General features: G+C 41.2%; 6 protein-coding genes across 10 annotated transcripts; 3 read left to right on the top strand and 3 right to left on the bottom strand.

Moving 5' to 3' along the window:
• The first annotated feature begins 48,861 nt into the window (after positions 1-48,861).
• Positions 48,862-51,251, top strand: nr2c2ap (nuclear receptor 2C2-associated protein). Of its 3 annotated transcripts, none has more exons than XM_084067930.1 (5): positions 48,862-48,921; positions 49,161-49,251; positions 49,848-49,953; positions 50,127-50,194; positions 50,621-51,251. In XM_084067930.1, the coding sequence occupies exons 1-5, from the start codon at positions 48,884-48,886 to the stop codon at positions 50,675-50,677; spliced, it is 360 nt and encodes a 119-aa protein (XP_083924056.1). In that variant the 5' UTR covers positions 48,862-48,883; the 3' UTR covers positions 50,678-51,251. The 3 variants fall into 3 exon arrangements, with proteins under 3 accessions (XP_083924056.1, XP_083924054.1, XP_083924055.1); XM_084067928.1 differs by having other exon boundaries at positions 50,625-51,251; XM_084067929.1 differs by having other exon boundaries at positions 49,884-49,953; positions 50,625-51,251.
• A 106-nt stretch (positions 51,252-51,357) lies between these two features.
• On the bottom strand, positions 51,358-54,447 carry rfxank (regulatory factor X-associated ankyrin-containing protein). Its single transcript, XM_084067924.1, has 8 exons — positions 54,075-54,447; positions 53,430-53,561; positions 52,692-52,757; positions 52,474-52,574; positions 52,011-52,136; positions 51,766-51,832; positions 51,596-51,676; positions 51,358-51,492 (listed from the first exon to the last, which is right to left on the bottom strand). The coding sequence occupies exons 1-8, from the start codon at positions 54,151-54,153 to the stop codon at positions 51,440-51,442; spliced, it is 705 nt and encodes a 234-aa protein (XP_083924050.1). The 5' UTR covers positions 54,154-54,447; the 3' UTR covers positions 51,358-51,439.
• Positions 54,448-54,477: 30 nt separating this feature from the next.
• Positions 54,478-59,511, top strand: borcs8 (BLOC-1 related complex subunit 8). 2 transcript variants are annotated; one of them, XM_084067925.1, is made up of 6 exons: positions 54,552-54,745; positions 55,532-55,644; positions 56,111-56,175; positions 56,265-56,372; positions 57,361-57,451; positions 59,161-59,511. In XM_084067925.1, exons 1-5 carry the CDS (start codon positions 54,553-54,555, stop codon positions 57,428-57,430), a joined length of 549 nt encoding a protein of 182 aa, XP_083924051.1. In that variant the 5' UTR covers position 54,552; the 3' UTR covers positions 57,431-57,451; positions 59,161-59,511. The 2 variants fall into 2 exon arrangements, with proteins under 2 accessions (XP_083924052.1, XP_083924051.1); XM_084067926.1 differs by lacking the exon at positions 57,361-57,451 and having other exon boundaries at positions 54,478-54,745.
• Positions 57,440-61,197, bottom strand: tmem221 (transmembrane protein 221; the record flags this gene model as incomplete). The annotated part of the gene is made up of 3 exons (XM_084067923.1): positions 57,440-58,936; positions 59,637-59,722; positions 60,887-61,197. The coding sequence occupies 3 exons, from the start codon at positions 61,195-61,197 to the stop codon at positions 58,365-58,367; spliced, it is 969 nt and encodes a 322-aa protein (XP_083924049.1). The 3' UTR covers positions 57,440-58,364.
• Positions 61,198-68,272: 7,075 nt separating this feature from the next.
• Positions 68,273-81,407, top strand: mef2b (myocyte enhancer factor 2b). Of its 2 annotated transcripts, none has more exons than XM_084067112.1 (9): positions 68,273-68,459; positions 73,522-73,602; positions 74,159-74,362; positions 75,178-75,306; positions 76,037-76,226; positions 77,168-77,316; positions 77,542-77,656; positions 78,039-78,150; positions 79,012-81,407. In XM_084067112.1, the coding sequence occupies exons 2-9, from the start codon at positions 73,549-73,551 to the stop codon at positions 79,340-79,342; spliced, it is 1,284 nt and encodes a 427-aa protein (XP_083923238.1). In that variant the 5' UTR covers positions 68,273-68,459; positions 73,522-73,548; the 3' UTR covers positions 79,343-81,407. The 2 variants fall into 2 exon arrangements, with proteins under 2 accessions (XP_083923238.1, XP_083923239.1); XM_084067113.1 differs by having other exon boundaries at positions 77,168-77,286.
• Positions 81,408-83,322: 1,915 nt separating this feature from the next.
• Positions 83,323-92,040, bottom strand: tmem161a (transmembrane protein 161A). Its single transcript, XM_084066957.1, has 11 exons — positions 91,931-92,040; positions 90,927-91,030; positions 90,739-90,822; positions 89,743-89,834; positions 88,996-89,152; positions 87,965-88,180; positions 87,655-87,798; positions 87,355-87,468; positions 87,094-87,268; positions 84,974-85,070; positions 83,323-84,867 (listed from the first exon to the last, which is right to left on the bottom strand). Exons 1-11 carry the CDS (start codon positions 91,931-91,933, stop codon positions 84,563-84,565), a joined length of 1,491 nt encoding a protein of 496 aa, XP_083923083.1. The 5' UTR covers positions 91,934-92,040; the 3' UTR covers positions 83,323-84,562.
• Positions 92,041-105,000: the final 12,960 nt, after the last annotated feature.

The raw sequence follows: 105,000 nt of genomic DNA on the forward strand, positions 1-105,000 counted from the left end.
ACGATCTCACTTCGGTCTTACCCCTTAAGCTGGCCTGGCTCCTTTTGTTTAGCACAACGCCCCCCACACACACACACACACACGCACACCACTGGAAGAGAAGATTTGCTGATATCTGTCAGGTTGCTAAACCTGCATTGCCCTCAACTGCACCAATCACTGAAAAGCTGAGTCTGGACACAATAGACTAAATCCACCTGGTAAAGGTCTGCAGGTCAGCTAATGGCTATACGGGAACAGTTCACTGACTCTCTGGCCATTTCTCTCAGTCTGTTTCTTTAACTCCCTTGACTCCAAAATGCCCTTTTTTCCCACAACACAGTGTGGGCTATACATTTAACACATTTTCTTGTTGCTTTGACACAAAATGCATACATTGAACACATGTATGTATCTTTTACACAAGGTCAACCAAGACCAAAACAATGGATGTTTACAACCAAATGTGCACATGCACTGTATGTCAGAACAGAAAACGTTATGTTTAATCTAAACGTAACGTATAGGCTAAAGTTGAAGTGAACAGTAGTTCACAATTCACATTGTAGACTGAAAATATTTTCATTGCTATTGAGAAGCTGATTGAAGTTATGCAAATACATCAATCACAGCTGAACACTGCCATGGGTGGATAAGCCATGCTAAAGGATTCTTCCCACGGTGACTTTCCAGAGAACATACTGTATGGTACTGTGTATGTAAGGTGTGATGTGGATGAGAACATGTGGCCAAATGCATAAGACCGGACAGATTAGAAGTGGACTTTGTATTTTTCCTTTTTCTTCAGAACCTTTTTTCGTTCATCTTTTGTATTTTCACCCAAAGGTGAATGGTGAATCTATTCTCTTGCACTCATTTCCCTTTGAAAATACTGTAAAGCCGTTTTCAATTCTGTTACTAATCGTCGTCATCTTTTTTTTTTCATAAACTGTACATTCTATGAAGCTACTCAGAAATGGATCATTCCCTTTTGTGATTGAATGTTTGCCAAAAAAAAGAAACAAAATGCATGCATTTACTACACCCAATAAAATAAAAATGAGAGGCTTCAAAAGAAACGGCTGTGCAAAAGACAATTTATCAAAACAATATAATGTCAAGTAGTGTATGTGTATGGTACTGTAAGTGAAGAACTGATATCTAAATTAATGCAGTTTTTGTAATTCCAACTGGAATTATTAATTAATTAATTAATTTATAATAGCTCTATGATGCACAGTGTTACAACCTGTGTATTCCCGGAAACCCCAAACACCAGAAACATAGTCAGACACCGGCGTACATACCCCTGATTCCTAGAGTTGTGTATAGGTATTGAATCCTAAATGACCACAGTGTTTAACTCTGTTCATGCCAGAGCCCAGTGCCCTGCCCGCTGACTGAGCAGCATCATTAAATGTCATGTGCTCATCCAATGTCAATCCAAGATACTTGTACTGGTCAGTATATGACAACCTTATTGACCCAAAATTAAACACAACTGAACTTCTCTGAGTACAAACACACTCTCATGGTGTTAAATTAACACTGATGATTTTACTGTGTTCCTGCCCATCACTGTTGCTTGTGTGTGTGTGTGTGTGTGTGTGTGTGTGTGTGTGTGTGTGTGTGTGTGTGTGTGTGTGTGTCTGTCTCTCATCAGTCTGTCAGTATTGGTCTGTACCTGAGCACCTCTCAGATGTACCACAGTTGATGCTTACCTGCCTTCCTGTCTGTCGCTGTGTCACTGCATGGATCTCTGTGTATTCCCCTCTGTTTTTGTGTGTCTATCTCATCTGTCTGTTTGTCTGTCTGTCTGCGCCCATCTCAGTTGTGTCAATTTGTCTATGACAGTGCCTGCTTAGCTGTCAGCCATCTTGTTTGTGTCCATCTATCTGCCTCCAAATGCCTATGGAGGAGGGAGCGTATCTGTCTCCATACGGTATCTGTTTCTCTGTATAATATTTATTCTGTGTATGACATTGTGTGAGCAGGAACTTGATATCAAAATAATAATAAAAACAAAAAGACAAAAAGTTTGTATTACCAAAAAAATAGCAACTCAGAAGAAATGACAGATGGGGGATTGCTTTGCTTTGTTTGTTTGGTTTCAAATATGACTTGAAGATAGAATATATGAATTAGATAGACCATTATTGATCATGCGGGGGGTATTCAGTTGTCATGGCAGTACCGCGGTTATGAAACATAGGGCATATACTATACAGGAAAAGAGATACATTAATTAATTAATTAATTATTTAATTAATAACAACAACCAGAAGAGTGTGCTCCTCGGACCCGGGCCCGCAAACTCAATAGCCAATCGGAATGGAATATGAAAAATCGGACTGATACATCTTGAGCCGTCTCGTGTTTTGACTGTACGATCTACGTTTCATACAGTACGTGCAAATCTTTGGCTTTTTTAATACTATTAACAGGTATAAATATAGTCAAAGTGTACTTAAACAATCTAACCCCAGTGGAGTGGTGTGGGGGTTCTTCTTAACAACAACAGACAAGGCAACCTAGAAGTGTGCATAGTTGAGCTACAGTATGTACAGCACCCTCTGGTGGCCAAGTTTGAATTTGCGGACAGCGTGACATACCAGACTGACAGATAGACGGATTGTATTACGATTTTAAAGCCATAATATCAAATTATCCACCAGGATTTATCACATAGGCTCTGATATCATCTAATTTCTTCAACAACAGCTGCTCAAATCAACACGAAGAGAAAGTCTCACCACTTCTGATTGAAAACTAATATCAGTAGATATGATGAAAAAGACACACTCTGCCACACATTCACACTCACACAAAAAAAAGAAACCACACAGGCAGGCACCAACTGTGTTCAAACAAAGCCATAGACAATGAAAATGGCGAGACATCATGGAGCATCCCGGGTGCAAGGGATTTGAATGTAACTAATTATACTTCTTCACTATTCTCTTCCATAATCCCTGGGATTGTTCTTGGCATCCCCAGTCAGGGGTAAATTCCCTGATTAGTGGAGATGACTCCAATAGGTATCATACTGGAGCTCACACTGAAGCTCAGCACTTCATAAAGCCCCCAGCTTCTCCCAGCACAGAGATCTGAGCAGGCAGGCAGGCAGGCAGGCAGGCAGGCAGGCAGGCAGGCAGGCAGGCAGGCAGGCAGGCAGGCGGGCAGGCAGGCGGGCAGAGAGCGAGAGACATCATTATCAGAAACAGGAAACGTCCTTCAGTGGGCTTGTGGTTTTCCTGTTGCCTCCACTCATGTATTTTGTTTCTTTTCTTGTCGTTACCATTTCCCATCCTGAATGCTCTTCCAAGTATACAAGGTATTTCTCTATGCCTATAGATTAAAAATCAAACCGTTGCATTACACAACTCCAAAAACGCACATTTCTCCTTTGGGAGAAGCTGCAGGTGAAGGAGAGAAAACATCAGCCATCTGCAGCAGGCATCTCAAAGTGCTTGCTGTTTACCAGCTCAGCATCAGAACCTGTCCAAGACAAAACAACGCTCACAAGTCCTTCAGGCATTCATCTTTCAGTCCTCCGATATGTACTACAGAGAGCACATGTGTCTGCATCCATGTTTGTGTTCATCTGCTTGTATCCATGTTTATGAATCTGTGCATATTGACAGAGAGCCACACAAAGAGAGCCAAAAAGTGAGAGAGAGAGAGAGAGAGTGTGTGTACGTATACATATACAGTAAATGCATGTGTGTGTGTGTGTGTGCGTGTGTGCGTGTGTGCGTGCGTGCGTGCGTGCGTGCGTGCGTGCGTGCGTGCGTGCGTGCGTGCGTGTGACTGTGTGTGTGTGTGGAAGAGGCTAAGTGCACAGGGCATCTTGAACATCTCTTCTTGTGCCCTGTCCTATTTGTCTGCACGGGAGAGAAAGAGACGAGCTGCAGGAGCTGTCCAGTGCTGAAACCACAATGGAAAAAAGGAGAACAAGTACGGTGCCTCAGGGAGTGTTTTCTCTGCCCGAGGATTAACTGATACAGATAAGAAACCACCAGCGTAATGGTAAAATAAACAGATAGCTATTATTTCTCTCTCCTCAGGGGGTGTTTGTGTAAGTAAATGACAGAGTCACAATGCAATTCAGACCTGCTGACACACCACCTGGGCCAGAACAAAGGAAGATGCTCAACAAACAAAGAAAACGCCAGCCAGAGAAAGGGAATATAATCCACCCCCTTTCCAATTATTTGAAAATGTGTATTTGTAACCCCACCATTCATACGCAAGACAAAAAAAACTGTTACCAGATGTCATCATTTATTTATGATATTTAATAGGCAAACTGCTTGTTTTGAATAATGCATTCAATGGGAAAACGGGGAGGGCGGACGCACTTCGATGAATATTCAACGGTTGTGTCTGAGGGGATTCTGGTTAACTATCTCGGCCTGCCTATTGGGCTTTGTCTGCTCTGCCACTGGCCGTTAAGGCACAGCTGTGCTGCTCATTAGCTTGGCTCTGTGGCACACAATGGCTAGCTTGCTACTGTAGTTTGGCAAATGCCAGAGTATTGTTTCTCGGCAAAGCCAAGCTTGCAGTGGCCCAACGAAGCCCTCGTTAGTTAGTGTCAGCCCTGGTGCGCCGTATCGGAGGACACAAAGCAACTTGAGGTCCTCCTGAACTGTCAATCAGGAGGACTAACGTTCTCATAGGGGAGAAGTAGCCATCATTAAGCTGATGAAATGACTCTGATTCTAGCAATAGAGGCTTTCAATGAATAACAGCCAAAAACGCAAGTCAGAGCCAGTCTCACACATGCACACAACAAGCACATGTGCGCGCACACACACACACACACACACACACACACACACACACACACACACACACACACACACACACACACACACACACACACACACACACACACACACACACACACACACACACACACACACACACACACACACACACACACTATATGCATGGATGAATTTTAGCACAATGTGCAATGAATGTAAATGTACACACACCCATAATCACTACATACAAACAGAATTAATTATGTGTGAAGTCTGCTGTGAGTGTTTATGCTGTTTAATTGGATCAGGGGTCTTTAAGTGTGTAAATGAGTAATAAAATAACCCCTTCCCCTTACTGACACAGTCATGAGAAGCGGCATCAATTTATAATGTGGACAGCAGGATTACAGTGTTGCAAAAACAAAAATATTTTTCAATAATAGAACAAGTCTGCTCCATTTGAGGAGTATTTCTACACGGCAAACCCATACTAGGTGGCCTGCTGAGTGTTAATACCATACTCCACTCCATTCCACAGAGTTTTCTGACTTTGACATAGGACCTCTAGCAGGATGAATGAACCAGACAGACACATTCCAGCGTACAGGTGCACAACAGGGACACCATACAGTACTCTCTCTGGCTCAATCTCCCAGCTTACAATGTGTCATGAGCTTGTAGATCTGCTATTTTCACTATAGATGCACAACAAAATATATACAGAAGGGCGATTAATGTTCATTATGTGAATGTCACTTTTACTACATTAGAAACAGTAAAAACTCACATTTTTCCCATTCATACACAGCAAAATCCTCAGTGTTAATTTTTTTTTTTGTAACTCAGAGTGTACACTCTCTGAGTAAAATTAACACTGAGGATTTCACTGTGTGGCCCTGGACACTACTCAAGTGCAAAATTGAATTCTGGCCCGTTCACCTCTTCCGCTACAAGTGTAAGCACTAAGCTGTGGGCAACGAGGCAGAAAGACACATTACTGAAATAAAGTGACAACTCAACCTCATGTTAAAGCAGATAATGCTGTGAAATTCCCTCAATCTGCTTGTCCCTCGTCTCCCACCCTCTCTTTCTTCCTTTCTCACTCACAGTCATTCTATGTCGCTCTCCCATGTATGTCTCTCTCTCTCTCTCTCTCTCTCTCTCTCTCTCTCTCTCTCTCTCTCTCTGTGTGTGGAAGTGTAATGACAACATTTCAGAGCTGTTTTTGGCATCGGCCTACGGTTGGAGAGCAGCCACCGAGGAGCGGTGAGCCTGTCTCTGAGGGATATTGTTCCTTCCATTGTAATGCCTCATCACAGAGAAAATGTGAGAATGGGGCCAGTGAACTGGCACTACACCGCAGAGAAGAGCAACTCTGTCGAGCACAATCGCAGGAAAGACGATACCCTTTGAACTGGAAAGAAAGAGATGATGGGGAGAGAGAGAGAGGGAAGAAAGACAGAGACACACTGAAAGATACACACACACACACACACACAGATGTCTGCGAGTGAAGGCAATGGCCGGCATCAAAAAGAAAGAAAGAAACATGTGAAGCCCTCTGTACTTCCTCGTACAATGAATAGCGAAAATAGCCGAACTACAAGCTCACACCGCTTCACACGTTGTGAGCTTGTAGATCAGCTATTTTCACAATTTTGAAAATCTTTGCCTATATAATGACATGCTTAAGATGGGGACGCCAGGTTGAAAGGGGTTAGAATTTGGAGTCAGTGATGTGTCGTTCAAGAACAACTACTAGATCGTCTCTTGTCAGGTGGAAACCTCATGTCCAAAACAGTTACTTTTCAGGATTCAAATTTTAAAAATGGCAAAAGTAGCAGATATACAAGCTCAAAACACGTCACTTCGCGCCTCTTTTCAAGCTTGTATATCTTGTATACTTTTGCGTGATGTTGTAGTATGATCAAGCATGGCGAAAGTTAGAAAATGGAGAAAGAGGTTTCTGCCCGACGGCAACGAGATCTACTGAGCAGTGAGCAGCAACCTCCACAGGTGACACGGTTCCCTCGTGGTTCACAGGCTGGAGAAGACATGTACTTGTGTGTTTACCCACACACACACATACACACGCACAAAGCAGACACCTATTCATGACTGCTCAACCAGTGAGGAGAAAACAGCTCATCTTCAGTCAGGGGATGAATAATGCAGTTGGCCGTTTTTCGATCTCCCTGAAGTCACTGAGCATCAGCTGCGAAACAGCAGCTCACCACAAAAGCTCTACAAAAACTTGTGAAGGGGTGCGTGTGTGTGTGCGTGCGCGTGCGCGCACGCGCGCGCGTGCGTGTGCGTGTGCGCGTGTGTGTGTGTGTGTGTGTGTGTGTGCGCGACATCTGCATAACTTCTAAGGAAGTCAGACAAAGTGATTGAAAAGAAGCAACAGAGCAAGCAAACACACACAGAGAGAGACGGAGGGACAGAGAAACAACTTTCCCCGTTGTTGCCATTTCACCAGCTGCTCACTTGAATGTCTGCAAAATTTCCCCGGGGGGTTCATGAACAACCCCCCACCTGCCATTCTATATCTGCCAACACTCTCCTAATGTTGTCTTCTACCCACCCCCAAAAGTCATCCCTCATTGTCAGACAGCACACTGAAGGTACCCTATTGTTGCACTATATATCGCGGAAGCAGCAAACATAGCCACTCACTCCTCCACTTTCGTCGGTTCGTATAGAACAGAGGTTTGTACTGCGACAGGCAGCACAAAGTTTACTCACAAAACAGAAATAACACAGACACAGAGGCTCCTTTGACAAGGAGAGAGACATGGTATCGTGTAAGGTTCCATCTCTCTGCACGCTACGATATACCGACAACAGTCGATTCCCATGCATCTAACACAGCTCCCTCTATACCTGAAGCCTCGCAGAGGGAAACGACTAGAGACCCTTGCAGATATAAATCCTCTGGCATGCCTGCCATGCTCTGTCTCTCTAATTAGCTCGTCAACATAAATAGCTTTTAATAGAGCCAGAGAAAGAGATAATGGCACTCTGTGGTACTGACTGTTACATTTGTAACTCATTAAACACGCAATGACAGATACAGCATCCTGCTGTTACTTTGGGCTGTAGCCTATATCGTCATGCAATTATATAGATGAGCAGCCAGATACAAAACATGGATAGTCTATTAAGTCTACCAGTATGGTTGGTCACATCTGTCAGTAGCTAGTGTGTAAGCTTAAAAGCCATATTTGTAAGTGATATGCTGCCTACATGGATCAAAATTGGTCAAATACATAATAAGAAAAACAATATTGTAAATCTAGACAAAAAACTTGAAATGCTCAATTTAACTGGAATTTGGAAAATGTACCATCTCAAAGCATTTGCCTACTTTATATTAATGAAAAATGCTGATAGGTCAGCTGTATTGCCAGACAAAATACATAAAGTGGAATTTCCAATACATTAAGTGTTATTCAGTCCAGTTGCATTTTCTGCATCGCCTTTCATTCTGATCACATTAATTCGTGGTCTTTGTCTTCGCCTTCTATCGATAATCTCCAATTCTCCAGGCATGCACCCACACTGTTCCACTAACGAACACCCTTCCTTTACAGGATATACCAGGAAACGAAAACGACTATACAAAACGACTTTAAAATATCTGCAAACTGCAATCAAATGAGACTTCGCGAGGTCAAATAAATAAATAATCAAATCAAAAAGTCAAGATAAAAATAAGTCATGTTCACCTGATCGGAAGAGACGAGGTGCCCGGGGGGGTCCACAGGAATGTGAAGGAGAAGAAGCTGCCGCCTCTTACAGGGACGACGGTCTGATTCGGTGCAGGTGTTCCGTGTCTCCGGAGCCACAGACTGAGAGTTGAACCATCGAAAGAAGAAAAAAGAAGAAACACCCCCAAAAAAAAAGAGTGTCTTTCAAAGCGTACGAATTGCGTTTTGGGGTTTACAACCCAAACACAATGTCGTGTGTCTTGTTGTCTGTGCTATACACACGTTAAGCAAGTGTCCGAGGCTTTTCGGTGACGAGCCGAGACAGTGTGGACGAAACAGTGACGAGCGCGGACGCGGTGCTCACTTCCTCACCAGCGGCTGAGCGCTGACTGAACAATAGAGCGCAGATGCGCACCGACTGACTGACTGGCCCAGTGCTCCCTATTCAAATCACAGGCTAGAGATGCCGAGCCGTGGGGAGAGCTACAGGGACTGTCGGGTGCAGTGGTGGAAAGTAACTAAGTACATTTACTCAAGTACTGTACTTGAGTACAATTTTGAGGTATCATTTTTTTCACTGTACTGGAGTATTTTACATTTTCAGTACTTTTACTTCTACTCCACTATCAGAGACAGATATTGTACTTTTACTCCACTGTAATTCTTTGAAAACTTGAGTTAGTTACTTTGTAGATTTTGATTCTTGTTACAAAACATATACCCACTTCAGCCTTTTACATTTACATTTTGGCCATTTGAAAATCGCAACGCATTGTGAGCTTGTAGATCTCCTATTTTCAAAAGATGTTTATACATTTTATACATTTAAAAATATTGTGAAATGGGACATTCTGCCTAATGAGTACTTTCTACTTTTGGTACTCTAAAGGGCAAGACCACTTTGGTAGAGGTTTGGGTTGTGTAGTTACCTTGCCATGATGTAACTCCCAAGGTTGACAAGAAATCAAAAAATAATTGCTCCATTGATTAGAAATTGATAATTCAAAATATGCTCCTCATTGACTTACATTGTACGGTAAAACAGCTCTCAAAGTCACTCTTTTAGCACTTTAATGAACCCAAACAAAGTTGATTCAGACAATATAGAGCATCACCAAACCCAGTACTGTTTTTTTTTTATAAAAATGTCAACGACTCTATCAAACAAGAGATTGAAAAGGGCAAATATTGCGGCATGGTCATGCTGGACCTCCAGAAGGCTTTTGACACCGTTAATCACCCGATTATGATCAATAAGCTCAAAGCAATAGGTTTTGATGACACGTCAGTGAACTGGATGAGATCCTACCTGGAAGGGAGGGAGCAAGTGGTGGAAGTAAACGGCACCCAGTCCCCCCCCCTCCCAGTGACTTGTGGTGTCCCCCAAGGAAGTATACTAGGACCCCTACTGTTCCTGATATATGTGAATGACATGTCTTCAGCCTGCGACTGCAACCTGTTCCTGTTCGCAGATGACTCGGCCCTGCTAGTCTCGGACAGGGACAGGCTGCAGGTTGAGAAAACTCTCAGCTCTGAACTCAACAAGATCTGCATCTGGCTCTCCGACAACAAGCTCTCATTACACCTGGGCAAAACGGAATGCATCCTCTTTGGGTCCACTCCTAACCTCAGAAAGGCAGAGAGCTTCACGATCAAAGCGGGTGATGATATCATCAAAAGAAAAAACGAAATTACCTACCTGGGCTCTATCTTGGAGGCTGACCTCTCTGGTGACAAAAATGCTGAAAAAACGATCAAAACGGTCCACAAAAAAACACGCTATTTGCGGAGTATTGATCGTAAAGTCAGTAAGAAGACTCTGAAGACTCTTGCAGTGGCCCTCATACAAGGTCATTACGATTATGCATGTACTTCATGGTATCACAACACCTCCAAGGCCTTAAAAACAAGGCTCCAAACATCCCAAAACAAACTTGTAAGGCTACTTCTTGGCCTCAACTTCAAAACCCATCTAACCCCTGATCATTTTGATAGGATTGGATGGCTTAGGGTTGCGGACAGAGTACAGCAACTTGCTATGGGCCTGGTCTTCAAGATATATCACAACATTGGGATCCCCCTGTATTTGTCAAAATACTTCCAAAATGTTAATGATGTCCACGATCACAATACCAGAGGCAGCTCCACAAACCTTGTCCAACCCTTTTTTGGCTCAACAAAGGGAAGTAACTCGTTCTCATGCTATTCATCAAAAATGTGGAACGCCCTACCAAAAGGAGTAAAGGAGTGTAAAACCCTACTCTCTTTCAAAACAGCCCTAAAGATACACCTTCAGGAGGCTGCAATTGGAAAATGGCCCCTGTCTAAGTCCTAACCTAACCTACCCCCCTACCCCCCCCCCCTCTCTCCTTCTCCTTTTGTACATATTTCTCACTCTTCATACCAGTAACCTGTAAACTGATTGTATGACATTCTATAGTAGTTGTGTATATCTGTCTGTCTCTTATATGTCATCATGATTTGTGTGCATGGGGAACTCATTTGAAACAAGCTCTGTGCTTTTATGAGTCTTCCAGTTTAGTAGACCTTGTATTGTGAATTTGTACTTCCATGTACTGTTGTTCTCATGTCTTACTAAATAAAGTACATCAATCAATCAAACTTCCTGTTGATTTTACTATTTGAAGATCTGGATCCGGATCCGCGAATCCAGTCCGGGTTTTCTACTTATTAAAATGGCAAAATCAACAGGAAGTTGACATTTTTATTTAAAAAAAAAACAGTACTGGGTTTGGTGATGTTCTATATTGTCTGAATCAACTTTGTTTGCTTTAGTTTTTGTGCTAAAAGAGTGACTTTGAGAGCTGTTTTACCGTACAATCTAAGTCAATGAGGAGCATATTTTGAATTATTAATTCCTAATCAATGGAGCAATTATTTTTGATTTCTTGCCCACCTTTGGAGTTACATCATGGCAAGGTAACTACACAACCCAAACCTCTACCAAAGTGGTCTTGCCCTTTAAGTACATTTTGATACCAATACTTTTGTACTTTTACTCAAGTAAATCTTTAATTCCTGACTTTTTACTTGTAACAGAGTATTTCTACATCGCAGTATTGATACTTTTACTTAAGTAAAAGAATTGGAACCTTTGGGGTTCTCGAGAGGAGGAGTGGGATGAGTGGAGGAAGGAGGGAGAGAGAGGTGGAGAGAGGTGCTGGAGAGAAAAATGAGATTTGGCACATCTGCCCTGTTACTGTATAATCCCGTTTGTCTTGTCTCCTCCGTGTGGAGAAATGAATAGCCTGAGGGATGGTGTTACCTTGACTTGCAGATTAGCTGACCTCAGCTTTAAAGGTTTGGTGGGTTTCAGCGGCTGTTTAAAATTACGTTATGCAGAAATTATTTTGGATTCCGGGGCTCAAGACCGCTGCAGCTAAATGAGCGATTTGTAAGGCCTAACATTTCACCTGCTCGAGGCCAAAACATTAAATTATTCCTACTTTAACTGCACTTTTGTTCTAAGACTTTACCACTAAACCATGTAAGCACTAAGCAGCAGTGGTGGAAAGTAACTATGTACTCAAGTAGCCTCCTGTACTTAAGTACAATTTTAAGGTACTTTTACTTTACTGGAGTATTTCCAATTGTCTGTACTTTCACTTCTACTCCACTACATCTCTGAGGCAAATATTGTACTTTTACTCCACTACAATTATTTGAAAACTTTAGTTACTAGTTACTTTGCAGATATAAATCATTACATTATAAAACCCTTTAGCCCTATTTTATACCTAGGCTATTTGAAAATAGCCGATCTACAAGCTCACAAGGCTTTGCATTGCAACACCTTGTGAGCTTGTAGATCTGCTATTTTCAAACATTTTAGTACGTTTACTTTTGGTACTTTAAGTACATTTTGATGCCAAAACTTTTGTACTTTTACTCAAGTACATTTTGAATTCTGGACTTTTACTTGTAACAGAGTATTTCTATATTGCAGTATATTGGTACTTTTACTTAAGTAAAGAATGTACCTTTTCCACCACTGGAAGTATAGATATTCATAGTCGATGAGCGAACCGCCGCGTTGCTGCACACAGAATAATGATCCCCCAAGAGACGCCAAGCTGACTGCAGGGGAGGGGAGAGATTAACGCTGTTCAGTAGAGAAGTACAGATGAGCCATGGCGGCTCGAGTTGCTTACAATTAAATGAACAAAACCCCAATGTTACAATGTTATGCAAGTGAGATTTTAACTAATGCAAATCTTAAGCGAATGAGGTGCATACTGTATAACAGAGAAAGATAATTGCTTTATGTTGTGGCTCTCAGCAACGGGAAGTATAGGGGGAACTGTCCGTGGTGCTGAACACATGCAGTGCCATGGTGGCTATAGACTTTAAAAGCCTGATTTATACACTTAGATGTATTGTGTACGGCGGTGTTGCTTGCCGAAAATTGCCGATCTACAAGCTCACAGTGCGACTGCGCTTGTAGATCGGCTGTTTTCGGCAAGCAACACCGTCCTACGAACGAGTATAAATTAAGCATACTGTCAAAATGTCTTCTCTAACAGCTAATACTGTAGTCGGCCTAGCGAACAAAAGCTTCAAGTCGAATGCTCCTCTTGAAGTTCAAATGCTCCTCTTGAAGTAGCTATTTGAAAATGCATTACATTCATTCAGTCATTCACTTTGCAGGGGAATATGAATTACTCTATGCTGAATATGAACACAACATGAAAGATAAAAAAGTGTTTTCCTACGTTTCAACTTTGCTTTTCTTTTCAGGCTACAGCAAAAGGTTAAGTAGGAAGGTAAGTATATTAAATGAAATCTTCAAGGAAGGCTACACTAAATTAACATCCCAGGAACTCAACATGAAGCAATTAAACAGATAAGCATTAAACAGGTAAGTGGCTTTTAAACAGAATAAGCAAACAGGTTAAGTATTAAACAATAAGTTAGTAAACATATCATGTGTGGACAGAGTAAGCAAACTGGTATTACTGTGTGCACTGCAGGTTATCTTAGAAACTATAAGTCAATAATCAGCATTCTAGCTTTGCCTAAATTGACAGAACTTACACTGAAACCTTTGAAAACAGGCAAATCAATTAAACACATAAGCTTACAGTACAATGCACATTCACACACATCGACCAGAGGCAGCCTTATATATGTTTCACCCGTTTCAATTGAAACGCAAGGTCACATCCTGTCCCAACTCATCACAGATGCAATGGGTGCGAGAATGCGTTGATAATTTGAAGAGGTAGACCTATGCTCACTAGCACCTAGATATATTTGCAGATATTTGGCAGCTCTCAGTGGTTGATGAGGTAATGGTGTGGCAAGTTTTTTGGGGGGGGGGACAATCGAAACCATCATCACATTCAAGGTAATTAATGTTTGCATTGGACTGGACCAGCTGAAACTGTCTTTGGTCTAAGAGGCTGGACCATGAAACCAAAGCCACATTGCCTCTCCAATGAGCCTCTCCAATGGCTTTGAAACCCTCAAGGAACTCCAGCAAAACAAGCCTATCAGATCACTTCACACACTTAAAATATAGGAAATAGGCAAGTGATAATGATGATTATGAAGACTCGCTATACTCCCCCACATGGCTGGATCTCTCTCTCTCTCTCTCTCTCTCTCTCTCTCTCTCTCTCTCTCTCTCTCTCTCTCTCTCTCTCTCTCTCTCTCTCTCTCTCTCTTTGTGTCTCTCTCTCTCTCTCTCTCTCTCTCTCTCTCTCTCTCTCTCTCTCTCTCTTTGTCTCTCTCTCTCTCTCTCTCTCTCTCTCTCTCTCTCTCTCTCTCTCTCTCTCTCTCTCTCTCTCTCTCTCTCTCTCTCTCTCTCTCTCTCTCTCTCTCTCTCTCTCTCTCTCTCTCTCTCTCTCTCTCTCTCTCTCTCTCTTTGTCTCTCTCTCTCTCTCTCTCTCTCTCTCTCTCTCTCTCTCTCTCTCTTTGTCTCTCTCTCTCTCTCTCTCTCTCTCTCTCTCTCTCTCTCTCTCTCTCTCTGTCTCCCTCCATCTCAACTCCCCAAAATGAGTAGGATGCAATTAAACGAAAAACTACATAGACAAATAAACAGCTTAGATCGATAGATAGGGCTCTATAGTCAAGGGTAAATGTGTTTATCTAGCAAAGCCCCTATACTGAGATTAAATACATATTTGATGTGGTGGCTAAAGCTATAAGCAATGCAGTGTAATGCAGTGTAAGGGAGCATCCCCTAGGTAGTGTTTATAATGTTTCTTAATTCCTTAATTAAGCAATCCACAGACTTGCAGTGGGAAATTAATCCCCAGGGAGTGGGCTTTAAGAACAACAACATACAGTACAGCCACTCTTGAAACTCAATGGAATAATTAGAGAGTGCTGGGGAATGTGTTTGTCCCCTTGAGGACGTGGGAGTCAAATTTATACCCAACCCGCCCACCTCCATTCAGCTCTGTCCTTCGACATATAATACAGAGACGCATCGGAAGATTATGCTTTGGTCTGCACAAAGATCTTCTGGTGAAGGGTATAGCAATCAGGTAGCCCGATGGTTCCTGACCGTTTTAGCTCAAGACCCAAACGAGAAATTAGACATTTGCCCGGGACCCAAACTAGTGAAAATAGCATATCTACAAGCTCACAACTTGTGGATCTGCTATTTTCACTTTTTTGTTTATGGACATTATTTTTTGGGTGGGGGGGAATAGCGATGTAGCCTATAGGTTGGCTACCATGACAACAACAGTGCACTTCAAGTCAACAGAGCTCTTCACTAATACTTCTCAAAACATGGGTGAGTAGACATACCAACCCACAATAATGGCATAACATCCTTCCTTATTGACCCATGGTCTTATCATGGTCAATAAGGATGGCAGGATAGATTAGTGAGGTAAATACATATATTGACAACCTATTATTTATGTAAATATCTGTGAGAGCCAGTTTATATAAGCAAAAAGGTCAGCAGATACACACATGCTCTGCCAGACCTCTGCTGTTCCAGCTTAAGTTCTCATCTAAAAAGGATCTGTCCATCTGTGAGTTGGAGAACAAACTAATTATTTGCTAACCTTGGTATCCTTGGAATTGTTGCTAATCTTGTTGCTAATGTTTTTTGAGATAGATAGAGATTCTCACCACTGGTCTTCAATTCAAATGCCTGTGAAAATACAATTACATAACCCTGTATTGACAGTGTGTGTGTGTGTGTGTGTGTGTGTGTGTGTGTGTGTGTGTGTGTGTGTGTGTGTGTGTGTGTGTGTGTGTGTGTGTGTGTGTGTGTGTGTGTGTGTGTGTGTGTGTGCGATGTGTGCGCATGCATATGTACAGTATGTGTGTGGTGAGTGAGTTATAGTGTTTTTCTCCTTGTCTGTGAGGAGGGGGGGAACCTCATCCTGATTTGATTGCAATCCATACATTTTTGCTTTAATCCATTTATCCATGGCCAGGCTGTACTGTAGCTGTCTCGGGAAAAGCAGACTGAAAATGTGAGAAAAGCAAAGACCCAAAAACGATTTAAGAAACCCTTTATTATTAGAATATAAACCCTATACCCTTTATGCCAAGTCACTGCAATATGTGTTACATTGTCAAGATGTCGTGAACTTTAATCCTTATACTATTGGTCGCTTGCAATGTTGTTAACTTCGGATTACTGTCACACTCACTGTAAGTCACCGAGGATAGCAGTGTCAGCTAAATACCAAAATAAAATGTAAATGCAATCCAAAATAAAACTGCCTCGGATCAAATTAAGCCCCAATACCTCATCTACGCCCACCAGGGAAAGCACATCTGACAGCAGCAAACACATTCATACAAATTCATCGCTAACATAATCCTCTTTATGTTCACTGACTCCTGACCCCACCCTCTTGCACTTCCTAACCCCCCAGGCTGCCAGCTTAGCCTGACCCTCACCAAGTAAAGAGAAATAGAGAGCGAGAAAGTCAAATTGATAAATGGAAATAGGGAGGCAGTGAAAGTCCCTACCACAGCATGAATCTACAGTGTCATTTGCAGTGCATACATTTGATCATTTGCCTTACAGATGGAAAGAGAGATGGACATAAGGCAAGCGGTGAAGAGATGGGCGGAAATGATAAAATAGACCATTAAAGACAATAAGACACCATAAAGCAGCAATCATTGTTCCATTCAGCACATGACATTTTTCTCTGATAGAAAAGGAGCTATCGGAGGCAGCTATGCAACTCAGCACGTGGTAGGATGCTTTGTGATGATGAATGTCGGCCAAATGTATGGCAGAAAGCAATTACATGGTGTTTGAGGGTGGGCCACTAAGAAAACAAAGAAGCAGAGAATGAAATGAGTGTAGCTTAAGTGATTCTATCACCATACTGGTGGAAGATTCACTGAGATCAATTGGATGTTTGTCTGAACTCATGCTCATTGTGCGGCGATGACAAAAACTGCAACTGAACACTGAAAAAACTGAACACCGTGCATGTTGCCATGGAAACAAACCCCCCATTGTAGGGCCTTAAGGTGACTAAACAGATGTCAATCAACACAGTGTTATTTATTGTTACATAAAGTGTGTCCATTTCTTGGTAGAAATATCTAAACAAAAAAATAAAGATGACAGGGAAGGGAGGAAGACAGGAGAAAGCATCAGAGGAAAAATAGCAGAAAGGAGAAGGTGAAGAGAATAAATAATGGTGTGTGTGTGTGTGTGTGTGTGTGTGTGTGTGTGTGTGTGTGTGTGTGTGTGTGTGTGTGTGTGTGTGTGTGTGTGTGTGTGTGTGTGTGTGTGTGTGTGTGTGTGTGTGTGTGTGTGTGTGTGTGTGTGTGTGTGTGTGTGTGTGTGTGTATAGGTATGTACGTGTGTTTGAGGTGGTGGTGGGTGATGGGTGGTCGGTCGGGGTATTCTTGGCACTGATCCAGACCCAGTAGCTCATTGACCCGGAAACGACTGACACGAGCACTTAGAGGTAATCAACAAACCACACTTGGTCAGGAGCCATCATTGAAAATGGCTGCCTGCATGAAGCACATTCATATATAACCAAAAGGCTGGAAATGAGAGAAGATAGGAGGTGGCAGCGGAGAGATGGGGAAGGGGACAGAGGGAGGGAGGGACAGAGGGAGAGAGAAAGACAAAGTGTGGGAGGACGTCAGCGGGTCTGTCTAGCCACTGACAGCCACTGTGGGAGCACCAGGGGGGCTGTGAAACACCAAGGAAAAGGGGAAGCGTCAGCAGAGCAGAAGCACCATAAATGAGGACGTAATGAAGCCACGCAGTTGGGGGCAGGTGATCCATAATGAATGAAGGTGAGGAGGTGGGGAAAGAGAGAGAAAGAGATAGAGAGAGAGGGGGGCGGGAGGAGAGGGTGAGTGTGGCCCCCGGTCAGGCTTCCTGGGATTTAATAAACATGAAGAGTCTGTGGCTGACGCTGACGCACAGTGGGTTGATGTTTGATGATGTTCGTAGCGTGCAGAAAGCAGTTAAGCTGGGTGCGATGCCCCATTACTGTTGCTGTGGATCAGGACTTGGGGCGGGGCAGAATGTTATCTGCCTGCCCATCCGAATTCATGGACATCTAAGTAAATCTCTCCATATGAAGCGATCGCTCAGCCTGGCAAAAAAAGTGAATTAGCAGGTGAAAAACCACACTTAGGAGGATTGACCAGTCAAAGAAAAAGACATCTGCAAGAGCCAAGTGATTGCATTCTTCAGTGGTAGGAAGGCAGAGCAAGGCTATGCTGTTAAGTGCTTATGAATTAGTGTGTCCATTTGTACAGCCACAAGGATACACGCTCGATATTGGCCTTGAACATATTTGTGAAACGAATATAAAGAGACAAACAAAGGAAAGGTTTTGCCATTTTGTTTCCCAAACACCTTCAGATGAATTGAAAGAAATGTCATGCTCTGGGGCTTTACGTCAAAAGGTAAACTAGAATCATGTGTGGTTATCCTCCATATGGGAGCAATAACACAAATGTATTTAAAGCTGTCCCTTCCATACATTCCTTCCATCAGCCTCTGTCCACCACTTACAAGCTCACAGATGAGGATCTGTGATCCAAGAAAATACACCCATGCGAAAAAGGAAAACAAAAACATTCAGCTGAAACTACTTAGGGACCAATGTTTGTGTGTGTTAATGGATAGAGCCTACAAGAGTAATAAGAAAAATAGCCTCAAATTTGAGCATGACTTGCAAATTTCTCTCCGCATAATTTGCCTAACTACATGCCCACGCTGACATACCCTCTGTCCTTTAGTAACAAAATTATGAGCCTTGGCACCAAAAGCTCAACGCCACTTTGAAAGCCATCCTAATGTGGTACAAGGAAGCGTGATAATGCATTCCCGGAGAAAAACAGAACGCCAGGAAGCTGTATCCTCGGGTTCAAATGAGCATGATGTCCTCTATGACCAACAAAATCCCCAGTGTTCATTTATCCATTTGTAACTCACAGTGTACAAATGTAACCAAATGGACCGTAACCGTAAGGGTTACATTTTGTACACTCTCAGAGTTAAATGAACAGTCCGAATTCTACAGTGCAGCTAGATAGACGAGTCCATAATTGACAGACCTGAGCTCGTTGCAGAGACATGTCCTTGGGCCAGATTGTAATACAAGCTATCGAGGGGAGACGCTTGGCTTCGTCAGCCCTATCAGCAGTGACACTGGACACCCAGTGGGGAGGGTGCTCTCACTATGAATGCTACACATAGACAAATAGACAGACATACTGAGAGAGCAGAAGCGGAAGAGAGAGAAAGAGTGGCCACAGGGTCAGAGAGAGAAAAGAGAGAAAGTACAGGTGGTACATGATCCATTCTGTGGGTTCGAACTGTTATATTTCTCTCGTTTCCAGGGAATTGAACCGTCCAGCCATATTTGATTCCTCTCCGTGTCTGTGCTATCGGCAGACAGAAGGCTAAATCATCAGTGCCTTTAAAAAGATGCATTTTGAAGAGGCTGTTAAACAAACAACCTCCCGAGGGCCACAGAGGGAGCTGAACCCTTTCATCCTCACCAGGTATACAGTACAATCTGAAATGCACAGGTATTGAGTTTTACAGTAAACTGTGAAGAGGGTGGTTCAATAAAAAGCGTATTGTGGAGCTGTCTGTCAAGGTTAGGGGAGCCGTGGCTGGATATTAGCCAGACATTTTAAAGTAATAAATCCAGGAGGACATGGAGACAGTAAATAAGAGTCCAGTTCTCCAACAGAATGTCAACTATTCTGTTCAGGGTTTGAAACGTTCTGCAAACAGTCATGAAGGTAGTGGTTATAGTTGCAAAATAATACAAGTCGACAACAGCTTTTAACCACTTTCAACCCTATATTGGGAATCTTATTATAGGCATGATGCGTCGTGCTGAGTAACATGCATATTGTGTGCTTGTAGATCGGCTATTTTCAACAAAGTATGAAATGGAGTTTGAGTGCTGAACAAAGCAACAGTTAATGTCATGGAAGATAACTTAACCACTTGAAATATAGTGTCCTTTGATTGATTGATTGATTGATTGATTGATTGATTGATTGATTGATTGATTGATTGATTGATTGATTTTGGTGATATAAGAAAGAGCACAAACAGCACTTTCAACTCCAAGCATGGAGAGATCCCTATTCTTTCAGCTACAGTGCATTACTGTATGTATCAATCATCCGCCATGTTGTTGTAGGTGGAACCAGTGTATAGAAACACTGTATAGTAGAATATAAACCATATCCAAGAAAGTGCTTATTTCTTGGATATTTCAGGGTTATCTTGATGTATATGCATACATACATGCATTTGCAGGCTTGGCTGGAGCTCCCTAATCTGGGCATGTCACAGTAGGCTAACATTCTGTGAAAATAGGCAAATACAGTCCATCTACAAGCGCACAATGCGTATTGTTATAAGCATGTAGATCGGCTATTATCGGCAAAGAGATTTGGTGTAGAGGGAAAAAAGGAGGGGACCAATTATAGGCCGCTGGGGGACCCCGGTAAACTGAAGCATATAGGGTTTAGGTTGTTAAGTAAATCAATAAATGTACTGTGAATAACCCGCTGAGTGCTGTATGCTGCAGGCCTGTATAAGCCATTTATTCTATAGACTCAATAAAATCTTTACAGTCAACTGGAATCCTCCTGGAAACAGCAAGGGTCACAGAGTTATAGTTAGTATCACCTCTGTTAAAACAAAGCAAACCCCTGCACAGCCAGTCAGCAGCACTCCCTTGGCCCTATTATAAATCAGGATAATGAGGCATAAATCAACATTAATCACCATATGGGTTTAGGGGCACACAGTGAGAAACATTATGCCACATAACGTATATGATTCATTATCCTCTTAGACTGAATAGCAGCAATCAGCAGCACCTCACATCTCTTCCTCTGCTCTCATCATTACCGGCCACATCTCTGCGCTGTGTGACGTTTACAAATGCCAAAGGGCCAGAGCAGTGGGTCAGATAAACTACGCCTGTCACTCATCCCTGTTGCACAGGACACATGAAAGAGCTGGCAGATGGAGAAAGTGATGACGAACACAGTCACAGCCTTAAGGGGTTTCTTTTCCAATAATGACCACCTTGCTATACATTATCCTGTTTATTATATGCCTACTTATGAGCAAAAATCTATCGTTATTTTATTAGCTTACAAGTTTACTTTTGCATATCAATTTAAACAGAGACAGTAGCAGTGGTCCGTCATTGATAAATACCAGAGTGCTGAGATTGACCTTTCAGAACTGAGTATTCAATGAAGTCATGTAATTAACAAAAAAAAGGAAACTAGAAAAGTGCACTCCTCAGAGCACAGATCCCCGCCAGGCCGGGTTGCCTACCCAAGGCTGTATTGCGACCTGTTACAGCGCCACCATGAGGTCAATTTGAAGAAATTAGCCTACCTTCCTTGGCCTACTGGGAATGTGTGTGCAAAGTTTCACGGCAATCGGACACTGCTTTCATGATTTGTGGCATTTCGTGCAAAACAGGCCACTCCCGCAAGCTTATCGGAATGATATATAAGAATTCTGACAGTTACGTCTTGATCACATGACCACAGAGATAATGTGTAGCAATTTGCGTGAGGTTTGGACAAAATCTCTAGGAGTACGTAGTAGTATAATAAATGTATGTCGCAGCCGACTCGCAGCAAAGGGCCTCTTGGTGGCTCAATAACAGGCCGATTTGAAACATCTGGGATGGAGGTTCTTCCTTCACCTACTGGGAATGTGTGTACAAAGTTTCACGCCGATCGGTCCAGCGGTGCTTGTGGCATTTTGTGCAAAATAGGCCCCTCCCGCAAACTTTTAAAGCAAAATGGTGGAAACTCTTGTCAGGAAGAAATCGGCGTGGCAAGTAGATATCTGGTGCTGAAGTCAATTCCCAGGACAATGACTCAGGAGTCAGAGACCAAAGTGTTGAATCTTTAGCGTGACAGACAGACAGACAGACTCACGGGAGTGAAAACGTAATCCCTCGTCTTCGGCCTTCCGGCCTTGCGGGGATTACAAACAGGAGAGAGAGAGAGAAAGTATGTTACCAGTGTGTACCAGCTCTACACTGTCACCCAGAAGGTATTCTTCCATGCTACCTCCATCCTGAGTATCTCACCCCTCACACTCCCCCACCCCTGTCCCACTTCCCCGTTCCTGTCTGCTTTTATCTCTCCGGCCCACTCTGTCTCACTCTCTCCAATTTGCCTCTCTCGCTTTTCTCTCCAAGAGAGGCTCTCTGCTCCCTGCAGAGACGGCCACAGTAAATCCAGGGGCCACTTTGAGTAGCAAGTAACCACTTCTGTCAGTGATGCTGGACAGCAAAACACGTGCATGTAGGCATGGAGGGCCAGCAGCTATCTGTCCAGCGAAGTGTCTCCCAACATGTCTCTCAATCTGCCACTCGGTATAATTAAGCCCCAGAACGCAGCATGACACCCCAAGCGCCAGCCCCAACCCTCCACCACCACAACCCACCAGTACCCCCCCCCCCCAACTTGGCTTCCTCTGAAAAGCCGACATGTGCAGATATTCTAGGGAACAATTTGTGCAATCAGGGGCAGAAGGGAGGGTTGGTTGCCTTTCAACCTGAGAAATTTGGGACAAATTTGGTATCCAGCTGTGGGTGGGAATAAAAGACCATTTTCCCTCTATTCAGCTATTCACATTGGAATCTATACTCATCATGTGCATATAACATTTAAACCATGCCCACCCCTTCTTTTAATCTTCTCTCACCAGAACGCTGTCCCTCTCCCAACTTCCCACAGAAATTCAGTTGCTAAATTTAACGTCTTGATTTGACATCTCCACTGAACACATTCCCACATCCACACCGACTTTATACGTTTAGGCTAGGCTATCTGAATCAGTTTGCACAAGGAAGTCATAAAAAAAAGCTTATCTTGATCCTACGTGTTACAATACATCATCAAATCTTCATCATTATGCTGATGTAGTAAAGGTACAATTTTCCAAGTTGTTTGTCTTTTGTTGTTTATTAATGCTCATCATAGGTGAGCACAACAAAACAGCTGTCATGCTGTTTTAACTCCTCCATTCATACAGGGAATACCATGGTATTTGTGGAACCACTCTCTATTTTGTGTATGCAGACACGCATTGTAACAACATCAAATGTGATGAATGTACCTGCATAAATGCGTTTGTGGAGGAACATCTGTTCAATTGAGGTTGTTTACAGACCATCCATGGTGGGTTGTCATCAAAGTGCTTCCTCTTCCTGGAGAACAAAAGCAAAGCCTCTTATCTCTGACCATTTTATTTATGGGCTAATGACTCAAATAGAATGTGTACACATGCACATATTCGTGCATGCATACACACACATAGCAAGTGGCAAATAAACAAAGAAGAAACAGCTTACTTAAACACGCAGCGTTATGTGAAATATGGCAAACTTTTAAAAACTGTCAAAAAGATTTTTCTTCCGAGCAAGGTTGGGCCTCAGGGAAAAATTGTGTATGTGGTGTTGGACCAGCGAATCATGAACTTCACAATCCAATATCCAGCGCCAGGTAGCACTCACAGGTTATTACTAAAGTGCTGAAGAAAGAGATTTGATACTAAGTGTAGAAGATCGCTATGAGTGCTACCGTACCTACTGTAGTAATATCTCTGGATATTGGATTGGGAAGTACGGAAAGTTCTCTGCACCATTGTGACAGACTCAAGCGTTGGACAGACGACAAGGTTATTAGTATAGTTTAGTTTATTTGAAAAGCTAATAACCTACAGATCTTACAAATTGGTTAAAAGCTATTTGAGGATAACACACAATGAAGTCCAGGACTTAATTTCATTACGCAACGGCCGTTAATCAATAACAGCCACCCATAGTACGAGCAAACAATGAACTATTTCAAGATTTGAAAGAAGGAAGTAAATTGAAGAACTTAACTGATGGCCACTCTTGAGGATAATTAGTCCAGACATCAGGACATTCTTTAAGTCCACAAAGTGTCAATATTTACTTATAGCATGCTTGTGCACTTGGCTGGAGCCTACAAAAGTAGTCGGAAGACATAAAAAAGGCATATAAATCAAGATATATCCAGGAAAGAAGCACTCCTTTGCCTTTTTACTATGGTTTCCTTGCACCGGGTCGCACCTACAACAACATGGCAGATGATTGATATGTACTGTAACACATGACGTCACTGTAGCTGAAATGTGTGTGTCTCAGTATGTATGTGGGAATAGCTGATTTATCCTGTGTGCATCGGCTCAATGCACAACAGGTCTGATTTGTCAGGTGTGACAACCCTGTGTCGATTTTTGTCCATCCTTTATACATACTGTACAGCAGGTCCAGATCATTTCCCATCAGTTACACAATACAATATTCAAATTCATGCGACTTCAATAAAAAACAAGACGGATAGAAATTGTTACAATAGGAGGATTCAGATTCTCCACACACGAGCAGCAATCCACAACCAATATACAGTATGGGTAGCAACACTTCCCAGTTTAATCTGTAGCACTGTCATTTGCTTTGGTTGTGCTCCAAGTAAAAGTGACACCCTGTAATATGTTGCCAAACTGTATTCTTGTATCACACACACTGTATGGCAGCATTAGCTGAAAGACTACTGGTGGCCATGAGGGGTTTTCTTTAAATCATGTACTAAACTGAGCAGCCATCATGTCCATATGGTCGCCTCCCACTCTTCCTCTTCTAATGATGCCATTGGAGAATAACTTGGTGGGGTGTACTTTGCACCATATGTGGGGAAACGGCTTGCTACCATGGTGCCATAGCTGCCAACTATGACACTTCAAAAGGGCAGTGCTTATGGGTCACTTGGGGATGGGGATGTTTATGCGTGGTGTAGTAAGAGCCTTGCTAATAGGGCCAGAGCTTTGTCTCTTCACCCGCTTTCAGGGTTTCTGACTGTCTGTTTCGATAACATAAAACCAAATATTAAGGGAAATGAACAACAAAAACAACAACAAAAAGCCCATACACTAAAATAATGGCATTTGTATTGATCTCACTGTCCCAAGGCCAGCATACATGCAGTCTGTTACCATCACCAAGAGAGACTGTGGATGAAGCACGGCTATAAATAAAAATGTCTTTCGGGTATACTGTATAGTTGAGGATATTGCTTCACCCCCACACCCCCACCACCAATACCATCCAGCCACCCACTCACCCACCCACACGCACTCATTTCCACATAACATCCTATATCTTCAAAACAATAGCCTGACTTCTCCTCTCCATATTATGAAAGCGGCAATGTGTGTTCCCTCCTCGACGTGTTAGTCACAAGGCTTTTGTTCACCTGTCTCTTCCCCTTGCACATGGCCTTTGAAGATTCCCAAGCATGAGTCTCACACACCACACACACACACATACACTGAGCACGACATGACAAACGACTGTGCGTGCGCTCTGCTCAGATGTACGTTATATGTGAGAATATGAGTGCCGCACACCATCCAGACTTACATTGCTGAGGAATGACACTGGGGCTTGCAGGGATGATTGAAGGGGGGGTTGTACAGCATGCATAATGTATATTATGAGCAGCTCATTTCACCTCTGACTAGTAAGCACATACAACACTGATAGCATTGTAGCCTTGTCAGGCGACACAACAAATGCTAAATACCACGCAATAAATACATTTTCCACACGATGGCTTTGACTGCTCTCCAAAAATCTTAGCAATGTTGCAACAGATATGAACACATTCCCAATGAGACACACATAAAAAAAGACCTGATGTATTAATTTAGGGTTCATGTTTTTGGACATAAAAACCTATCCTTCTATTAATTCACAAAACCTGTGTGTATAACTCGGGCACCGTCTGACAAATTGACCTCAAACTTGATGTGTGCCACTTGATGTGTGCCAATGACCCAGGGATGGAAACTCGGTTGGACAAGCTGTTGTCGAGAATGAATATCTGTAGGCGTAGGCCTATCTGTGAAGATGATAGTGTTGTCAGAGAGTGGAGGACATGGCAACACAGTGAGGGATAATAAACGAGTGTGTGGATCAGAGGTGATTAGAGATTTGGGGAGTAAGGATGAGAGAACCAACAAGGGGAAGGATACAGTAAGAATGAGAGGGTGAAACCCACAAACAGAAGGAAGATAAGAAATGGAAGCTGTACACCCACACACACACACACACACACACACACACACACACACACACACACACACACACACACACACACACACACACACACACACACACACACACACACACACACACACACACACACACACACTCCGCACTTCGTTTCTATACTACCAATCTCTGAAGTGCACACCCTTCCAAACTACATGTACAAAGTTCTCTGTAAGGATCCTATGGCTCCAATGTCTTCAGATTAAACGGATAAAGTATGGAAGTGTAAAATTTACATCGCAATAGAAATGGGTGTATTACGCAATATTTGGTTTTAGTTAATGAATTCATTATGTTCACACAAGCAGAATAAACTGTACATACTGTATGCAACACAGTTAAATTGCAAGAAAACATGTGCAACACAAAAACCTACTAAAGATGCCTTTAGTAGGTGTACCTTTATTTGCTGAGTAAGCTTGATGACTTTGGGGCCCAGAATAGCTTAAATGACCATCATGTGGTTAAAATTACCCAGGCATAAATGCATCACAATTAACTGGTTGAGTCTGCTCCCTCCGATCCCAGAGCAATGGTTGAATAAAGTCAAAGAGATTAGAGATATGGAAAGAATCACTTATCTGGTGAGGCTAAAAAGCGAGCAATTTACCAAAACGTGGACGCCTTTTGCACGCATTGAGTTATGATAAGATTTATAATTTTATAAAGAGATTTGTATTATGTGTAATTTGATAGCCTGAATGTGCGGTATGTGTGTGGATGTATATATATATTGTGTTACAGTGTAAGTGTGAGGATACATATTGTACATTCTTCTGTTCTTTCATGTTTGTATACTTCTCTCTGATTACTTCTGATTTTTTTTTTTTTTTTTCTGTATGTCTTTTGTTTTGCTTAATATTTTACAGAAAGACTGTATGGTGAAAATGATGCACTGTTATGCATACATGTGTTGTCTCTCCTGATAATAACAATAAAAAACAATAAGTTGCAAAAAAAAAATATTACCCAGGCATTTGATGCTACCTAAGGCTTCAAAATGGAAACACTGGACAAAGTATTGGACTTGTGGACAAAGTACTGAACATGTGGGCAAAAGGCCTAAAAAGAACATGCATGTTTTTGTGATAAGCTGTGACCAGATCTCTGTTTGAGATGTTACAATGTTATATAGGTTAATACATACAGTAATATATGTGTGCACGACCCTCCCAGCTCCATGTAATTGCTAATGCCATGTGTCAATTGTTTGTATCACTAGTCAATAAAGGTTGCGATTTGAAATGTAAATATTACATTTTGCTGTCCCACTGTAGAAGTACTCTAAATGTTATGTCATTACAATTACAGCTACACAAGTTAACAGTCAATTGTAGTAAGTAATGACATGTAGACTGACATGTACTGTACTCAGCTTTATCTGAAAGGTGGCAGACGTCTCAGGAAACAGACATCAGACACACACACACACGCACAATGTCCCACACAGGGTGTGTGTGTGTGACACTGCACATGAGATGGAGAGAAAGAGAAGAGACTGACTGTTCTCTCAATATATACACACGCATGACTTTAATATTAAATTCAAAAGAGATGTCCCGATGAAATCACCTAAAACATGTTATTTTCAAATCAATCAATCGTTTGGTAATCTCTCAAGAACAGATTCTGCTCTCCGCTTGAATCTGTCGGGGGGTTCGTCATATCGCGTACGCACTGGCCTACAAGTGGGCGTGCCTTCAGATCAGGAAGCAGGCCGCGCTTTACCCAATCAAATGTAGTGGCCGGGATTTACTGTACGTGTCTGCCGGTCCTTCCCCACTAGAAACAAACCGAAACTCATTTAACAATAGCGTCCTCAGAGCAGACAAAACCACGGAAAGATATTCACATTTTAACTTGCTCTTTCATCATAGAAACAAGTGGGCTTATAATCAAAACGACCCATGTTCTCTGGGAGAAGTGGTGTTAGTGTTCCGTGTAGTAATATTGTTAGTGGGAATGAAAACATAAGCGGACCATCCGGAAGTGAAAGGCTGAAGGCCGACCAAAACCCTGGTTTCCTTGCGCACGGGTGCTCCATTTTGCTCCCCCCAGAGCTAAGTGAAATAGTAAAAAACAGCAGAGGGCGCTGTTTTTCCTTTTTTATTTGGCGATGGGTTCCCAGATTGAACGTTTGGCAACAAACTGTCAAGACGCTGCTGTATTAGGCTATATATAGTCTTAGTGCATGGGAATTAGTGCATGAATGTAACTTGAGCAGCTAAACTGTGAAGTTCAGAGCATTTCTTCAGAGAGAGGCTATTATTTAGTTTGTTTGGTATCTGTTTAATTGTGACTGTACGAAGGGTAATCACTCCTTGTTTATATTCTGCTTATTACAGAAACCACACACAACCCTGCTGTTCAGTAGCACGCATGTGTCCTATACTACCCAACCAGTAACCATACAGTGGTTCACTGGGTCTTTCCCAACACCCATTGTCCAGAGGGACAATTGCTCTGTGATCATGACATAGTTGTCAACCGGTTTGAAAAATATTTGAGAATTGAGGAACTATGATGCTGATTGAGTTATGCAAGATTACACACACACACACACACACACACACACACACACACACACACACACACACACACACAAAGAGACACAATGATGCACAGGGGTGAAAACATGTCATGATCTCCTGGTGGGAAATAACTAGCTGACAAATTAAAAAAATGGACAATGTTCACCACAGGGGTTCCCGTCTCAGTTACATCATCATCAAACTTCAATTAAGAAATCCACACTAACAACTTAACTGAGTGTAAATATTTAACAGGGGTAGGACAGATTGTTTCTTTGAATAAAAGAGCTTCCACCGGAAGAGCAAAAAAGGAACAGAACAGTTTTTGAGTGATAACAAATGTTATGCAACGTTCCTGCACATTTTGTAGTTTGTGTTTCATGTGTGTTGCTCAAGGACAGTGGTGATGGCAGAGACGGTGCGTGCTGTAGGTGGAGGTGCTGTCTGTCCTCGCCTAAAACCTACGATTTATAAAACGGCTGATGGTAAAGTTATAGTTGAGGACGAGCTTCTGAACTTTATTGCCGTCAAAATTAAGACATTAGCCCATGACGAAATTGTTTTGTTGGCTTCAAAAGAGAAACGAGACCAGCAGAAGAAAAAGGGAATCATTGGTACCAGCACAGCAAGCAACATTACAGTGGTGAAGACCAAGTTGGTGAGTGTATTCGTCACTCGATTCTCTTTTGATCTGTGACATGTAAAATTGACTCGACCCGCAATAGATTTAGCTCATTTCAGGTCACTGCTGAATGCAACAAAGTTGCTGATACAGTATGTACGATCCACAACTTGATGTCTGATGGAATATATGTTTGTTGTTATTTTGAGGCTCGTACACCCAGAGTCAACATTGACAGCGCGGCCCGCGGATCAGTAAGGTGGGGGCTGATCTGCACAGCAGCGTTCTGTGACTGTCATTACACCTGTAACGTACATGTCGTGTCATACAATGCACAAGGATTGCGTGTTGGGTACAGTGAAGCACATAAATCACGCCGTTTTGTGGTAGATAAACTACTGGACACCTGTGATGTACTGTGTGTTCAAGAGACATGTTTACCTAAGCAGGACCTGGAGAGACTAAATTCCCAACATAAAGACTTCTATGGGGCAGAGGAATCTACTACTGACCTGAGCAATAAAAGAGTTTGTGGTAGAATACCTGGAGGAGTTGCCATTTTATGGAATAAAATGTCCATAATGAAGATGAATATCAAAACCACACAATAAACAAACACACATACAGACACAAATATGCACAGGGGTGAAAACATGATCTCCTGGCGGGAAATAACTAGCTGACAAATTAAAAAAATGGACAGTGTTCACCATAGGGGTTCCCGTCTCAGTTACTGTACATCATCATCAAACTTCAATTAAGAAATCCACACAACAACTTAATTGAGTGTAAATATTGAATTGACGCCACCACAGGGTAGGACAGATTGTTTCTTTGAATAAAAGAGCTTCCACCAGCAGAGCAAAAAAAAGTGTTTGAGTGAAAACAAATTTTGTAGAAAATGTTATGCAACGTTCCTGTACATTTTTGGACCACAATGGGAGAACGGAGAAAAGGAATGTAACAGAATTGATTGCCTCCATCCGTCATTTATTTACATCCTGGCACCGACTTGCTTGGCTGCACTAATTGCGACCAGTAAAGCTATTCGTGCTCGCTCTGCTCTTATCAACGCACCTCTTGCTGAGTTATTTATTTATTTGTACACAGCTCATTGTTGGGCTTCATTTGAAGTCATGGATGAATTCTCTTTCAAGACGTCAGATCACATGCCATGCGACACCATGTTGTTGATGTTGGCAGTGGAAGATGATTAAGGATGTAGAAGACTCATTTCCTCATCCTCTCTCCATTGGCAAATCTCTCTCTCTCTCTCTCTCTCTCTCTCTCTCTCTCTCTCTCTCTCTCTCTCTCTCTCTCTCTCTCTCTCTCTCTCTCTCTCTCTCTCTCTCTCTCTCTCTCTCTCTCTCTCTCTCTCTCTCTCTCTCTCTCTCTCTTCTCCAGTTCACGTATTCTCCCTGGCCCAATTCATATCCCTCCCCTAACTTGACAGTCCAAATTCATACTAATCAACAGTTTGACTAATAAAAAGGAAGTTAAGGTGGCTCTTTTAATGGCAACGACGAGTTGTGGAATCATGCTGGAAGCTCAGCTAGCTACTGCATGCTTTGGCAGGTTGAAATTATGCTTCTGAACACACACACACACACACACACACACACACACACACACACACACACACACACACACACACACACACACACACACACACACACACACACACACACACACACACACACACACACACACACACACACACACACACACACAATGCCTCATAGACACTTTCAGACCCAGTGGTAAATTAGAGGCTGGCATTACCATGCAGCTGCTCAGACCCACAATGCCTATTAGCCATTTGTTCCCGTCACAAGAAATGCATTTATGTATGAGGCAGTGAGGTGACCCAGTGTGACAAGCACGCTTATTCACGTGGATATACATGCGCATGACCAATGATCAGAAAGACTGCAAGAGTGCAAGGTTGTTCGCTCGCAAAGTTGCAGTATGGAGCAGACAACATCACACGGCATACAACCATGATAAAACTGCCATAACATAGCTGCTTTAACAGTCATTTCATGCCAAGAAGTACAAAAGTAGCTTTATAATCAATGTATTGCATGATGTGCCATGTAAGAGTGTGCGTGCATGTGTATGTACAGTATGTGTGTTGTGAGAATAGCATTAAAGAAGGACCATACCAGTGGTCTGTGATGTTTAGCCCATGGAATCTGACTCACATGGCATTGCTGACCATTTTCTAAAGTGTGGTTTGTTTGATTGTTGAGGAAGCCAGTGGATTTAATTCATTTTAGTACAGTATGAAAATCTAACTGTATAGAGACCTGCTTGAAATAGTTCATCCAATACACTAAACATCATTTTGTGGTTATTTTTTGGGTTTGGGGTTTTAGGTTTTGCACTTAATACATTTCACTTTGTAAGCCACCCTGGATAAGAGTATTTGCTAAATGCCTGAATTGTGAATTGTAAAGTGCAAATACATTTGAAAAGTCTAGGCAAATATATTCTGTGGAGAAAATATCGATTTAAAATTTTAATTCAAATGTCCATGACATATCAACCACGCAATGACGTTTAGCCAACATTGACTCGATTCAAATTGAATAGTAAGCCCATAACACACCTCTCTGCCATATAACTATAAGGCACAGGAACATGAAATAGTGGTATCAGTAACAGTTTATGATGGTCCAGCATGCCAAAAGTATCCCAGGCAGTTAGTTGGCTGAGAAGGGATTTCCCAGCATGCGATTTGGCCGGCCTGCCTTCGAGGATGAAGCCAAGGAACAACCGGAGAGGGAAAAAGGAGAGCATAGCTGCATAGGAACCTATGCCACCGAGAAGTATTAACTAATTCACCACAGTTATCCGGCCTTTCCGTGTCATATACAGGTCAGGAGCAGTTGGCACGACAGGCCTTTGTTCCAGGACTCCATTCTGACTGTCAAAGCGCACCACAGGGAGCTCTCTCCCAGGTATAAGCAGGTGCTTGAGTAGGATTATGATGGACAAACACCTCCCCAGTAATAGACTGACGATGCGGACTTAGGGATCAGAAAGAGTTTTTTTCCCTGCAGCTGTCAGAGCCCTGAACAAGGACAATGACAAAAAAAATACACGCAAATAAATAAATAAAACAAAAACTGCATTTAATCTGGAAGAATCATGAGCTGCACTAATGTACATAGATAAGTGCAATTGATGTATTTGCCGGCCGATGTGCCGAAGTGTCCCTGAGCCAAATTAAATTTTATTTGAACATTCGTGCACCACCAAATTGTGCACCAACAACCGAAATTGCCGCGGAGACACCCCCGAAACAGTGATGTGTGCTCCACGCCTTGGCTATGCGACGTCAAGATTAGGTTGGGTTAAATGCAGAGGACACAGTTCACCGTATGTGCAAATAATATACAGTGACAAATACCCTAGAGAAGTGGGGACTAAATTAATGTATGCCTTCTGCACATTTGATAATCGTGATTCTAAATGATCCTCCCCTTATTCTGCACATCCCTCATTGCTGCTAAACCGCTTTTACCCCATCTGCCTTAAAGAGGTATTTATCATACCTGCTGTTATCCATTATTATTATTATCTTGTTATATTGTATAGTTGTATTAGCACAACTATCGCAAGAAATCTAACTAAAGACTACTAGCAAAAAGTGTGTTTAGAAGAAAACGCAAGACGCAAATTGTGGTCATTCGGAAATTGCTGTGGCCAAAGGGGGAGTTAAAAATCACGGAAAATTACCCACTATATAACATGGCCCGTTATATAGTGCCACCATGAGGCCGATTTGAAAGAATTAGGGTGGAGGTTCTTTCTCGGCCTACTGGGAGTGTGCGTGCAAAGTTTCACACTGAACGGTCCAATGGTGCCCAAGATTAGCTGCTCACAATTACATACACACAGACAGGGGCGAAAACATAATCCCCGCCACTGGCCGTTCTGGCCTGGCGGAGAGGATGAAAAATTGGTTTTGATGTCCCTACAAAAAAAGTGTGTGTGTGTGTGTGTGTGTGTGTGTGTGTGTGTGTGTGTGTGTGTGTGTGTGTGTGTGTGTGTGTGTGTGTGTGTGTGTGTGTGTGTGTGTGTGTGTGTGTGTGTGTGTGTGTGTGTGTGTGTGTGTGTGTGTGTGTGTGTCTAAGAATGTGACGAAGGGAGATTGGGAGAGTGAGGAGACCTTGTGAGGGCAAGACAGAGATAGAAAGAGAGAAAGAAAGATGGGAGCATAGAAAGGGAGCATGTAAGCAAGTCTCAAGACCCCCGCTCACAGCGGGATCTTATAGCATAACCTCATTATTCAAGGTAATTGCTTAAACGGGCTCTTAAATGAGGATAGCCACTGACCATGTCTTTGAGGAGGAAGGTGCCTGTCAGGAAAGAAGAGGTTGGCTAATGATGCATTCAACCGGAACCAAACACCATTTGAGACTAAGCTATGTGAAAGAGGAGGACAAATTAAGAGATAAATACATGTGTTTTTACATGACCAAATCACAAATCACTTTGCAGCTCTTCCATTCACTAACTGTCCAACAGATCCATGCTAATTGTAAAGCAATAATCTTAGGGAATTAAGACTTTGGTTGTCATCATAAGCAGTAGGTTTAATAACTCCTGCAGATTCTCACAAAACTAGGATTCAAATCAATAAAACTACAGTAGAAATAACAGCGATTGGAAAAGTTGTCTGCAAACTATGATCACCATTTAGTTTGCTGAGACCTGCAAGGTTTAGGTGTATGAGAAAATAGAAAATAGAAATGCCTATGGATAAGGCTAAATGAAAATGTGATAAGGGAAATGAGGCAAAAAGTGAAAACAACGTACTTTCCTGCAGGATGCAATTATTTTACAATGCAAATTTGGCATCTCTGCAATAAAATAACTGGAATTAAGGCATTTTAATGGTCTTGTTGCTTCATTTGATAATGTGTAAGGAAGCAAGACAGACCTGAAAGATAGGAGTGAGAAAGAGAGGGGTGGGGGGTGAGAGAGAGCGAGAGAGAGAGAGAGGGAGGAAGGGAATTAGAGAGAGAAATGGCGATACCGTAGATGGCATGCCATAAATATGAAGAGACGTTCTTATGCCTATTAAAACAGGAGTACATGACAGGCACTGTAGCCAACTCCACAGAGCTTCTGCCCCCTCATAATTAATTGGTTGGTTTGGTTTTAGTTGACCAAGACCATCGTTAGACGATTTTTTTTCTTCCCCACACCGAGTTAATTAAAAATAATTAGCACATTTCTAGTAAGTATGAGATTTACAGCAGTGCTTTCACGTTATTATTAATACTCCTCAAAACGTCTCTTAACCTGCCTGTTGCGTAATTATGAAGACTTGGTGAGGTTGTACGATGCAGTTATCATGAAGATGAGGATACAATTATCTGACAACGGTCAGTGAACACGTATGTGACACAATTTCAGCAATAAGGATCTAACACTTTTTAAATCCACCTCTCTCTGAAGACTATGGTGTGAAACTCAGTCATAAGCTGGATGAAATAAAACAAAAAATAAATCCAGTTTCTCTCGGTAATCCCATTCAATGATATAGAACGTCGAGGCCCAGAGTGTCCAAGATTAATCTATCTATAATGCCTTGGGGTTGCAGTGGACCAATCCTAGACCTGAATTCAGTCTTTCCCATACAATGTGACATACATCAAGTTTACAATTTTCCACCATCAGCTAATGTGCGGTAAATGGACCGAGAGTGGCAAATGTAACGCTTTATTTCCCACGTTATTCAGTGGGTATTTCTACAGAAAAGAGAGTAAATCATATTTCACCTGCAGATCTCACTCTGGGCTGACATTGATGTATTGCTGTGGTGAACTGCATCCCCGTTCACATCTGCGGTAATTTCATTTAGATATCACCACCTGCATACTGACTGAGAAATCTGAGATCACAGACAAAACTGAAGGAAAATAAATAATAAACATCAAAATACGCCTACAGTAGAGACACCAAATATGATAGGCTAATAGTGTTTGTAGGGACTGGGAGACCAAATGTGATAAGAGTGTATGGAATATTAGAGTGGATTGATTGTGTTGGAGTGACACAGATGCAGCTGACATTGTGACAGGTATTTCATTGTTGCCTCTGCAGACGGGCAGAAAGCATTCATGAGGACACAATTTTCTGTAGCCAACAGCCCCCATTAGGAGTGGACTGAGAGGGACGCCTCTCCCCCCCACAACCCACAGCAAGCTAATCCAAGCGCAGCAGTATCACACAAGCTCAGACAACAAGTCCATTCATTAACGGGTTGATGTTTCCAACACTCTCTGCAGGGAGAAAGCAAAGCACATACCCAAATAACACATTCTTTGTACATGGTGTAAACAAAGGCAAATGTGTATCCGCACAATTGTAGACTGCCTCTAATAAGGGGAATATGTTAAAGCCAAAGAGGGTGCCTTGCATATGGGTAGGCTATTTATTATTACATTATTATTTGATGAATCACGAGAAATAATCAAATCAGGCAAGGGTAGTGAATGTTGTCATATCTAATTAGTGGATGGTGCGCGTCATCAGACTACAGATGTCCATTGAAATCTTATTCATTTAATACTGCTTTTCAAAAGTGAAAATGAAGATCTAATGGGCCAGTTAAAAACCTCAATCTGAATTCCTTTCATCGTAGAGTGCAGCAATTTGTCTGGGGGCAATTCTGCAGACTGCAGAGACACAACATTTCTCTCTCAGCATATACTGACGACATAGGTACAAGGACAGCACCACCTCAGAGATAGATGAATTACACACACACTTTGATCAAAGAGCTTTACATGCATTTGAAAGAACTTTTTGTTGAAGAATTTTAGTCATTGTGATTGAGTTAATTACAGTACTGCAAGTTCAGTTCAGATTAGCTTATTAGAACCCTTTTTCATGGCAGTCATATTGGTATGAAATAGTAGGGTAAACGCATGTTTTACCAATGAAACTAATTAGTGTGGTTGCCCAACAGGGCAACCAGACTATAGTACTCTATACTCTTTATTTATTTATAGATAAACTTTTTTTCAGACGCATCTCCTCCCACAGTTTTTATCCCCTAATGTTGTGCCATATATCAAAATGACCGTCTTGAACGGGAATCGTGCGCTTGTATAGGGCTAAGAGATTGGTTGAATAGTTTAATTGATATTAATTTATTAGTGCCATTAAATGTCCCCATCCGCTTTAATGGAAAAGTGAAAAAAATGAAATTCAAGTATTTTTTTCTCAGAAACCGTAAGAGCTAGAGTTACCACATTTGGAGGGGAGGTTCATAATTTTCTCTGAAATTATTTAAAAAAATATCACACCATTCGGCCTCATGGTGGCGCTATAACAGCCCCCTTTACGTTTTGGCCTGTAACTCTTGAACCGTAGGTCCTACAATCAAAATTTCTTTTCACCTGGATTCCTTGGGTCACGACGCATCTCCCCATATAGGTCACGTCCATTTGCGTCAGGATAGATTTTTTGATATTGATTTATTAGTGCATTCAATTTCCCCATCCACTTTAATGGGAATTGCAAAAACTCCCATTCAAGTATTTTTTTCTCAGAAACTGTAAGAGCTAGAGTTACCACATTTGGAAGGGAGGTTCATAATTTAGTCCAAAATTATTAGAAAAATAATTACACCAATCGGCCACATGGTGTCGCTATAACAGCCCACTTTACCTTTTGGCCTATAACTCTTGAACCGTAGCTCGTAAAATCAAAATTTCTTTTCACCTGGATTCCTTGGGTCCCGACGCATCTCCCCATATAGGCCACGCCCATTTGCGTCAGGATAGATTTTCTGCCATTTTGAATTTCCTTCAAAACACACTTTTTGCTCCTTTTCCTTCAAATTTTGTCCTAATCTCACACAAATCGGTACACATGATCTATGGACCCATGCGGTAAAGATATCCAAACGGCATTTTGATTGTCCTTACCGTTCGTCCATAATTGGCTTCCAAAATTAGTGGGAGGGGCCCGTTTCACCAAAAATGCCAGAACTCACGAACGAAACGTCCGGTCAATCCCAAATTTGAATCACATGTCGAGGGTGCTTTACTCAACAAATTCCCAAAAGCATTTCCACTTTGACCCATAGGGGGACCGGCGTCGGCGCAACCACACTCTGCAATTTCCCCGGAATTGCGACGCGTCTAGTTAAGGTTGTGTTCGATTCAGGTCAAACACTCAAGTTGCTGCTATTGTGCACAGGAATTAAAGCAAAAAGGTTTGCTAGGCCAAGTCCGATGCAACGTGAGAGTGCGGACTAGCCAATTAACACCAAGTTGGGATACCTGAATTGCTGCCCTCCACTACCTCCAGTCTAACATCAGGGTCTTGAGCTTTGCATTGTTTTTAGCTCCACTGTCACGCTGCAGTGTGTCTACATAGGTAGTGCACCTCTTTTCCCTTCTAGCTGTGCCTTAGGTTGGCTCCGACAGTGTCAGCTTGCTCGATACCAGTTCCGGGTGCCTGACACAGTGCCCTGCCAGACTCATCCTCCTCTCTCTGACCTTGTCTGTGACCTGCAGGAGGCCTCCATTGAGGTCCACGTTTCTGATGTAGTCCACTCCGCCCATGTTACATCAAGTACCATTCATAGTATTTTTGTGCAGATGTCATCCGGGGCCTTTTCCTGCTGTACTGTGAGCATCCATGTCTTAGCCCTGTACAGCAGTAATGATTCCACTGTAGCCACGATTAGCTACCTCTTGAGGTCATCTACAATGTCAGATTTCCACACTCCTCAACAAAAGGAATATTTGGACATCTCAACAAAAGGAATATTTGGACATCCCGTCTTCATTTTCCATATTGCAGGCATTTGCACTACAATACTTTAACTATAGCTTTGCACTAAGACAGAACAAAACAAAACCCATCTAAATGATGTGTTCCGTCTAGCAATCCCAAAGGCGATACCCGAGTTGTTTGCACCTACACGGCAATGGTGGACACGGCCACGCCCCCAAATACCCGTATGTGTGTCTCAAAGATTATGGCTGCCAGTTCTATTGTTGTGCATACAATTTGTGGCAACAGAATGCACAGTCTGGAGCTGTCTTGATGAGTGATACTGAGTCTCTGGACACGTAGAGAGAGATTGTTTGAACTGATAGTGCTATCAGCGCTGAACCAGACAATGTGCTCTTATCCCCAGAAAAATATACAGAGAATTGTCACAATCACCATTTCCATCTTCTCCATTTCACAAACTGTTAATCTGTGTACTGGTGTGATCACAGATTACGGACCAAGCTCCGCTTTGGGAAAGTGGCTATGTGAAAGTTCCCAGAAAACAGCATTATATCATGCACTATATATCACGTTAATTTGTCATTGTTTGGTAACGTGACAAGGAGCCAATCTTTTTTAGAATAGAATATTAAATTTCCGTTCATCCCAGGAGGACTGACAAAGCTGTTGCCAATACCATGCTTGTCCATACAATAGCTTTTCAGCGTGATGCGTCATGAAACTTTCAGCGAGCTACACTGTCATATGACAACATATAAGTCAGGCTTTACTTGTATGGATCCCTGCTACTGCCATTGCTGCACAGTAACAAGGTTAGTTATGAGACCAGTAGAAGACGGGCTGAGAAAAGCTGAGCGTGTGGCTTCGTTCTGCAGCAGAGATGAATGGACCTCTTCCAACCACTTCTCCTGATGGATTGCTCATTTGCTTTCTGATGCAGTAGTTAATTAGGCTCACCCAAGGATCCCTCTTCCAGTCAGCCAACCAGAGCATCTCTCCATACTCTATGACCTACTCATAAATAATGTCTCACATTTACTGCTCATCAGCTCTGTGGGGAACGTAGGAACAAGGTAGATGATATAGTAGACTGGTGGGTGGTTATTATGTTATTCTAGTTTCAGATTGAACGATTCAGGGGGGTTTGTTCTTTTAAATGCTGCTGGGAGCCTGGTATGATAGATATAATGTCAGATCCTTATAGTGTATGGAACGCTAATGAAGATGGTTCGGTACAGGATATTTTTCATGGTTGCTTGCCTTGCACCGGTAGCATGTACATGCTTGTTACACAAGCGATGAAAATGGAGGGTAGTTGACTGTTTGTTTACCCATAGCTCAGTAGTTTTTTATCACAGCCCCTATGATAACAATTTCTCTCCAGTTCCATCAAGTACTGAATAATAATCATATCCCACATATTCTGTCACAAAAAGGTTGAAATTGAGGCACACTTTGCGGCACACTCCACTGTCTGCCAGTATCACTACTTATTATAGGCACCGATAGAGATAGAGAAGGGGGGGAGAGAGCTGTTGAAGGTCTGCTGATGGGCTAACTTAATTATAGAGGACACAATGGAGCCAGAGGCTGATTTCCAAAAGGCAAATTGTCATTCCGAGCAGTATGGCACCTGTCTGGCGAGTTCATCCTTCGTATGTACAGTCTACTGAGAGAAGCGGGACATGGAGAGGAGGAGCAGGAAAAGAGGACGACCACATTATGGGAGGCTTGAGCACGAGAGGGAATTCAAAGTGAAGCCGTTAGAATTCCATTCGAATGGAAATTGGGGAGGCACCGAAGGCCTGCTACAGGGTTCCATTCGGATGGGGGCAGTCAATTGGTTTTGACCATATTGAGCGAATGAACAGGCAGAGGGATGGAGAGAACTGATCCGAGAGAATGATGCTGTCTCCGTGGCGATGAACCAAGGACCCACCCCCGCCAGCCCCTGTATCCACACACACATCCCCTGCCTTTTCCCCTCTGCATCCAGCCACCCATCCTCCATCTCTGCACAGTCAAATTATCAGTGTTCACTGTTCTGAGAGTGTAAAAAAGTTAAATGAACACTGAGGATTTTACTGTGTGCCATTTCCCCAGCCCACAAACGGTGGGTGTATTATAAGCTGCAGGTTCCTCCTCTTCATGCAGCAGACCAATTACAACAGCTGCTGGACCATCTGATGGGAGCTAAACAAGTGCACACACGCACACACAAACAAACACAATGTAGCGTTGTGCTGTGCCAGCAAGAAATACAGCTAACCCTGTCAATTCCACATAGACACAGAAGCAGACACATACAAATGTGCGTATACCCCGACTACTTTTGTCCTGTACCATAAGATGCAACACCCACACACAGAGCACCAAGCATTGCAGATACATTCAGGAAAGAAGCACTAATAACATCAAAATCTCCTAATTGGAGGTACTATCTGCCTGGCCCCAATTGCTAAGGTTAAACTAAGCAGACTTGACTGCTCAGGTGGCTATTCACAGACAGTGAGCTGCAAGGTTTCCCAGGTCACCGCCCTGGCGCCCCCTGACCTTATTCTGTGCTGTGCCAGACACTCCAATGATAAGACAGTGGGCCGTAGCCAGCAACGCCCCCCCCCACACACACACACACACAAATAATGGATAAACTGTTCAACGCTATAAAAATGAAAAATGTTTCTTTCACATTTATAATGGGAAAAAGCACTATTAAAGAACAGCACGGTGAGATGAAAATTGCAGAAAGATAAAGCTCTTGCTTACAGTGCATGCATTACAGGCATCTCTTTACCCTCTTAACGAATGAGTCCATTCCATATAATCACCAATAGTGAGATGATATATCTTTCATTTGTCATTTTCAATGTGACAATTTATTCCCACCTACACTATATATAGATTCATCATGACACTCTAAGGAATCCTTTATCCTTAGCTATTAAAAATGTAGTCAGTCCGATTTCCCATATTCCATCCTGATTGGCTAAGGTTGGCTTCCAAAGTTTGCAGGATTGGTCCGTTTCGAACAAAATGCCTCAAATCATGAACACAGCTTGCTATTTTCGTGAAATTTCACACGCACATTCCCACTAGGCCGAGGAAGAAATGCCACCGATTTCATATAGGCCTGTTATAGCGCCACCAGCAGGTCTAATTTTGCAAAACACATTCTTTGAATAAAATGCCTCAAATCATGAATGCAGCGTCCGATTGCTGTGAAAGGCCTAAGAAGAAATGCCACCCTTTTCACATTGGCCTATTATAGCGCCACCAGGAGGCCACAATAACGTACCTGACCTGGCGGAGACCTGTGCTCCGAGGAGCACTTTTCTAGTTTAACCTTTTTATTATGTCATTCCCTATACAATCACAGAGAAAGGCCTGGGGCGTTATCTAGAACATTATTAATGGCATTGCTTAATATGATGGGTAAACCTTTTACTTGCATTTTTCTGTTAATTCAGAGATGGTGGTTTCTCAAAAGTAGCATACTTTTGGATTAGAGATTACAGCTGTGTCCTCATAGCAATAAAACTGGGGACAGCGAACGGGTAGGCTGCATCAGCGCTCCTGTTTTCTGACCTAAAGGGGCGTGTTTAACATCTCCGGCGAGAACAGCCGTGTGATCCCATTGGTTCACCGATCTGTCCGTCAGCCCCCGCCCCGTCAACACAACATTACGAGCGCCGCCCACTGCACTCTGGTTGGTTGGGGAAATGAAACACTTCCTATATCGGGTACACCGACGCGCTGCTCCAGGCTTTTATTTTTTAGCAAAACTAAACAATAAAAGCCTGGAGATCGAGGCTAGCGAACGGGTAAATGAAGTTCAAAGGGTCCACAGCTTTGAAAAGACAATATTTTGCTTTCCAACACACAAAGTACTATTCTATATCCAAGAGCATGTAGCCATGTCTGCCTCCCATAATCCAATGTGACACGGAAAATAACAAGCCCAATGTAGTAACGCTCCCACCTTGAGAGGTCATACATTAGCTACTGAGTGTTTCTGTGTGAAGTGCAGCTTTCATGCCTTCCTACCATGTTCATAAGGTATGTTGCTGTGAATGAGTGAGACAAAGAGATTGAACAAATAGGAAGGAGGATTAGGCACAAGCACTGAGTTAGTTAGCCTAATGGAATACAAAGCAGCCAGGTTAGTTACTTAACGAGTCTAGACAGCTAGACTGTGGGAGTGAGTGAGTCAGTGTCTGCAGAATGGGTCTGTGAAAACTTCAAAGACTTGGGGAGGAAAATATCTTTGAAGAAATCCAGGCCCGGTGACTGAATCCCAATTAAGTATCATGGCTACATAATTAGTGTGCAACTGAAAAATTGCCCTATCCATTTTAAGGAGATTGCAGCTGTAAACTGCAACTTCACGAATGTGACGCATGCGCCATCCAGTGCTCTATGTGCATGTCATGAACTGGACCTGCGGTTTCACGTTGAATCTCCCTGAACCATGAGATCCGTTCCTGACCGTGACAAATCCCCTGTCCGTGACCCTGCCATAATATTATGTGCAGTAGGTGTATGTGCTCCTCAGTCACACAAGCCCTGTGACAGGACCGAGTCGCTCTGTGGAGGGGTTTAAGGTTGTGAGAAAGTGGGTAAAAGGGGGCTTTGGAGACTGAGGCATATCCTGTGGGCTCCCAACCACATCATGAGCAAGTGGGGATTCTGGCTGCTGAAGCGTGAAGATGGAAGTGGCCACACTTCATAAATCCTGCCCGTTGACACACCGCTTATACTCAGGTTCATACAACTTGGGGATACACAGCGTTCTCCACTCTTTACACAGTGACATAATGCAGTAGACATAAATCCACACTGTAGGCTATCCAGTGCTGCACAAGTATGAACACGCTACATCTTACATCATAACCAACGCCTGGACAATTAGGCAGTACACAGTCTATATTTACCCACTACTTGAAATAGTGGGAATCTTCTTCTTCCAGTATTAAAATTGGCCACTGGGAGGGCTGACCAGCGGGCCGGCCCTTCCAGTAGCCTGAGTCAGAGACTCAGTGTCGGCCACGTCACTCTGACATAACAAGCCCGACACACACACACACACACACTTCGGATCGGCGGTGCGATGTACTGAAGGTGCGCATAGCTGCCCGAACTCTAGATGTGATGGCCGCCTGGCGACAAGCTGGCAAATGCTAGTATCACTAAATTGTCTCATTTGTATCATTCTTGGTTATGTTAGTAGCCCCACACCTTCTGGTCACAATCAGAATACGCTGCAGCCATTCATCAATCTCTTTGTAAGGTAGGAGGAGTGAAATCACACATGTCTATTTTTAAACTGGATAGGAGGAGAATAATGGAGGACAAATCACTGAAAGTGAGCTCCCACAGTGTTCATGCAGACAAAGAGAGAGAAAACAACTCAAATCCAATGCTCTCTTTTTTTGAGTGAATAAATTACAAGTGATTGAGCTTTGTAATGAAGGCAGTGGAGCATATTGTGCAAATGCTTTGCTTTTTAATAGTTTAATTAAGGAACCTCACTCAAACTGGAGCAGAAAATTCCAGCATGGACGATGAGTGAGAGTCTTCGACAGGGAACAGCATAGCAACTCAAGACCCTGTGTTAATTGCTACAACACCAACAGATGTGCCTTACGTTTTTGCCTATTTCCTACCTTATTAAAATGCGCTGGGCCCCTAAAGCACACCAAATGTTGTCTTCCTAAACTAAATGATTTACGACCGGTAAGCAACATCATGTCATTCTCATTTCCTAAATCTTCCAACAAATTCAATAAACACCCAAGTGTGTCTGTGCCTCTGAGCATCTGAGTGCATATTTAATCATTAGCTACAGCTATCATCAACAACCTTCTCATTGGATATTACCGAATTAATTCGTGGGCCTTCCATCAATCAAACTTTAGAAAGTTATCTTCCATTTTTGTTCTCAATACGGCTAATGCTCTCTATATAGAACGAGCGACCGCCCCGTCCATTGAGTTTAATGGACAGGTGGCGCCAGGTTTTCAGCTATTACTTTCAATGGTGTCCTCTTTCTACATAAGTAGACAATATTTTAACCACTTATGCCGTATTTATACATCGTGGTATGACAGCGAAACACATTTTGAAAACTTTTGAACAAATTATTACGTTTTTGGAAAGTTTATGTCATGCCCAAAATAGGGAAGCCATGCAGTTTGAAAGGGGTTAACTACAGGAACATTAATTTCACTATGACTGTCAGTGTAGTGTTTTTCATGTGGACAAGCAGGTAGGGCTGTCATGATTACAAATTTAAGTTGACGATTAATTGTCACTCAAATAATTGCGATTAACGATTTAATTGTGTGTTTGGCATTGAACACTGGAACATATGAAGCCTGTTAGGCATCGTAATCAAAAGTTGCAAAGGGCAGATATGACAAATAACTGAAATATATTTTTTTTAAATGAAATATTTAATAATTTTTATACATGTAAAAAAAAATGCAGAAATAGCTGATCTACAAGCTTACAACGCGCCACGAAGTGACACATTGTAAGCTTGTAGATCTGCTATTTCTTCTTTTCTCTATATACGATTATGCAAAAATTGTTATTGTTATTGTTATTCGATTATCTCGAATAATTGCGAATAGACGATTATGTAATAATTGTGACAGGCCTATAAGCAGGGCAGAGACCGAAATACGTTTTGGTGCTGACCCAGCCCGGCTGGTCTGCTGGGCCACTGTGTCCCTTTGCAAGCTGTGGTACAGAGATTAATGACCCAACTCATGAGGAACAATCTGCACAAATGACCATAGCTCATAAACTCTGGGATAGATCACAATGTCCCCATGAAGCCCTGCATATTTAGGTAACTCTCCAAAGATAGCCAACACATGCAAATGTCTTCCACCTCCCCAAATGTTCAAGGACCTCCACTTCCGCACTCACTCCACTGGCTCCCAGCCGCTCCTTGCATCCCTTTCAAAACACTGGTGAATGACCTACAAATCGGCCATGGGCATGGCCCCCTACCTGCAGGATATGATAAACCCCTTCCTACACACTACATTCAGCAAACACAGGAGTGTGTCCCACTGTCCCTCCCTTCCCTCTCTGTACGTCAACCTGCCAAATGCTCCGGGCAACCAAGATTCTTCTCCATCCTGGTTCCCAAGCTGTGGAATGAGTCCATCAGTCAGGACTAGTCCCCATTTTCTGCTGCAGTCTGAAAACACATCTCTTCAGAATCCACCTCATCTCCTAGCCCTCCTTAGATCTCTGCATCTGCACTTGTTGCCTATTTAGATACAATAGATGCTGTTATGTTATTTAGATGCTAGGTATATGTTTACTTGTTCACATGTTTTTTTAGATTGTTATTTTCACATTATGCTAAATATTTTATGCAGATATATGCTACAGTAGGTTTGTTGTAGACCTGCTATCCTAATTACTTAGCTGCACAATTGTTTTCTAGCATTCTCATTACTCAGTGACTTTAATTTAAATGTCTAAATGCCTAACTTGATAAATTGTCTTCCCTGTGTCCCTATCTTTGGCTTTGCAAGCCTATGTGATGTATCTGGCTGGCATGTCCCTCTATCAGTTCACAATATAGGCATTTAGCACTTAGCAAACACTCTTATCTAGAGCAAGTACAAAGTGCAAGATCGGACTAAATGGCATGTACCTTAGTCACCAAATGACAGGGTAAATAAATAGTCACATAAATAGAATGCAAAAAAACAAATCTAACTCTAGTGCTGGGTGATAGGGCCTAAAAGGGGGAACACCGGTTATGCAAGCTTCGATCAAGGCCATTGGTCATTATTGGAGAGGCACTATTATGGTGTATGGAATAGGGATACACTATCTGGTAAATATACCTCTGTTATGTTGAGCTTAATCTCTCAAGAACAGATTCCGACCTGCGGTGGAATCTGTCGGAGCGGTTCGTCCTAACCAGTGCGCATTGGCTAAAAGTGGGCGTGCCTTCAGATCAGGAAGTGGGCCGCGCTTTACCCAATCAAATGTAGTGGGCGGGATTCACGTGTCCATCCACCATGATCCACCCTCCCCCCCTCGAAACTAGCCGAAACTAATTTAACAATAGCGTCCTCGGAGCGGACAAAACCACGGAAAGATATTCACATTTTAAATTACTCTTTCATCATAGAAACAAGTGGGCTTATAACCAAAACCATCCATGTTCTCTGGGAGAAGTGGTGTTAGTGTTCCGTGTAGAAATATTGTTAGTGGGAATGAAAACATGGTCGCACCAACCGGAAGTGATGCGCTATAGGCAGACATGAAACCGGTGTTTATGCGCTCTAGTCTAACATTATAGACAGGTTTCCTGTTAGTAAACATTGAGAGGAATATGACCGCGCAGCTGCGGGGGGAAGCCTATGGGTGCGTTTGGAAATTACGCACCGGAGCACACTCGCCTATTAGTTTGTATTGGCCAGTGCGCTCACTGCCGCTCAGGGCTGTATTTTCGAACGCGCCTTCCACCCCCAGGCATGCGCAGATTGCGCATTCTGCTCTGTGATGACGTCGCTCGGAAACCCGTCTATACTCCTGCCAGACTCCACAGAATATCAGAAAAGCAGAGGTCGCTGTTTTTCATTTTCTGTGGGGTCTGGCTACGCGAGACTATGTTGAGCTACAAGCTAGTTTGGTCAAAACAATGGAGAACTGGCAAGATTCTGTCCAGTAGAGGGGAAGTAGAGTGTTCTTCAGCATATAAGATCTCCAGTTTAAACAACATCCACGGCGTAAACAACTCTGAAATGTCCACTTTTAATTATGTTGAAATACAATAGCCCTATTCAGCAATGCCATATGTGCAAGTAAGCTTGTGGGACCAATCAGCGCTCATAAAATATATCAAATACATCAATCAGCTGCTCCATATTGCCCAGCACCATCTCTCTCTGCTTTATCAAAGCTTATCTTTTCCTCACTTTTTAGCTGATTTCTGTGATGCACTCATGATAATCATTATCAGATGGAACTGTGGAGATCACTAAACTCTCTTATTTACTCACAAATCCCTGGCAATCACAGCTAATCCCAAGACTCGCAAACCACACTTCCATGCTGCTCCCCAATGGGCTCATAATTTCAGTGGACAATCACCATCTCCTATACTGCTGAGTAATGTGTGGTGTTTTTTTCTTGTCTGATGATTAAACTGACACCATAAAAAAATACAAGGGCAACATTTACAATTTAACTGTCACACTGAGAGAACTGTCTTGAATACAATATGAACCAGAATCGAAATGTAAATGTGCACCTGACAAAGACAAAGTCACAGTGAAGGTGAATGGGAAGGAGGTTCCCTATTGTTCCAAACCTTTGTTCCATTTGGCCTCCACAACCCCTTGGGCAATTTTCACGGAGACTGGGTTTCATCAGGTTTTGTAATTCAGACCTATTGATTATCTGCAGACGGGGGGCACCATGACCAAACCTCAGCAGGGGGTCTCTCCCCATCTGTAAAGAACCATGTGCCAAGTACAGCACACACACACACACACACACACACACACACACACACACACACACACACACACACACACACACACTTTATTTTGTTTTACAAAATAAACATTAACAAGGAAGATATATCGGCCTATATACATCTAGCAACAAAGCAGACATTGGTGCACAGTCTTTAAAATTGACATTATGTTAATTAGCCTACTCAATTGAAAAAATAAATAGGCTGTAATAGCAGCCATTAATCCATTACCTACCGTGTAATATCAAAAGGCTTTTTCTCCACCATTATCGTCTGTTTTATTCAAAGGTTGCCAGCTGGCTAACGGATCAATTCACCTTTTGTGCGGTGACTCATCTCCTATAGCCTAATTAATCCCTTATAGATAACACCTGCAGTGTCTTCTAGACAATAAAGTAATGACCTGCACCTGCGTCGGTCCAAATGAAGAACAGGCCTCGATAATAGGCCTCGAAGGTGGTGTTTTATTGGTCCGACAAAATGATTTGAACGGTGCTAAATGTTTTAAACTCACGGTATTTCATTATAGTTTTAGCTGGAAAATTAGTGACACTGAAAGATACTGAAGTTGGCAGTGGTGTAAAGTAACTAAGTACATTTACTCAAGTACATTTTTGAATTCCGGACTTTTGCTTGTAGCAGAGTATTTCTACATTGCGAAAACGTTTGTACTTTTACACAAGTAAATTTTAAATTCCGGACTTTTGCTTGAAGCAGAGTATTTCTACATTGCAGTATTGATACTTTTACTTAAGTAAAACATTTGAGTACCTTTTCCACCACTGGAAGTTGGCGCCCTGCCGCCCTCCTCCCTCCTCTCAGACTCCACCATGTTGCATTAAACACTGTGAAAGAACGTGATTGCCACCTAGTGGAGACTTCTGTAACAGCGCGTGGTCCAGCATGTAGCCGCCGTCACTGTCGTAAAGTGAACTGCTTCTACGCAGTGTTGCCATGTCCGCTTAGTATAAGAGACTTTGGGCTTGTTTTTCTGTAAAGTTGCTTGTTAATATTGGTTAGTTGCGGGTTGCGTTTTTTTTTCTAGTAGTTGCTTATTTAGGGCTCGTTTACTAAATGATGTTTAAACTAGTGTTTCTCAAACATTTTCAAGTCAAGGACCCGTATTTGTCCGCGGACCCCCATCTGAAAATTGTTTATGCCAGGGACCCCCATCTACAAGATTTGGGTTGTTAAAATATTTCAATTTTTGTTCCAAATTTTCTTTTTTGGAAAATATCCAACGTACATGTGGGCGAAGGGCTTGCTTCTTTTGGGCTTGTTTTCATAGACCTTGGTTGCTTATACCTCACACAATCTGGCAACGCTGCTTCTACGACACATAACTCCAACATGGCTTCTTCATTGATCTGCAGTGAAACGCAGAGCAGGTAAATAAATAGTTATAATAACAGAACAACGGTCTCTATTTTCGAATCGGATGGCCATTGATCCATCAATAACCGCGTGAAAACACCATAGGCTAGAGCTAATAGGTCAGCAGTGGAGCCTTCAAAGCAATATAATAGCAGTAGCACACATCATTTCTACAGTCAGTGATGTGTTCAGTGTAAAAGTGTGTAAATGCACAATAACAGCTAAATAACACTATGTTCGTCTTTACCTCAAGGGTGAGTTCAGTGCTAAACAGAGACGTGAAGCAGTTTGGCAAGAAGTACATGTTCGATCACAATGAAGAAACATGCTGGAACTCAGACCAGGTAAAAGATAACCTCACAACAGGGGAGCAGTGGTTCTCAACCTGAGGGTCGGGACCCCCAGGGGGGGCCCCACATGATTTTTGGGGGTCCCAAGATGACAGTACAGTGACAATTTAAGGACCTTTAAGACCTTTTTAATACCTAAAAAAAGACAATTACTGCATCAAAAGTAATCAACAAACTATACTATAAAAACTGGTCAAACATTGGCCAAATTGTCAAATATCACAATATTTATCTGTGGTTGGGGGTCCCCATTTCAAATATGATTTTTTTGGGGGGGTCACGGCCCGTTTCTCAAATGGGGGTACGTGTATCCCTACGGGTATGCAGAGGTAAATGGAAAAATGCTGTTATGTTTAACGATAAAACAAACACATTTGTGTGAATGTGGTGCTCTGTACTGCTCTGTAAAGCTTTAAACCAAAATAATGTAAAAAACTTGACTAGCACAACTGTCTGTTGCTTAATAGAAAAAAGTACTTACCTGCCGATATGCTAATTTCATTTAAGTTAGGGAATTGTCACATTCCGATTAGGACCATCAACTCTGACCATTATTGCACATATTGTGAGCTGTTGTATGTCCTTGACAGGGTGACGCCCAATGGGTTATTATGGAGTTCCCACAGCCTGTCAAGGTATCAGAGCTCAAAATCCAGTTCCAAGGAGGCTTCTCTGGGAAAACATGCAAACTGGAAGGTACTGTAGGCTATATCAACCCCCCCCCCCTCAACATTAAATTGTTTTTGTAACCAGATTGTCTTGTTAACTATTATTTAATCATATTCCAGTGCTCAGAATTTCATCCCACATTCATTAGTATTGTGACAACACAACCTAAAGCATTAATTTATACTAATGCCTTTCCTCAGGGTGCCAAAAAGATGAAGATTTGAGGTTGATCAGTCATCTTTACCCAGAGGACGACAACTCACTTCAAATATCCTTTAATATGATGGATGTGATTATGTAAATGAAACCACAAAATTAATAAGTGTGTGTGCGCATGTTCAATATATATATTTTCTAATGTATTTACAATATACCTTATTTTTATTTTTACATTTACATTAAGGCTATTCTTATTTGAGAAACATGTCATTACCCCTATGAATTATATTTGGACATTTGTGATCATGCATTTAAGCACAATTTGGATGGGTGCCAGCCATGTGTTAATAATGGGCAAACAGGTATATTACAATTTTTAGTTATAGATTAATTATAGCTGATTTGGACATGACATACTGTATATTACACAGTAGTTCCTTTTCATGCCTATATGGTACATGCTTAAGTATCAAACAATATTTTCCTGGGCACATCTCACTTTACTGACATGCTTATCTTATTCTTAACTACCCACCCACAGCTTTCCCATACAGGAGGCCCCTGCAGCACAAAAACTAAAAATAGTGTTTGAGAACAGTACTGACTTTTTTGGGAGAGTTATTGTTTATTCCTTGGATGTCCTAGGGGAGAGATCTTCATGACGTTTTCTTGTTCGCCCTCCACCATGAGAGGAAGGGACCCAGAGAACAGGAACATAGACTGATGCCATGGCACTCAGGAAACATGACATCACCTTATATGAACTTTTGTGAACGGACCTAATGGCCTTTTTTGGTGTAGAATGTTTTGGCATTGGCCACCTGGCTTTTACCCATCACCCAAAAACAACTGGCAAATGCAAGGACTATGCCTAGACATTGAATCTTAATTTTTATTGCAGATTTGTCTTACTGATGAACACTTGTTCTAGAATAATTATTGTGCGTTCTTGTTTTACATTTTTTGCCTTGCAGTTAATGTGCCACTTCAGTTGACCACTGTATAAAAATATATTGTCTTATATTATTCAAACATGTTTACAATCCATTTAGTAAAATTAATTTGCAGCTGAATTATATTTCTCAGCTTAATAATTGTTTACATAAAGAAATCATCAGATATAAACAACATTGAATTAATAAATAAAAGTATCCTTTTAAATCAGATGAACTTTGTAACATGTTGATCCCTGACAAGTTGACAACCTATTTATAAAGGACATGATCAATCTTCTCTCACCACTTAGAATGTAGACGTGCTATAACCAATTCATTGAAATCGTCTTTTCAATCTATTAGGTACGTTGTGTTTCAACGTGGCTGCTGTTGCTGCTATGTCACCTGAATGTCTAGTGTCATTTCTGTGGCTTGTAGAGTTTCAGAATATGGTCTTCCAACAGTTTCTGAACTGAAAGAAATTTTGAAAAAATACAGAGCAGGACAAATATTGTTACACTGTAACTTCTAATACAAAAGAACATACTTTTTATTTGGTAAAATAATGTACCTACTCTTTTTGTGTCCAAGTGCAGCAGCTAGGGCCATTGGACAGTACCCAGAGTCAGACTCAATGGTCAAATCTGCACCTTTGGCTGAGATACAGTATAGTAATGGCCATTAGTGAATTATCCAAGCAAACATATGTAATACAATTCTAACATACATAAATATACTATGCTACCTAAAAGTGCCTCCACACATCTGACATGGTTGCCTCGTACAGCATATAGGAGAGGAGTACCGCCATTCTGAAAAGGTCAAATAATATCATACTTCATACATAAGCTTTATGAACACATTTGTACAGACATAAGATTCTGAACAACTTGAGATGCAAGTGCACAAGTGGGCACATATACTCTTCAATGTCAAAACGTAGGGGGGGGGGGGGGGGGGGGTCAACCTTAGAGATATTCATAAACATACCCAATCGTAGGTGTTGATATCTATTCCATGTCCAAGCAGAGACTCGACAATATCAACAAAACCTCCAGAGCTAGCCAGGGTTAAGGCACTCTCTCGTTCCAAGGCAATAATCTTCGGGTCTGCCTTCTAAAACACAACACAAAAATAAGAGTGAGACAAGGTACAGACACTTTAAGTTTCATGGTTTAAAATGTTTTACAGACCTTAGTTAACAATAAAATAATAGCATAAGTGAAATACATTTCTTAATTCAGGGGGAACAAGAAATACTATATAACCTAATCTAAATAATAGTACACCTATGATCTGTAATCATATGCATAATCACTGAACCTCCATAATTAATCATTTTCCAATTGAGACCTACAGGCATGAATCATGGAGATGGTGTGTTCTTTGAAATTATATCAACTTTACCACACAAGATATGTAGTTCCTAGGGCAACGATCTCTTGTAACTCACCTTCTCCAAAAGGACATCAACCACTGCTTTCTCTCCAAAAGCTGCTGCCCACATAAGGGGAGTGAAGCCCCGTTCATCCTGCTTGTTTAGTAACGAACTGTCTACACAATAAAACATAGCTTATTCAATTTATAAAACACATACATTGATACTGGAGATCCAGGTAAATAATATGTATTGTGTAAAATTGCTCAGAGGATATCGTCCAGGTATCTCACCTTTATTCAGGTGTCCAATGACCTGTGAGACCTCTCCCTGAGCTGCTAGCTGGTGTACGGATAGAGCTTGGGATAACAAATCAGAATAAAGCCTAAATTATACTCTGTGTTACAACAGTGTTGCTTGCCAAAAAGCATGGATCTATTCTTGGCAAGCAACTCGTTTGGACGATGAAGTATAATAAATTAAGCTTAACTCGCAATTATTCAAAACGGAGTTGCTGTCAATGTGATTGTTACAACATCAGGAAACACAGCAAATGTGGGAAGGTTAATTTAAAGCTGCAATCCATAACTTCAATTTCATAACCGGGATTCAAACCCAGGTCTCTCCGGCATGAAAGACTATAGCATCCCTGCTTGGTCAGGAGAAATACTGTACTATATCATTGTCAACCAGTAACTGTTCTTCCTGACACCACGCCAACATCAGAGGAGTAAATATGGCAAAGAATTTGCCCCTGCAGGGTATATATTTCTCAATGGAAAAGTAGAGAACCAATACCTACAACCACTGATGTACTAGTTATTTTATATTAACATCTAAATCATACAGATTGATTGCATGAGTAGTGAAACAGATCCTTCCAACAAGGCTCCATGATACATCTCCTGCTCTGTCAAAGTGTTCAATTAAATAGGAGTTCAATTAACATTCCATAATTAGTTAGTATGCTACATATAGGCTTCTACACATTATATGTTGAAATATATAATATTTTCAGCTATTATACTCACAGTCTAATTTTGCTGGGCGTAGAGTATTCTCGTTCCCACGCTGCCTGTTGGTGAGACTGTTGTATTTTTCTTCATCCACACCTGTTTGGTACCTCTCGGGAGGTATAACCTCAAGCTCCAGTACAAACACATCTTTTAACAATAAGATAACTGTCTTTAGAGTATTCAACTGTATGTATTTAGTTTATAAATAGAAATTGATATATCTACTAAAGTGACTTATGTCAAAGTGAGAGAAGTGGCACATTTCCAGTGGTGGAAGAAGTACTCAGATATTTTACTCAAAAGTAGCAATACCACAATATAAAAATACTCTGTTACAAGTAAAAGGCCTGTGTTCAAAATGTTACTTGAGTAAAAATACAAAAAGTATTGGCATCAAAATATACTTAAAGTACCAAAAGTAAGTACTAAAATGTTTGAAAATAGCAGATCTACAAGCTCACAACGCTTTCGCAGTTGTGAGCTTGTAGATTGGTTATTTTCAAAATAGGGCTAAAGTGGTTAATGTAATACAGTACTTGAGTACATGTACTTTCCACCACTGGTAGAAATTGATATATCTACTTAAGTGATTATGTCAAAGTGAGATAAATGAAAACTATAACTGGCACATTATTTCCTTGATAATAATGTCACAATTACCTTCTGGGTTCTCCTCGCTGGCATCAACGATACTTTTGTCTTGTAGTTCATTACTACTGGGGGCATCTGGACCCTCCATGGTCACTGCAGGGGAAACAGAACACTGTCTCCCACAACTTAAAAAATATATAATCCAGGCATATTAAATTATTGTAGGTCAATTTAGTTGATTTAGCTGTAACTAGTTATGTGAATCCAGCATCGACTTGTTTAATTCGCTCTAACTTCCTGATGCCAAAACTGAAAGTAAATTATGCAAAATCACGTTTCATTGTGGTAGCAATTAAATGTCCATATAAATCATTTAAAAAATGTACTAAACCGTTAATTTACACTCTATGAACGACTTAATTTCCAACAGATTTTGAGCGAACGTTACATTAATTTTCACCCAAATCGCATTGTGATTAAAAGAACAATCACGTAGGAACTATTGTTTTCAGATCTACGTTTCATTCCGGAAGGTTATCTGAGCTGCATGACAACAAACCTAACCTACGGAAGGAGCAGCTCAGGCTCAGATGACATCAAATCTATGCACACAATCCACTGTGTAATCTATTCTGTGTTTGTTCATATACAATCATTTTCTCCTAAACTGCGTTTTGGTTTGTTGTTGCTCTTCCCAGGCATCATGGAGGACCAGGAGATGCAGCTGAAAGTTAAACGAGGTAAGAAAAGATAGTTACGATATTGTACTATGTCTATGTATGCTATCATGCTATCAGCTTGTAGCTAGGTCATCAACCCTGAATAGCTGTGATATTACATACATTTGGAATACATGAAATAATATTATCACAGTCATCCAAGTGCCAGTGGTGGAAAAGGTACTCACATTTTTACTTAAGTAAAAGTATCAATACCGCAATGTAGAAATACTCTGTTACAAGTGAAAGTCCAGAATTCAAAATGTACTTAAGTAAAAGTACAAAAGTATTGGTATCAAAATAAACTTAAAGTGTAAAAGTACTCATTATGCAGACTGTACGATTTCACAAGTGTATAAAATGTATACAAATCTTTTGAAAATAGCAGATCTACAAGTTCACAATGTGTCACATTGCGATACAGTGAGCTTGTATCGGCTATTTTTTTTTTTAAATAGCCGAAATGTGTATGTATAGGGCTGAAGTGGTTAATGTATGTTTGGTAATATCAAAATCTACAAAATAACCAGTAACTAAAGTTTTAAAATAATTGTAGTGGAGTAAAAGTATAATATTTGCCTCTGAGATGTAGTGGAGTAGCAGTAAAAGTATTGGAAATTGGAAATACTCAAGTGAAGTAAAAATGCCTCAAAATTGTACTTGACTAAATGTACTTAGTTACTGTACACCTTGTCATAGGTCATACGTTTCTCTTCGTGGTACTGCACGTCGACAACCACATCTGCCCTTTTTGTCGCCACTCACTGTAATTCATACATTGTAAACACACACCTCTGATCTTTACAGTGACGGACAAGTTCACGGAGAGTATGTACGTGTTGGCTAATGAACCATCTGTGGCCCTGTATCGGCTGCAAGAACACGTCAGGAGGTCGTTGCCAGAACTTGTGCAACATAAGGTAGTTAAACACAGCATTGTGTTAAAGGGAAATGACTCAAAGCTACAATCCTTCTCTGTGTTAATATGCCTAGTTGTCTACATGGGATTTGAATCAGGGTGTCCCGCACGAGCGACCACATTTCTACCACAAGAGCCAAAGGCAAACAGAGATATTGCGCTTCAGGCAGTAGGTGTCCTACCCAACACCAGGCTCAATATTTCTCAATGGAAAGAAAAGGGCGGGAGAGCAGCTCCAAGCTAATGCTCCAACCACTGCAAATGTTGTATTAACATACTCTGCCATACAGATTGGTTGAAATAATATTTTATTCATTAAAATAAAGGTAAATCTTCTTTTTGAAACAAATTATTTATTTTTCAAACAGACAGCAGTATTGTAACATGTGGGGTGTCTGTACACTCCAGTCTATATTGTGCTTTAGATTCATGCAAAGTTTTCAGTTTTCATGTTGGCTTTCTTATAGACAGACATGCAGAGCTGGGAAGAACAGAGTCAAGGAGCCATCTACTCAGTGGAGTATGCATGCAGGTAAAAGAGATGCATATATTCCCACGTTTCAGGATTTTTATTAGCTACCCTGCAACCTCAACTTTGACTGTTGATGTGTTTGTGTCTAGTGCCGTGAAGAGCATGACAAACAGCACCTTGTATTTCAAAAGCATAGACGGCCTCCTCCGTCAAGCCATCAGCATGAGGGAGAAAATCAGCAACTCTCAAGGACGCAGGTAGGAGGCAGTAGAGAGCTTGTTTCAATGAGGCTCAGTGGTGTGCAAAGTGTTAAACCTCAGTGCCTGTATTTTTTTCCTGCTTCATCCGAAAAGCTCATTTGAAGACTGACTGAGCTATGTGAGATTTAGGCTTGGAGAGAAAACCACTCAAGTATATTTTGTGTTTAATCGTGTTTGTACTCATTTTTTGCACCATAGAAACAAAAATGCATTCACTTGATTCCTTTCTCTTAATAAAGGTATATTTCACTTTCAAACATGTTTGGGGTCATTTTAACGTCTATTCAGGCTTTGTGTTTCATCCCAGACAGTTTTTAAGTTGCTGGATTCAATATTTAAATATTTGACATTCATTTTATCAGACACGCCCCCTTCCTATATAAGCCCATTGTAACTTCAAACTATTTTAACCATGTTAGATTCTTTGAAAACACCCATCCTTGGTTCTGGTGACTGATATTGACCTTCTAATACGTGAGGGGGCTGTGGTTTTTAATTACTTTTTTGATTTAATTTCATTTCATTTTTTTTATTATTTTTATTTCATTTTCCAAACAAATTATAAAAAGATTAATGAAAAAAGTAATTGAAAAAACACATTCCCCTCACGCATTAGAAGGACAATATCAGTCACTAGAACCAAGGACGTGTGTTTTCATTGAATCTATCATGGTTTAAATGGAGTTTTAAGTTACAATGGGTTACTATAGGAAGGGGTCTGATAAATGAATATCAAATATCTAAATACTGAATCAAGCAACTTAAAAACTGGTGCTCACAAAAGCCAGAGTAGATGACCCCAGACATGTTTGAAAGTGAAATATCCCTTTAATTCTTGTTTTGGAGAACCCATTAGCCATGGCAGTTAAAATATCCCTGCATTTCCTGCAGTTTTTCATCACTAACTATGCCTGTTCTTTTTAGTTTCTGCAATTCTTTTGTTGTCTTTCTTTAATTTGATTTCCTCACTGGCACATGCATGCAGCTTACATGATGTGGCACCCCCTTCTGGTCCCCCTGTCCCTGCTTCACATCCCCCATCCACTTCCTCATGACCCCCGGGGGCTGTGTACAAGGTTAGTAGTTCCTCCAGCTATGACACAATCACACTCAAATCTATACTTAGACATAACGCTCCCATTCGGAAATTAGCAAAACATGCACTTGAGTGCCCTTTCAAGTGAATCTGTCCTTTTGTTGACATAATTGTTTTAATGATGTAGAAGAAGTTCAGTACATTCCCTAGAATCAGTCTGTTCAAGGTTGTTATTAATACTTTGTATTAATAATGTGTTAATAACAACCTTGAAAATGTATAATAACATTGAATTGAACATACTGTAGTGTACTAATACTTGGCAGTATATTTCACAAGCCACCTTTTACCATATACCTTGAAATAAAGCATTTTACAGTTACTAATCAGTGATACCTTTTGATTATGTAAGTAATTGTATGTAATATATGTAATTTTACCAATATGATTAATAGATCAGATTCATATGAATACTTACTTTAAATGCTTAAAAGTTAATAATTCCATCACTACATCTTACATTTTGTGCTCAACAACTTTACATTACATTATCTATGAAAAACTGCCTAAATAGGTAGGTGATAGATCAGTTTGTTTGTTTTTTCATTCTTTTAATCAAACACCTCAACATTAGATTATTCTGTAAACCCTTTTCAAATCTCTTCGTTTTTTTCTGGTACCAGAACCAGACAAAAGGTATCAAATTCTCAGTTCACATAAAGGCATTTACAAGCATGCTGTCGGTCATGGAAAACAAAAATTTGCACTTTAAAATCTTTAAATTGCCACTTGCCATGTAGGTCTGTATTGAGATTATGACTAGCAGTCCACACATGAAATATTTAAAGTCTCTCCTGTCCCTGGTTGCCAGTACTGTGAATGGCCCCTCAGATCTCTCCTTCTGTTTACAGTAGCCGGTGCTGCCTTTAAATGGCCCCTCAGCTCCTTCCAGGTCACACGAGAGTAGAGTCTTTTGTGGAAACCCCCTTACGTGCCAGCACACTTCTCATCTCATTATTGACCCCATTCCAGGGTTTAGTCTGGGCCTGCAGTAAGCCAGACTCGGTAGACAGGGTCCTGTGCATTCGAGGACAACTACCACCACTGCTGTAGCCATCCTTATCGCTAGTATGACCCTGCGGCCCTCCAGGAGGGGAGTACTGTTGTTGTTGTTGATGGTGGTGGTGGTGGTGGTGCTGCTGCTGCTGCTCCTGCTGTTTAGCATTTGCACATGGCGGGTAGGAGAACTGGCGCAGGAGCTGAGACTGGCTGCGGGGCATCCGGGGTTTGTCCACACCAACTTTGAGCTCACAGGGCCGGGAGACAGGTGTATTGCTGCCTCCGTGCTCGTTCAGGTACAGGGTGTGTTCTGGCCGTTCGCTGTCATAGTGCCTGGCTGCACGGGAAGCTTTGACCAGAGAGTGGATTACAACAATCAGCAGGGTCAGGATCCCAGAGGAGAGGACACATGCACTGGCGATGCCTGTTTCCACTTCAAACATCAGGAGCATATAGATGGACATTGCTGAAGGGCGAAAAAGATGCAGAAACAGAGAGAAAGGATATTTACAACCAATGTAGCCAAATTAAGCCAATGTTAAAAATATATATATATATATTTAACTTTTCCCAGTCAGATAGCTACTTTAAAGGAACCCGTTTTTCATTTCGTTTTTATGAAGAGATGCAGAAAGATGGGGTTTTGTCTGACTACTTGTGAGCTGACTCATCGTCTTTTCAAATCTGCAGGAGAAGGACCATGGACCCAGGCATGCTGAAGGATGGCGGAGACAAGCACAGCTCTGGGATGTGATGTGACTTATGGAGATGAAGGCGGTATTGCTGCAGATTCTTGCTCTGTTCCCTCTGAGAAAAGCTGAAGTGGGGTCAACAGGTCTTCCATCTCAATGGAACAGCTGCCCCCAGTGTCATCGCCCCCACACACATTCACACTCACCCAGCCACCCAGTGGAATAAAGAGCCATGGCACTGCCAGGTTCTACATCTACACAATACTCTCTCGAATACATTGCAGTTGCATGTCTTCACCTTTGTAACCTGCATTTGGACTCCAAATGAGTGGGTACATTTTTACATTCTCAAGAGTTAAATTAACACGGAGGATTTTACTGTGTAGACTTGGTGACATGGTGGCACAAAAAAATGTGGAGACTTTTTTTTAAGTAAGAATGTCGTGTTCTTTTTCATTTTATTTTCTTTCTTACCTGCCAAATACACTGAAACCCCCAGGCAGAATAACCCTACAGCCACATGTCGTACAGCTCTGCTATCCAGAAGAAACCAGTCAGCTCTGTGGAGGAAAATGTAATGAGCGTTATAAAAGTCTGTATAAATACATCCCCTATAAACGTTTTTAATGCTATTATACAACCATTGTATCGCTAAATTGCATTCATCCTATTTATTTTTGTCTTTTGAGACATTTTAAAAATTCACGTTTTCTGATTCAATGTTATCGTCTGCGTTGTGTTAAAATAAAATAAACATTTTAATTTTTTTGGTTGTTCTTTACACAGCTATGGAATGTCCCCCCATAAAGGTCGTAAGCCTTGCTGGTGGCTCCCTACCAACGTGGGAAAGGGACAGCCAGGGGCCGTGTGTTGGGTGCATAATGAGGAGAATGTCATTGTTTAGACGGGATTCATAGGGACTTCAGAGGTGGGGGTCGACCAGCAGTAGTCCAGTTAACAGCTCCTGCACCCTGACACATTATTAAGCATGCATTATTTATTTCTCCATGCCTACCATAGTTAGAGGATATTCTCAATTAAATGTAGGGTATTTAAAATGTTTGGTAATTAAATTCAGGGCAAGTGCAATGGTGTAAAGTAACAAAGTACATTTACTCAAGTACTATATAGTACAATTTTGAGGTATTTTTTTTTACTTTACTGGAGTATTTACAATTTTCAGTACTTTTACTTCTTCTCCACTACATCTCAGAGACAAATATCGTACTTTACTCTACAATTATTTGAAAACTTTAGATACTAGTTACTTTGTAGAGTTTGATTATTATTACAAAACATATATTAACCACTTCAGCTCTGTTTAAACTTTGGCTATTTGAAAATAGACGATCTACAAGCTCACAATGCCACCCATTGTGAGCTTGTAGATCTGCTATTTTCTAAATATTGTCTATACATTTTACACATGATAACTGAAATGGGACATTCTGCATAATGAGTACCTTTACTTTTGGTACTTTAAGCATATTTTGATGCCAATTCTTTTGTACTTTTACTCAAGTACATTTTTATTACCAGAACTTTTACTTGTCACAGAGTGTTCCTATATTGCAGTATTGATACTTTGACTTAAGTAAAAAATGTGAGTACTTTTTCCACCACTGTGCAAATGCAACATGTAGCCATGGCTGCAGTCACTAAAGATGAAACTAACAGTACCACGTTTAATCTGAACCACGACTGCGCTCTATCTAGATGAATACCTTTCCGTGTCTTGTTCTCCTCTGCATATCTCTGTAGTCAAATAGCCGTGGATGAGACACACGACCACAGAGCTCAGATTGAGCGTCAGGGACAGAGCAGAAAGAACTGTGGAAACTGGCAGGAGAACTGCCAAAACATGAGTGGGCACAATGATGGTGGCGGTAACGTGGGGCGATTGAGATTCCTTCATCGGCGTCTGTTGTGACTGAAGCTGGAAGATCAGAATGACCGATAAAACGGACATGATGGCGGATAAAATTCCCAATAAAGTTAAAACCATCAGTGATCGCTGGCTGTAGGTGTGCGTCATGTTATAGGCCGCGTCAAGTGTCCTTTGGAAGAAAAGGGGAAAAAAAACTTATTCCGACGGGAATCGTCCAGTCTTATAACATTTACTCGTCCATAAATGTCGTAAGCATTGCAGATCGCCACTCCAGAATGTTTAATAGGCTACTTGGTGCCGTAGGAAAAGTTTTCCCGATTATGGATTTTTGCTGTTGTTTGCCTGTTTGTGGAGTCGGTGCACCCACCGTTCCGCCTGAGCATGTGATGTGCTTTAAATCCCCAGATTAAAAACTTCACAACAATGGACTTTTCACTTGGATTCCCGGCAACAATACCAGGCTGCAGTCCACTCACTGCCTCAACACAACCTCACAGACAGGATAAATGAAATCATTGGCATTAGGCATAGCATCAGCATGCAATGCTATACAATATATGCCTAAAGTAACTAAGTTAATTTACTCAAGTACTAGTACTTAAGTACACTTTTGAGGTGTTTTTACTTTACATTTCCAATTTTCAGTACTTGTACTTCTAAGTTCTACTCTACTACATCTCAGAGGGAAATATTACTTTTACTCCACTACAATTTTTTGAAAACTTTAGTTACTAGTTTCTTTGTAGATTTTGATTATTATTACAAAACATAGGCTACATCAACCATTTCAGCCCTATATACATTTCAGCCATTTGAAAATAGCAGATCTACAATCTCACAATGCATCACAATGCTTTCCACCACTGTTTTTATTAGCCTATTATTATTAGAGTGTGAATTTCACACTGTTTTTTGTTGTTTTTTTTTTCAAAAGAAAAAAAAGTGAGTCGAAATTTGTTGCCTATGAGTGTTGGAGTTATTAACCTTGCTGTTAGGACCTTGCTTAGGGAAATTGACTGAAGACATGACACATGATCAGCTAAATGAATCCTTTGTAATAGTAAGTAAATAGCCTACTCTGCTAATTAACCTATATTTACATATGCTAAACCAATATAGCCAATACAATGTCACCCAACTGAAACCCAGAATTATTGCTTCTGTTTAATTAGACAATTGAAGGGGAGCAATTGTATAGCATACAGATCACATTCTGAGGAATTTGTAATAGAGAAACAGAGTATACCTCAGTCAACCTTGTCATTCCACTGCACAGCCTACCCCTTTCATTCATGCTCTAGTCTAGGCCAGCTCAAGTATCAACTCAGAATCTAATTAACTTTTCACTAGTTGCCTTGGAAACAAATGTGGCTTGCATTTACTTTATACAGTATAGACCAAGGACCTCAATGGAAACAAGACCTTTTAGACAAAGTATTATAAATTGTGATGTTTACATTTTTTGCCTAATAAAATATTCAATCAATCAAAGGCTACTTTCACAGTGTTGATTTGTACTGCCAGGCACACAATATTCCTGCTAAAACTGTCTGCTTGATACTTGAATAGTGGCTAATGTGTGATGTAGAAAATGTGTGTTTAGGCAGTGTGCACTGCTGTTGGCCTTGACCGTCAACACCATGACACATTTAACCTCTCTTGTCTCTTGGTTTTACATAGAACTGGCTGTTCTGTTGAAGGTGGAGGGGTTTGGCGTTGCAGTGGTGGTGGTAGTGCGTTTGTGTGGTAGGTTGGTGGGCTGTTGGAAGGGTTGAGATGTAGCCTCGTTCTGTTGAGATGTACTGTAGATAAGAATGTAGCTATAAAGGTACACCATGTGAAGAATTGTTCACACATGCACACTGACCATGATGGCTATTTCTGAATGCGAGAGCAGACTTACCACATGCTCTGTAAGGCCGGAGCTGATCTTGTCAAAAGCAGAAGTGAGAACTTTCAGGGAAAAGAGAAAAAAAAGGCTAATTATGAAAACTCTCCAAAGGCACATACAGTATACAGTGTGTGTGTGTGTGTGTGTGTGTGTGTGTGTGTGTGTGTGTGTGTGTGTGTGTGTGTGTGTGTGTGTGTGTGTGTGTGTGTGTGTGTGTGTGTGTGTGTGTGTGTGTGTGTGTGTGTACAGTATACATATACACGATATATATATATATATATATATATATATATATTAGGATAATTGTAAATATTGGGGATGGGGTTTATTAAGCTTCACTCACAGGATTGATTGAAGTCTGTCCTCAGTCATTTCAGAACACAGTTGTGAACTAGGCAACTGTATCCATGCTGATTCCAGTAAAAATATACACAGTATATTAGTCACTCTTGTCACATGATTTGCCTCGTTACAGATGGAGGTTGCTTCTATTCTCTATCGGATTGGCTTGGTGGGACTATAGGTACACACAGGGATGAAGCCGGTCTATAGGGATGTTACTATCTATTGCATCAGACGCAAGCCAGGGCCTCCTTGGAGATCATAAACTCTGTGTTTATGCTTGGGTGGTGTGTGTGTGTGTGTGTGTGTGTGTGTGTGTGTGTGCGTGAGCGTGCGTGCGTGCGTGCGTGCGTGCGTGCGTGCGTGCGTGCGTGCGTGTGCATAAAATAAATGTATGCGTGCATGTGATGTGTGTACTATGTGACGACGAAGAGAGAGCAGGGTCTGATTGGTACATTAATAATGTGTGTCCCTATAATATTTTAGGAGCACTGCATGCATTGTATCGCATCCCAAAATAGTCAAGACTAATGCAGCTCATGTAAGTGATTGAGCTCTTACCTCTAAATATATCTATTAAGCTGACAGCATGCAGGCTTTCCCTTAGCCAACTCACACAAGTACAGTACAAGCGTTTCACTAATTCAATACATCATTTCATTTTGGCAGCTTCTTGACTATATTCAATACCACTGTGTATTAAAATCACCTTTGTGTCAAACTCAGTCACAGTCTGAGTCAAGGCATCCGCTATACAGTAAAGTTTGCCTTATTATGTGTGTCAGTATTCTAGATTTTCTTTTTATCAAATAAAATAAAATGAAAATTGAGAATGGAAGTGCATGAGTTCCTGGATTTCTCATTTTCATGATTGACTTATCTGTGAAAACACATACAACAAAGGTGCAAATCAAACACATTGTGCAAATAGAAACCCATTGCAGAGTTAAAAGATTCCCTTGGTCCTCCTCACTAATGCTCATAATAAAATGGTACAATTTTCTTGTACTCTGTGTCTCATAGGAGGGCTGTGGACACTTCAAGGGCTGTGGACACAAGAAGAGATCAGAAACCCGCCTACCAGTGACATCATCGTTCTTCAAACATAAAAAAAAAAAAAACATTTTTATTAACGTGAGAACAATAGCTTCCATTATAGCATGCTAACTTTCCAGGAATAGAAAGCCTGCAGTTTCTATTGGCTTGGAATCCCCATTGATGATGTCACTGGTAGGCAGGTTTCTTAGCTGTCCACAGCCCTCCTCTGTACCATATTATAATGAGTATTAGTGAGGACCAATTATATTAAGATAGGTTGAAAATGGGTGAAGTCGTCCTTTACGCTTATTTAACACAAAGACAGTACAGTCCCTTTTTTTTATGTATCTTCTTTTTATGCGTCCACCAGTGATAGCCATGGCCGGAGGCATTATGTTTCTGGATTGTCCGTCCATATGTACACGTTGGTATACGTCCTTTTGTCTGCCCATACGTACGTACATACATCCCAAGCTTGTGAACGTGATATCTCAGGTGATATTTGGCACGAATGGCCATTTGGTTCCTGAGAATGGCCATTCTCAGGAGCCCTTGAGGGAATTTCATGATTTGGCCCAAGGATGATGTGACTGAAAGCAAGGTGGTCAAAGGTCAAGGGAACTGACGTCACAAAACATGTTAATTAAACTTCAAGTATCTGATTGGTGGAGGTATAGAATCACAATGCTGTATTTCTAGATTTTTTTTTTTCAAATGCACCACAAACAACGATCTTTGACTCTGGGGAAGATGCTGGTCGAAACATCAGTCACCCCTGCAAATTAATAAAACCTGCATACCCAGTTGAGTGCTCCAGGAATTTATTTGGGTAGTCTATTTTGAAGCGCACAGGTAATTTTCATCGTAATATTATATTGCCGTACTGTTGAGCAATGAGTCCTTCTACTAACCTGGCTGAAGCGCGTTGGACTTCTCTTTGTAACCACAGAATCTACTCAGAATCTACTCAGCAAGAAGGCTAACAGGTGCCACAAGATTCGACCATACTCACTATAAACTCTGTCTGTCTGTCTGTCTGTCTGTCTGTCTGTCTGTCTGTCTGTCTGTCTGTCTGTCTGTCTGTCTGTCTGTCTGTCTATGCCAGTGGCCTGTTTAGCCTGTTGACTATGACTCACTGTATACTGACATTACTGCTGACCATTTTCCAAAGGTTACCAAAGTTTGTTTCATTCTACAGGAATCCTTGATCTCACTACAGTATATGGTATGAAAATCATCTGGCAGAGACATGACACTTGCTTAATCCCAACACACTAAATATATTCACCACTCTCTCTCGTTCTGTCTGCCTCTGTCTCTCTGCCCCCCCCCCCCCCCCCCCTCCTCACAAGCCCCTCTCTCTTTCTTTCTCTCCCTCTCTGTCTCTCTGACATACAGTATCACATATGTTGTAGCTGCATGTGGCACTTTCTTTATAACAGTGTCTCTGGGCAATATTTGAGGAAACCGTAACGTGGGAAATGCGTACCACACTCTTTCAGACATCACAGACGTACAAAGGCCTATGGGTATTATGAAGCTTTATCTCTAAAATTAATTTGTTGTTGTTGTTGCTTGCTCTTTCGTTTGTTTTTCATGTCACAGTATAATAGTACTGCGACCAATAGGGGAGAGCTCCCAAGCTTGCTCAAAAACATAAAAAATATATAATAACAAGATGCTCCTTGAATACAAACAGCAGCCAGTGGTGTAAAGGCATTTAGAACTAGTGTTGTTCCTCAGGCAGCATTGCGAGACAATGAGGTTAGGAATAAGGTAAGAGGGTAAGGGAAAGTGACGGAATTCACAGAGGAAATGACACATAGCCATGAAGGACAACCAGCGCAGAACAAAATTCAGTCTATACACACAAAAACATACAAAAGCATCACAAAGTATATAGGCAATTCATAATCTCATCATCATAGATATGCATCAACAATAGGCTATGTATCACCAAAGATAACTTATAAAAACTACACCAAGGCTAAATTGGAACAAAACATGACAGATCTAATTCCTCAACTGAGACCATTTAGTGTCCAGGTTATTTAATACACATTTTAAAATAATATAGGATTTATTTCTTCAGAGGCGATGCTATTTCCTATGGCCAGGTGCCACTATAATCTTTCTGACAATTCTACTTTCCAAAAAAGTATGTTCTGGTAATTAAAGGTAGGCTATAGGCTAGGGGACTTTGAGCATTAGGTCCAATAAAAAATGCTGTTAGCATATAGGTTATTCCGGGGAAAAAAGGAAAACAGGACAACATTTGTAATAGTAGGCTACTATTGCCTGATTAGTAGTATAATGTTAAAGCTTAGCCTACATTTTGAGTTGCGTCACATTTGACCTTTAGTGCCATTAACTGAAATGATATAACCTCACATGTCAAGTAGTAGCCTAGGCCTAAATATGGATATTCTCATAAAGAGGAAATGCTGTAACACACAACCTATAATTCATCACGGGATTTGTATATGTATGAATGAATGAATGAATGAATGAATGAATGAATTACATTTTATTTTCCATGTCATGCCACCATTTTGGCCCATCCCATATGGGATTATATGACACATTACACACAAAGAAAACAACTGACATTAACAGTCCTTCCTTGTATTACGTACTGCCTTATACATATACCACATAGATAAACATGCGTACAGTACTTCCTTAAAAAAACTAAGAACAAACAAGACCCTGCCATTTTACATTTATATATCCCTCCTCCTCATTGACTAGGCCTTTTCAAGAAATGAAGCAAATGAAAAAATGTCAAATGAAAGAGATGTTTCTCTGAGTCATCCAACCACACAAATTCATGTTTTGGATTATTGGATTATTAAAAAGCCTGATAGAGTTGTAGAATACAATACATAATACAAAACAATATGCATTTCATTTTCAATTTCCTTGAGATCACACAAACCACATAATCTATCCTCCTAGTCCTCAACAGTGCCTACTACCCGTCTTAATATGAAGACCAAGTATGCCAGCCCTGATTTGAGCATATAGGATGGTTTTGACAGGTTATACAGACCTACATAATTTTCTGGATCATAGACATGCTTTATCTCACAATACGTTACAAACAATACAATACGAATTTATTATACATGTATAATTCATTCCCCGTCTGCTTTAGAGCATATCAGAGGCTATGTAAAGGCCTAGTCTCTGAATGAGAATGCAAAACAAATAAATAGCCTACAAGAAGGGGCCGTCTCGACTAACCGGATCACACGACAGTCGTCTGTCACGACCGTCATGGATGAACTTCAAACTGGTGTTTAATTTTTCTCCCTCTTTGGCCCGTACATCTACATAAACGTTTACATTTCAAATATAAAGTGCTTAGCCCATGGTCACGGATGTTACAATTATGTACGGGTTCTCAAAAGTACCCGTATCTTCCGTATTGTTCAATAAAAAGTATTTTAATCCGATTGGTAGCCATTTTCTCATAGAGTTATAATGTATCAGAGTGCAATACGCCTCCCAACCAATAGGGTCGTAGTAAAAAGCATATGGCGAAAATACGGAGAAAATGGCCACCGATCGGATTAAAATGCTTTTTATTGAACAATATGGAAGATACGGGTACTTCTGATGGGCCGTCCATAATTGTGAAATAACAATAAAATCCGCACACCAGAATGCTGCTCCCATCCCATCGTGGATTTGTTCTTTATTGGTAACGTTTCGAGCCGGGAAGCTCTTCCTCAGACCTTACTGGCTCGAAACGATACCACCAATAAAGAAAAGACCCCCGATGGGAGAGCAGCATTCTGGTGTGCGGATCGGCTATTTTCGTTGCGCTACACCACTGTGCGACGAAGACTAAATCAAGCACATGAGCCAATGACATCGCTGCGAGGAGGCGGTCTAGATTGGTCATGTCAAGAGATGGGCTGCTGCCAGCTGTTGCAGCTGTTGACGTGCGCGCGGCTGTTGGAGAAGAGAAGAATCAGGTGAACATCTGATCTCTTTATCTTCTGCTTCCCTTCGAGGCTGATCTGCTGGACTCTCTGGGTGACTGCATGAGAAAACCTCTCGCAAGGAACTTTCGCTGTCATAGTCGTTTTGGTCGAACGCAGAATAATCTAAGAGCCACATCAAGGAACAGGTGAGATAAGATGCTGTTTTTTTATTTAGTTTTTTTTTGTCATAACATAGCCTATTCTTTTTTATCTTGGGGTTGAAACAAACAATAGACCGTTTCAAGAGAGGCATAACCATATTAATACTGCTGTTACTTTGCCTGGCAATTTAGTTATTACAAGAAGCCCATCAATGCAGCTAAAATAGCCAGAGATGCTTGGTAACTTGGAGGCTATTCTTAACATGTGCGTGTTGGATGACGTCAGCAAATTGATAATTGACCGCAAACATGTTTAAGCTCTGCATTTTTATTTATAATGATGCACACTTTTAAATCTGTCATGAAATAGACATATCTCATAACATCTTTTAATGTTAGTTGATGTTTGAGAATTGTGATTGTAAACATCTGATTTGCCATGATGATTTATTTATTGCCATAAACTATTTTTAAACTTGAGAAAGACAGCACATATTTTAATGTTTCTTAATTCTCTATCATATTTGAATTCCACTCCCTGACATAGCAAGAGCAACATTTTATTTGTCCACAGGTAGATAGATAAATATAGATGGCTGGCTGGCTGCTGGCTGGCTGGATGGCTGGATGGATGGATGGATGGATGGATAGATGGATAGATGGACAAAATGTTACCTGAATTGAATAAGTAACTCTTGACGTGACTTTGCATGTTGTCTTTTTTTGTTTGTTGTTTTCAATAGGCACACAGCCATTCAATTTTAATCTGAAAGGCACTTTTTTCACTAGTAGAGATTATGTGGTAAAAACAATTACTACTTTTTTTTCTGCTTTCCGGGTACAATATGGTACAAACATACAGGCATTTTAAGCCTATGATCACAGCAAAAGAAATGTAAAAATATATACATAAATTCCATGCTAAAATAAACCTTCTTTCAAACTGTTTAACTCATGGCCTTTTTCTATTCTGGTTCTATCAGAAATATCAAAGCAATTCAATTAACTCATGTTAAAATTAGACAAATATTTCCTCACCATGTCTAACCCACCCGGCCCAGTAAGTACATGAACTGTCTGACCCTGATGATGTGACAGACATACACAAACACACACACACGTTTTACTATGTTTGTTAGGACGGCGATTTTATGAGCTACAAGCTCACAACGCACCACAGCGCAACACGTTGTGAGTTTGTAGATCGGATATTTTCGGTGCATGAGACCTGGCAGTGTGCAACTAAGTATAAATGAGGCAAACTCTAACTATAACCATAAACCTAACCTCTAAATGCCTATTCATAACCCCAACCCCAACCTGAATCTTTTCTTAATCGATCAAGCCTAACTCCCCTAAATCTTTTTTTTTACCATTAACAACCATTTATCTTGTGAGAACCAGGAAAATTGTCCTCACAATGTCTCTTTCTCAAATTCTACTATACTTGTAGAGAGATTTGGCCACAAGTATAGTGATACAGCAGCACACAGCAGCACACAGCACGCACGCACGCACGCACGCACGCACGCACGCACGCACACACACACACACACACACACACACACACACACACACACACACACACACACATTCAGGAGATTTAGTTGATGTTCTCACTAATATCTGTCATTGGCCCCTGAACCTGTGATGAAGTCATTGACGTATATATGTGAAGTGTCCGTTATTCATTGGGTCTTCCTCTTAAAAAAAAGAGAAAAAAACATTTCCTTTTTTATTTGAAGGTTGCTTCTTGAATGTTTCACCATAACAGTTCTCTTCGTCATGTTTTTCTCCTCGGGTTTATGTATGTATTGGTTCATGCAAATGGGATTCCGGTCTTCTATTTTTGGACATACCGGTAGTCTTCGTGAGCCTAGTTTCGCCTCTTGCCAGTGAGTATAGAAGAGATGACTAATGCAACTCATAGTGAAAACAGGGCTGGGCACTGCTCTGGTCGTGGGCCATCCACATTTCACATGTGCTCAGAGTTATGCTACAAACGACATGCTTAAATTTAGTCCTCCATGGTAGCTACAGATAGCCTACCCTACTATACCAGTTCACACGTTTATGCAAATGCTTTGAGTCCATAGACAAAATACATGTAGAAAGACCACATTTTAGCTGAATAGATCAGCATAAAAAAACAGGGGGTTATTTAAAGTGTATTAAAATTGATTCATTGTATGGCATCCCTTCAGATTCACATAGTTAAACCTTACCCACCACATGCCTTCAGACGTAATGATATGAACATTAGCTTAGTGAGTAAGCCCGCAAATAATATGATATTGAAATAGTGATAGTGATTTTGAATCCAGTTTGTTGAATGTAGCCTAAAGCCCTCTCTTTAACTAGAATTACCTTTTTCTTTTTTCAAATATACAAATTACTTACGCAAAGCTAGGATTCTCCAGATGATCCATGAAAATCAAAGAGGAGGAACCTCCATTAAAAGACAAAAAAGAAAATGCAATACAATGTCCATAATGTGATGTAATATGTAAAATACTGAACTCCATAAGAAATAGGGAACCTCAGCATTTGACCAAACCCATAGCTCATTGATACAGTGTTCTGTTACACAAATGTGTCTATTTGGGTCCGTCCGTACACTCTCTGTGTTAAATTAACACTGAGTATTTTACTACTCAGACTGTTTGTTGTCAGTATACGCTCCAGTGTTGTCCCAATGAGATCTCTAGTGGTTACCCAGGAGGTCGACACTCCTCGGGATAGAGGTATGTTAGTGGACATGTAGTAGTACTCTGTGTTATAGGTGCGTTTGTTTGTGTGTGCTTAGTATTTTCCACTGCTATTGCCTCTGGGAAGGTGTCAGAGGAAACTACCTTGTCTCTCCCCATAGAAGCTACATATACCCTGGGGCAACTGTGTGAATGTGTGTGCAATAATTGCGCTATTACAGAGGCTATACAGAGCACATGAGAATTCTATCCTAAATGACAGTTAAACAGATTCTTGTCATTAGTTCACCAAATATATGCTGTGGGCATTTGCCTGTAGGTTTTGTGAATCAGTCAACTATTACACATTGTTTCTTTTCTCTTAACACCTTGAATCCATTAAATTAATATGGGGTTTGAGTGCAAGTCAGTCAGACAATTGGCTTCACACTGGAGGTTAAACACATACAAGGTGGATGCTGTCCTGGGGGCATTTAACGCTCACAGACTTGACCTCAAGCAGCAGTTGTCGTGTGGGACAGAAATATCCAGAATTAGCAGATGCAAACAGCACATGCTTGTACTGGCTGGTTTCTGTAAGGCTTTGAAAAACCTACAAAACCACAGAGTTCTTGCACACTCTTTACCGTTCGGCTGGAGGTTAGGCTATATTTGACCAACCAGCCATGCGGGCGAGAAGGCTGTCTGACTCTGAGGTTGCAATGGTGCTGGCGTAGTTCTGTACGATGGAAGTCTTGAGATAAAGATCTCTCTGACGATCTGACTCCTCTTCAGCAGTCATCTCCCACTTCCCTTTATTCTCTCCACTAGATGATATGTGGTTAGATTACCTGTTTCTTTTGTTCAAAAATAAGATGAAAAGCTCTGTGTGTTGTCAGTTGACTTCAGAGTGGAAACCAAAGGGTTGGAGCTATTTCTGACCAGCTCTGGTCAACAACAATTTTCTGGTCAACAACCACTGGATTCCAAGAAGTTTCTGGCGAATCAGCACTGATGATGTCTGACTGACTTAGGTGAACAAGTGAAAGTGCAACAAGCATGCACCTCTTTCTGTTATTGTTAAGGTGTGCTTTTGTGGACTATTCGGTCTAGTGGAAATACAGATCTTTATAAGGTAATGATGAGGTGGATTCCTGCAGACATACTACTGATGTCTGTGTGCCAAGCGTGGGCCGACAGGGCATCGGGCACTTTTAGGAGTCGTGGGAACACAGGCACCATATCCGTTCACCATCAGGAGAACAGGGACCCAAATATAGAAAGGGTCATACATGTCCAATATGAGGGGAAAAACCAGATGACGGTCCTCTGGGCTTTGAATCCGTACTGTACTGTACTGCAGAGGTCAAAGAAGTCAGACAGCCACTTAACATGGTCAGACTGATAGTGTAGGGATGAAGAGAACTGTCAAGGTTTGTGTGTTTTTTTTGTTTTGTTATAATTATGTATTCATCTATATTAATATAATATTGCAGGGGTGTGGAGTCACTTTGTGATCTTCTTGACTGGCTCCCATTGGTAGGGATACAAAGCGCAACAATAAACGGAAACAATCTGATTTCAGAGGTTCCATAGTGCAGACATTTTGTACAACAATAAGTCACAGTCTCAACACGAGGGCACTCCCAGGATGAGCCATAGTTCATCCACGTCTTGCCAGGTCCCTGCCCCTATATGCCCAACCCCCCTCCCCCACCGTCTCTTTTTCTGTGACTTGGCTGAACATGGGAGAGGAGGGGGTGGTATAGCTTTAGCAAACTGTTCCCGTGGTCATTTTTTGAAAACACACAGTTTTCAACAGGGTTCGCTCTACCTTTTAAAGGGAGCTTTCATATGTATTTTTACACCCTGTCTCTCGGGGCCGAGTAGCACAGTGCAGCCTTGGGGTAACCCAGACTGTGGGGGCGTTAGGCTGCATGGACTGCGGGCCAGGCAAGGGCCGCTCTAACTTTAGACCACATCGCCTCATGCTGGTAAAAATAAACACCCTGCCATTAGCAAGGGGGGAGGGTGGGACTTGAGTCACTTAAACCAAACAGATTACATTTTCCCATCAGAATAATATAAGGTTAAGGCCCATATTACTGACCGTTGGTGCTGTTGTTTTGATAAGGCCTGGAATGACGCTACTGGATTGGGGCTTTAGAGTCTTGACACAGTAACTGGCTGACCGTCAAGCTGTGTTCCCCTGTGACTTGAATGTTCTGTTTGTCTGAGCACGGTTTCCTACGATGTGATGAAAACTGTATTCACCCTATCCTTCTGATCCAGCTTTCCATCCTCATGAGGTACCACAAGAAAGGCCCGTCAGTATAGATTATACGTTTGTAACATTTGCATGTTGATGTTCTGCGCTGTGGTATATAAATCCAAAAGAAAAAATATTGTGTTTGCCACAGGTGACGAAGTATTGGAGAGTGGAAAGAATGGGTCGAAAGAAAATACAGATCTCTCGTATTCTTGACCAGAGGAATCGACAGGTGGGCCCTTGCATAATGTTCACTTTATATCATATATTATGTCATATTTTGTTGTGAGTACTGCATTTTGTGTGTTTATTATTCATGATAGTTATTGACATTTCTACAATACGCTGCTTTTATCATCTGTGGTTTATTCTTCTCATTCACTCCAGTAGTTTATTTTTAAATCACGCAAGGAGAGACTAATCAACACATTGCAGTATAATATCTATCTATTAGATGAGCTTGATTATCAGCTCATATCATAAAACAATGACACTTCAAGTTTACTGACTTCCATCATTATCATGATGTTGAATGCTGTCTTTACCAAAAGTGTGTGAAACTTAACCCATTAAAACCTGGAAAGTATCGGTGTAATTTAGATTTGTGCGTTGGCTATTCAAAAATAGCAAATATACAAGCTCTTAAAGCTCTTGTATATCTGCAAATGTTTTTAAATCATTTTGGAAACATTTGTGAGAACTACTGATTTTGAAGGCATTTGTAGAATCGGCCTCAGGTCTTAATAGATTGTGCGTTGATAGAAAATAAAAATGTCCTCTTGTTCCAGGTGACCTTTACGAAGCGAAAGTTTGGCCTGATGAAGAAAGCCTATGAGCTGAGTGTGCTGTGTGACTGCGAGATCGCCCTGATCATCTTCAACAGCACCAACCGTCTGTTCCAATACGCCAGCACAGATATGGACAAGGTCCTGCTCAAGTACACCGAGTACAGTGAGCCGCACGAGAGCCGCACCAACACCGATATACTGGAGGTAGGGGTGCAACAGTTCATCAAACTAATCAATTTAATTGATTATTAAAAAAAGGAATAATCGATAATCGATAATTTAAGATAATCATCATTAATAATCTATCCCTATTTTGGGCACGTCATTATAGGCGAAAAGTAAAAAACAATTGCAAAAAATCCGATCTACAACGCTGGGAGCTTGCAGATCTGCTATATTTTTGCACAACATCGTTGTTGATACATAATAATAACAAAATTATTATATAAAATAACACGCTTCTCAATTATTTTATAATAAAAAAAATGCAGTGATAGAATAATCTCTAAGAAAATAATCGATAGTTGCGGCCCCAACTGAAAGTACCGGCAAAGCTGTGATCACAGCAAATAGTAATAAAAGCAGTCCTTGCTGTTCTAACACATAAAGGGCCATACCAGTCTAATTTTGACCTCTTGCCATCAGCAGGGATTGCCCGTCATAAATGTATGCAGTGTATACCTTAGCAGATCTCTGCACCTTTAAACATCATTCACTGCCATTCATGTTAAAAAGAATGTTGATCTAAAATTTCTGTATTATTCTAATGCAAGTCATTAAAATGTGTGCATTGATATCATTACCTAGAAAAAGTGTTTCTTAAAGTGCTACAATTCAAACTGAAATTGCAAATGAATGTTATCTATAATGTTTATTGAATATCTTTTAATTATTATTGTTGAGGTTGATATTTGTTGTATTGTCCTATTGTCAGATATATTAGGTATAAATTAGGCTTGTGGGTCAGTTCTATCCATGTTGATAACTTTCCATGGTGTGTGCTCTCTGTTCTATATCAGACACTGCGTAGGAAAGGCCTGGGGCTGGATAGCTCAGAGGTTGAGAGTGAGGAGAGCATGCAGGTGGCAACAGACAAATGTCTTCTCAGCGAGGGCATGGACCTCTCTGTGGCCCGACAGCGCTACTACGTCAGTCCACACACACACACACACACACACACACACACACACACACACACACACACACACACACACACACACACACACACACACACACACACACACACACACACACACACACCTGAGTTTACACACAGAGACACATAGAGCCGAGCCTGACACACACTCACACGTAGACACAGCACCGATTTGTCTCGAACTCTAAATGGAGACAAGCTATTCATTGATTTTTTTTGAAGCTGCAAAAGTGACTCCATTTTTCTATTAAACCGTCCATTTCAGTCAACATGGGCAGCTTAAAAGGCCTCAGATTTACTCTCTGGTAGTAAGCATACTTGCAATATAGACAGGCAACTGAATTCTGTTTAAAAAAGAACCACATCAAATAAAATAAAAAGAAGGTGCACTTCAGCTTCTCTCAAATATCTAGAATATCATTGCTGCCAGGCAGAAACCTTGTATCTCCATATTTTAGTATGTACGTCTTTTTTCCTGTAAATGAATGCCCTACTTCATCATACTACAGCGTCACTCAAAAGTAGTAAAAATAGCAGATCTACAAGCTCAAAGCGTGTCGCATCGCAACACGTTTTTAGCTTCTATTTTTGCTATACTTTTGAATTTGAATCCTGAACCGTTTTGGACATAAGGAGGTTTCCACCCGACAGCGGCGATATGTTTACTTTGACGAGTAGTTCTGGCTACTGTACTATTCATACGGCTGACATGTTCTCCACAGGCCCCGTCACTCCTCACCCCAGAGGCACAGTTCCTGGTGTCTGCAGGCTGTGAGAATAGCTTCCCCAACTCCTCCAGCCCCAGCATGGCGTCCCACAGACCCCCAGCCTTCAAACCACTGGGCCCCAGACCGGGCTCTGCGAGCCCCGCTGGGACTCACACACACCCTGCTTTCATGTCTCCACACTCTGGTGAGGACCGAGATGATAATTAGCGTGTGTGTTGGAGAGGGGGTGCGGTGCTGATTGACAGATGATTCACTGTATACGTACCGACGCATGTGACAACGATAGCTATAGCTTTGAAACCCGCGTTTGGGACATCCAACTGTGTGACCTCTCAGAGGCCAAGCGCCTCTGTCTGAAGGTTCCTCAAGGGCCTCGATGAAGTGTATACAATAAAAAAAACTATACCATCATCCTGCTGCTGTGCGGTGAAGCAAACTGTTAACTCACAGGAAGCGTGTGTGTGTGTGCGTGCGTTTGTGCGTCGCGCGCACATGCATGTGTGGGTGCGTGGGTGCGTGCGTAGTAGGTGTGTGTGGTTACAACAAGCATGTGTGAAACTGGCCCTCAACTAGCAAAACAATATCTGGTGCCAGTTCTGTTATGATTTCCTGCCATTCATGTCCGCTCAGCTCTTATCCACATCACCTCACACTGCCCATGTCTATTATTTGATGTGTGGATGTTCTATGATGCGAGATAAGATAAGAGAAACCTTTATTGATCCCGGCCCGGAGGGAAATTCAGGTGTCAAGCAAGAGTCAAGATGTCATTTGACACTGAGAAAACCACAGCGGAAGAAATTGCGTGAGCTTCTGAAGTGTGTGTTGTACTGTACTGTACATGCATGCTGTCAGTGCATAGACAGACACTGTGGGATGTTCTGTGAATGTTAACATGGGCTCTTGCATCTCCACTGCCAGGTGTTTAATAGAGGTCAGATACTAAATCCAAGAATAGAAGTTCTCTTTTATCACAGGTGGAGGCAGCTAGAAGTGGGAAGAGAGAGAGAAAGAGAAAAGATGAAAGAATAATATGTCAGGTTATGGAGGACTATACCGTGAGTGAAACAAGTGCTCTACCCACATCTCATTTTTCACTTCCTACTTTGTTCTCTCGCTGTGCAGGTATCGGCTACTCCATGTTCTCCCATGGCAACCTGAGTCGGGCCCTGGAGATGAAGACTCCACCTCCGCTGAATCTGGGCAGTGACAACCTGCGAGGAGACGCTGGCAATCCTGGCATGGTGGGCACACGCAGTAATCTCAGCTCTGCTGTAAGGATCCGTTACCCGTCCACTGCTTATTAATATAAAATAAAATATTAAATTAAAACATATAATAAACGAAGACATTTGCGTGTGTGCAGTTTGATATTGACAGTCAGCACTGCATAACAATGTATTCCTATGCCCATTAATGGTCATATGCCCCAAGTCTTTGTACTGAGATCACTGTTCGGTGTTCAGTGATCAATGTTTCTCTGTCTCTCGGCTCATTAGAGAGGCCTGTTGTACCAAGGACTGCATCCAGGCAGCTCGATGGTAGCCATGGGGAAAGCAGGCCTGCTGGGCCATAGTTTGGGGGGCTACGGCCTCACTTCCCCAGGATCCTCCGGTAAGTCTGTTCAGCACCAGCAGCCATGGGGTTAAGAGAAAGATCTGAGCCAGATGGAGCAGGAAATGGCATCCCTATTTTGGGCTTATAGGCGAAAAGTTTCAAAAAATGTAAACATTGCCTTGTATTTTTAATCAATGAAAATAGTGTTGTAAATTGTACATTGGCTAGTTTTGCTAGTCGACATTCGACAAAGTATTATACTATAGGATTTAGAGTAAGTGTAATATTTGAAGCCATCTAGTTGAGGGGGAAAAAGAGAAAATTCTCATCTCATGAAGCAAAGATATTGATATGAGAAAATCTCTCCTTTTTCTTTACTTTTCTTCTTTACTTTTCTTTTCTTGTTTCATGTATGATCTACTTGTGTATCTCTCTTCAGAGTACAACCACCCAGGCTTCTCCCACCCTGTCGGTCTACAGCGAGGGGCAGTTAATCCCTGGCAGCCAACGTCTCCAGTACTGGAGCCACATGGTCCTCACATCAGCCCAGTGTAAGGACTTCTATACATAATAACAAACTATATGGACTCAAACATCCACGTTATTGCATGCATTTTGACTCCCTCTATTGCCCTCTATTAATAACATGTCACGGTCTGAGTCAGGGCAGATTGTAGGACCCAAGTGCAGGAGAGACAGACCAGGTCACTTTAAAGGGTATAAGGAACTGGAACCAAGAAACACTCTCCGTGCAAACACAAGGCTTAAATAGACAGGGAAATAATAAGACACAGGTGAACTCAACAGACAATCAACACTGGGATAGGCTGGGGGACTAAGTGGACACAAGAGGAGGACATGACTAATCAAACAGGAGGCGAGACAAGATAGGTAACAGTAACTAAGCAGAACAGGAAACATACTACAAAATAAAGGTACACAAAAGCAGGGCAACAACAACAACAGAGTAAAAGAACACAATAGGAACGATACAACATAATAGTCCTAATAAGTCCACAACCCTATAAGGGCAGAAAAGGTCCAAGGGCTGAGAAATACAGTCAAAGTCCACGGCCCGAGGAACGGATCGTGACATAACACAGAATGACTAAATTATTTTTATTTATTTATATGATACTGTTAGTATAATATCTTGTCTCTCTGGCTTCAAATATTATCAAACAAAAGGTATTCACAAAGCGGAAGCAGTAATGAAATGCAAAGTCATCCTACAAAAATGTCCCTTGAAAGTTTTTAATCTTTGCTTTATTTAAGCTGGATAATGAATGAAATCTTCAAGCTGCACCCAATGCATTTAGTAAATATACAGTCGGAGTAACAGATCCAATTATTATTATTATTTTCTTCACATAATTGAGTGCCTCCTTTTTCTGTTCTCTGGCTGTTTCTAGGATGACCAGTGGAGGGTGCTCCTTCCCCTCCCAAACCTCCACCCCGACCTCTCCATCTCTCCCCTCCCTGAACCTCAGCATCAAATCAGAGCGTACCTCTCCTGAGCACATGTCCTCTCCCACGTCCCCACCCTTACACCACCTCAGGCAGCATTCTCCAATGAGCAACCCTGACTCTGCTCGCCACACTCCTCCAGAACCTTATTCAACCAATGAGAGAAAGGAGTTCGGCAAAGCTGGCTACCCGCCAGTGCTCCAGCAACTCGGGGATGAGGAGAAAAGTGGGCTGCCTCTCAGGCAATTAGAAATCAGTGATGGGTGGCAAAGATAGCTGGCTGGCACAGTCCAAACCTCCACCACCTGCCATTCACCTAGCTATCAGCCCTCCAGCCAGGCCTAATACACACACTCTCTCTCTCTCTCTCTCTCTCTCTCTCTCTCTCTCTCTCTCTCTCTCTCTCTCTCTCTCTCTCTCTCTCTCTCTCTCACACACACACACACACACACACACACACACACACACACACACACACACACACACACACACACACACACACACACACACACACACACACACGTGTATAGGGAGATGGGGTCCATTCATCTGCATCATCCCAGCCTCTCTGTGCCTCCTCATGTAGAGCTGGTCTCTCCTGGGTGATGAACAACTCTGATTGATCCTATGAATAAATGCCTACAGGCATTGCTCTTTTGTTCGGTTTAATTTGTTAAGTTTTTTTTTTGTAAAGAGTAGATTTGAATCAAAATAGTTTTTGAAATCCTCTTTTTTATGTATATTTTTTGATTGATTGAATCTACCTACAGAAGCACAATGGGACCAATTGAACAGCCCCAAACGTGCAAGAGAACTTGGACAGAGGCTTCAAGTAAAACATCTGTTTTAATCCCAAAGCCTGATTTATACTTACTGTAATCGTACGTACGCTTGTCGATCTGATATTTTGCGCCACCAGTGTAGGACAGTGTATAAATTATAAGCGTAACTGTATGGTGTGGAGACTGGAGCATTGATGGGAGACCACATGACAATAAAGTTTGCCCTCAACTCTCTCTGTTTGGGAATTGCAGCGAGGAGCATATTCTGTTCTGTAGGACATTAGCAGGTCATTCATTAAGCAGACCAGCCTAATAGAGCATGGCCTCTCAGCATACAGAAGTACTTACCTCCCCCGTTACTGTACATATATTACTTTAATGCTTCAGCCTTTAGCCCAAAATCAATGAAGTGGTTGGCTCACATGAGACCAATTAGATACCATCTATCACTGTGGTCTCGGCTTCCTCTTTGGGAGTAGTGAGATGTAGGCTACTAATGTAGTGATGGTGGTAAGACACAAGCCTTCTGTACACACATCGACACACGGGGGCATTTTTAATGAAACGCCGGGCATCAATAAGTCTCTCTCAGGGATTTGGATGATTGGTTTCTCTATAAAGCTTTGAAAGGGTCTCTTTCTGTATTTCTTTGTAAAACTAAAACTAAATGTTAATAAGCTAAGCTTCAGTGGCAACGTTCCCCGAAATGATATATGGTTTCATCTTTTGCTTTCCATCCTCACCAAAGTGTTCATGATTTGTCCCTTTGTAGGCATCACAATTGAGCATTCACTGGCATATGTATTTGTCTACATTGTGTTCAATTTGATTAAACAATATAAAAAAATCTTATCGACGTTTGCATACGAGAGGATTTTCTGAAGGCTTTACTCAGTGATTGTTTTTTCTCAGATCAATGACTTATGCCATTTACAAATGTGTGAGATAATGTTCAAAAAGTTTATTCTCTGCTTACAAAGAGCCACATAAATCACTATGTATACTTTGTGTTACACCAAAGAACTAGCCGTTATTTTATGGGTAATTTACTTTCATTTACTCTATGTTCTGAAATGGACAAAATGTATTACAATTCGGTCTTGAATATGGATTTTGGCCAGTATATTTCCAGTATATACTACAGTTATTAGTCTGAAAGTTACATTGTTTGCCCACAAGAGGTCATCCTTCCATGTATTGTATAGCCTGCTGCATGTTGGGAGGAACGACCATCGAATTAAAGTCTTTGCTGTTGATAAATAATACCCTTATTTCATATGACAAAATATACAGTAGGTTCACTGTGAAGATATTCAAGACCGCAGAGATGAGCTGTGCAAATGTAAGTGCTGCTGTTGAATTGTTTTATTTCAGCTTCAGTTTACTGTATGGATAAATGCAGACATGAAATGCTATGTAAACAGTATTTTTGAAAAGCTATAGTTTTTACATATTAACTGAATGCTTCAATAAGGCTGAAAAGCGCAGAATTTTACTTGACATACCATCAGACTATATATATATTCATCCAAGGAGCCTTTTAAGTAATTTTTAATGGTGCCCCTCATTTTAAATAAAGAAAGAAATGATTGATTGGTACATTCATTTGGTCTGGTGTTTTGCAGTCAATGTTTGAACATCACAGTTTACAATCAGTGGTGGAAAAATGGGATTCACAAGCCACGGATCCCTCGTGTCTTTGGTCTAAAAGACAGATAAAATGCTGTGTTCTGTGTTTCCATCAAGCTTTCATGTATCCTTTCATTTGCCTTATTCACGTACCCTCTTTTGAACTCACAACCTCTCTCATCATCCTGTCTGCTCATGTCAGTCCTCTCTACATGTAGCCATGGAACAGGGAGAACAAGAATGGACCACTTAAAAGCCTGTAGACCTTTGTCTTCAAAAATATATTCAGTGTGTGTGTGTGTGTGGGGGGGGGGGGGGGCTCATTTCCACAGCTGGGTGTCTCACTCACTGTAATTCTGCCAGGACATTCTTCTATTCCACCCCATGGCGCATTTGCCTTCCTGTCCATTTCAACTGAAAACCAGTGGGAAATAATAGCCGGAATCAGCCACACTCCCACACTGCCAAGGCCAGCCCAGCCACGGTCCGACGTTCCACCTCCTTAAATGAAAAGATAGTCTCACAGGGGTCGTGTCTGGTCTGCTCCCCTGAGACCAGGGCATGCCATGCCACGTCTGGGTCCCACACACACACACACACACACACACACACACACACACACACACACACACACACACACACACACACACACACACACACACACACACACATCCTTGTCCCTATGGCAACCACAGCCTTCTGTCTGCCTGGTCTGGCCTGCTGCAGTCCACAGACCAGACTGAGGGGGCCTCAGGCCTCCAGCTCAGATCCACATAATTAATGTGATTATATTGATATATCAACGCTGTCACCTTCCACTTCATTAAGCTGGACACTCTCCCTAACATGTCATAGGCTCAGAGGCAGAGAACTAGAAATCTAGCGATCTACAATGACTCGTGCTTAAGATAGTAAGCATGTGTGTGTCCATTTTTTTTATGGTACTCACGTGAACCCGTTCAGGTAGTGTAGATGATTTACATTTTCAAAAGCTACAAAATCTCTGATTGGATACAAATAGACAAAATGTATATTTTAATTGGAAATGTGTTACAGGTTTCTCATTTAACTGACTGAGACTCCAAAAGAAAGAAAGAAAATAAAGAACTGTCATATGTGCGATCATATGTGTGATCTCAAGGTTGTTATCTGGTTCCCTCTCAAAGTTTTTCCTCAATAGGAGTATTGATATCCTCAAGTGAACCATGTGCCGATTCACATAAAGGCAAAGGCAAGTGGATGTCCCTCCCTATATTCGAGTCTTTGTGGGTTTTGACTGGACGTGGAAGTCAAATAATATCACCAATAAATCATGTCAACACTCAAAGAGCCCACCCACTCTTACTCTGAGAAAAGGTCACATTCCTTAGCTGCAATTAGACATGGAGCTGTGCCAACATTTAATACCATCAATGAATGTTTTAACTTAACAAATACCCCTCGTCATCCTAAAACATCAATTATCACACAAGTGACACATACAGACGTTTGACTATGTTTGTTGTGTGTAAAAAGTATAAATAAAATGTACAATACCATCTTATAGAATTGAGTTAGATGTACACAAACCACTTTCCAGACTTTTATGGGGCACCAAGTTCATAGTAATTATTAGTGATTAAAGAATTATCTTCTCAGGAGGATGGGGTCAGAGTTCAGAACCCAGTAACTGGCGAGACACTATTGTCATGCATGATGACTTTTGTCACAGTACCGACACTCAAAGGACAAACATCTTTAATCAGCCGCATCTCCCACGCTCCTTGACAGAAGACAGCAGTGAGAAAAATGTTAATGCAAAATTATACTGTAATCTTTTATACATTAAATCAATTTGATCCAAAGAAATTTAAAATAAGTTTTATTTAAGTCAAACAAATACACTTGGGTTAAACCCTAAAGCTTGCACACCATGCATTTAAAAATATTTCAGCATCTTCATATGAACGTCACAGTATAACATGATTTTAAAACATAATCTCGAAACAAGAATAAACACAAAAATCTAATGCAAACAGAACACACAAATCATTTTAAATTAAGTGTTATTTGAAGCAATGCATTATAAATAAATATAACAACCACCGACTCCCCTGCAATCCACTGTAGGCCCTATAACTTAAACTTGTTTTACTTTGTCTAATTTATACTAGTTTGGCAAAATGAACATCAGAATTTCAAAATCATGTACCTAATAGACAAGGGGACACCGCACGCAAAATGTTACAGTAGTGAGCACATGTCTGGAGTGTTTACCTGTTCAGTAGATGTCTGCAACTCCATTCTAAAACCACAGATGGAGGAAATTGGGGATATCTTCGACTTAATATCCGTGAGTTCCCAGGCACTTAAGAATTGTTTATTAATAACCTTTCATCATTCAACAACAGTAACACCTCCAGTCCTCAGTCTAACATAAAAATAATTTACTCTTAATGACCGCCACAGTTGATTCACAGTCAACTGTGTTAACACTAAATAGGCTGGATCTGATCACTCCTACTTTGCCCTCAGTACAGTACAGCAGAACGTAAAAACAATAAGCATTGAGCACTCTTTAAATCGGTTTCGTATTGGGACCAGTAGTCCCTCACAAAAAAACTAACAAAACAACAGAACTACAAAGGTTCATAGTGGTACCTACTTTGCTACCAAATGCAACCTTACTTGCAGCATTAAGAAATGTTCTGTGTTACGAACAAACATTGGCATAGGTATATTTGATACACTGCAGAAAAATGTCATGACAGCAGTCCAATTCCCTTAGTGCACCCTGCTTACTGACCTCAGTGACAGACAGACAAACCAGTAGCCTGCTGGTCACACACAGCCTAATGGGCAGCAAGGTAGTAAGGAATCAACACGACAGAGCCTATCACCTGTCCACCTTCAAGTCATTGCCTGTTAGCTTAGACATGTTTGTTACAGCCAAAACTAATATGGGAGAAACCCACAGGGATCCCTTCTGTCTGGTTATTGTGTGTTTAGCTGTAATGTCTCCCTCATCGCCTGCAGACATACAACTGGCTAACATGAGGCTGGGGCTGGTGTTGCTTTGTGGGTAGTGTAGTTTGTCTCTCTTAAGTTAGTTCTGCATGAGGTACTGATGGAAATAGATGCCGAACAGAGAGCTGATGACCTGGCAGGCTGCCACCCACCAGGTGAGGAAGGCGAACATGCCTCTGAAGAAGAGGGGGGTGAGGACGGAGCGCAGTGCGCCGAAGGCCTCTGTAAGGCGGGCTACTGTAGCCTGGACGTCCTCCTCCATGTAGTCCACACCTTCTTCGTCCTCATCGACACCGATGGGCAACACTGGCGCAGGTGTAGGCATCACCAACGCGGGGGTCACCCCGGGGGTCTCCGCGGCACGCACTGCCCAGGAGAAGTCACCTGGAAGAGAAGTCACCACTCGTCAAATTAAGCATTTATGTTTTGAAAGGTACTGTATGTGTGAGCATAAATGCATATTTTGTGTGAGTTGGTAATCATTGCTTACCTAAAGCCTTGAGAGATAATGTTGTAAAGAGGATGAGCATAACAGGAACCAAGTACTGCAGAGTGACGACGGACAGGTAGCAGAACACACGTGTCACCTGCAAAGATAAGTAATAACAAATATCACTCAAACAGTTTTTATCAGCCTTTCCTACTGCTAAGTGATGATGTGGTAATCTGCGTTAAAATAGTTGAAATGAAGTGTATGAGATTGAATGTGTGTGTGTGTGTGTGTGTGTGTGTGTGTGTGTGTGTGTGTGTGTGTGTGTGTGTGTGTGTGTGTGTGTGTGTGTGTGTATAAATATATATATATGTATTTATTAGATATATAGATATGAAAGATTGTCCCACTGTTCAAATTCAGACCTGAATAAAATAAATGAGCAAACAAAAACAAAATCCTGGTACATTACTATGAATATGCCAATCCCATCTAGGCAAGCAAGGATAAATCAAAGCATAATTGCTTTTTTATTTTAAGCCTACTCAAATTCCAATCCTTTGTATATTTTACCCTATTGTGCTCCATCTAAGTCAGCTGTCATATAAAGGACATTAACTTGCCGGAATGAGGCCAAAACCTTTAAGAGAAAGGTCTTTGTGAGCAAAAGGTAACCTTTTTAAATAAATCAATGCAGAGGTGTGAGCAGGAATTGACTTCTTTCTTTGCCATTTTTACACTGGACCAAATCAAATGTTCCTCTTTTAACAACCATAGAAACCGGTTTGTGTACGTCCAACTCTATTCGATAAGATGCATTGTATATTCATACATTAAACAACAAACATGGTTAAATGTATTTTTCTGTATGCAAACCTAGTCAGTTAAGTCTAGCATTGCCTCTGCAAAGTCACTGAAAATCTTGCACCAAAATTAACATCAAAACTAACACAAGACAGCGATGTCTAGAGTATTTTATTTACAGACATGTAAAGTGGTATAATGATGTGAGATTTGAAAATAACATGTTTTGGGTGATATTAATCATTCAACATGAAAGCAGTCCAGCAGCTAATTTTAATGTCTATACGATATAATGTACCTACATTGGATTAGTAATGATTCCATTGTTATCATACCATGCTACTTGTCAAATAGTTGAAAACTGCTTTTAAAATCAACACTGCGGTTACAAATGTAAACTGGAACCATATTATTTTGTAGCAATGCTAATAAAATAAGGGCCCTGTATAACCAGTACTGGATTTCAATTCAATTTCAATTAATTCAATCATTTTGGCCATTTAACAGCTGCTCTTATACAGAAGACCCACGAGCGTGAGATCAGAACAAATGGCATCAACAAACAACAGGGCAAATGGTCATGTGAATAGAATTCAAAGAAAACAAGTTGGTACTTAACAAAAACAATAGGTTACCAGGCAAACATTAATCTAGCATCTGTCTAAACAACATCTAAACAAATCTAAATAAAACATGTTAACATATATTAGTATAGCATCTTATCCTATATTACAATTGGCCCGAACCTCTAGTCTTATATCAAAATTAGAGAAGAAAGTGAAGGGGCAATGTGAGAATTTAGGGCGGTTGGAGCCCAGGCTTGCCATTAATGTACTTTTAAGTGTGCACTGTGCTGGAGAATTATCTAGGAAAATATGAAGATCCGATCCGGACACTATCAGTAAATTATCAATATTAAATACAGTACAGGCATGCAAACGGAGTATACAATTTGTTTTGGAGTGGCATGGATACCACAGGGTTAGGCTACGCAATAAGGTTGAGAACCACTGATCACATTCTTAACATTTCTACAGTAGAAAAAGTGACCAAGTTATGTCTGCATAGTAGACATCTTGGTCAATAGCTAGTATCAATCGAAATAAAAGGTGGCAAGAAGGGATACAGGTAGAATGAAGTGCTAGGGGGTGAGGTGGAGTCTGAAGAGGTGAGTCTTCAGATTACAGCAGAAAATTGGGAGTGAGTCTGCAGATCTGACTGCAACGGGGAGTTTTATTAGTTTGGGAGCCAGGAGGGAGAAGAGTATAGGACGTGTGGGCTGTTGTCCAGGGTGTTTTAGGGAAGGCTCGAAAAGCAATCCTGTGTTAGCTGATCTAAGTGAGCAGGAAGGGTTGTAGGCTAAGCTGTAATCTTACCTTTCTTTGGATGTCAATTGCAGCGATGCGACCTGCCTCCTTTTTCATCTGTTCCACCCACTTTTGGGACAGATTGAGGTAGGCCTGCATGTGGTAGCGGGTCAGTGCTAGGCGCAGTATGCATAGTGCTACTATGATCCATAGACGCAGACTGTCAAATACTTCACTCGGCACACTGAAAGAATAGGCACAAGGGGGTCAATTCAAGTGCACCTAGCAAACAAACTATATGGTAGTGTTCAGGCTTTTACTTTCACTTACAGTGTGATAGAGGTCTTCCCCATAGGTGCATTAGCCAGAAAGTCCCTAGCTAGGGGTTTGACCCATAGAAGCAGCACAATGATGGGAGATAGGAAACTCATGTGTAACAGCATCCTGTACGAAACAAAATGAGTGTTACTAACAAACAAAATGTGTAATTTTGTTTAGGTCAAAATGTTAACTTATTCTTCACAGAGAAAAATACGGGGTACGGTAATGTTTTCAGGAGAGGTCAATGATATTACCTTTCATTAGACTTATTGTTGGTTCGACACAATGCTTGATGCTTCTTGTACTTACTGTATGAGAGGGCGGTCTGCGTTCATCTGAACAGCATCTAGATGGGTCTGAGCCACTCGCAGTCCAGGAAAAGCTAGGAGAGCACCAATGTAAGCACAGAATGCAGCAATACCCAGCTTTACCGTCAGCTTCGTTACTGGGACTCTAGTGGGAGACAAAACCAACAGCGAATGGAAATCAACATTATCATTTTTACAACTTGAACTAAATAACAATCTTTGCAGAACTTTCATGTCTAGGATAATTACCAAATATTTGTGCATGGTTAATAATGGGACGTTACATATATGATATATTAAGAGACACGTACGACCAGTAGCCATAGCCGTGCTGTTTGGCAAAGATTTCCAAGTTGTCAAAGAGGCTGGCAAAGCCTGGTTCCAGGCCAAACTCCAGGTAGTCCTCTCTGACCACCAGCACCAGCATGGCCACAAGCAGAGAGAGGAAGCCAAAGGCCAGGCACACCGAGCGCTCCCCACCCTCGTCAGAGCGGAAATAGTGGCTCATCAGTGTGTGCAGGGTCCTCCTGAAGATGGGAGGTTAAGGGAAACCAAGGGAGCAAAAAACAAGTAGCTCTATACTTGTAATTAATCCAGACAACGTGACCACAGTAGAACCTCATTGATCAGAACCCCACAGGAATTGGTGTAAGTAATTTGTGCAAGTTTGCATTTGTGTCTATAAATATATAGACCGTGTTATTAGAGTAATACAACTCAGGTTTAGAATGTTGGTTTTCCCTGTTTGGAGTTTCATTAGATCACCAATTTAATGGGAGGGGTATAAAGCAGAGTCTTGCCTTTGCATCTTTATTAGCTGGATGGATGTTATTGGAGTGGAAATCAACACTGGCCCCTAAAGCATCTGTATGGCTTAAAGATTTCATGATGTATCTAAATTTGGAGAAAATGTAATAAAATTTGAGGGGATCACTGGGAAAATGTGTGGGCCCTATGATTAAACATATTACTAAATTAAAGACGCTACAGGACAAGTAAAAAAAGTTCCACCATCAACACGTTGATACAGGTACAACCTCCTGCATGCGCATGTTTGAAAAATCCAAATTTTCCAGGCGTTAATTTTGTTCGATACTTTCTATGCAACGTTGATATATGAAGGCTCTGATTAATACAGGAAGCATCCATGGTAAGGGGTGTTTCCTATGAACGCATACATGAAAACAAGGACAATGGTCCTGTTATAATCATATAGTAATTATTGTGTGTGTGTGTGTGTGGGGGGGGGGGGTGTTACAGTATTAAGACAACGGTTATACATTACACTGTGTCAACCACTTCCCACACTGATGTTCTGCTTTGCAGGAACTTTAAAGGATACAGACCAAACAGAACACACAGGACACACCAGATGGCTCCTATATTGACCTCTTTGCTGGCATCCACAACACTGTAGTAACCCTCAGTGAATAGGAAGACGCCAACTGCATAGACTGAAAAGTCTATCAGCCACTGGTACTCCAGAAAGAAACGCAACACTGGAAGAAAGAAAGTAAAATAAAATGAGTAATGAATATCTGGTGACCAAAGTAAATTAAATCTATTTTTACGTAGGACATCTAGTGAAGTCATTGTGGATATGGAAGAAAAATGTAATCAGAAATAGACATACTTTTACTCGATAGGGCAGGTTAGAAGGAATCATTCAGAATTCAAAGTAAGGACCCAACATGACCAATCTTCTATGTGAGTTTATGTCTCACTTTGTCACAGAGACCAATATTTCTGCACAAGCCCAAGTTCCTCAGGGGAATACAGGTTATGTTTCTCTGTATTTCTTATACATTTGAGTCACATTATATTGAGGATAATGACATTAATATTTATCGGAAAACAACAGCATTATTGGTACAGCAGGCACAAACAGACTAAAAAGCTGGGCGTAATGAAAAGGGCCAACCTACCACAAGAACACTAGCTTACTGCATTTGTTTTCAGTCTGTGCACCCTATCCAGTCTTCATATTTGTTTAATTGCTGGTTTAATGACATGGCTGTCATTAAACCTACACTGTGCTGTACTGACTGTGTACAGACAAGTAGGGTAGGGTACGTTGTATTTACTTTACCTAGAGCGTCAAGGACATTAACTGGAGCCTTCTCCAGCTGAAGGTCGATGTCTTTAGGCACTGTGAGTGGCGCTTTTTCCCCATTCTGTCTCCTGGAGAGGACAATAGGAGAGCAACGTAAAAACACATAAGATGGACAGTAAGGAAAAAACAGCAACCTCCTTAAATGGAAAAACATCAAGACTAGCCTACATTTTACTCACATGCAAGCTAGTATACACAAACTTGCTTTAAATTGACAAAATGTCTTTACTTTTCATAGGAAGCACTACAATTTATCCCAGGGGCAGCAATAGCTGAATGGGTAGAGACCGTCTGGGAAACAGAAGGTCCCCGGTACGCGTCCCAGCCCCAGCTATGTGTCCAAGTGTCACTAAGTATAAGTAAAGTAGGTCGGGAGAGGCTTATTGTCGGTATCCACCGATAACGAAGGAGTCTGTCCCCGTTACAATGCACTAGACCCCTGGGAGATGGATTGCTGAGGTGGAGCGCCACACCTACCATCAGCTGCTGAGGTGGAGCGCCACACCTACCATCAGCAGCTGAGGTGGAGCGCCACACCTACCATCAGCTGCTGAGGTGGAGCGCCACACCTACCATCAGCAGCTGAGGTGGAGCGCCACACCTACCATCAGCTGCTGAGGTGGGGCGCCACACCTACCATCAGCTGCTGAGGTGGAGCGCCACACCTACCATCAGCTCCCAGTACTTTCCGCACGTCTTTCCGTACCCCAGTTGTGCTACTCATACGCCGAGTTGGAGGTGTCCGGGATTGAACCCATGACCTTGTGGTCCAAAAGGCGAGAGCTCTACCGACTGAGCGGTGTCACTGAGCAAGACACTTGACCCCTAACTGCTACCCCCGAGTACTCATCATGTACATCTGAGCAGCCATCAGCTGGGTGAAGCTGAAACTGAATTCCCCCCCACAGGAATAACAACAAATGGTCTCCCCTCTCCAGTCCTTTAAAATCAGGCCCTTCCCCCGGCTCACACCTGTCTCTCTTGTTAGGTTTAGGCATCTGCTTCCCTGCCAGCGCACACAGCTCTACTTCTGATGGGTGTTTGAAGCGGAACAAACTGGAAGGAAAAACAACAGATGTCATATAAGCAGTGCAATGTCAAAGTAAACATATATGTACCATACAAAGAAATACATGTTACGGCATGGGTGGCATCATTACCTGCCATTGCAAAGAAGCCAGCGGGCAAAGGAGCAGTGTGGGGCCATCCTCTGCATTATGCTAGCAGCCAGCAAGCTGACCACCAGTTGAATTCCCATCAGCGCCTTCAAAGCAAAAACACAAAACAAGTTAAAATTGTCACAATGTACAGTAGGTTGAGGTTCACCGTCCGTTTAGTCAAACAACTGCTGACAAGGAGCTGCGACACGTGTCAGGGTGGTGCAGGGTCCCCTCTCTCTACAACTGTGACAGTCAGTCAGAGGTCCCCAATATTTGATACAGCTTACAAGAAGAGACCAATAAAGTTATACATGACTGGTTGTTGGAAAGTACTCTAAATGACCATGTAGATCATTGGTTCTCAAAGAGGGGTCCGCAGCAAAAGTAATAGCAACAATAGTAGCAATAGTTAATATAGTGTCACAGTCATTTTAACCACTTAACCATATTTTATACTTTGGCTATTCAAAAACAGCTGATCTACAAGCTTGTGACGCGCTATTTGTTTTTAAAACCATGAACATTTTTAACTCGAATCTTTTCTTCAGGCCCCTGGCACAACATATGTTAGAGATGGGGGGTTTGCAGCCAAATTCAGATCATTTTGGGGATCGTTGACATGAAGAAGTTTGAGAACCACTGATGCAGAGGACTCTGTGATATTAACTTCGCAATGCTTCTGATCATGCTATCGTGCTGCTGACAAGTTCAGATTGACAGGTAAGATGCAGTGACATTTTACACAAACGTGACAAGTCAGTCAATACACAAATGAATGGACGCTAGTAGCAAGTTGCTACCGTCGTGCTAAATTTAGCTAAACTTTACCCAGCTGTCAATGCTGCTCTGAGCAGTTAGCTGGCTAACTAGCATTAGCATGTTAGCTCCTCAGAGAGAGAGAGAGAGCCCGTTAGTGAACTGAGTTTTCCTACAACAAAAGGCTACTGTTGCAGACGTTTTTCTATGCATATGACACAATATAGTGGGAGAAAATGTTAACTTACCATCTTTTCCTGAAGGAGTTAATTCACAAGACACTCTGTAACGTTACTAGTTTCTTCACATGCATGAGTGTGTCTTGACTATTGACAGCTGCACTCACTGACATGTGTGGGTATAGTCAGGGTTGCCAGTTTTTGCGAGAGAAATACGTTTCTAGGTCTATGAAAACAAGCCCAAAAGAAGCATGCAGTGGTTTTCAACCTGTGGGTCGGGACCCCCAGGGGGATCCGCACATGATTTTGGGGGGTGATGACAGATGACAGTATAGTGATCATTTAAGGACTTTTAAAAATTAGAAGAAAATGAAAAAAGACCATTAGGCTACTGCATCAAAAGTAATCAACAAACTACACTATAAAAAATGGTCAAACATTGACCAAATTGTCAAATAATATAAGAAAGAGGCAAGAATTGTGAAAATATTTGCATGGGAACTGAGTCAAAGTTAATGTTATGCCTCAACTCCAACAATTTCAAGTATTTGTCAGGGGGTGGGGGGTCCCCAGTTCAAATATGATTATTTTGGGGGGTCACGGCCTGAAAAGGTTGAGAACCATTGAACTAGAGCACTATACGCTATCTACAGGCTCACAACGTGTTGTGAGCCTGTAGATCTGCTATTTTCAAAAACAACCTTGAAGAAAATGTGAAAATGCTGAATATTTTTTAAAACATTTTTACAACATAAATCTTGTATGGGGGGCTCTCTGGCATAAAATATTTTCAGATTTCATATATATATATTAATTGTGGGGTCCTTTCCATGAAAATGTCTGAGAACCACTGGTTTAAACAACAATACAACATTATACACAACAAGCCCTCAACCAGCAACTTCACAGAAAAACAAGCCCAAAGTTGCTTATAAAACGCGGACATGGCAACGCTAGTGACTGTACTGGAGCGTGTACCGGATGTACTAGTGGGCGTGACGTCACACAACAGCAGGAGGGCTTGGATTTTCATTGGATCTTGGCAAGTGTGCTGTGGCGTACGCTTTCTACCATAGACACCATTCTATATCTATGCTTTCTACAACATTATTAAAATACATAAACATGCCGTGCTTTTTTTTTGCCTTTTAGATGAAAACTGCCCATTATTTACGGCTGTATCTTTTGCCCAGTTAGGGTTTCTTTCTTTCTTTCTTTCTTTCTTTCTTTCTTTCTTTCTTTCTTTCTTTCTTCGATGAATTGAATACACAGGACCCCAATGGAAACAACTTCAAAGAAGCCATAGTGCTTTCTTGGGTTTATTCTTTTAGCATCCTTTTGAATTGAAATGGAGCTGCACCTGTCAAACATTGACCAAATTGTCAAATAATATAAGAAAGAGGCAAGAATTGTGAAAATATTTGCATGGGAACTGAGTCAAAGTTAATGTTATGCCTCAACTCCTACAATTTCAAGTATTTGTCAGGGGGTGGGGGGTCCCCAGTTCAAATATGATTATTTTGGGGGGTCACGGCCTGAAAAGGTTGAGAACCATTGAACTAGAGCACTATACGCTATCTACAGGCTCACAACGTGTTGTGCCATAGTGCTTTCTTGGGTTTATTCTTTTAGCATCCTTTTGAATTGAAATGGAGCTGCACCTGTCAAACATTGACCAAATTGTCAAATAATATAAGAAAATATTTTCACAATTCTTATGAATTGTGAAAATATATACTCTGCTTTTTTGCAAACTGTTTATAAAGAATTCAATCAATCAATCCATTTCTGTCTTTCTTTCTTTTTTGTTTTTCTTTTTTTTTCTGTCTTTCTTTCTTTCTTTCTTTCTTTCTTTCTTTCTTTCTTTCTAATTATCCTTTAAGATTTGTTCTTCCTCAATGCCCCTGAATGCCTCTGCTCTGCAAGACCGTTCTATTGATAATCTCCCTGTTTTATGCTTTTAGCATCGTGTATCTTACATGTGATGATTGGCTGAAGAGAAACATTAGGCAAATCATGAAGATTAAAGTCTCAGACTTGCCTGCTCTCTTTCTCTCTCTCTCTCTCTCTCTCTCTCTCTCTCTCTCTCTCTCTCTCTCTCTCTCTCTCCCCCCTGACACACACACACACACACACACACACACACACACACACACACACACACACACACACACACACACACACACACACACACACACACACACACACACACACACACACACACACACACACACACACACACACACACACACACTATTAAATAATGTACAGAACAATAAATGGACTCGTAATTGTTGTGTTCAAACCTCTATATATACAAACTTTATCAGTGATTGTAATGTGTGTGATGTGATCCCTCTGAGAGACTAAGCCATGCAGTGCTAGATGAATATCTTTGATGCAGAGAAGACACCTCTGTGTGCATTGGAGCATCCTCAGTGTGTGGTATGCTTGATCACTCAGGATGAGCCTGACTGTTGTTGACCACACACAGACGCACGCATGCACACACGCACGCGCGCGCACGCGCACACACACACACACACACACACACACACACACACACACACACACACACACACACACACACACACACACACACACACACACACACACACACACACACACACACACACACACACACACACAGAGTCCTGGCCTGGACATGCATTATAATGACAGATCATCCTCTGTAATGCAGGGGCCCTCATGCCTCCAATGGTGCACAGAGTATCCAACACAAGGTCCTCCATAGATCTCCTGCCAAAACCATTCACAGCATTCAAATATGTGCTTAGCATGTGTGTTCATGTTATTTGGGTGGTCTAAGAAATAGATTTAATTCACACTGTCTACTAATTGGCGGCACCCCTCCTGTTGAAGATGTGTCTGATTCTCGGCCCTCGGAATTTTTGCATAAGAACATTTTCAATGACAATAGAGAATGTGATCAAACAGAACTTTGTAGCAACGGCATCTCTGGTGGGCAACTAATGCACCGTTGGGCAGGCATCTGTGCACATAAATCATGTAAAATGTGTTTTTCTGTTAAGTTCAATCTACAAGTAAATGTGGTTGTTTGATCTTCATAAAGCTTGTAGATGCAGCTCCAGTGGACGCCCTGGGGCAATTTGTTTTTGAGTTTCAGAGCTAAGGAAATGATGCATTCACATTTTATAATTAGACTGTTTGCCTTTTACGTGATGACTTTAAAGAAAGAAGGTATCTTGTTTCTCCTCTATTTCTGCCGAGTGTAAAAATATGTACTGTGTGGAATGATTCAATAATCTATATGAAATATATGTATTATGAACTCTGCGGTTCAGTATACTGCAGTAGGCTACATTGCATTTTCTATTATTATTCAGGCTTTGTGTATGACAACATCACAATAACATCACCGTGTGCAATCTATTTCTCTAGCACCTGGTCACCAGACCAACATCAGAAATTCTCAAATTCTCAGTAAAATCCTCTGTACTAACCTAACTCTGAGTGTGTTCAAATTTAACATGTACATTTGCACGCCCTCAATATTTGTAGCCTTGAACAGAGTTAAATTAACATTCAGGATTCTACAGTATTGGATTTCAATGTATTGTCTTGCTCCCGTTTGTACACATCTGCTCGACGTCCACAGAATCAAAGTTTCAATCCGACTGCAAGAAGAAACAGCCCTGTCTGGGAATGAAAAACACTTCCATCATTATCTTCTTTGATACAAATGGTAATCCCTCTGCCATATTAGCCATCTGTGGTGGACGTGGTGCGGCAGAAATTGCTGGGGGAAAGGACACAAATAAAATGCTAATTCATTGCTGACTACAAGTGGCTCCTCTCCTTCTGCTCAACTCAGGGGCCTCTCGGTTCCCACACCACTTCCCTGTGTCTCGCCCAGGAAGCTGCTGGGATGCTGTCGGCTGCTCCGGAGCCCCGCGTCAGAGGCCCAGCCCTCCCATTTGCTTGTCTTTGTTTGCCGCATGCACGTTGTTCTTGCCTCAATTTGAATATATGCAAATGTAGCAGTGGTGCCCTGTCAAAGGACACTCCCACCATCTCCCCTGTTTTCATCTCCCCTTCTCTTCTTCTCGTCTCCTCTAAACTGCTGCTTCCTACGCGTGGGTGCAATGTTGGGGACAATTGCAGGCACCAGCAAACCGAGAGCAACGATTGCTTTGTCTTGGGGATGGAAAGGTATGGGCCGAGATTCATGGGCACGACATGCCAGACAGACGCAGACTACTGTACCTCACAGGGTATGGTGATGGGGGAAGAGGGATTGAGAGAAACAGGGAGAGAGATACAGAGAGAACAAAGCAGAAAAGAGTCCCTATAGAGATAATTCACTGCCCTATATCTACACAGCCCTTCCAACACATAGTCACACACACACACACACACACACACACACACACACACACACACACACACACACACACACACACACACACACACACACACACACACACACACACACACACACATACGCACATTCATCATCTGTACTGTACACGATCAAGCACATTAACAAGCTCAGTGCCAGGAAGATGTACAAACTCCTTTTCTTACGGGATTGATTGGTCAGTTATCTGTCCATTCCAGCATTTGTTGTTTTCTTCATCCAATATGAGTTCCGGTTGTGAGAAAATATACAGGCAACTGCCAAGCATATACAGTAGGCCTATTAGTGGCTCATGTTGTGTGACTTGAAACTGAAAAGAAGGTACCTGTAGCTGTTGTTTTTCATGCAGGTACCCATTGTCACTGACCTGGCACAGAGGGCATCATAGAAACGTAATGACATAATATACAACACTTTTTACAGCACGTGGTACAGTAAGACATTAAGGCTAAAAGGATAATACAAAAGGTCCTGGGGTCCTATGTATTCAATTCATCAGCATAGCATAACAATGTACACAATAATAATCAACAAATACAAACACTATACAAAGGACATGGGAAATGACATTTACCTCCCCTTTTCCCAAGACCTTTTGTTTTTGTTTTTCAAATTCACTGGCTTTATGCTCTTTATTTCGACAATGTCAGCTTATTTGATATGTCTTTATCTGGAGATTCAGTCGTCCTTCCATATATGTTGTGTAATATAATCCATATTAATATATGCACATGCACACGCACGCGCGCGCACACACACACACACACACACACACACACACACACACACACACACACACACACACACACACACACACACACACACACACACACACACACACACACACACACACACACACACACACACACACACACACACACACGTGCAGACAGCCTTTGGGTCATTTGTGTCTCAAAACACATGCACAATTGCACATGATCAACCATGAAATCTTTTCACTTGCTGTGTCCCGTCAAATGCACGTATTCTGTATCCAGATCATCTGATTACTAGTTAAACTAACAGGATGGTATTCATTTGATATGTTAAGCTGTTTCTCTGACTTGTCCTCACAGATTTTGGATTTCGATGGCATGAACCAGTGCCCATATCCTGTAATTAGTGTACAATGGTAATTCTATTATACTGAATGCCTGTGTTCCTAGCTTATTCCTAGCTTTTGATCCACTGGGCAACATGCACAGATGGGTGCTTATCAGAACAACACACACACACACACACACACACACACACACACACACACGCGCGCGCACGCACACACACACACACACACACACACACACACACACACACACACACACACACACACACACACACACACACACACACACACACACACACACACACACACACACACACACACACACACACACACACACACACACACACACACACAATGATCAGAATTAACAGTGTATTGATGTAAGAGTATAATTAATTATTGCATTTTTAATTAAACTGATTGCGTGACATATGCACACATCATATTTTGTTACACAAACAATGATTTGTTTAAATGTATTTTATTTGAAATGGGTGTGTGTATGTTGCTTCTTAAACAACTTATACAGCCCATATACTCAGAAATTCAAGTTGCGTAGCATTTTGTGATTTGGCATTTTGGCATAAAAACACGTATAATTCCAGCATAAGCCAGGTGAAAATTGGGAACATTTTTTCCATCAAATTATGTTTGCAGTATATTGTTCACTGCCAGTGGCAGGCTTAGCTGTTATGCAAGCTATAATCACATAAGCTATTAATGTGAGGATGCTATGTATAAACTATTTTCAGAATATTGTAACTAATTCACTGCTGGGTTGGTGTGATGGTCAGCATCACTGAGTAATCATTTTCTGTACATGGAGTAGACCTATGGAGTTAGTCATATTCCAAGAGACAGTGGTGTAAAGTAACTAAGTACATGTACTCAAGTAATGTAGGCCTACTTAAGTACAATTTTGAGGTACTTACTTTAGTGGAGTATTTCCAATTTTATTTTACTTCTACTCCACATCTCAGAGGAAAATATTGTACTTTTACTCCACTACAATTATTTGAAAACTTTAGTTACTTTGGAGATTTGGATTATTATCACAAAACATATACATTAACCACTTCAATATATACATTTCAACCATTTGAAAATCACAATGCATCACATTGCAACGCATAGATCTGCTATTTTCAAAATATTTTTATGCATTTTAAACATTTGAAAACTTGTGAAATGGGACATTCTGCATAATGAGTACATTCTACTTTTGGTACTTTCAGCACATTTTGATACCAATTTTGTATACTTTTACTCAAATGTTGAATTCCGGGCTTTCACATAACCACGTTGTTTTCCACCACATTCCAAGAGAGCATAAATAGGCTATTTTCAGATGTCAAATGGACAGTTCTTCAATCAAACAAACTTGAGAACTCCTCCCCCAGTGAATTTGCCCCATGAATGACAATGCGCGCACACGCATTGCGCTTGAACTTGACCGACGGAATTGCCTGGGAAAGGAGACGCGAGTTTGGCCCTTTGCTCCCTTTCCTTTATGGTGTCTAGGTTGTCTAGCCTGATGTCAGTGCTCATTAGCATATAATTCAGCCTGTTCCTAATTAAACCAGGACAGCAGCTAGAAAGCAGTCTGTTTGCACATGGCAGGGAATGAATCAACATCTCATCTCTCTCTCTCTCTCTCTCTCTGAAGGAACTACCAGAAAAGATAAAAATGTAAGTTAATCAACTTTCCAGTTTTGTTTTGAACTGAAACTTTGTTCAAATAGTTTTTTGTTTGTTTTTTAGTTTTAGAAGTGTTTTTTAGTTTTTTTTTCAATTGAATTACTATTCATATTTGTTTTTTATGGATGGATGTTTTAGTTTGTCTTTTTGTCTGTGATTTTCAAACGGAATGGCTCCATTACATATGGATCGTTTAGGCTACTGTATCAGAATGTACAGTAGGCCAATATCGACTTTTTCTAGAACAAACAATGGATGCAGGCCTTGCCAAATAGGAAGCCATTGGAGGTTTTTCTTTTATTGCTGCCTTCCTTTTCCACCCTCGTGGAAATTGCATATTGCATCTGAGGTTCATTCATTTTGATTGTGCTGGGTGCATCTTTGATGTGACCCATGGCCCATGACACACGTGGCATTTGCGGTTTGCCACTTCTTGCATCCCATTTTATTCTTTCTGAGTGCTGTGTGAAGCAGTGTCATTTCTTTGATGCCTTTCTTATCTATTCAGGGTTAAGTGTCCAGATCTGATTTTCCTCAAAAATCTGCCTGATATCCTATAATGCCATCCCCCTGAAAGCCCTTGCATTAGGCCGATTGGACATTTCTGCTGAATGTATACATATTCTGCATGGGTCTCATCGGCCTGCAGCCAAGACGTAATACTTCGTCGTACGGTGGTGTCGCTCACCCAAAATAGCCGATCTACAAGCTTACAGGGCCTGTTGTGACCTTGTAGATCTGCTATGTTCGCGCCCGAACGACCGGGATTGCAGAGGCTAAAGCAGTGGCTTTGATTCTCAAACTTTTTCTTGTCAAGGACCCCCAAAATGATATGCATTGGCTGCGGACCCTCTTCTGCGGACCCTCTTCTCCTCCCTGTGACAGGGATTTTTGAATAGCCAAAGTATAAAATATGGTTAAGTGGTTAAAATGATTGTGACGCTATATGAACTCATTTGGCTGGGGACCCCCTGGTACCCCCCCCCCCCCCCCCCCCTCAGGGACCCCTGGACCCACTTTGAGAACCACTGGGCCACTGCACGGTTGTTGGCAGTGCTTGGCATGGTTGTTGAGCATTAACAGTTGGCTCGGGTTCTCCATCCGTCCCTGTTTGATCAAAATCGCTATATAGCGACATAATGTAGTAATAATAATAATACAGTTGTAACGATTTTTGGCATTTGTATTCAAAGTGCCTATGTGTGTGAATGTAAGTGCATTTTTACTGTGAGTGGCCTCATGCAGCAGAAATGACGGTCATAACAGTGCTGTGTCAGTGACATTTCTGCACCATGCTGAGCTATGCAGGGACAGCATTTTCCCAGGTACCTATACTGTAGAATCATTATAGAAGGAAACTGCAACAGCTATAACCCAGTGGTTCTCAACCAGTGGTCCGGGGACCACCAGTGGACCTTGAGGGGGTTCCAGGTGGTCCCCAGCTAAATGATGGAGAGTTGGTGACCAGATGGACCCTTATAGATCTTTAACTCTTGAGAGTGTAAAATGAAACCAAATGGACCCTTAAGGGTCCATTTGGTTTCATTTTATGCTCTCAATAGTTAAATTGTTGTTAAACATCTGCATTAGGCCTACTTAATAAAATAAATTGTTATTTTGATCAACGTTTGCCAGTTGTCTCTCCTATGGTACCAACATCAATACAGCGTAGAATTGTGGACACAATCTTATCCAACGATAACAAAATATTCAAAGTTTTTGGGTCTGAGAGTCTAAATCTCATCAAATAGTGATCCATAGAAATAAGAAATAATGGACCTTGATATTAAAAGGGTTGAAAACCACTGCTATAACCAAAAAGAAATTCAGCTTGGATTGTTCAACTATTCCATACCGAATATTTCCTGGCTCCAAGTGTTGGGTTTGATGTTGCATTTGCGAGAGTCTGCTGCTGCCTTTCACGTGGTGAAACGAAGTTTCACGTGGTGTTAATAAGTAACGCAATGCTTTGGTGGTCATTTTATTTTGTCACTGTGTGGAGCAAACATACCATACCATATAGCACATCTTGTTTCTTAATATCCTGTCTTGTTCATTGTTTAAAACATATGGTCTCTTTTGTCAGTAGTGTGGCTCACCATCACCATTTTAATAATGTTCTTATTTTATCAAATCATCAGATATAGTCCACATCATCTGTTTTAAATTGCATGAGATGAATGAACTAGTCAGATCCCCATGTGTTAATATTTCAATTTGTAACTCAAAGAGTGTAGAAATAATCCAAATAGTTTCTTTACACATATATGGCAATTGTTCTCAACATGGGGTCTGGGGAACCCCAGGGGTCCTTGACGGGGTTCCAGTGGTCCCCAGCGAAATGATTGATAGATAGGAACCAAATGGACCCTTATACAGGTCCATTTGGTTCCATTTGTATACACTCTGCAGGGTCAAACTAACATGGATGATTTTGAGGTCCCAGAGATGCAAATTGCATCAAAGGGGGGGGGGGGGGGGTCCATGGCCTAGTACATATGAAACTGGTAGTTCTTGAAATTAAAAGGGTTGACAGAATCACTGCCTCATGAGTCCATTTGGTATACATTTTCACTGTGAGTTAAATCAACACCAAGAATTTGACTTCACAACAACATTTGCCCCCAACTGCATGGGATAGTTAGGTGCTAATTTGAAGCATGTCAGAGGGAGTGACAAATATTTGTTTTCTTTGACTTGATGTGTGACCTTTGACATCTTGATGGCCCTGTGTCAGGTCAAGCGCCTTTGAAGAGCGGCCATTACAATTCCCAGAAGTGGCCACTTGAATTGGTCAGTTGTAACCAATTGAACGAGACAAGGCTCATTGTTGACATGCACAATGACATAACAGTTGCACTGCACATATTTGTGCACTGCATAGTGACATTTTTGAGGCAGTTTGGGTTCGAAAATGAATTATTTTCTTTACATGCACAACAGGACCACAATGGAAACAAGCCCCCTTTGTGTTATCTTTTTTGTGCATCATTGTAGATCGTAGGCTACCACTGTGCTATTTGCAAACTGTTGATAAGGTATTCAATTAATTAAAATCAATCAAACAGGCATGGCCAGAAAATGATCGTGAATGAAACAATAATGCTTTTCAGAGAGGACAAACATTATAGCTATACCTCTAAAGACATTTTAAAACATTTCATCACGTGTTTAGTCTATTACTATTATGCACAACACAATACATCATACCATAAACAGTCTCTTCTTTATTCAAGTAAACTAGACTTTACTGTATAGCTATAAGTCAGCTATCTAAATGGTTTTTGTTTACTTTTTTTGTAAAATCTTATGCTGAGTTGCAATTATTCAGTAAATAGCCTACAAATGCGCTTTGCTGTAGATATTGAACTATACAAAAGACTGGATGCAAGTCGCACATAATTCGTTTCAAACCAGGTAAACAATTAGCCTGTTGGGCTACCGTTTGCTATTTGATTTGTTGTTTATTTGAATAAACTGATATTACATCAAATGCTTGCTAAAGCTTTTAATTGAGTTTCTATTTTTTGAGTCTTTTGATTGATTGAATACTTTATTAGTCAGAAATGTAAACAGCACGTGGTTAAGTAAGACATTAAGGCTAAAAGGAATACACCAAAAATATTCAATTCATCAAGCATAAAAAATGTACACAATACATCATGTAATCAACAAATACAAACACTATAAGTACAAAGGAGAACACAGGAAAGAAAGACGGACCAACATTTGTATTGCATTATTGTCTAATACTAATGGAGGCTTTCGTATTTTTCGTTTAATCACAGTCTCATGTAAAAAAAAAAAACTGTTCATTTCCATTTAAATAATTATCTTTATTCATGAAGGAAAATGTAATCATCTATACATTGGAATTGGTCGCCTGGCTGAACAGATCACGTTCCGTAGCCTATTTACAAATAAAAAAGGATCAGCAGTGTTGCCTGTCGTTGGTTGTAATGCGGCAAGAAATATTTTACATTTGGTCTTCTTGCATGCAGTGTTAAACAATAAATAGGCAATCATGTCACAATAATTTACATGTTAGATGTTCACTGGAAAAATGTGGGAAACATTTCACTAATAGTGCAACATCGGCCACAATTGGATGCTAATGAATCTCCCTACAAATTGTACCCTAAAATAGAAACAAAAATGTTCATATAAACAAAAGGAATACATATATTTACATAGCACGTTATACATTATGTTTTTTTCAGATTTGTGAAAACATGAAATTATTATGATTAGGTAACATTCCATTACCATCCACTAAATGATCAATAGGCCCACTGAAGCCTAATTAGTAATTTCCCGTGCACCCACCTCCCTCAACATAATTCTAGACCAGTTGTGTAATTCACAGCCTCCTTAATGATCGAACTAAACAAAATAAAAATGAACTAAATGACAAAGAGCCTCGTTTAGACACTGCACTGTTTCATGGGATTTGGGCCTAATTTCTGTCATAATTAAGAAGATAATGTGCTCCCTTTAAACACACCTGTAAGCAGTGAGTGCAGTATGTAGGCCTGCTGCGCAAAGCCTTCCAGTTGACTTTTTATACAATTGTAGGCCTTCGCCATCAACTGCAATGTTAGTTTAATCCAGTAGGTGTCACTGTTTTGTTCGATTGAAACTGTTCATCATTCAGTCTATGGTGAATTGAATGATCAGTAATATCTTCCATGGGTGGAATTTGAACACAGGCCTACTTGTCTCCTTTTCCACCTGCTTTGTGTAAAGCAATGGGTTTAAATCCTTTTCATATCGTCCATTATTTATTCAGCATTTGAGCCACGGACCACCATTTGATGAGATTTACAGTCTCAGACTCAAAACATAGAATATTTTGTTATCGTTGGATAAGATTTTGTCCACAATTCCATGTTGTATTGATGTGGTACCATAGGAGAGATAACAGGCACACGTTGATCAAAATAACAATTCTTCTACATTCTCTAATTGTGTAGACTTCTTGTAAATTAAGTAATGCAGATGTTTAACAATAATTTAACTCTTGAGAGCATAAAATGATCATTTAGCTGGGGACCACCAGGAACCCCCTCAAGGACCACTGGTGGTCCCATAAAGTATTATTCATTTGAAGCCATGAGGCATTTTAGACAATGCCCTATAAGGCCTATTGGGTCTGATACAATGGAGTTGATTCAAATACATAAAATATAAATCAATTATAGGTTTTTATTCAATGATAAAAAAAATATGAGGGCTTATTTGCCGTTTACACGAATTGCTTGCTAATGCAGACTAGTCTACTGTAAATAAATAAATAAGTAAGTGGCTAAAGATAAATAAAAAGTATCTGACGTCAAAACGATTGGAAGAATATATAGGCTACTATTATTAGTCTGTATGCATTTTCTCGATTGATTTGATCTTGAAAAAGTCAATCAATCAAATAAAACAAACAACCAGTTCTTCAATTTTCTTTTCTTGTCAGAATATTTTTGAATACAAATATTAATACATTCCCACCACATGAGAATATTGTTATTATTATCGTAATGATTATTACTACCATCATCATCATCATCATCATTAGGACAGTAGTTTACTTTCTTTACTCATTGTATCTAATCATAATTTTAATGAGTTTACTTGTTGCGCTTGGACACACACACACACACACACACACACACACACACACACACACACACACACACACACACACACACACACACACACACACACACACACACACACACACACACATACACACACACACTGGAAATATTCTATTATTATGTAAATTGTTTGGCAATGTTATTAGACGGTGGGACGACACATTTAGCCTATTTCATTGCACCAACTTTCAGTTAATATCACTGATTATTAAAATGCTCCAAAGGATTTTGGGAGCACCACTTTTTGTCCAAAAAAGAAACAAGACAGAAAAGAAAAGGCCACGAGGCCTGATTGCATGATTGGCAAGCTAATAATAGTTTTTATAAA

The sequence above is a fragment of the Gymnoscopelus microlampas genome (assembly GCF_963454915.1).
Source record: "Gymnoscopelus microlampas genome assembly, chromosome: 9".
NCBI lineage: Eukaryota > Metazoa > Chordata > Actinopteri > Myctophiformes > Myctophidae > Gymnoscopelus > Gymnoscopelus microlampas.

Coding starts and splice junctions, on each gene's coding strand:
- borcs8 (XM_084067925.1), top strand. CDS start 54,553: ATGACAACAAACCTAACCTACGGAAGGAGCAGCTCAGGCTCAGATGAC. Junction 56,176..56,264: donor TCAGTGGAGTATGCATGCAG/GTAAAAGAGATG, acceptor GTTTGTGTCTAG/TGCCGTGAAGAGCATGACAA. Junction 56,373..57,360: donor AGCAACTCTCAAGGACGCAG/GTAGGAGGCAGT, acceptor ACATGCATGCAG/CTTACATGATGTGGCACCCC.
- tmem161a (XM_084066957.1), bottom strand. Junction 89,153..89,742: donor TAATGTCCTTGACGCTCTAG/GTAAAGTAAATA, acceptor TCTTTCTTCCAG/TGTTGCGTTTCTTTCTGGAG. Junction 87,269..87,354: donor GGGAAGACCTCTATCACACT/GTAAGTGAAAGT, acceptor CTATTCTTTCAG/TGTGCCGAGTGAAGTATTTG.
- mef2b (XM_084067112.1), top strand. CDS start 73,549: ATGGGTCGAAAGAAAATACAGATCTCTCGTATTCTTGACCAGAGGAAT. Junction 74,363..75,177: donor CCAACACCGATATACTGGAG/GTAGGGGTGCAA, acceptor GTTCTATATCAG/ACACTGCGTAGGAAAGGCCT. Junction 77,657..78,038: donor CACTTCCCCAGGATCCTCCG/GTAAGTCTGTTC, acceptor ATCTCTCTTCAG/AGTACAACCACCCAGGCTTC.
- rfxank (XM_084067924.1), bottom strand. CDS start 54,153: ATGGAGGGTCCAGATGCCCCCAGTAGTAATGAACTACAAGACAAAAGT. Junction 52,575..52,691: donor CATTGGACACCTGAATAAAG/GTGAGATACCTG, acceptor TTTATTGTGTAG/ACAGTTCGTTACTAAACAAG. Junction 51,677..51,765: donor ATGTGTGGAGGCACTTTTAG/GTAGCATAGTAT, acceptor ACTGTATCTCAG/CCAAAGGTGCAGATTTGACC.
- nr2c2ap (XM_084067928.1), top strand. CDS start 48,884: ATGGCTTCTTCATTGATCTGCAGTGAAACGCAGAGCAG. Junction 48,922..49,160: donor TGCAGTGAAACGCAGAGCAG/GTAAATAAATAG, acceptor CTTTACCTCAAG/GGTGAGTTCAGTGCTAAACA. Junction 49,252..49,847: donor CATGCTGGAACTCAGACCAG/GTAAAAGATAAC, acceptor TGTCCTTGACAG/GGTGACGCCCAATGGGTTAT.